General features: G+C 42.6%; 2 protein-coding genes and 1 pseudogene across 2 annotated transcripts; 2 read left to right on the top strand and 1 right to left on the bottom strand.

Moving 5' to 3' along the window:
* Nucleotides 1–50,575: 50,575 nt before the first annotated feature.
* EXOC5 (exocyst complex component 5) lies at nt 50,576–100,652 on the bottom strand. The gene is made up of 18 exons (XM_075926290.2): nt 100,490–100,652; nt 80,453–80,547; nt 78,260–78,407; nt 76,517–76,711; nt 70,681–70,745; nt 70,259–70,287; nt 70,013–70,122; nt 69,722–69,766; nt 69,457–69,597; nt 68,299–68,381; nt 66,902–67,111; nt 62,202–62,349; nt 59,991–60,099; nt 58,758–58,878; nt 57,793–57,879; nt 56,777–56,885; nt 55,341–55,556; nt 50,576–52,710 (listed from the first exon to the last, which is right to left on the bottom strand). Exons 1-18 carry the CDS (start codon nt 100,514–100,516, stop codon nt 52,522–52,524), a joined length of 2,127 nt encoding a protein of 708 aa, XP_075782405.1. The 5' UTR covers nt 100,517–100,652; the 3' UTR covers nt 50,576–52,521.
* Nucleotides 82,177–94,322, top strand: LOC149524286 (uncharacterized; annotated as a pseudogene).
* A 215-nt stretch (nt 100,653–100,867) lies between the features above and the next one.
* On the top strand, nt 100,868–118,480 carry AP5M1 (adaptor related protein complex 5 subunit mu 1). Its single transcript, XM_006135240.5, has 8 exons — nt 100,868–101,431; nt 106,564–107,206; nt 109,166–109,393; nt 109,698–109,837; nt 110,693–110,778; nt 110,873–110,988; nt 111,246–111,342; nt 114,193–118,480. Exons 1-8 carry the CDS (start codon nt 101,364–101,366, stop codon nt 114,273–114,275), a joined length of 1,461 nt encoding a protein of 486 aa, XP_006135302.1. The 5' UTR covers nt 100,868–101,363; the 3' UTR covers nt 114,276–118,480.
* Nucleotides 118,481–121,896: the final 3,416 nt, after the last annotated feature.

Genomic DNA, 121,896 nt, shown 5'->3' on the forward strand with positions numbered 1-121,896 from the left:
TTCTCCAGGCCACTTGCCAAGTTACAAATGCATGTCTGGCTTTCACCATTGTGGTTCTAACATCTGTGTCTATCTCACCTGTTGTACTTACAAAATGTACTGCCAAAATGTGTGTAATATGGTACCTCTGCTTTGTCAGTCCCAGGCAGCATTATATGAGTTGCATGTTAATTGTCATAACTGTAGACTTCTCTATGTTGATTTTCAACCCTCCTAACTATGGATATGCCTGGAGATCATTTCTTTAGGTTGCAGTACTCCTATGGATACCGGATAGCAAGCAGATATTAACCAACCAAGCCCTCCTCTAACTTCTGAATGAAAGTTCATTATATGCCCCTTGGATTTTCTGTGACCTCTCGTTACCAATCCACTAGTAGTAAAAAGATCAGGGGTGACACAAAACTTCCTTGTCTGATGCCCATTATAACCTCCAATGGCTTAGTCAGTTCCCAGTATTACTTGGCATGTCACATATTCATAGAAGCTCTGAATGAAGATGGTAGAGTTCTAAAGGATTCCGTAGTAGTGTAGCAACTCCCATAAAACTGTTCTATCCACTTTTTCAAAGGCTTTTTGGAAAGCTGTAAAATTCATATCAAGTGGTGTGGACTTTAGGTCTAAGATGACACACAAGTTTATTATTTGATCTATACATATTTTCTTTGGCTGAAGCCTGCCTGTTCTAATTGTAACCGTGAATCAGTCACTACCTTTGTTCTGTCCTCAACAATGTATGTAAATACCTTACTCAGAATAGACAGCAATTGAATGTGTTTCAGTCTTTAAACTGTAGCCTATACGGCTAACCTGCTTGTTTGCTTATAGATATATAGATTTATTATTTCCTTGTGGTTTTGATTATATGTTTATTATGATAAATTACAGTAGGTTTATATTGGCAGTTTGGCTGTAACATAAGGAACTTACAGGCCACAACGTGTAAGTTGAGCTAAGGTAAAGCTAGCAAACACATGTAAAGTCAGTGCTCATATATTCTGGATCTTGCACCTAGTTAAAGCAACCTTCAATGGCATAGGGGCTTCCAAGAATACCCTCAAACTTAACAGGTCAATCGTAGCTTAGAAAAGCCCGAAATATCCGGTTAAGACTAAACTAATGGGGTAGGACAGAAACAGCAAATGTGATAAGACAACCACAAAGCAAACTGACGTATAAGATAATAAGTTAAAGGTCAATGATATGCTGACCTATAGGAAAAAGACACTTCATCATCAGTAAGGTGAGGAAATACAAATAAGGAGAAAAGGAAACATCCCGTACTGGATATGTATCAAACACCAATATCAATGATATCCCAGCCTAGGGATGGTAGGAGAAGATGTAGTCCTTGGGAGGTGCCAGAATGATGGCCACTAGTGATGATGGGGAAGGTGATAGTGATGAGGAAGATGATGGCTAAGAACCAAGTTGTTCTATAAGGAATGGTGTGAGTGTATGGTATCAAATTATAGATGTACATCTCCTATCTATCGCATGAAGTTGGGGTGTTTGTGACTGTGCTAAATGTATTAGTAAACTAGATTTGTAATTATTCAAGAGTTCCTATTGTGTGAGTGTTGCAATCGTGCACATCAGGGTTCTCAGTCATAGAATAATTAAATACTGGGCCTGATCCTGGGACAAAGGACCTCTCAACCCTAAAGGTGGTAACTGGGAATTCATATGTAATCTAAGATCAGAGTTCAAAACTGACTGAGGTTTCCTTCTCTCGATATCTTCACTATATAAGCCTTTCCCTTCTCCTTTTATATTCTCTTTCTTTTCCAGATCAAGACCTAGAAGTGTAAAAATATTGTGAGGGCCTCACCAAACTGTTTTATTTTTTATTTAATTTCTCAGTGACGGAAAAGTGAGGAGAAGACATTTGATAGCTGCGCTAATACTCAACATCCCCAGACTGGGATTATCCATGATGGGCAAGATTTATAAAGTTATTTATGCTCCTAAAGATGCAGTAAAACACCTTTGTAAATCCCACAATGCATCTAAGTAGGTTGAACACCTAACTCCCTTTAACAGCCAGGGCTTTCAGGTATCTAATTCACTTTGATGCTTTTGAAAATCCCACTAGGCACCCATCTGTATCTTTAGGAGCCTAAGTAGCTCTGTAAACATAGCCCATAGGGACTGGTCAGACAGTAACAGTATTAGTTTTCCTTTCTTATTTCTGTGAACTTTTCCAAAGAGACAATGGCAATGTACAAACAAGTCAAGACTCTGCCATTCCTGGCTGGAGAAAAGCACTAAAGAGCTCCTGGGGCCACTGCTAGCCAAGAAAGTCAACGTCTCCCAGTTTGGAAAGGCTGCCCAGGAGTTAACTTGAAATATACCATGGTCCAGACAATGCTTGAGAAGGTTCCCACTAAGGCCATGTCAACACTCCCCAATGATATCAATCTAAGTTAAATCAGCATGTGCATGATATGCACCTTGTGTCAGCAGTGCACATCCTCACCAGGACTGCTTGTATCAATGCAGAGGTCAGTGTGGGAATGGTTCCTAGGGGTCAGATACAGTCGATAGAAGCATGGTGATGTGTGTAATAGGCTGGGGAAGGCTGTGCCTCTCCAAACCACCCTGCATTGCCCCGCCCACACACTGCCCCAAGGTCTACTGCTTCTGGATAGTTGGCCCCACTCCAGGCAGGCTGTTCCCCTTCTGGAAAGCTGACTGGCACTAGGGTGGCTGGGAGTTGGAGTATCTGGGGCCACCCAGCCTGGGGAGGTGTTGGGGCCGTGCCACTCAGCACTCCAGGTTTGGGAGGGAAGAAGTGGACCATATGTTGCCTGCCCACCCCATGCTTAGGGCTGGAGGCTCTCAGAGGCTAGATGGGCTCAGGCAGTCTGAGGCTTGGCAGGGCTGATGGCCACAGGCATTGGGGAGGACTCTGGGCTTTGATGGAGGAAATGGGGCAGGAAGGCTGCCTCCCAGAACACCTTGGTTCACCCTCCAGCCATGGGTATAAGTAACACCATGTCTACACTGCATTGACCTACCTACTGGCCACCTGAGGAGGTGGTGGTACTAAGTCAGTGTAGCAGGGCAGATGTATTGGTGGTAAGTGTACCAGGATGACCTAAAATGCCTTGTGTCCAAGCACTGAAACCACTTTGCTACAGCACTTGCTCTGGTCACCTTGGAAAATGGCCTCCACTTAGCAACAGAACAAAGACAAAATACAAATCTGAATTCTCTTAGTGCAGAGAGCGGTTTTTAGTTGTTTACAATGGTTGTAACCACCTTGTTCCCAGAATATTAGAATAAGGGAATATCTTTTACTGGCCCAACGCTCAGCAACAGAAACTGGCCCAATAAGAGACGTTACCTCACAGACCTTGTCTCAGCCATTTTTGACACACATGATCAGAGGGTGTGGCTGAGTTGTTTCACAGGCCTGGCAGGGACGAATGGTTTCAAGCTAAGATGGCTTTGTTCATTCCTCTGAAATAGCTCTTGGCAGAGTGGCGGGGTCACAATTAGCAGTTCCTCCTCCGCACAAGCTCTCAGCTGTGGGGTCTCTCCAGGTTCAGCCTGGTCTCCTTTTTAACGAGAGTCTTGGTTAAATCTCCAAGAGAATCTATCTGGCGTCAGCATCCACCACAGAATGATGGGACCCCCGCTATTCATCTCTTTCTCATCAAAGACGGAAAGCACCTTCACCCACCTATCCAAGTGCACATGTGAACCATGCTCCTAGACTCAACGCAGCTGGTTCAAGTTCAAGAAATGGGTGATGTTGAGAAGAGAGAAACACTATGAGGAACTGGCCTCAGAGCTCATCCTCTGCTTCAAGAATCAGACCCCCATTTGCCAGCATGAAACCCCAGTCTTGGGTTCGTATTGGACTTCACATTGGTCTGAAAAATCCAAACAACCACCGCCAGATACACTGTTCCATCAGTGGTTGCCCAGCTGAGATACCAACCTGGATCAGGGATCCAGTACTTCATTTGTAATGAAACAGGTACCAGGGCTCAAGCAATTTATTGACTTTCATAATTGATGCCATGAGCTTACAGGAGCTGGGGCTAAGAACTGCCAAGCCCAGAGGTGCCAGGGCTCAGCCGTGGGAAGTCACAGCACAAATTAGCATGGCATCTGTCAGTGGGCTTGAAGATAACTTCAAATGCCACCAGGAAGTTCCAGCTGGTTCGCTGCACAGACGCCTGCTCAGGCCACACCAGCATTCTGCTGCTACAGAGGACCAATTAGAAGCGGAATGTTAAATGTTGCTCATGCACCAAGCCCTCCTCGGCTCTGGCAGACACTGTCTCTTAATCCACAACAAAGTGCAAGACCAGTGGGGAATCTGTGGCAGAGGAGACCTAATGTGAAATTCTTAGGAGCAAGGAAGGGGCTCTGAGGGCAAGACCCTCAGCTGCACAAAGCCCTCTACCAACCTCTGAACACTGACATAGAGACAAGTATGGGGAAAACTGCATCTTGTGCACTTCACCCTGAACTGCCCTCGCCCTGCTGTGTGGAATGGCATGTACTTATGCCTTCCACAACACCATGGCTATTGCTCAGTCACTGCTTGCATAGACAACTAGAACTGCGATACAATCACAACCATCTCTTGGTAACCTGTCCACTCATTAACCACTCTACAGCTAGCTCTTCTCCATTCACTACCTGCCACTGGGGTGGTTTTTGCAAAGCAGATGTCTGCATACTCCAGGCCAGACCATCAGTCAATAGACCGCTCAAATTGACTCGTGACCAGACAAAAATTGACTTTGGACACTGCTTACCAAGGCTGCAGTTGGACTGGTGACCAAGAAGTGAAAGGATGATGGCATGATCAGCAGCTCCAGTCCATAAGAACGGCCATACTGGTCCATCCATCTAGCCCACTATTCTGTTTTCTGACTGTGGCAATGCCAGGTGTCCCAAAAGGAATGAACAGAACAGGGATTCATCAAGTGATCTCTCTCCTTCACCCTTTCCCAGCCTCTGTCCAGTCATATTCTATTTCCTTTCCTTTGTCTTGCTTTTGCCTTCAGCTTTGGGGCCATGTTTCTTCCTCTTTTCACACGATTGCTCCTTCACTTAGCAGCTGACCACCAGTGGGGCCAGCTGTGGTTTGAGAATGATCAGCTTTAATGTGCCTTTCAGACTCATGAGCAATTCTAGTTTCTGTTTGATGGACACACAACTTCACCTAACTGCTCGGAAATATCTGATTTTTTAAGCTATATGGTAATGTGCACTGTGCAGTTGAGATTAGAACATGGCCCTAAGGCGACTACGTACTTCTCTCTTTTACTGCTGACAATGGGTAGCACATTTTTAGTAGCTCTACTTTTTAAAGGGTTAGTTCTATTGTTTGGCTATTGATGTTTTGAGCCAAATCTTCAATGCCGGCCTCTAGTTTTGATCCTTCAGTCATCATCTTTGGACACACCAACGCAATAGAGGGCCACCTGTTTTTTGCATATGAATGAAAGCACAATGGGGCTCTAAATGAGCTGTGGCTGCTATAATACAAACGAATAAAGTTCAGGGCAACCAAAACCACATCGGGATTTTGTGGCCAGTATCCATGATGGGCTTGATTAAGCCCATCCCCCTTTCATTTGGGACTCACATCTCATCTGCACTTGTCTCCAGAAGTAAGAATTTACAAACATGATTTAGTTTGTATGTGAACAGCATTCTGACGAAGTGAAGTGTTCAACTCTGTCTGTGTAGGAACATGAAAATGTGTCGTTCCATTCTGCATTCAGGAAACATAAGATTTCCTCCCCTCCCTTTTGGAAGGAAGTTTACTGCTGAGACCAATAGAGAAAATGCAAATGAGCAGACTGTTTGTTAAGGCAGCAGGCGAGTAAGCACAGGCAGTTTTTACCCTGAGTGTTCCTATGAACATGGGAAATCTTTGTCTTTAAGTGTATTTATTTAGCTAAAGAAAGTTTGCACAGCTTGTGGAGAATTGGTCTATAGGAAATTAAATTTCAGCTTCACCTCCACATCATTTCTACACCTGCCAATTCTTCCAAGCAGCTCGACTTCATACCCACTGTGGCTCAGTCTGTCAGTATTGCCCACAAATGCCAGAAAGTAGTTGTTACAGAACCATCACTTTTGCTTATCACCAGAGAAATATGCACTGCATGCGCTTCTGCACAGGAACAGATTACTATGCATAGAACCCATTCCGCTCACAAACATCCTACTGGCTCCAACAGGAGAGAGGATGGGTTTGAAATACTGAGATGGAAGTTTATGTTTAACATAAGAATGTAAGAAAGGCCAGACTGGGTCAGACCAAAGGTCCATCTAGCCCAGTACCCTCTCTTCTGACAGTGGCCAATGCTAGCTGCCCCCGAAGGGAATGAACAGAACAGGGAATCATCAAGTGATCCCTTCCTCATCACCCATTCCCAGCTTCTAATAAACAGAGGGTAGGGAAACCATTGCTACCCATCCTGGCTAATAGTTATGGATGATCTTAACCTCCATGAATTTATCTAGCTCTTTTCTGAACCTTGTTAAAGTCCTGGGTCTTCACAACATCCTCTGGCAAGGAGTTCCATGGGTTGACTAGGTGTTGTGTGAAGTAGTAGTTCCTTTTGTTTGTTTTAAACCTGCTGCCCATTAATTTCATTTGGTGACCCCTAGTTCTTATGTTATGGGAACAAGTAAATAACTTTTCCTTATTCATTTTCTCCACACCAGTGAATGTGATTGCTCTTGGGGTAGATTAAGAGTGATTAAAGGTCACTACATCTTCTCCCACCACTTAAGAAGTTGCCACCAGCTGCTCCATGAAATCACAGTCTAAGCAATGGTCCAGGCAAGTGAGACTGAGTGTCGGAAACTATGACACTGAAGATGTGAATCATCAGCCAAGCCAAAGGGTTGTTAGGCACACAGCACACTCAAGTTGAGGTTGTCATTCTTTGGATGCAAGAAGGTTGGAATAATGGAAGGTAGCAACAGACTTGCTCTACCTCGATGGAATTGTGCAACTCCCTGTAAGGTCCATGGCACTACCTATTTGCATAAACAATCATTTGCTTCTAGGAAATGCACTGACATTTTTCACGTGATGAAAATATTGGCCACACTTCACCAACTATTTACCAGTCACATTACGGTGGCACCTGACAGGCTCAGTTGAAAACAGGACCTCACTGGAGAGTATCCTGCCAAAGCTCATGTTAGTGGCAGAGTTAGGACTAGAACCCAGCTCTCCTGATTGCCTGTCCAATGTCCTAGCCACTAGCCCACACTGCTTAGATGGATTAATTACTTCTTCCTGCATTTTGTGATTAGCTTAAAAAATAAGAATTTTAAGGCTGAAACACTAGTTCACACGTGAACTTCTTCGCAGCTTGACTGGATCCAGCCATACTGCATTGCACATATTTTTGTTTTATTAGTTTCAATTTGAGGTGTATATGCATATGTAATTTGTGCAATGCAGATGCAAAATCAGTAAAGCAACCCAAATAGCCCAAGAGTTTAATCTCTTCTCCAGTGGCATTTTATTGCAAATCTGAATATAGAATCATAGGGACAGAGGGAACCACAAAGGCCAGCTACTCTAGCCACCTGCCACCTTGAAGGATTTGTTGTGTGTAAGCCATCCAAGACAGAGCTACCAAGCTTCCTTTTAAAAACCACCCGCAAAGGAGCTTCTGCAGCCTCCCAAGGCATGTTTCATTGTCCGACTGTTCTTGCAATTAGGAAGATCTTCCTGAGATTTAATCTAAAGGTGCTATGCTGTAGTTGAACCCCATTGCCTCTTGTTCTGCCTTCTCCGGCAGAAGAGAACAACTTTCCTCCATCTTTTTATATGGCAGCTTTTCAAGTATTTGAAGACCACTATCATATCCACCTCAATCTCCTCTTTTCCAAACTAAACCTACCTAGTGCCTTCAGCCTTTGCTCACATGGCTTGCTTGCCTTCCATCCCTTTGATCATCTTTGTCACTAGCCTCTGGTTCCCTTCCAGTTTCAATACATAATTTCTGTATGTCGGTGACCAAAATGGGACAAAATCCACCAGCTGAGGCTTAACCAGTGAGATACTATTACCTGTGACTCGTATCCCAGGCCTCTGTTAAAGCAACCTGAAACTGCATTTGCTTTTGTAACAGCATCACATTGCTGACTCGTGTTGAGTTTTGTGATCCATCACAATTCCCAGAGCCTTCTCACCAAAGGCTGCTGCCAAATCAGTTTTCCCTTATTCTGTATTTGTGCAGTTGGTTTTTTCCCCTTAAGTGTAGCATTTTGGTTGAATTTCATTTTGTCGTCTATATCAAAGTGCTCCAATTGACTGAGATCCCTCTGAATTTTAGCTGAATCCCCCAATGTATCACCAACCCTCCTCTCAGCTTTGTGCTGTCTGCATATTTGATCGCTATGCTCTCTATCACTACACCAATTCACTAATGAAGGTGTTAAACACCTGACCTAGAAGAGATCCCTATGGAACCCCATATGAGACCTCCCTTCAATCTGACATCATTCCATTAATAGTTACTTTTCATTTGCAGTTGTTTAACCAATTAGGTATCCACCGAATGGTAGTTCTGTCGACTCCACATTTCTCCATCTTACTAATCCAAATGTTATGTGGAACTGCCAAAAGCCTTGCTGGAATCGAGGTATATTAAATCCACTGCATTCCCCCTATCCACCAAATCATTTACACTGGCAAAGAAAGAAATCATGCTGATTTGATTATCCCCGTCATACTTCAGCGATTTGCAAACTGAATGTTTCATACATTGCTCTAGTAGTTTCCCAGGTATCAAGGTCAGACTGACTGCCCTATAGGTTCCCTGGATCTCCTCCCCCCCCCCTTTTAAAAAATCATTAGTGTTTCCCCAGTCTTCCAAGACCTCTCCTGTATGTAAGTATTATTGTCCATGGCTCCAAGATTTATTCTGTGAATTCCTTTTGTACTCTCAGGAGAATAGCATGTGGCCCTGCTGATTTGATTTCATTCAAATTGGTCCGAAGATCTCACTCATATTCTTTACTTATCCCAATCTGCACCTCTTCCCCTTTATTGTCTGTCGTAACTTTGCTAGCATCCGGAAACATGCTACTCTTTGATAGAAGACTGAATCAAAGCAGACAGTATAAAACTGACCTTATTTGGAAACAAGTATTCTAGCTATCCTATATGCATTTGTATTGTGCAGGGCCCGGGTCTGTGTACAAGATCTGCACATATCAATACTGACTCCTTTGCTCTTTGTGAGATTTTAGTGTTTATCAAGGAAATCATCTCCCTTTCATACACAGCAACACTGTACCGTGGCAATGAATACATAGCTCATGGGACCAAGAACCAGCTAGGTTCTCATAGATTCCAAGGCTAGCAGGGACCATTGTGACCGTCTGCTCTGACCTTCGGCCTGATACATTCTGTAGAACTTGCCAAAACAGGGGTAACCCACAGATTACAATAGAAGGGTGGTCCCGGCAGCTACAGACCTGGGCCTGGCAGCTACAGTCTTTCACCTTGCACCTTCGTGTAAGAAACTGGACTATTTAATTCACTTTCTGTTCTGTACCTAGATTGCTCCCAGAACCCTGTGCAAGAAAGACTAGACATACTCTGAGGTTGCCTAAGTACAGAATGGTGTGTAATATTTTTGGAGCACTTGGGGTCACTCTGGAGTGACTTTGAGCAAGATTATACTCATTACTTATTGAGCCCCACAGGAACTATTGGATAGGATACAGATTTTTAAAGGGTTTTGATATCTTGGTGTGCAGGAGTGAATATCTATTTTTCCATCTAATTAATAATACAGCCCGCATGCAAACCACTGTCCATCTATAGACTTTCTATCTCCAGTTCAGTTAGTGATAACCACAGAAATGCTAAACAGAACAAGGATTTACCCTAAAGTAATCAGTAGGTGCCGCATCAACCAATCTCCCCCTTCAGACAAACAGACACACAGAAAAGATAATGCACCATATTTAGCAAACCACTTTTCTCTTCTGTTTCATTGCCATCTGAACAGGAAAAAAATATACAAAATGAGGTGGGGGCGGGAGGAGTTAAAAACAGGAATATGTAGCATTACAGTCCCTAAAATCAGGCTAATTGGTGTACAATGTAACAGAGAAGAAACCTAAGTATCTGACTAAATTGTGCATGGAAGTGTAAACTCCAACTCATGCCTCTTCCTCAAAATAATATTTGACTTAAGGGGAAAGAAAAAAAAAAGAGAAAGAAAGAGAAAGAAAAGAAAAAAAAGACATAATAAAAAACGGTCATCTCAACACATAGCCACTGCCTAGTGCTGGCAATAAACGCACACAGCATACTGATAACAATAAATTATAAAGCAGATCTTTAGTCTTTTAAGACTAAAGACTAAGACGGGCTTGTGGACAGCTGCTTGGCTGACTGAGACATATTTAATGAGATTCATGCCCAAAATTGTTTGCACGTTTCAGCGCTACATTTCACAATGGCACTGAAAACAATTGGGTGTTGTGGGATAAGTACCTTTTACAGTCTACCAAGGTCAAACCTTGTACTTGATGTACTTAACTAACCATGTAAAATATTACATCAGCAAGCCTATGAGGCACTTAGAGATATATTCATATTTGCATAATGTCCTCTGTACGTTAGTCTGCGGTCCTTAAGGGTGTTTAGAATAACTGCATGCAAGAATATACTTAATCCAATCTCATTTTAGCTTTTGCTCTTTTAAGATTTCAAAATTAATAAATCCTCCTGATACTCCAAATTACCATGAGCTTTTATAAGCATAACTTTGTAACTTTAACCCATTTATGAACATACCCTACAGGCATATGTACTAATGAATAAGAAATAACATTAGAAGTTTAAAGATGGTCTCTTTATGAAGTAATGTAAGAAAATCCTGTTAGCTGGATCAAGTACAAAAGTGTGATTTCTTAAAAATAGAAAATCCTTCACAAAATGACTTGTAATTACAATAACCAAAGGATAAAAAGTAAGCATAGTTTAAGTATTGTGCATTATTTAACTTGATACATGAAATATTATGGATATGGCTGAAGCATGCAAATAGAAATCTGATCTAAACTAGGCTTCCATGACCACAGGGTTTTTTTTATTATTATTTATTTATTTGCTTATTTTTGTACATGGGCCCTGCCAAGCACAGAGATAGAAGGAAGAATTTCAAAATACCTCAAATACTGCAGGATCCTTGGAAGGTTCTGCAAATTGAAATGGGCTCTTCTCCTTCAAGACAGTGCCAGCTGTAGTAGGGTGAGGACAGCGGGGGCACCTTTCCAGGTCAAAGATTCTCCAACATTTCTACAAGTTTTCCAGAATCCACAACTACATAAATTAATTGGAGAATTTAAAAGGTGGTGATAGACTAGGACAATAACAACAACAATATATTTTAAAGCTGCTGAAGGCAGCCTGGAGATGCATGATTGATGTAGGACAGCGATCCTCAAGCTATTGGCGAGTCCCGTACCTAGTAGCCTACAAAAGAAAACATCTTGGCAACTGAGAAATGGGAGACTAGAGAAGGGAGCTGATCTATGAGATTGACATTGATCCTGGAGAACCAATGTCTTAAGGGCTGGAAAGGTCATACAGAAACTACTTAGGCACGAGAGATCAAGGAGCAACTTATCCACTTATTACCACAAATACCACATCCTTAGGTTTGGTCATTTTCTGCTTCAGTTTAGAGGTTGAATGGCCAATTTACTGGCCCCTGTTGTTTATGATACCCACTGCATTTTGCCCCTCGGTCAACCTTAGCCACCATTCTTCCAGGACCAACAAATAGATTAAATAGCTAAATAACAACAGTCAGTAGGGAATTGCACTAGGTGTGGAGCAGATTCTCAGCTAGCGTCAATCTGTATAGTTCCTTTAAGTCAGTGGAAAGAGAAGTGCATCTGACCTATCATATTTAACTAGCCAATTAGCCCATCATAAGACGGGATTTTCAGGTCTCTCCTCCACGTCGGTCTTCTCTCCTGAGCCTCCGGTCTCTCGCTCCATGTCTCTTTCTCTCTCTCCTCCTCCTCCTAATGCCTCCCCCCCCTCTCTCAGCTGTCCTCTGCCTTCTGCCTCTCTCTGCCTCTCTCTTTCTCTTCTCCCTCTCCTGCCTCTCACTCTCTCTCCGCTCTCCTCTGTCCCTGTCAGGGATGCATGCTTGTCCAGGCCCTCCCCCTGGCCGTGTACGTCACTGCCCCCACCTCTTTGCCTCCCGCCGTGGCACTCGGCTGACTTCTATGCCGCTCAGCCGGGCCGCCGCGGGGGCGCAAGTGGCCATTTGGGCCCCACGCTCGCCATGCAACAGGGGTGCTCTGCATGGGGAGCACAGGGCCCAAATGGCTGCTTGTGCCGCTTGCTCCCCCGTGGCGGCCCGGCTGAGCAGCGCAGAAGTCAGCCGAGAGCCACAGCATGCGGCGAAGGACATGACTCAGGCAACAGCGCCACCCAGAGGGAACAGCCAGCTTTTCAATGTTACAGAGTCACAGACATTGGGCTACTATATATATATATATATGATATGATTACAACAGGGCTAACACGGCTCATTTCCTAAGAAAAGTCAGTTAAGGGACATGACCCAGGAGCTGCTGCTTGTACAAGTGCACATTCCAGACCTAACAGGATTCACTCTTATCCAAATGCTAGTAAACTGGGACAAAAGTCCTTTGGATTTGGCTTTTGCAAGCATGTGCCCCTCTCCCACAGAAGTGATACCGCTGTGGAGTAAGAACAGATCCTGGGGGGAAGGGGAGGGTGACAGCCAAGTCAGCGATGTCAATGATTCTGCCAGTCACCACCCTGGCCCAGAGACACAGCCAGATCCTACATAGATCCAGAGAAAATGGACTCTTCCCAGAGGCACTCAGCAGGAGCAGGTGGGGTGAGTAGCTAAGTGGCTGCACAGGTGTGAAATGCAGGCGAGAGCTGCAAAGCCTCTTCTGGTTACCCTCCATTGTGGCTAAGGATGTAGGCCCTGAATACAAAAGGTAGCATGCAAATCCATCCGCCCTGCTGCTCCTCCTCCTCCCCCATCCCGCACTGCACACAGAGGAAAGGCAACAGGGCGGTGTACTCACTAGGCAGCTTCCTGCTGTCGCTGCTCCCCTTCCCCCACGTGTTGTGCTCCATTCGAGGCTTCCCATGGTTGCTAGGGGAGGGGCAGAAAAGAAACGCTACAGTACCCATGATCCAACACATGGCAGTAGTGATGGGCCGGCTTTACAGAGCCTTTAAAGAAGCCATTGGCTGTTCTGGGCTCCTCCCTGTTTCATAATAATCCCCTTTCCTTCAACATAAGCGTATGCATCTCAAATCACTCATCTTTGGCCAAGAGCTAGGGCAGAAGAGGAAGCGACAAGGCATCAAAGCTGTACTACAAAGGATGGCATTTGCAGCAACAGAGTTATATTGGCCTCCTAAAACCCAGGAACAATGCTCCATAATCTTGGCTGCCACCTGCTTGCTGACAGAGACATCTCTAGTAAAAAGGACTTGGCTAGGATAGTAGGGGGAATTTCTGGCTGTACTGGCATCAGTTGCCAAGGTCTGAGGAACTGTGGGTAGACCTGCACTAGAGAGGGAGACATGGGCCCTCTTCCCATGGAGAGTCTAGGACCCATGCTCAAACACTAAGACTACATCTACACTGGCAGCTTCTTGCGCAAGAACTGTTTTGCGAAAGGGTTCTTGCGTAAAAAGTCTTCCACAAGAGAGCGTCTACACTGCCATGTGCTTTTGTGCAAGGGATGTGCTTTTGCGCAAGAGCATCCATGGCAGTGTGGATGCTCTCTTGTGCAAGAAAGCGCTGATGGCCATTTTAACCATAGGGGCTCCTTGCACAAGAAATTCATGTTGCCTGTCTACACTGCCCTCTTGTGGAAGAGCTCTTGCACAAGAGGGCTTATTCCTCATGGGGAGAGGAATAACTCTTCCAGAAGAAGCCCTGTTTTCAACGCTATACAGTAAATTTACTTGCACAAGATCATGCGTGCAGTGTAGACAGCAGGCAAGTTTTTGCGCAAGAAGAACATTTGTTCTTGCGCAAGAAGCTGCCAGTGTAGACATAGCCTAAATGTCTCAGTCTGGTGAGACTACAGGGCAGAGATAAGGTTTCATCTTAAGGAGGAATTTCCAACTATTAAAAAAAATATATATAACTAACTTTCATTGTGAATTTCCAAAAAGTTTGGCCCACTTGGTTTTGCAATGATTACAATATTCTTCTAAGAGTTTCCTAAAACAGCAGCTGTAAATTCCATTTTAACATAGTTTTTGGGGAGGAAATTTCCTTGGTGTTTGTTTTAATTAAAACAAAATGTATATAGGAACAAAAAACTCAAGAAGGAGGATAATGCAATATTTCCAGTGATCTGAAGTTATGTGGAGTCAACTTCACACCATTTTCTAACTTTAATATTTAGGACCATATTCATTCTGGTTGTTTTAACCCCTGCTGGAATAGCACAAAGAGGGTGACCATACAAGCCAGATAACATGGTTTACAGCTCCTTTGTCTTACCACTGCCTAGTAAAACAGCTCATGTCTATACTTCATTTACTCTTCCTTGATGGTTTGTCTGTTGAATGGTTCTGGGTGGTTTTAGAAAAGATGTGTTTAATGCTATTTCTTAGTATTATTTTTCATAAAGTTTATCTGTCAGGAAAATTTGCTTCTTTTCAAAATGGCCATCATATTGCACTGTCCTCACTAGGTCTAAATCCACAAAGGCTCTCAGAAAATATGGAGACCCTAAACGTTGTGAGGAGGCTGGGAGACTCAGTACTGTATGGCAAGCAATAAATTTTCAAGCCCAAATCTACAGACTCATGCTCACATTCAATGTTCCCTCTAATTTTTTCCACCATGTGTGAAATACATTTTGTTATGTGCACCAGCAATAGAAACACATGCTTTCGGTTGTGTATTCTCTGCTAATCAACTGGGTGACAACTAAATCTCTGGCAACCCAAGTGGTCAGCTTATAGGGAACACTGCTCACATTACAACACTACACAGAGCCGTGCAGACATTCACACGCAAAGTGGAGCTCAGGCTCTGAAGTCCATGAGACAGAGAACCCATCTCAGAAGTGCCACCTGCTAGGGTAATTGTGCCTTCAGCAAACCCTTTGAGAACAATAAAAGAGGGCAGACATTTTGAAAGAAGTAAGTTCTTCCTGGAATTCTCTGTGGCCAACTATTGGCATTCTTCAGCCTCTTGTGAAGGTGATACCTTCAATTATGAAGATTAATAGGAAGATACTATTAATAAAGAAGTTAAATATAGCCCATGATTAAGAGTCAAAAAACAAACAAGCAAAATACATCCTTAAAGCTTTGTATTACATTTCTTAAAAGACTAATTTAAATTCCCAAACTAATTAACAGATTTACTAGTAAATGATCAGAAAAATAAATTCTATACTTAAAAACTAAGTGTTGTAATTTTGGGGAGGCTATACGGTATTTTTCATACATAGCAAAGAGTTTGAATCCTGCTACAAGTGCGCCACTCAATTCAGCCTCAACCGTGGAGTTACTGCAGATGCATCCATAATAAAATAAGGCACAGATCAACAAACAATCTAGAGGATTTAGACACATAGCTCCCATCAATCTCAATGGAAATTGTGCATCTAATGCTTCTAGGCAGCTTTGAAAATTTCAAGCTTATTCTTACCCTTTCCCCCCCTCCCATTTCCAAAAGTTGATTAGACAATAAAGTACTGGAAAAATAAAACCAAGCAGCAAAAAGATTATTTTAGCAGAATACTGTGGTTAAAAAAGAAAAAAGGTCAAATATGTATAGTACTTGGCCATACATGGCAATGCTGCAGAAAGGTGGAACATTATTGAACATGGCCCAAGACAGACATGGTTAAAAGAAGATGAAGAAAGGAAAGAAATGCACTCCTTTTCGATTAACTGGAAGGCCAAAGAGAAATATTTACTCCAAAATAGCACTATCAGCTTCAAGTCTGATGCCCCTGGAGGGGATGTAAAGTTTGATAACAGATCTGAGAAAACACTCATTAGAGGCATATTTTGGTACGGTAAGAAGCCATGTGATCTTGGGACGGCCCAAAGCTCAAAAGGCAGGCGTGTGCAGTGCCAGTACCTTCTTGGAGAAGCAGTTCAGTCATTTGCAGGGAAAGCAAATGCCGAAACGGGCTCAATTCAGACACAAAACCTCTATTAACTCAATTTGTGGATTGCAAAGACGGCTGAGGAAACGGAGCCCAGATACTGTCAAGTCTGCTAATGACACGGAACACACAAAAATGCCTTTTCCTTCTTCTAGCCCAGCTGATTCAGAAAAATACTTACCATCCCACACGGAGATGCAGGCAGCACTGGCCTCCCACGAGGAGCCGGCAGCATTCAAGTCTGGAATGTATTCTTCCCTAGACCCATCACAGCAAGGCATTCGGATATTGGATTTAGTGTGGTGCTGCCACAGATATAAAGTTAGGCCGACAGGAGTCTGGATTCAGGCCCTTGCTTCATACTGATAACTTGTAGACAGCCAGTAGCCAAAAGTCTTTGGAACAGTAGCCTCTCTCCAGATGCTGCCATTCATTTCTGTGGGAAAAGGACCACTTCTAATTATAGTTTCTGCTCAAATTAGCAGGACAGAAAAGACAGAAAAAAACCTACATGCACAAAACTTTTCTGTACTAACTTTTCTTTTACCAAACAGCTCAAGAAGTGGTTGGCTTTCAGCCACACTTACTTTTATGCAATTTAAGGTTCACATGATTCAACTGCACAGTTTGGCTCATCAGCACTGAAAAACGATAGTGAAAGAGGAGGAGAAAGGGTAATGTTAGAAAAGATCTCTCTTGTGCATGCATGAAAAAAGACTTGTGAAATGTCTGTGCAGTCAGCTATTGCAATTATACTCCTATTATGACCATCCTGCCATAAATCATTGCCTTCATTGTTGAAACCAGTGTTTCTCAACCTCTGCAATAAAGTACCCCTTTTTAAAAAAAATTATAAGTACCCCCAGTACCTACAGTTTTCAGATGCACACATTTTTTTCTACCATCGCAATACATTTGTTTAAACAACTTAATTGTAGCTGGGCAGGCAATTAAATTTTTGGGTGTAAAAAGTACAAAAACAATAAAATGCTGCAAAACTTAAAACAATAACTCCGTTTTCTCCAAATTTTAGTTGTGTTGATGTACCCTCCCACACTTCTCTCGAGTATCCATAAGGGTACTCATACCACTGGTTGAGAAACAATGGTTGAAACATAAAAAATATATATATATGTGTATACACTAGCACATTTACCATTTTCATATGTAGTGAGCACAAAAAGGATGTAGATGAGGGTGTGTCATTGATTTATGTACTAACACAATATTTTTAGTATTTTTCTTTAATATTGCATAACATCTTAAATCACTGCCAGGCAGTTGTTTTCATGGGACTCTCCCTCAGGTATTTTTCTGGAGTGGTTAGAGTGAATCTAAAACTCAGCAATGAGTAGGAGTAGTTTCTCCCAATGTGCACTTGTCCTAAACCATGCTAAGTTTACCTTTTTATAGAAAGAATTTGCTGACATGCAACTGCTGTGCAGTTTTTGATTTTGGAACCTGCGTCACTTCCAGATTTCACAGTCACAGCTTTAATGACTATATTGCCAGTCCCGGATTCTGATTGCCCTCAGTCCTGTGTGCCCAATCTCAAAAATGGCCACATCCATTTTGCCAATACAGCCTCTTCCTTGCACATCTCAAGCAAGGCACTTGAAGTTAAAAGCCAGGGTTGAAAACATGGTCTTTAAAATCCAAACAACATGGCTGATTTTGGTAAGAAACACGTCTGGTTTGAAACAAAAAACCCAACTGATTTAAGTCTACCTGATAATCTTTGTTGGGGTTTATTCCTGACTGTGAAGAAATCATGAAGAATCATGAACTCGGCCTAAATACAGTTTGTCTCCCAGTGCTCTGTCTTACCTTAAGAAAACTAAAAGCTTTTCGATTCTAGTTCAGAACACATAAAACATAGTGCTACAGAATGTTACAACTGTGTAAAAAGCCTTTTTAAAGGAAATGGTGAACTCTAATGGAATCAATAGGACTGTCAGTGGAAGTTTTCCCAAGTCACTTAGGTGCTTTTTAAAATCCCACCTTCAGTCACTGCAGGCCTGTTTTAGATCACAAACAGAAAAGACTCCCATCGACTTTAATAGTTTCAGGACCAAGCCCTTAGGCTCCTGTGCAGTGAAGCACTTAAGAAAATGCTTAACCTTAAGCACATGAATAATCTCATTGAAGCCAGAGAGGCTATTCCCATGCTTAAAAGCAAAGCATGTGCCTAAGAGCTTTGCTGAATCAGCACCCTATAATACCATTGTATAATACCTTTTCCACCCTACACACAAGGATTTTACCTAGTTCAAGAGAACTCTCAGTGCATTTCATAACCTTTTATTTTCTTAAAAGAAGAGTTGTCTCAATCATTTCATCACTTTTTAATTCTCCAAAGAGCAACATTTCTCTTGCCGATAGCACTCCGTCATCATAATTTAGAAAATATGAAGGAACAAGAGTTTTATTAGCATACTACAGTTATCTGGTTCCAAGCTATTGTCAAAGACCATTGTTTTCTAGAAAATCTAAAAGTTCTTTCTGGAGGGAAACCTTAAATGTTGAATTATTATAATGATTAAACAGACAATTACCAGTTTGTGACCAGCTGAGTTGTCCTGTTCTTTCCTGGCAATAACCTACCTCCAGCCAAATATTAGGGTTATTGTCAAATAATTCCAAGAAGAAATGTCCAGACTCACACTGCTATGAGTTGACAGAATGCTTTGTCTAGAGAGAACATAATATGGAATGTGCTACAGAACAGATTTTTCACTCGAGATCACTTCCAAGAGCTGCAAAATGACAAAAAACAATTAGCACAATGTAGGTAAGACTATCCCACGTTATTGCTTATCGCTCAATGTATTCTTCATGTGATTTTTTAAAAGACTTGCCCAAGAACATCTGTTGATACTGCTACCCATGACACTATTTTTTTCAAATCTCCGATTCGTGGACATGGTGTTTACCAGTTTTATTGAAAGCTCTCCTTTATCTCAGGAGGAGGGATGATCTTGTGATAAAGGCACGGAACCCATTTTCCTTTTGCCAATCCTTTATCTTTTCCCAGTTAGTCGGTCAGCTTTTTGCAGCAAGGGTTGTCTCTTACTATGCATTCCTATATTACTCCAAACATATTTGGACCAGCAAATATGTTTGGAGCCATTAGGTTCTCTTGTAATATAAATAGCGATAAATAGCTCAGAAAAAAATATGTGATGCCTCTGTAACATCAGCAGACCCTGGTTATCTGCCAGCAGAACTGATCTTAGGACCTCTGGATCTTAGACCTTCTCTTCATGCCATGGAAGACTGATACTGCTGTGATCGATCTTCCAGAGTTAGATTTAATGAACCTAGTTAAGACTCATTAAATCAAACTCAGAGGAGTAAGGAAAGCTGATGAGAGTATTTGCACTATGTGGATGGTGCCAAGCTCGGGTTAAGGTAAGTCAGCTCCAGCTATGTATTCTACATAGCTGGAGTTGTGTACCTTAAGCTGAATTGTTGGATCTAGTGTAGACCTGGCCTTGGTATATGAGCTTCTGCCACAGGAGCTAAAATCAGGGGCAAAGCTAAGGCAGTAAAGCAGACTCATTTGCTCTGTACGTGGTCTCAGTACCACTAGATGGGACAATATGCCACACCCAGAAGATTATGTGGGTTACACCTCTACATAGGCATCCAGTTATTGAAAGACCACATAACAAAAAGGAGAAAGTAACTCCTGATTCTTCAGCATTCTATTTAATTAATGGAGATTGCCTATCTCCTAGAACTGGAAGGGACCTTGCAAGGTCATTGAGTCCAGTCCCCTGCCTTCACAGCAGGACCAAGTACCATCCCTGACAAATTTTTGCCCCAAATGGCCTCCTCAAGGATTGAACTCACAACCCTGGGTTTAGCAGGCCACTGCTCAAACCACTGAGCTATCCCTCCCCCCTATCAATGACTGCTAAAGAGTCACAGCAAAAAACATTGCAGATGTAGCAATTGTTATTACCATTCTTTCAGAAGAAAGATGTATGGTTATTTATCACTCAAACACATGACAAAAATCACCGAAGCGGAAGTCTTTCAAAATCCATACTATTTTGTTTATTGGGAAATAAAAATCTATTTGTGAAAGTTTTGGAGAAGTCTCCCCAGAACGTTGCTTTGCTAATGTTCTCACTCATGTTCACTAATGTCCAGTGAATCTTTGTGCCAATGAAATTTAGTTCACCAAAATGCGAGTCCCTCAACCAAGAGATATGTAATTATGAAACAGAATTGGTTTTCTGATCAAATAAATGTTTCACACTGAAGCAGAAGTTGCTTTCAGACTATCCAGCTGGGGAACAGAAACATTAGTACAGGACTTAGGGGCCCAATCACACATCTCGAACAGAGAAAGGAATACCCACAGCAAACACAAGAGCTGTATTGGCTGACACTAGTTTCCACAAAATAATCAGAGCTGGAATGTGGCAATTAGCACTAAGCCCTGCATAGAGGGCAGGGGCTGTCTCAGGGAGCACTAGGAATGACGGAACCACCAGAGGCTGCTTGGTACACCAGGTGCTGCACTTTCTGGTGCCCCATTAGAATGGGGCTGATTGTTTCTTCCCCACCCCCTGTGGTGCATTGACTCCACTTCCTGGGTTGGTGTGGGGGAGGAGTGCATGGCTCTGTATCTGCAGCATACCCTCTGGGGCAAATGGTTCCCCGGAGGGAGAAAGCACAGAGCAACCCCTGTTGTGCCAGTACTTTAAAAAGAGCTAATGGGATGATAAGGGCATAGGCCTAGAAGAGACTTTAAGAAGCCATCAAGTCCAGTCTCCTGCATTCACAGCAGGACCAAGCACATGTAGGTCAACCCTGACAAGTGTTTGTCTAACCTGCTTTTAAATATTTCCAATGACGGAGATTCTGCAACCTCCCTAGGCAATTTATTTCAGTGTTTAACCACCCTGAAAGTTAGGAAGTTTTTCCCAATGTCCAACCTAAACCTCCCCTTGGTGCAGATCAAGCCCATTGCGTCTTGTCCTAACCTCAGAGGCTAAGAACAACAATTTTTGCCCTTCTCTTTGTAACACCCTTTTAGGTACTTGAAAGCTGCTATTCTGTCCTGTCAGTCTTCTCTTTTCCAAACTAAACCAATGGCTGGAAGTTGAAGGCAACATGCAAGTTAGAAACACACCACAACATTTTACAGTGAGGGCAATTAACACCTGGAACAGATCACGAAGGGAGGTGGTGAATTCTCCATTGCTCTCATCTACCAAGACGTTATTGGGCTGGATGCAGGAATCACCGGGTCTGTATTCTGCAGCAGGTCAGACTCTATGATCACTGTGTTCCCTTCTGGCCTGGAACTCTACTAATCTTTTGTGACTGATCCTTACCCAGGCAGCTCCAGGAAAGGGGAAGTTTCTTGCTCCCTCCCCCATTCCCCATAGAAGACCCCAGCTTTGGTCTGACTCGCATACAATTGTGAACAGTAACCATGTTTCTAGGATCTGTAGTCTGTTCACCGAGTATTTGCAATCCAGCAGAAAGAGGGTGGGCTCAGTTTTGCAGAATAAGCTCTACAAATTGTTCACCCAGCTCCACTGAGCCTTGCTAAATTACCCCTCAAGGTGTCCCAGTTAAGCATAATTATAGTCCCCATCAAGTGGCACTCACTGCCATCAAACATCATTGGGCTTACATCATTTCCCTTGTAGATGTCTGGATTAAGAGGTTTTTGCCAATTAAACAGCTCCTCTTTTGGAGTCAACAATGCAGATTCTATTGTATCTAAAGCAGTAAAATCTGTATTTCAAATAGCAGGAAAACTGGCTAGTGCGGAGGAAATCAAAATACATGTTATCTATGTCACCAAATCGCAATACATGTGGGCTCTCAGTGCAAGCACAACAACTTTAATCAGTTGGCAGGTATAGAGTAAATAGAGAGCATTTGTTTTAAGATGGGATCAAATGGCCTTCTTAGCACGTCGCCTCGTCTGACAACACGCTTAGGAGACGATGATAACGTTCTTATGAAACCAATCCCACGCTGAATGTTGGGGAAAACGTCACTTCATCAACCAAAACAAAACAAAATTAAAAGAGAACCAAGAGCCAGGAACCTTAAAGCCAGGCTCTGAGAAACTGTCCATCTCAATGGAAAAGCCCAAAGCTTGTGCATCTGGCTGTTTTCAGCACGGCGTTCAACAAGCGCTGCCTCTTTCATTGGACACTTAAAGCTGTAGAGTCACATCTGCGTGTGCCGGCGTGAGATTGGCACACTCCAGTCGGCCGATGAAAGCAGAAGGGAGGATGCCAAGCTGCTGGGTAGACGCACAGCTTTCAGGATTTTCTCTCTTTACTGCAAGCATTCTTATACAGTGCCAAGCCAAAGAAGGTGTAAGCACACACAAGTTTCCTTGGCACGGGATATTGGGGTGGGGGGGGGGGGGGAGTGCACACATGAAAGCTGAAATGAACTTTAAGATTATTTGCTGTTTGATGATAATAGAACAGATCAAAATCAGGGAACGGATTCTGGCACTGAAGTTGGTGGAAGTGTTGCTATTGACCTAAACAGGGGCAGATTCAGTCCAGCATATGTTTTATTAGTGGAGTCTCAGCAGGGGGTACATATATCTCAGCCAGGACTTCATTTTCGAGAGGCGAAGTTTGGGGCCCAACTTGTAACACCTTTAAGGGGCCGGATTTTTAGAGTGTTGAGCAGCCACACTTTAAAAACTAGTTTCCTTTTACTTGGGGGCAAGTTTGGCACCCACAAAGCCAAAGATTGTGCCTTGTGTGCACACAAATGTCTCACTTTCTTCAGTGCAGCAGAGGCTGTAGCCAGTTAAGCAGATTGTTAAAATAGATCAGAGATGTGTTACCGAGTTCTGAACTATTGTTGCATTTATAGCAAATCCCCAATTTGATAATCAACAATCAAATATTCTTTGCGCACATCTGGGAGCATGCGATATGCACTTACCTTTGTGAATGTGAATAGTGTGTAAAGGGACTGCTCAAGCAAGGGGAGCAAGAATTTAATAAAGGGCTCCTCAACTTAGCAGACAGAGAAATAACAAGATCCAATGGCTGGAAGTTGAAGTTAGACAAGACTAGAAAAAAGATACAGGATTTTAACTGTGAGGGTAACTAATCATTTGAACAACATATGGTGGTGGATTCTCATACACTGGATGTTTTTCTAAAAGATGCCCTGGTTCAACTGGAAGTAAGCCAGAGAAGTCTTGTAGGAGATCAGACTCATGGGCAGCGGGTATAAGAGGCGAGGGCAGGCTATGCCTTCCCACACTGGGAAGCATGGCCCCACCCACATTCCGCCCCCAGCTTCAGCGCAGTTCCCAGGCTGCTTGAGCCTGGGATAGCACACCCTCCCTGTGGGGTCGGGGAGGCTGGGACAGCGTGCTGCACACCTGCCCTGTGCTCCGGGCCAGGGTGGATCCTGTGGGGGGCTGGAGGCTTGCCCCTGCAATGGGAGGTGGGCTTGGCTCCCGTAAGAGGCAGGGCTTTGGGCAGAAGGGGCGGAGGTGGGGCTTGCCTGCGCCAGCCCAATGTTCACCCACCACCCATGATCAGCCTTGATCACAGTGGTCTCTTGTGGCCTATAATCTATTCATCTAATGTGAAGCATAAATGTTTGTGAGCTCAAGGTCTTAATCCTCCCGGGTTAGTACTGAAGGAACTCATTGTGCTCTAATGCAGTGTAGCTGTAGAAATCACATGAGTAAAAATGTGTCATACTCTCAGTAACTGGGAATAGTGCTGTTCCTGGATTTTAACATCATTAGCTGGCCTGAAAATGGTGACTTTCCCTCTCTGATGCAAATCTCAGCACCATACAGCATACAGAAACTTCATCTAGCACAGAAAATAGCCACTCGTATGTTAGGGCAAGGAAGGGGTTAGGATGACGTGAGCAAAGTATGCTGAGGACTTCCTGTTTTGCAAAGGCTTCTAACCCGCTCTGAGGTTCAACTCAAGGTTCTAACTGTGTGATTAGATGAAGGAAACAACTGTGGGGTTTTCCATTTAGAGATTTGAGTTCAATGAATTCATACTTTCAAGTTATCGTGAAGGGTCTGGTTTAACTCCAGCGGTAAATGTGAATGGCATGTGAAAGTTCAGTCCTTATCTCCTTTGAGATTTTTAGTCCTAGATTTAGTGAGGTACTGGATGATATTTGTATCTGCATTCATGATCTTCTAATTAGAAATTGGCCCGAGTTGCAAAATTCTTATCCAGATTTTGAACCCTCTAAATGTTGAGTTTTGTTTCAGCCTGTCGTAGAGAAAGATGGAAGATGGGAAATTCAGAATTTAATTCTCTCCCCATCTGCAATCAGATACATCCATGAATGTTTAGACCCAGGGTTTCTTAATTAAGCCTACGGCTCCAGAGAGTAGTTCATATCCATTGTCCTTATTTGTTTACTTTTCTAATTTTATTCTCTCTTACAGACATCTTTGCTTTTCTCATTCATCTTATTTTATCCTTGCCTAAAAAGCTCTTTTCCTCTCCTTAACTTCATTTTTTAAATGTTTTGATGATCCTCTGGCAATTTTTTCTCTTTCTAAACAAAAGACCTGAACCTAAAATAGGAGTTTCAACTACAACTTGGAATTTGACAAAACAAGCTTTTAAAGGCCAGAAATGCAGAATTAAAGACAAAAATTAATCCTTAACTCGGCTTCCTCTTCTGATCCCTTAATATGACCTCCCTATGCAATTATTTATCACTTACTAGATCTGGTCCAGTTGGCAGAGCTGCATGCTACCTGGCACGTCTCCACATGGTAGATAGGAGGGGACCTCTTTTCAGAAGTCTGCTGCAGAATAAGTGCGCTTTGTCGTGCGAATATGCAGTCGCGGACCAGCAACGGCAACATTATCAGTATGTGATGGGACATTGGGTGGTATCCGATGCTCTGACTAAAAGTCACAAGTGCCCGATGACAATGTTGTGACATGGTGAGTGCAGCCAGCCATTAAACCCCCTCGCTCTGTTGGTGGAGGGTCTGGGATACTTGGGTGCCTGGTTTACTTTGAATAATCCGATTGGCGTATGAACTATGATTGGTCACTAGCATCCAAGGGATAGTGACTCCTTACGTCACCCCAGGGAAGAGAACCCTGACAGAAAATTCCCCACTGCCTTGTGGATAGGTTTGGGAGATCCAAAGCCTATGTGAGTAAACCCAGACAGATAATCCGGAGTGGAGACCCTAAGGAAGTTAACAGTGAGGTTTCATCCAATCTGTTTTTCTGGCATCTCCTGCAGTCACCTCGGTTCCTAATGTACTGGCTTTTGTCTTTCCTTTGGATCTAACTGGGGCGACCGAAAGGGGGATAGTGCCGCTTGGGCTACACACTTTCCTCAAACACTATCCCAGGCAATGTAGCGCGCAGGAGGAGACTAGATCTGGTATTTCTTGTACAGTCACACATCCAAGATATTTTCAGACTGCACATAATTTTCAGACTTGATGTTTTAGTCTGAGATCCACAGAACAAGATGACTAAAAGAAACCATTTATTTAAACCTCTACCCTCTCCTGTTCCTTCTACATACAGAAAGTTTGTCCCAATAAATTATAATGATCAAGGACCACATATAGTAACATTCAATTCTAGAATAGTGACGATCTTAAAATGCAAAGTCTGATGAACTTACCAAGACAGACACAGTTGTGTTCTAACATCAGAAAGCTTTTCTTTTACTGTAGGCTACAGCACTTGTTGCTAGTCCTCGCTGGTCATGGGAGATCAGTCATTATTGTAATATTGCACTTGTTAGAAAAGCTGCTATGGATCATTTTTAGAGGATTCTAAAAATCTGTTATAATTTCAGTCTCCAGGCGGCTGCACTGCATTGGACCTATGGTACAAAAGCTCATGATTTTATATGAAGAAAGGTACATAAAAACAGTACCAAACTAATGCGAATGTTCTTTTATAACTGTGCATCCATGAAATATGCATCAAACAAAGTATATGATGGTAATATGGAAAATGCTGTGGCAGAAAAATGTTGTGGCACAGAGGTTATATTTTACTTCTGAATAATGTAGCTGTCCCAAAACATAACCAATAAACCTTTATAACATACCCCATCATCCTGCATTCTCTCAAGCTATATAGGTAAAGACAGCTAGTCTACGATAGATGTTAGGGTACGTCTAGACTACATGCCTCTGCCAACAACGGCATGTAAAATAGGCTACCCGACATAGTCATTAAACGGGGATTTAAATATCCCTGGCTTCATTAAAATAAAAATGGCCGTTGCGCTGTGCTGGCTCAGCTGATCGTCAACACAGCACGTGAGTCAAGACGCGGATCGGTCGACAACGGAAGCCTTTGTCGACTGCTCCCTTATGCCTCATGAAACGACGTTTACAGGAGCGGTAGACAAAGGCTTCCCTTGTCAACCGATCTGCGTCTTGACTTGTGTGCTGTGTTGACGATCAGCTGAGCCGGCACAGCGTGGTGGCCATTTTTATTTTAATGAAGCCGGAGATATTTAAATCCCCCTCTTCATTGACTATGTCGGGTAGCCTATTTTACATGCCTCTGTCAGCAGAGGCATGTAGTCTAGACATACCCTTAGTGAGGTGTGATATAAAGGTTTAATTGTCATTACTTTGGAACGACCCTGGCACTCATTGGAAAGAAGTGCTTTGAATGGGTGCTTCAGGAGGGGTTTTCACTTAGGTGCTTTTTGAAAATCCCACCCTACAGCTGCAGCATTGTTCGAATTAAACAACTCTGTCACAGCCTCAGACAGTTCAGGGCTCTGTTCTCTTGTGCTCTGTACTGACATGATATGAATTGTAGTCTCTGGCCCAAAGCGAATCCAGAAATCCAAAACGGAATATGAACTGAAGTGTTTCCCGTTTATTTGACACATCAGTCGTCAGCCAGGGGACTCAGTAGAAGGTTTACTCTTGACTTCAGGTCAGTGACAGTGGAGCAAACCTATAATTAGGATCACAGTGCAGTACAGGTTCGTTAAGCATGGTTAACCTAACGCCGGTGATCTCCCTGGACATTTCAAGTTCTTTTTCCCTTTCCGATATTTTAAAAATTCCCACCCATGTATTTCAGCAATCAACTACGTAGTGGCTGCGCACCCCATAGTTCTTTCAATCCCATGTGAAAAAGAAAAAAGCCCAACCAATCCTAGGTGTTGAGCTGCATTACTATTTATTTGTATAGTGGTACTTCCTGGGAGCACCTGGTCATGTATCAGACACCTTTGTGCCAAGTACTGTACAAACACAAAGCCAGTCCCTGCCCCCCTACACTACTTAGATAAATACTGTCCAATCCCTCTTCAGTTTAGTGAGTTGAAGACGACTTTGGGAATTGACTCTTTTGTAGGGTCACGGATTCCACTTGCAAACCTTCTTTGCCATTCCAGAGGGGCTGATATTCTAAGGTGGCACCGTACAGCGTTGTTTATTCCATCACACAAGGTCACAATGGAAATTCCCCACTTCAGGAGCCGTGCCTGAGTGGAGCATCAAACTCCAGACTATTCAACTCTTTTCCTAAGGGACCTCGGTCCAAAGACTGGAGCGAAGCAAAACGAGTTTCATAAAATACTTCATCAGATTTGGAGGTTACCGTATATTTGGTCTAGTGCATTATGACCATCTTGTATCATCCTATAATGCTGATTTCCTGCACAGTCTAAGTCGGGATGGGGAACTTTTTGGGGTCAGGGTCCACACACAAGTGAGAAGGAAACAAATCCTCCCACCCCCCAACCCTCACTGACATGGCCCTCAGTTGAGGAGAAAGACTCCCCATAATCCTCTCTCACATCAAAGCCTAGGGCAGCCCAGGATAGTAGATTTTGTGTGCTCCAGCCCCGCAGGTAGCCAGGGGAGTGAAAGGGGGCTGGAGCACCAGCATGAGCCCCCAACCGAGCCTCAGGGGACGGATCCAGGCAAACCGGGGCCCACATCCGGCCCTCAGACTCCCCACCCCGGTCTAAACTCAAGAACAAATTTTGCAGCACAGAACCGATGCTTCAATCGCATTTGCAATATCAAAATACGATGCTGTACTGTACACAAGATTACATTCCATTGTAGTCTAAATCCCCAACTCACATCAACTGGGATAGCCCCATTAACGTCCACAGAGCTGCCCTGATCCACACGAGCCGCGAGTCTGGTTCTACAGGTGGGAGATGCAAAATAAATACAACCCCATCAGCTATCCGCCCCGATGCAATAAATCCAGGGTGTACTTGCCACAGAAAGGGTTATGTAACTGGGGTTTAGAGACATGCATCCTGTGGTAGCTGACTCTGCTGGGATCCTCTCCTGACTTGAGGAACCAGTGTGTGTAGCCAAAGCAATTACACAAGCATGCCTGGTTGAGGCTTGTAGATACATTTTATTGCTCCCACCCAGCAAAGTAAAAGGCCGGGGAAGAATTGTCAGCTCAGCCCCTAAGTTAATCTAGTCACAAGTATAATGTGATTTCCCTCCACCTCTGTAGTAGGTATCTCAACACCTTACGTACGGATCATTTTAATCTAATATAATCTGGCTGGCTATAAAGGGGGTTTCCCAACACTGCACCAGCTTGTGATTAATGCTCAAATACAGATGCCAGCTTTCAAACGACGGAAGTGTACAGTTTAGGAACCATCCTTTTAACAGACATGCATGAAAATCTTTGCAGTAAACCATACCAATTTGTCTCTTTCTATAGGTTTTTTTTCCTTTTAAAATGTATGCTGTCCCCCCCCCCCCCACCCCCTATTTCTTTGAAATGACTCATGACCTGTTTCCATTTATCCTTTAAGTAAAAGAGCATTTCAAAGCTGATGGTCACAGGACATAAGCAAGTACCACCTTCCCTTTAAAAAGAACAAGTGTTCTGAAGTAGGGGCATTTGCCTACTTGTCGTCTTCATTTTGCAGTCATTCACTGCAAACTCCTACAGGATGCTGAAAATATCAAGCAAATATTATAGTAAAAAAAGTCCATGAATGATCACTTTTTACGTACTAGTCAACAGAAAGCTTTTTTTAAAAAAAAATCATCAAATTATGATTAATATTGCTTCCCTCCGGGCGATTTAAATTTTGTTACAAGTTTCCTACTAGTATTCTTACCCAGCAAGAAATACTTTAATTGGAAATTTGCCTTTTGGAGTCTTCAAATCACACACACACACACACACACACACACACACACACACACCAACCATGTGCATTGTATATCCACTAATCTGTAAATAGACTCCCAGTCCAGGTCTCATCTCTGAAATGTGGCATCAATCGCACAGGCATCCACTTAGTTTTAGTTGAATAAAGCCATACTAGATACACAAATAACATCAAACTTGCTGGATTAGAGAGGGGCACCTCGTACTCTAAATCATGATTGTCAATCATCACCCAGGATTAAGGGATATAGTTTAAAAACCTAAAAGCAAGCACTTCCTTTTAACTTCTGCCTACTGTGCATTTTGGATTATCGCCCAGAAATAGCATTACTTGAAACAAGAGTGCCTCCCTTCTGCCATCTAAGGGAAGTGCATTGTTACCATCTGCTACCCTGTATTTGGAATAAGAATCAGCAAGGCATACAATTTAGATCCGAGATCTATTGCTGACCGTGGCTATAGTGAGGATTTGCTTTTCACATAAAAATGGGGTTTATTTTTGGCTTAATAAAAGTTTCCTGAACACAGTCACCATTCTTATCACAAACATGTAAGGCAGTTAAAAAACAGCGTGGCTACCCCATTCTCACACAACATTGGCAACCAATCTTACAAGTAGTATTTTACATTGAGGATTTTGAGATAACACCTTGCAGCTTACTTCCCTACGTTCCTAAAAAACAAACAGCCTCCCACAAAATTTCTGCTTGTTTTGATACATCCACAGCATGGATATATTCCCTCCCCTCCCCTCCCCACCTTTTCTTCAAGTCTAATGGTTGAATTGAAGAGGAAGTTACTCACCCTGTGCAGTAACGACGTTTCTTCGAGGTGTGCGTGTCCATGGGTGCTCCACTTCAGGTGTCGGGCTCGTCCCGGCGCCACAGGTCAGAGAGTCATCAGCTGTGGTTCAGCCGGACCGTGCATGTGCAGCGGCATGTGCTGTTCGTGCGGTTTGTGAGCTTGTGTGCAATCCAGCTCCCGCCAGTTCCTCCTAATCAGATCACTCCTGAAAGACATAAAGAAGAGACTCCGAAATGGGGAGGAGGGCAGGTCTCAGAGCACCCACGGGGACACACACCTTGAAGAAACATCATTACTGCACAGGGTGAGTAACTTCCTCTTCTTCGGGTAGTGTCCCCGTGGGTGCTCCACTTCAGGTGAGTACAGAGCAGTAGCCTCATCTGCGGAGGAGGGATCGGAGTCAAGATCTGGTTTCTGTGGACAGCACCGCAGAGGCCAGTGCTGATTCTCGGGCAATCGCATTGATAGCATAGTGCTTAGCAAATGTTATGTCCGAAGACCATGTCACTGTATGGCGAATGTCTTGAATTGAGACTCCTTTGAGAAATGCCAGTGAGGTGGATGTTGCTCTGGTGGAATGAGCAGTAATTGGTGTAGTTATGGGCCTATGGCATAAAGAGTAGCATGTTGTAATACATTTCACAATTATTTTAGAAATATACTGTGAAGACAATGATTGGCCCTTGGTTCTTCCCTCTGAATATAGGAGAAGCCGTTGAGACCAACAAAAAGAGCAAGTTCATTCCAGGTAAAAAGCCAATCCTCTGCAGACATCTAACATATGCAAGCCAACTTCTTGGGCAGAGGAAGGTGGCTTGGGATAGAATATCGGGCGTGTTATAGGCTCATTAATATGGAACACCGAATTCATCTTTGGTAAAAAGTTGGGGTGAGGTCACAGTATTACCCCCTGGTTGGTAAACAAGGTATATGACGGGTTGGCCGAGAGGGCCGTCAATTCCCCAACCCGTCGAGCCGACGTTATAGCTAGGAGAAAGGCAACTTTCATGGTGAGAGTAGGGATGTCACAAGTAGCTAAAGGCTCAAACGGTGGGTAAGTGAGGGTGTCCAAAACTAACTCTAGATCCCATAGAGCAAGGGGTTTCCTGTGTGGGGGATGTAAGTTCATTAGCCCTTTCAGGAAGCGCTTAGTCATTGGGTGAGCCATTATTGGAAAAACCCTCAATTGGTTGTCTAAATGCAGAAATCGCTGAAAGATGGACCCAGATGGACAAGAGCCCCAAGTGGGAATGATGTACATGGAGTGCATAATCCAGGATATGATGAATTGGAATGGAGATTGCATCGAGCTCATTGGCCAAGTACCACAAGTGGAAGCGGCACCATTTATAAAGGTAAGTCTTCCGTGTGGAATCGCATCTGCTATAGCGTAGAATTTGTTTCACCTCTTGTGAGCAAAGGGTTTCTGTGCTATGGAGCCAGCTAGGAGCCACACTATGAGGTGCAGTCGGTCGATTTGGAATCGTACTATAGACAGTCCCGGCTGCGTAAGTAAGTCGGGTCATTTGGGTAAATGATATGGCGGTTGGCAAGACATTTGTAAGAAGAAGCCACGTCTGTCTGGGCCAAAATGGGGCTATCAATATCACTGTAGCCCTGTCCTCGATTATCTTCTCTAATACTCTCGGGAGAAGTGGAATTGGAGGAAAGGCATAGAGGAGATGGTGAGTCCATTTTATCAGAAATGCGTCTCCCAAGGATTTCGGCCCCAGACTGGCTCTAGAACAGTATTTTGGGCATTTTCCATTGAGACGTGTTGCGAATAAGTCTATAATGGGGTGTCCCCACCTCTGAAATATGGAGTGGGTCACCTCTGGGTTGAGTTCCCACTCGTGTTGAGAGAAAAAGTGTCTGCTCAAGGCATCTGCAATTGAATTGTCCTTGCCTGGGAGGTATGTGCCCACAGTGGTGATTCTGTGACTTATGCATCAATTCCATAACTTTGTGGCCTCTGTGCAAAGGGATCTGGATCTGGCTCCACCCTGCCGGTTGATGTAGTAAACCGTGGTAGTGTTGTCGGTAAAGACTTGAACTGTCTGGCTGCAAATTCTTGGGAGAAATACCTTGCATGCGTTGAATACTTCCCTGAGCTCCAAGACACTGATATGTTGGAGAGCTTCTTGTGTGTTCCATTGGCCTTGAGTGAATTCGCCCTCGCAGTGGCCTCCCCAGCTTAGAAAAGAAATGTCCGAAGAGACTTGAACAGTAGGGTGCGGACGGTGGAACGGGACTCCAGAGAGCATGTTGATTGGAGAAGTCCACCACGTGAGGGATTGTCGCACCATTAATGGCAGCACTACTAGTATGTGTACATCGCAATTGCCCAGGCGATAGACGGATGCCAGCCAGTGTTGTAGGCACCTGAGATGTAGCCTAGCATGTTGTACCACATACATCGTGGCAGCTAGGTAAGTATCAGCACCTTTGGACTGATGGACAGTGTCTGCGTGAGGCTCTGTATTCTGTGGAATCTTTCCAAAGGAAGGTAGGCCTTGGCCGTTATAGAATCTAATCGTGCCCCAATGAACATGAGAGATCTTTGTGGTATGAGTGAGGATTTCAGGACGTTCAGTACGAGGCCCAGATCTGCAAATATGTCTCTTGTGACTTTGGTGGCCCAAAGTGTGTGCTCGTAGGTATGGGTCTTGATAAGACAGTCATCCAGGTATGGGAAGATCATGATGCCCTGGCGGTGGAGATACACCGCAACCACCGAGATTGTCTTGGAGAAGATCCTGGGCGTGGACGATAGACCAAATAGGAGGACCTTGTATTGAAAGTGCTGTGTGCCTATGACGAACCTCAGGAAGCATCTGTGAGCTAGGAGTTACTATAGAGAACTTTCTGGGTGTCTGGCTGGTGAGTCTTGCCCACATGCTCAGGGTTTAGCTGATCGCCATATTTGGGGTCAGGAAGGAATTTTCCTCCAGGGTAGATTGGCAGAGGCCCTGGAGGTTTTTCGCCTTCCTCTGTAGCATGGGGCACAGATCACAACTGGAGGATTCTCTGCATCTTGGGGCCTTCAAAGTATTTGAAGGCTTCAATATCTGAGATATAGGTGAGAGGATTATTCTAAGAGGGGTGGGTGAGATTCTGTGGCCTGCACTGTGCAGGGGGTCAGACTAGATGATCATAATGGTCCCTTCTGACCTTAAAGTCTATGAGGTGTATCGTCACGTGAAAATACAGTAAATTGAGGGACAGGAACCAATCTCCCTTGTTCAATGCTGGGAAGATAGAAGTTAGAGTCACCATCCTGAATTTGTGCTTCCTGAGGTATCAGTTGAGATTTCGAAGGTCCAGGATAGGTCTCCATCCTCCTGGTTTCTTCTCAATGAGAAAATAACGAGAATAGAATCCATTGCCCTGGAACTGTTCAGGCATGGTTTCCACTGTCCCAATCTCTATGAGTCGGAGAACCTCTTGCATTAAGAGGGTCTCGTGAGATGGATCCCTGAAAAGGGACGGGGTTGGGGAGAGGAAGGGAGAGAAGGGGAATGGAGTATCTGGATGTTATTCATTTCCGGACCCAGTGATCTGTGGTGATGGCAAACCGTCTGTGCTGGTAAGGTCTCAGTCGGTGGTGAAACAACTTCTGTGATTCCAGTAGATACATTAACGGAATGGTTCGCAGTCCCTCAATAGGACAGTCAAATTGCTGCCTTTTGTTCTGAGGATTGGGAGTCCTTCCAGTTTGCAGTCTATGTTTTTGTCGTCGTGGTCTGCCGTGTTGTTGCTGTTGGTCGTGTTGTCTATATCTGGGCGCCATATACGAGAAGGGCCTCTGCTTGAAGTAAGGTGTGTAGCATTTATTATGGTAGGGAAGGGTGTACATCCCTAGTGTTCTTAGGATAGTTCTAGAGTCTTTTCCGGAATGCAGCACTTGATCAGTGTTTTCCGCAAAAAGATTCTGTCAAAAGGCAAGTCCTTGACCTTTGTTTGTAAGTCCTGCAACCAGGAGGACTGCCTCATGACCACTGATGTTGCCATGGCACGTGCCGCCGTATCAGCAATATCTAGGAAGTTTGCAAGGCCATTGTTGAGGCGATGTAGCCTTCCTGGACTACGGCTTTTATGAGCTGCCTTTTGTCTTCAAGTAAGTGCTCTAATACTGCTACCATCTTTGAATAATTATAGAAGCTATGGTTGGAGAGGTGTGCAATATAGTTTGCCATTCTGAGTATAAGCGTGGCTGAGGAATAAACCTTCCGTCCAAAAAGATCTAATCGTTTGGATTCCTTGTCAGCAGCAACGTTTCTGTGTTGTGGTGTCTTGGATTTTTGTTGAGCTGCATCAACGACTAAAGAATTCCATCCCCTTCGGAGAGATGAAATATTTCTTGTTTGACCTCTTATGTGTGGGCTGAGATGACGCAGGTGTTTGTCAGATATCGTCTGCAATCTCTAGGATTGCTTCATCAAAATGTAATGCCAGTTTGGATTTCTGAGACTGTTGGAAATTCTTCAGGAGGCGATGCTGGTTCTGTTTATCCTCTGCCATGTGTAGCTCCTGGGATTCCACCACTCTTTTGAAAAGTTCATGAAATTGACAAATGTTGTCTACCGGAGAAGAATCACCAGGTAAAACGGCATCATCTGGCGAGGAAGAAGACTGGTCTGTTGGAGATTGTACCTGGGGCTGTGCTTGTTCTAGTGCAGTTACCAGCACTGGCTCCAGTTGTCCCAGAGGGAGAAGAACATCTCCAGATGGTGTAGGCAGTCAAGTGGAAGCCTCTGGTGGCATTGGTAGCCTGGAGCTGCTGTGATAGTGATGTCAATAATGGCATGGTAACCTAGAAGAAGAGTGTCCCAAGGAATATCGACGTCAGTAATGGTAGTCGCGATGATGGTGATATTGATCGTGATAATAACATCTAGGTGAATAACCTGGTGCATATCGTCTTCTGGAATCATGACGGCACCTAGAGGAGGATGAGTGTGTAGGTGACCTCGGAGAGCGAGATCTGTGCTTGGCATATGATGATGAACGGGAATGCCTGCGGTATTGCTGGGGTGACGGTGAGTATTGTGGAGAATACCTGTGATGTTGTGACATAGACGTGGTGCGGGTTTCCTGTTGAAGCGGCATGGAAAAGACAGAGGCTGAGGATAGCGGCTGGGCAGAGAAGACCGTAGGTTCCAGCTTGGAGAAGGGGTTATCCTTTGAGACTTGTGTTTAGCCTTTCCCCGCACCAGTGACTGGCTTGCTCCGGATCTATAGTGACTCGGTGCTGTGGCATGCCCCGTGAGAGGGTCTGGAGTGACTCTGGCCGATGACTCAATTGCGCTCCAGCGAGACTTGCTCACTGCGACAGTGCAGAAGACAGGTCCGGGGACACCTGCTGTGAGCCCGATGCTGGCGCAGTCAGTGCTGCAACTGCCGAAGCTGATGCCTGCAGGCCCGGTGCCATTGGTGTTGGTGCCAATAGAGGTGCAGATGGCACTGAGGAAGTTGCAACCGTCAGTGCCGAAGACTTTCATTTAGTGGGAGCCGGGGCCTATTCAGGTCTTAGAGGCCCAGCCGGTGTCAATGCTGACCCCCTGCGAAGGGAGGGGTTTGGTGCTGAGACACTGCGGCTTGACTTATGCCGTTCGGCATGCCGAGGTTACCTGTGTCCCGAGGTACCTGACTTATCACTCACGCTCTTAGACGTAGACGATGAGTGGAGAGGCAACTTTTTGCCCCTTGCTGGTGTTGCAGACGTGGACAGCCTGGGCGACTCAGCGTCAGCAGGCTGAAGGGCTTTGCTGAAGAGGAGTAGTTTTAACTGCATCTCGCGGTCCCGCCTGGCTCTGGAAGTCAGTTTTGTGCAGTATGGGCATTTTTGGGGTATACGACCCTCGCCCAAGCATTTAATACACATAGAGTGCCTGTTAGATGCTGGTATTGCATCGCGGCACTGCGCACATTTTTGAAGCCGGGGGAACCCGGCATGATGAACTGAGGAGAAAAATTTTGTTTTAACTAACACGTGGTAACAAGTAATATACTAACTATGAACTATTAGCTAATTAACCAAACTATTCTACAGATTTCGCTGACAGTTGAGGAGAAGGGGGTTGCTCTGCCTGTGACCGTGAATGGTTAGGAGGAACTGGCGGGAGCCAGATCGTGCACAAGCTCACAAACGGCACAAACAGCATGCGCCACCACGCAAGCACGGTCCGGCTGAACCACGGCTGACAACTCTCCGGCTTGTTGCGCTGGGACAAGCCCGACACCTGAAGTGGAGCACTCACGGGGACACTACCCAAAGAAGAATGATGCTTTTCTACCACCAAAGATGCTGCTCATTTGCACTGAACATGAACTGTCTTCTACTTTTCTCCACACATTCAGGACTATAGACAATTATCAGATGCTCATGTTGAAAGCTAGGCTTTACAACCCAGTGATCTGAGATGAGGATCAGAAGCTATCAACTCTTGAAATATCCTCCTGGATACTCTGTGTGTCCTGAAACAACTCAGCACTTCGGGCTGGATTTTCCAGACCAGTCAGGCATCCACTTCTACAACTCCCATTACTGTGTGAGCGCAAAGTGTGATAAAGGGATGTGCAAGTGGCTGATTCTGGTTAATTCAAACACAAGCTAGCATGCCTGCATGTGCAGGTTAGGCACCCGATTGTGCGATCAGATTGGCACAAACTAGTTACCTTTCCGGCCAATGGGATCCTTCCAGAGTAGAACTAGGAACTTTACAGAGTGCAACTGTATGTCTATCTTGATTGAAACCTCTGGTCTTCATTGCCACTATGCCTTAGCTTCTCTATTTGCATCCTGGAGTTAAAAATCTTACTCTCGGATTCCTCCTACTAACATGGATTGGGGTCAATTCTACCTCACGGGATCGGATCCAGCCTAAGATTTTTAAAAAAATATATTTAAACACTAGATTTATCTAGCGTTGCTTGAGTTCTTAACTCAAATACTTTTTTTTTTTTTCATTTAAATTGTGGGGCTGAGGATGAGGAGTTCAACACATACACTGCTCCAGGGAGAAAGGGTAACCCCAACCCTCACTCATGGCAGCAACTTAGGGCCAGGTGAGAAGTAGCTCTACATGGCCGCTGCAGCAGGCACAGATGGGGAGAAGGGTACATGTGCCCCAGCTGAGAGAGACAGTCACATAGACACACAAACTGACAAGGTCTCTGAACTATATACTAGATAGCTGTCCCTTTCTCCACAACTGCCCCCTGTTCCCCCAGTGGGGTTATAGCTGTCCTGGTCCCCATCTCTGTCCCCTTACTGCTCCCCTGTGGTCACTCTACAGTATAACTGTCCCTTCTACCAGACCCCTCCCTTTCCATTTGATGAGAAGCAGTCAAATTCCAGGGATAGCCCATTGTCCTGGCACAACCAAATCCTGACCGTGCTTTAAGTTAGAAGAAGAGGAAGCTGCATACCAAATTTGGTGGCGCTAGCTCTTGCCTTTTAGGAGGTGTTATTGAAAAGACACACAGATGGACAGACGCACATGTCTAAAATATATAACATAGAAAAACTAGGGATGTAAAAAGGCATTTAAAATGTAACCAAGTAACTGCTTAAAATCCTAGTGGTTACATGCGCTGAAGGCTCTACATCCGGGGCGGGCAAGGAATTGCACCAGCCCCTACCAGTTAACCATTTACATCCCTAATAAAAACAAACACATCAGGTCTAATACAGTCAGTATACAAGTGAGGTACCACAGACAGAGCATGGAAAGTATTTTTATACAACTAATCAAATCCTACATTTTTTGTAATAGCTTCAAGTTAATTAGATCCTGTTCAGAAACTAATGTCAGATCCTCAGCCAGTGTAAATTGTCACAGATCCATAGATTTCACCTAAGCTACAGTGATTTAGGCAAGCTGATGAGGTATAGTTTATTGCTGCATAGAGGTTTAAGAAAAGAAAATTTACACTGGTTCTTTAAACCTGGGGAGAACATATGTAAGGCTAATCTTATCAACATATAACCTTTTAATCAGATTATTGAAACAACATGTTAATTTATGAAAAGTTCGGCATTCTATTAAATTGCAAACAGTGAATTGCCACCCAACAGGTTGCTTCATTGAATTCAGGCAGCCACTCTTGGCAAAGGCATTCCAAATTTGAACTTAATTAATATTCCTACTCCTGGTTTCCATAGTTTCTTTTTAAACACGAGTACCCAGCAGAAACTGGCAGTAACTTTACCCATATTCTCAATAATAACCCCCCTCTGGCTGTCAATATGTATGAAAGGGAACATTTTTTGCATACCCAGAACAGCCTGTCATTTTCCTGTCTTTTGTCAAAAATATGTTGGCAACTTTTTTTTTTTTTTTTTTTTTTGCTTACACCGCTTAAGACGCTTAACTGTTTCTCTCCTCAGAGCCTCACAGATTCCAAGTCCAGAAGAACCCACTATGATCATCTAAGTCTGGCCTCCTGCCTAACAAAGGCCTTAGAACTTTGCCAAAACAATTCCTGCTGGAAATGCATAGATTTCATTCTGTGCTGACACCCTCCTGGAGCCTTTATAGACAGACGCCCAAGGTTGCACCACCTAGCTCACTCAGGCTTCAGTCAAAGGTGTAGTTTGCCATCTGGATTTCGAAGGGCAGATTCAGCCAGACCAATGGAACCACATATCGGGAAGGGGGGGAGAGAATAACTTCTGCACCTGCCTGAGGTTTGCAGTCTGGGGGGCAACACCCCCTTACCTCTCCTAAACTACTCCCATGGTTTCAATCCTGCAATGAATTCCATTGGCTCCAGGTTCAGACAAAGCTCATTACAGAGTCAGGCTTGCAGTGGAAAAAATGCTTGCCTTTTTCATGCCTGGCCTCCTTCCAGTGAAGTTTAAGGTCTAATGCCACATTTCCACTTGCCACTCTGGAAATCAATATTCTGGCATTTGATTTAGCAGGTCCAGTCAAGACCCACCAAAACAAACACTGAGGACGCCCCCAGTTGGCACTGGTGGTACTCGCCGTCATGAGAAGTAAAGGAGCCAATGGGAGCATTTGCTCCCTACCTCCCATTGTGAAGATGGCACCAAGAACATATGTTGATTCCAGCTATGTTATTTACATAGCTGGAGTCGCGAATCTTAAGCTGACCTTCCGGGTCTAGTATAGACCTGGCCTAAACTATACAAATCTTACAGCCTTCATAGGTTACCAAGAGAACAATAATGATCATAACAGAGACACTTTGCCATTTTCTGTATGCAGCCTTGTGTCTCTGGCCAATGAAACAATCTCACTCAGCCTTTGACTGGATCTGGGATCATAGGGGGAGCTGGTTCACAGTTTCATTCCAAGCAAGGCTGAGGTGATGCTGGTTGTCTGAAGTTAGCAATTATACTGAGTAATATCCGTGCCATCGACTGAAGGTGAGTCCAGAGCGGGTCGATCAGGTCCACAATCTCAAAGGACTGCTTGGACTCCCCGATTCCACCAGATCAGGTAACAGCAATAATGCAGTCAGCTCTCCAGCAATGGTGGCACTTCCTTTTGGCTACCAATCTCACAATGGCCCATCCACGCCTCCAACCCCTCCCGGTGTGATATTACAATGCATTTTTCATGGGGTGACACCACGAACTCCTCCAGAAGCTGAAACGGCCGCTCTGTGTGGTGGCACCCTTAGTATGTCACGTATCTTGCCAGTAGCATATCCACGATCCTCACTGGCCGCCTGCAAGTTTCTGGGTGAAATTTTAAGATCTTGAGCTGTGAAGCCTTAAATGATTTAGGATGTAGCTGCCTGTGTAATCACCTTCCTTCCTCTGCCTCACCAGCACAGCTGAAGCAGGACTGCCACTCAAGGTGACGCTCCAGTGGCAGGAGAAGGGACTGTTGGCAGGGTGTTCTGTAAAAAGGTTCCCTTAAGGCTTTGAATTTGCTTCCTTCCTTGATTCATAGTAGCCTAGCTGGGAAGGCCTTCACATTGTAAAGCTGGTCTGTTTTCCCTGGGCATTTGGCAACATTTAGAACTGCTCTGGGTAGCATGTGGTGGCATAGTTATTTACTTATTCCCGCAATATAAGAACTAGGGGTCACCAAATGAAATTAATAGGTAGCATGTTTAAAAATAAACAAAAGGAAGTTTTTCTTCACGCAGCACGCCGTCAACCTGTGGAACTCCTTGCCAGAGGATATCATGAAGTCTAGGACTTTAACAGAGTTAAAAAAAGAGATTCATTGAGGTTAGGTCCATCCTGGATAATAGCCATTGATGTGTAGGAATGGTGTCCCTAGTCTTCGTTTGTCTAGAAATGGTTCACAGGAGAGGGATCACGTGAGGATTACGTGTTGTGTTCCCTCCCTCTGGGGCATCTGGTATTAGCCACTGTCAGAAGACAGGATACAGGCTAGATGCACCTTTGGTCTGACCTAGTATGGCCGTTCTGATATTCTTGTTATACTTCTGTGACAGTCCCAGGCCAGTGGGTACAGTAGAATAGTAGAAGGCAGAGATCATAGCCACTGGCTAAGCTGTTTTCTGTTCCCTGAAAAATCCAGAACCAAGGCTATTCTAGGCTAACCTGGCTCCAATTCACCTGAGGAGAGTCAGCTGGGGCCATGAGGCTAATGTGGACAGGTGCCACTTTTGGTTCGGAAAGAGGAACCGAAGGAAGGAAGCACTGCTGAAGGACTGGATAATAAAACACCAACCAGCCACAGGGAGAGGGGCCAAGGCGAAGTGGCCCAGAGAAGCGTAGCACCGGGAGTAAAAGGAAAGCTGTGAACACCCACACTTTTGGAGTAGAGGGTAGGTTCTCCCCAACCCACTACAGCAAGGGGAATGAAGTCTGGTGCAGAAGAGACCTAGTTAAACAAAGCAAACCCAGATCTTGCCGGAGGATGCCAAGTTCATTGCTTTTGGCATACACATATATAGGAATAACAGCAATCAGACTGCCACATGCCCAAACATCCAGTGAGACTGGGCTGCTGATGGTGAGGGGCAAAGGGGGAAGTTGTCCTGGGCCCAGGGATTTAAAAGGGCCCAGTACTCCAGGCCATTTAAATTGCCTCTGGAACCCTGGGTGGCTCCGAGGACTGGCGGCCCCTAGCCCTGCCCCTTTTGCTCAATGCCCTTCCCTTTCCAAGAGGCCTGGTGCCAACACTGCCCCCGCACAACATATTGCCCAGGGCCTGTCAAAGTCTGTCACCAGTGCACCAGTCCTGCTGTTGAGATGGCTACATCAAATTCCGAAGGTGTCTGTGCTGTATTCCAGTGGTCTCAGGCAGATAAAGGCTAACTTCCCCATCAGTAGCACATTAACTGGTGCTAAGGGTGAGGGGTCATTCCCCAGCCAGAGCAAGAGCACCCATTGACCAAGCAGGAAGCCCACCCTTTCCCGAAGAAAGGCGTGAGAGCCCCAGGATCACACAGCCCCATCTTCTGGAAGTGATGGCCAGCCTTGCTCCTACACCATCCACCAGCTGGGGATCACAGACGTTCTGTTGTGTACTGTGCCAAATCTGGAAACCGCTTCCTTCATCCAAAGGAGAGGTGTCCCTACCTGCAGTGCAGAAGGAAAGGCTCTGGGTATGGGGAGCAGGATGGGCCCATTTGGGTCATCTTTGGGAGCAGAGCTACATGCACGAGCTTCCAACATTCTGCAGATTAGGAAACTTCTAAATGGAGCACTGTAATGTAGCACACGCACACGGAGCGCTTCTCACCAAGTTATAGTCAGGCAGGCCGTCAGCATTTTGACTCACCAGGGTTATAATGAATTAAGTCGTTACACACGAAGGCCTTGCCTACACTAATGGGCACTGCTCACCTAAATCGACATACTCACCACGGCAGCTTGCATTAGGTACAGTTGGCGGGGTCTGCTTTCTCACTGACACCAGCTACTCTTGTCTTGGTGGAGGACCTGCGTTAATGGAAGCACGCTCGGAGACAGATTCATTGCCTGTAAGCAGACATGATAAATTGACGGCCAGTGGATCGATCACTGCAGTGTCGATCCCTGGCATAACTCAGACTAGGCCTCAGAGTAAAGAGGAACTGGGGCACCACCAAGGGAGGGTGTGAAAGGAAGACAGGAAATGCTGTGGGAGCAGTTATTCAACAGCAGCATATGCCTAGCAATGAAAATAGTATGAACTTTCATATGAACAAACACACATTTGTCTCATTATTTCGTGCAGATCACTACACTGCCAGTTGCTGGTGAGAACACAGGCTGATTGAAATTATACAAATGTTTGTCACAAAAGCTTTCATATTGTTCGAAGTTTTCCAGCATTTGATTCATGAACATGTTTCATTTTGAATCAAACTCAGTGGAATTGAAAATGAACATTTTTCATTTCCTCCCCACCCCCGGCATACCTTTCTTTCATTACCATTTTTCGAGCAGCCCTAATCAAAGTGATCACTCAGTTGTTGCTCCAAAAACAGAGCCGCTTATCCTCTAGCTTATCCCCATGCTTCCACAGCAGCACTGCCACGAGCACATGAAGTTTTAATGCCTGCATCACCTCCTGCACTGAGCTACCTCTGGGCACATCCCTCTCATTGGAGATAAACCTAGACACCATGCACTGCCCACACAACCAACCGTCCTTGCAGTCCTGATAAAGATCCCACTGAACACCCGTAGGAAGGAGTTCCACACAAGCCAAGCTTCCCTTTCTTCACAGGATTTTCTAATGAAACTATGCCAGCCCTAGACTTTCATTTGCAGGGGGGAAATGAAATCCAAATGCCCTCCTGGGAGCTTGGCCAATTTCAGGTGTCAACCCAATGAGGGCAGCTAGTTTAAAGTGACTTTTTTGGCTTGTATGTTAACATCATTTGGAGAATGGCCAAAATGGCTGGATTTACCCACCACCAAAGTCCGCCTTGAATCTCTGAGGAGTCAACCACCATTTAATGCCCATAAGCTAAAGGGAGCCTTTCATGCTCTGCGACTGCTCAACAAGATTTGAAACATGATTAGGCAGGTGTTGGCACGTCTTTGATTCTTTGCCACCCAACGCGAGGTGCCCAGACTTCAGCCGGATCTAAAGAAAGGAGTTAAACTTTCATAAATGGTGCAGGAAACTTCATTATTCTTTGGCATCGTGTCAAAGAAAACTTGGCCATCAGAGAATACTCCTCACAAGTCAAAACTCTCCCAGATAAATGGGAAGGAGGATTTACTATCATATTTTGACAGGTGCACATGCACTCACCATGTGTGTTTTGCATGAACATAAAGATAGCAATACACCAGAAGGAGGTCAGAATCAATACAATTTTAACTGAGCTTTTCTGGGTATAGAAGTCATGGGAGCCTGAATTTCTCCATGGCACTCTTGAGCATAATCCTTAAATATGTGCTCTAAATACAGCTGGGACTTAGCCAAATCTTCCAGTCTGCACGGGTTTCTATAAATGCCTATGTATGCAATACACTTACCTAAGACTCAACAGGTGGCACTCAATCAGCTCTATACCAATGACCTTCATAACACCAAGGACCACTGAAGCACTAAAAGGTATCCTCCAGAGGAGAGTTCAGATGCTGACCATCAATAGCAGATTTTTCTGAAGCACAGGGTGTGTTGCCCTTGAAACAGGTAATTATATTCTCCCTGTTCTTTCAGTGGTTCCATTTCAGTCACACATAGTGCTGGTGAATGTAGCTGCCTGCTTTGTAACACCCACATTTCCTCCCTTAGCTGGCTGCATTCCATTTCCTTCCTAGAATTCATATAGCTCTATGCTCAAAAAAACTAAAAAAATAAATCCTTGTTATTCCTCTTTCTTCGTTCCCCAGTACATCCAGTCTCTTCTATGTCAATTTTCATAGGCTTTAAACTCTTCAGGGAAAGGACTATATTCATTTTTGTCTTGTGCAGCACAAAGCACATTGTCAATACTTGAAAAACCCAAATAAATGCTTCAGATTAAAAGCACTACACATGTGAAATACTGTATCTGATGCAACATTGTGTAACTAATATACATTTTCTAGCTTTGCTTGACAATTCAACTCACAGTCACTCTCAAGAATTCCCAAGGGAAAACATTTTATAAGCTTTATTTAATGATCCAGTTCAAACCACCAAAAGCCTGGAAATAAGGAATCATGAACTCTGTCCCTTAGTTGACGCTGCTGTTCATTTTTGCCCTCACAACATGACTTTATATCTGAGTATTAAGTATCCACTTAGGCTTTTTCTTTCCCCTTCTCCTTTTAAGCTAGGCCCCTAATGTTTCTAAAATGCACCATTTTTGTATGAAACAAAACACGAAGCTGCCCACCTCCGTGTATTCTACCTCATACGGTGGGTTTGAATTGAAAACAGCAACATGGGTTGCATTATTAGATGCACAAAGAATACCTTGGGTTTTCTCAACACGTGCGGTGTCTTAAAAGAGTAATAAATTTTGGATCATCTCACTAATTTAAAAGGCATCGTCCCCCTGGTGGCATGATCTGAGTGTACATCTTGGAATAATTTTTTAGAGTGTTAATCCCACTGCTCAATTTTTCACTATATCTCCATTCAGACCATATTTCTTATGCACTTAAGACAAACTATTACATTTATTTTTATTAGGTAAAATGTTTTAACTTCCTAAAACTCTTACATCATCTTTAAAGGAACCAATATTTATTGTACTTCATACAGTAGACTTCCGATAATCCGGTACCTTTGGGACGTAGGTGGTGCCGGATTATTGAACATGCTGGAGTATCAAGAGGTACTGCATATTCCCAACCCAATCCCCTTCTCCCCTCCCCCCCCCACCTTATGCTCGGGTCCCCAGAGCCGCTGGTACAGCGACGCGTCTCCCTCCAGGCACTGGGGCATGTGCGTTGAGCTGCCAGCTTCTCAATCAGCTGGCTGGGACACCGTTAGTAACCCAATCCCCCCTCCGTCCCCTTCCCCAGAGCCAAACACCTCCCCTCCCTGCTGTAACCCATGTGAGAGCAGCTGACTTGAACAGTTCCGGGTTCCGTCCCGGTTCCATCAGGAGCGCTTGCCATTTTGATGCCAGACTATCAGGAGTGCTGGACAATTGGGTGTTGGACTAGTGGAGTTTTACTGTAGTTGAAACATTTGTAAATCCCTAAAAGTGACTTTTCAATTTCCAAAAAAGGATCATTTCCAGCTCCTAACAAAAATACCATCTTAGTATCCAAGTCTCCAAAAAAGTGAGCAGCATCCATACTGCAAGCCTAAAGTTGGTGCTGAGTTTATGTATCAGCAACATATCTGACATTGTGATAGCTTGCTTGTGGTTTGAGTAGAAGCAGCTTAATAGAAATTGTGATGCTGCCGTATTATTTTGACTAATTTAGATCCTTAGTTATTAAATTTAGTTGATGCTATAGTTTTTTAATCTAGAACAAGCTTGAAAATGGTGACACTTTTCCTAAGTTAGAACTCAGCCAAGCAGTTTACCTTCTTTATCTGAAATGTCTGAGGATTTACACAAGCAGCATCAGATTTTTCAAAATCATGCTGGCTTTATGCTGTAAAGCTGTAGTATCCAGCATGCTAGCCACTAGCCACATGTGGCTATTTGGCCGAGAGAGTGTGGCTAGTTGGCTTGAACACTACTATAGGAATTAGCCACACTTAACCAACTACAATAGTGACTACTGCTTCAGAACTGGTTGGACAACATGGCTGTAAAGGAAAACTCCCTTCACATAAAAAGCCAAAAGTCTGTGTTTAATGTGTACGACTATTATAAAATAATTACATATTTTCATGATAATGGAGTTGTGCCTCTTACAATATTGGTGATTTTGGCACAATATGCCCTATTTTCACTAACTGTCAGAGATCGTTCTGGTCTTAGCCAGAAGAGCAATACTTAACCTACCCCTAAATCATCACTTGTGGTAATTCTCACTGCTACAAGGAAAAAGCAAGTTCAAGAGTAAGATGATTCACAATAGATAAGCAAGCCTTTATTTTTCCATCTCAGCAAGGTGCTCATACCACGATGGCAGGTGGTGTTAGAGACCATTACATTTTACAGAAGCCTTTTGGATATACACTGTTATTTTTAGGATAAGCAAACTACATAGAACAGAGAAAGAAATCAGCCATATTCAAAGCTGTCTGCAAGCTCCCTGAATATATGCCTGCTGGACATTTGCCAGTCTGGGTGAGCTGTGACCAGTGCATGAATGGAGAGAGAAGGGGGCAATGTGGATTTGGTAGTCTGTGGGCAGTTACGAACAGCCTATAGAGACTCTCTGCGTACTCTTGATCAGAAATTCCAGCCCGGCCTTGAGAAATCTACCTGGCTTAAGTTTCCTCACATTTTAGGCTTTGATGAGTCAGTATTTTCTGACAGAAAACAAATTGGGGAAAAATTCTCAACCAGTCTCAACATTGGGTCTCACCCCTAAGGAACATATTAAAGGGGCCTGATTTTCAGAGGGCTGGCGCTCAGCACTTTCTAAAGCTCAGGCTCTTATAAGGAGTCTTGCATTGTCTTCACTTCCAAAGTGAATTAAACTAAAACAAATTAAGTTCAATTTAATTCAGAATAAAGGTGTCTACACAAGGGTTTAAAGTGGCTTTACCTATCCACTTTAAATTCACATTTTTAGTTAATTTGGATTGATTTTCCTGAGAGTCCCCATGTAAAAAAGCATTTCAGTCTGAGGTAAATATTCCTGCATGCTCTTAATTCTATACTTTATTTCCCTAAAGACAACACCTTATGCAAGTCATTTGTTTCCATCTCTCCACACCCATCCTCCCGCTCTCTTTTAAATGGTCTCTCCTTCAGACAATGAATATTATACATACTTTACTAATTCCCAATTTTACTGACATTTTAAAAGACATAGCGGAGTCTTTTCTTTTTTAAAGGAGATAATTAATTCTGGTCTTTAAATATTTTTAAAGTTAAATCTAGCCCAGCTTTGCAAATTTTACCAATTCATTCTACTGTCTGCAAATCACAGCAATATAAATATTGGTATCGTTGTTAAAATGAATTGACCATTTTAATACATGTTGCACAGTACATATTAATACAGAAAAATACATGTTATCAGCAATGCAATGTTGACCATGTACTAATCCATTCCACCTGCTCAAATATTAGTGCAAATAATTATATATTTGTAATGCATCATTGCTGTCTAGTATGATTCTACGCCTCCAGAATAAATGTCTCTTCTCTGAAGTTGTTTGATATTATGAGTAGAGTGCTATATATTCATACTCAAAGTGACTTTGGATGGATAGGTAAGCAGAATAAGCAACCTTCAAAAATCCACTTGTCTAAGACTTAGCAAGTTATTTTAATGAATTGTTAGCAAGTTATTTTAATGAATTGTTTACAATAAAATTAATGTAATAAAAATGTTTCAAATAAAAGCTCATGTTAACTGGCTTTTTCTCTGGCAACAGAACAATAAATATTACAGTGCAAAGTTCAAAATTTCGGCACTTAAACTGGCAAGATCATTTGCCTAACCTAGACTCAAATGGAGACCATCAGTGCTTTCCCCTTAGTAGGCAATGCATAACTCGTTTTGATTTAGATAGACTGTTCTAGCCATGCTGTATTTTAAGTACACTTTCACTCAGTTTGGACTCTCCACTTTCTGTCATCACCCTCCTCTGGAGACAAATAAAAAGAACTTAGTTCTACAGAACTAGACATCACTAAAATACATAGGTGTTTGGGAACAAATGTTCTTACAAGCTGCAGAAGCAAGTTTGGAGATAATCAAAAGGTAATCAAACGGTGAAAGCCATTCCAGTTATTTAAAACCTGAGAACCTAGGCTCTAATGCAAGAGGAATAAAGAGGGATTGGGAGTGAAATCCACTCAACAGCAACACGGCCAATTCTTGCAATTGTTCTATTATTTATTAATATTATGATAGTGCCAACCAAGAATGAGGCACCATTTATGGAGTCAAAGATAACAGCTCCTGCCCCAAAGAGCTTACAGTCTAAACAGGCAAGACAGTAATGGGGAAAAGAGATAAGCAGATCGACCAGGCCTGCAAATGTTAGTCCCACAAATTATTTTATTATTAAATTCACCTCAGAGGAATTGGATTAACGATTCTGATGGCAGAAGCTCCCCATCAGCAGAGCAGTGTCTTCACTAAAGCACTGCGGCAGCACAGCTGCACCACTGTACTGAGGACAAGCCCTTATGGAATGGAGGGCAAGTGCCGGGGAAAAAAAGTCAGCCTGCAGCTCCACTTCCTGCTGTCAATGCTCAGAAGGAAACTACCCCCTGCGAGGTAGAGCTTTACTCACAAGCAGCTGCAAGAGGGGGAAGACTGCAGCCAAGTAGTGAGTTGACAGTAGTAACTAAACTCTCAAACTCCCACACCCACTCTCAGATGAAGTACTAAACTCCCAAACTCTCATTCCCAAAAACTCCTATCTTGAGCGTGAGAGGAGGGGGGAGATAGTTGCTTGCTTTTCCCCCTGCTATTCGAGGAGATGACAATAAAGCTGGTGCTTGTCCCCCAACAGCCTGTGCTGGTTCCTCTTGTACTACCAAGAGATACAGATTGGCAAAGCCCTTAACACAACATTCCAATGTTACCTCAAAGGTCACTTTTCCTCTAGCAATCCTCCTTGGCAGAGAAGATCATGCTGCATACTAGGTTTATTGCACCCACAGACTGGATGAAGTTAGAGATAGAGCCCACAGGCCAAAGCAGGGCACACTTCCAAAGTAGAGCAGGAAGATCCCCAGCCTCTCGGTCATCAAATCAGATTGTAAGATGCACCTTATTGCCACAGCATTCTCCACAGAAACTGAATGGAAACAGCCAGCATTAAACCTAGGAGTGCACAGCCTGGGCACTGTGTATCCACCCACAGGGGCAGCAGTGAGATCATGATGCAGAAGATGTAGAACTGCTTCTAAGGCAGCTTTCACTGCATTTTAAAGTTTTGAGCAGCAATTAAATAAAAACACAGTAGGTGCCTTATATGAACTTAAGATATAGGTAGAAAAATCAAGTTTTTACCGATTGCGCAATACCCACAGTCAGATGACATTCTGCATGTTAACATCCTGCAATTCCCATTTCAAACAGTCACATACCATTCTACAAACCACTGATAGCCTTGAAAGAGAAAACAAGCTTGGCTCTGGAATTTCTTTCAATCTAATTACACTGCAGATTGCTGGTGTGTTTCCTTTTGCTTGCAGTAAGCAGTAAAGCCCACGTTCATAGAGTTATCTACCCTTCAGAGCAGATTTACACTCTGAACATAGAAGCCTTCTGTTCATTAAAAAGGATTGCAATCTCCATGATTGGCTAAAATGCCTCACTTCAGAAGTGTTCTCTTTCTCTAGAGCAGGATTTCTCAATCTAATATGGGTAACCATTACATTTCAAAAGGGTCGCCAAGTGTCTCCCCAGGTAGCTCTGCCTTCCCCCCGTTTTTGAATTGCCTTGGGTCACCAAGTCTTCCTGAATTGTCAAAATGGGTCCCCATCTGGAAAAGGTTGGTAACTGCTGCTCTAAAGCCTCGTTTAATATAAGGATTGGATCTTGTATGGAGAGTTCTGATCTCAATCCTGACTGTTCTTCCATATTGTTGGTATATGGGCCAAGTTAAATCATCTTTTAGGACTCGAGCCTTCCCTTTTCAGATGCCGGGCTTCTTTAATTACAAATTGTTTGTCCTGCAAACCCTTTCAGTGCATGTCATCTTCATGGTCTTCCTACTTACTACCCTTTTTTTCTAACTACCTAAAGCTTCCATTTCTCAATCCTTGTCTACTACCACCTCTTCTGTTCCCTGACATTTTTTCTTCTATATTTGTTGAGTGACATTGTTGTGAGAGCCTGCTTTTTTCTGCCCTCTGCACTTATGCAAATACAATACCAAGTCATGTTAATAAATTATAGGACTTATAAAAACACAGTTTATTTTCCAACCTATAATAATTTACTGCAAAACCATTTTAACCAATTGGAGACAGCATAATTACACACACATACCCACGCCTCCACTTAAACATTCACTTGGCTGCCAGCCTGTTAAATGTCAATGTTCCAAGAGCGCACATTGGAAAGGTAGGACTTTTAACTCATTACATAAACATAAAAGGGCATATTTGTATTTTTGATAGTACTTCTATTATTCAAAAACAACTGGGAATATTTTCCTAAATTAGATGCTATAAAAGCTATAAACTTGAAAAATGTATAAAAATTATACCTCTCCCATCCCAACTCAAAATTAATTTTTAAAGTAATATTCATGGTAATAATAGTCCCTTATATAAAAGTTTTGTGTTGTGTTCTTTATTTTGTTGTTTAGAAGTGGGATGGGAAGGCCCTCACTATCATTAAATTTGTTATGTAAAATTACTTAATTTTTTCAACAAAGGGGATTTATATATCTGAGTATAAAGATAAGAATACGGAAATGAAATGGAATGAAAAAGGCATGTGGAGGGAATATTTTTTATTGTTTACATATCTAAGTAGTTACCTATTGTTACCTCATCCTTATTTTGAATGGACATAAAGAATATTGCACTGAACTTATGCATGGAAAACACCACAGGTAAAGTAAACAATAGTGAGTACATTTTATATAATTTTCAAATAAAATTCAAAACAAGAAATTTACAACACAAGACATTTTGAAGTACTTCTGTAATTTGCAGTGTTAAAATGTTGCCTAGTGGTTTGTTTACTGTTCTGAAGCATTAACAAATTGATACTTTTTGTACAAGATTTTATATTGGTTAGTAAAAGCCACTGTCCTAAAATTATTGGCTTTAAGTTACAGAGGTAACAGAGGTATAATTTGAATTCACATCAGAGCTTTCTAAAAATGGCAACAGTACAAGCATGTGCCCCCTCCAGCTTCCAGAACTCTCTGTGATTCTGCCATGGCCCAGGAATAGAGCTATACATCTGAACAAAACTGCCACAGTTCCCAGAATATTTTGGAAGAAATCCTGGCAAACATTATTTCTCTTACCAATATAATACTCTGCTCAATATAAAATAAAGGAAAAAATAATATTGACTGAGCCTGGGAAGTTTTAAAAAAAATTTGGCAAAGGAGAGCTGTAACTGAGGGACAAGGCAGATTTTAGGAAAATTTACTCTGAAGGAATAGAAATTCTCAGAAAATATGCTAAGCCTACAGATGACCCACACAGTGATGGTGAGTGGAATTGAGAACACTGAAACAACGCAATGTTCCTATCTGGTTTTCACAGGAACTCTCTTGCTGTAAAGAGGTCTCTACTTATTACAGATTTTTCAACTGTTGGGAAATATTACCCCATCCCCCCTACTTCAACTACTGTACCCAACACTGATCCATCTCAGAGGCACCTTGTGTATATTCCTATTGTTTAAATACACATACAATAATAGTTATTCCCAGCATTAAAGTTATATCTGGAGAATAGAAGTGTCTGCATCTTTAACTATTTCATGTTGCTCAGATACTGAAATTAATTTAACTTTAAGACAGGTAATTTCAGCTATGGATTTTTGCTAGATTTAACTCAAATACTTCCCATATACAGATGAATGTGTGGGCTCTCTCTCATCCATTCACTTCTGTTACTATCCCAATTTGTTTATGTACAGAATAAAAAACAGAAACAACTTTCTATTATGTTAAACAAGCATCTTCACCTTGCAGTAATGAAATCTAAAGCTAGGTGGTTGCATTCATTTTAAATATGTTCCTAAATGAAAGGTGCTATTATCTGACAGATAAACAGAGTGCCAAGTGTTTGTACAGATCTGATACATTCCAGTGGGCTCCAACAACAACAAAAAACCCCTCTCCAATTAAAGTTCTGTACAATGAATAAATTACATCTTTCTTGGGATAGTGTTTCTGTTACTCCAACATCTCAAAGAAATTCAAAGCTAATTAATTAAAGCAAGAAATTGTATTGAGTGGGAAACATTTTGAAAGAATGAAATTACTTAGAAACACCAATCAACAAAGATAATTTGATTATGATTAGCTACGCTGAAGTTGAAGTCATTAAAATTGATGAAGAATGTTTTTACACAATTCTATTCTTGTAATCCATTACCTATGCTATGCTCTGTCGTTAAAGTCTAACAAATGGTATCAGATAATTCAAGATTGAGGACTAAAATACTTTCAGTTAATCACTTGCCTTTCTCCACCAACATTTTTCCAATGGAAAATTAGTGGCATGTAGTTTATGGGATATGAATTAAGGATTAGCTCTTCTGACCTTATTCAAATAAAGTCTGGTTTAAATATGGCTGCTGTTTTGTTCTGAACAGTCATTGTCCCACAAAAATTACAACTGTTGTTTAATAAAATCACTCCCTGTGCTTTTAAACACCCACTGCCTGGCAATGGTACATCATTTTTCATCAGTACTCTCAGCTGAAGTGGCGAGCAAGGCGAGCAGATCTATAATCAGCTCGCAGCTGAACAAAGGAGTGAAGGATGTTCTTGTCCAGATTAGCAAGTTGTTCTCCTGAGCAGACCTGCTTTAAGTTATCAGGTGCTACAACCAAAAGATTGCAAAGTGCATGGAGGGTGTCAAAAAGCTGTAGCACAAGTGGAATCTGTATGGAGAGAGAGGAAAAAAAAAAACAGTAAAAAATGCACAAAGTGTCAGTTTTATAATGAATTAGATGCTGCAAAGTTCATCTAGAATATTTGTACTAGCTTCCACACAGGACTCATTTGTGATTTCTGTACAAAAAGGATTAAAGCAATTTTCAAAAGCCAGATTTATTTTTTTAAAAGGGTATATGAATTTGGGTACTTTTGTTTTAGAACAAAATGAGAGGTATGACCATTAGGAGAATGTTTAAAAATCATTCAACAAAAAACAAAACAAACGACCACCACTCACAAATATTATAGTTACACTTGCCAGAGGATGTTGTCAAGTCCAAGACTATAAAAAAGTTCAAAGAAGAGCTACATAAATTCATGGAGGCTAGAGCCATCAATGGCTATTGGCCAGGATGGGCAGGAAGGGTGTCCCTAGCCTTTGTCAGGAGCTGGGAATAGGCAACAGGGGATGATCACTTGATTAATTGTTCTGTTCATTCCCTCTTGGGCACTTGTCATTGGATACTGTTGGAAGACAAGATATTCAGCTAGATGGACCTTTGGACAAACCTAGTATGGTTGTTCATATGTTCTGATTTATGACTGAGGTGGTATTTTTAAAATATCCAATTACATGCAATTATGGTTTTATGGAAGTTACCCACTTCTCATTTTTGTTAAAGCTCAGTTTTATTTTTGTTATACCGCTGTGAAAAAGTAGCTAACACAAATTTTTTAGATTTTATTTTTGTGCTACCCAATGACATGGCCTTGATTTATTTAAGCTTCAAAACTATGAACCTAACTTTCATTAAGGATAAAGTCCAGCACAGGAGAAGGTACAGCAGAGGGCAACCAAAATGATTAGGGAGCTGGAGCACTTGACTTATGAGGAGAGGCTGAGGGATTTGGGCTTATTTAGTCTGCAGAAGAGAAGAGTGAGGGGGGATTTGATAGCAGCCTTCAACTTCCTGAAGGGGGGTTCCAAAAAGGATGGTGAGAGGCTGTTCTCAGTAGTGACAGATGACAGAACGAGGAGTAATGGGCTCAAGTTACAGTGGGAGAGGTCTAGGTTGGATATTAGGAAAAACTATTTCCCTAGGAGGGTGGTGAAGCACTGGAATGGGTTCCCTAGGGAGGGGGTGGAATCTCCATCCCTAGAGTTTTTTAAGTCCTGTCTTAACAGAACCTTGATGGGATGATTTAGATGGGGTTAGTTCTGCTTTGGGCAGGGGGTTGAACTCGATGGGCTCCTGAGGTCTCTTCCAAATCTATGATTCTGTAAGTACTTCTGCTATTTGAAGAAGCTTGGTTTGAAAATGATAAAAATGTGTCTGATTCATAACTCTTTAAAAAGCACAGAACAATGAAAGATACGGAGTCACCTGGAAGCTTCTGTTCCATTTTGTAACACAAGAATGAGCAGGTGTTCGGCTAAATTAAATAAGGCAAATTCAAAAACAGGAGGAGGAGGAAATACTTTCATACAACATTTAAGTAAACTGTGGAACTCATTGCCACAGGAAACAATGAGGCCAAAAAGTTAGCAAAATTCAAAAAGGGATAGGATATACTGGATAAAAAGAATATCCAGAGTTATAATAGTTGATGGTAAAAAATTTGAGAAGAGACTAATCTTCACGTTTGTGGTCTTAAATCTCTAATTAAAGGGATTACAAGGATACTTAATATGCTACTTAAAATGCAGAGCAGATTATCTAATGCAGAGTTTCTTGCACCTGCTACTGAAGCTTCTGGTATTGGGTTGGCCAATGTTGAAGACAGAATACTGGACTAGATGGACTATAGGGCTTATCCCATATGAGAGTACCTATGTTTCTAACTTAGTTCAATGTGCAATCTTACATACACATGAAAACACTGTCTTGAATTACATTCAAAATAATGCATGTTGATGTTAGGCATTTGCTACTTCCTGCCAAAACCCCCATGACCCTGACCCACTCTACCAGAAGTGTCTGTAAAAAAAGAAAAAAAAGAGCTGCAGCAAGTCTAAACCTCCAAGAACTATCTAGAGGCCACCCAAGGTCAGCTACTGGAAGCACCAATAAGGACTAGTTCTCCAGCAGCTTGAAGGGCTGGAAGCAGGCAGAAGCTAATCAAGTCCCAGCAGGTAAGATAAAATGGACTGGCTGCTCCTTCCAAGGTTTCTGGTTGAATTTGGGGGCAGGGAGGAAGGATTTCCCTTGCTTTAACCCAAGAAGCTTGGCCTACTCAGAGACCTAATTCTGAAACCACCATTTGCTTAAGCTACCAAAGTACTTACATGTTTTGGGATTGTAAATCCCAAGCGGCTGTTATGACTTATAAAATCAGGGCAAGCTTGTTTCATGAGACACTCAACTGGCTCAGGCAAGCTTGCAACACAAAACAAGTGAATTTAGGAAACAGACGCAAGAACTATTCAGAAGAGAAGGTCTTGCTGGCATCATTTATTAAATGACTAAAGGTGCTGCCATGGCACTACAATAATCTAAAATCTAAAATTTATGGTAGACTGTGAATAAAAAGGCAAAAGATGTGAAATGTGGTTACATGAAAAAATTGTTTCACTATACAGGTATTTTATGTATGCCTCTACAGCACCCTACATATTAAATTCACATTCACTAACCTTAAAGTCTTTGGCACATTTTCTGTATTCAGCCACATCACAAATTGCTAACATGCCTCCCATGCAACTGTAGGAATATTGCTGCAGATGTTCATATATAAGTCGATGAAAACGAACTCCAAGCTCCATCAGAACTGTATCCACATTCTTACCATCCATAGAATTTCTAATCTTTTCTACTTGCTTTCTGACATAGCCACATACTTTGACACAGGCCTATAAAGAGATTGCATGTAAGTTAACTGAATACAGAGACTTTTTCCCCCACTTAATTATTTGGAAAGCAAAGTCTAAGATTAATCAAGAGCAAAGCATAGAGCACTGGTTCACATATACTGGTCTGTGAATCACCAGCCGACCACTTGCTGCTAATGTTTCTCGTTTTCAGCAGAAAAACTGCATTGAAAGGCATCATATATATAGTAGCCCAATGTCTGTGACTCTGTAATGCTGAAATACTTGCGCTGCTTGCTCCCCTGCGGCGGCCTGGGTGAGCGGCGCAGAAGTCAGCCGAGCGCCACAGCGGGAGGGGAAGGGAGGCCAGGGCGGTGACATACATGGCCAGGGAGCAGGGCTTGACCGTGTACGTCACCGCCCCTTCCCCTTTCACCTCCCACCGTGGTGCTCGGCTGACTTCTGCGCTGCTCAGCCAGGCCGCTGCGGGGGAGCCCAAACGGCCATTTGCTCCCCCGCAGAGGCCCAGCTGAGCAGCACAGAAGTCAGCCGAGTGCCATGGCGGGATGCAAAGGGAGGCGGGACAGTGATGTGTGGCGGGACAGCGACTCCAGGCCCTGCCCCTGGCTGTGAACATCACCGCCCCATGCCCCTTCGCCTCCTGCCGTGGCACTCGGCTGACTTCTGCGCAGTTCAGCTGGGCCGCCGCAGGGGAGCAAGCAACCGTTTGGGCTCCACGCTCCCCCGAGTGAGAGAGAGAGTAAGAGTGAGTAACCGGAGGCTCAGGAGAGAAGACCGACGTGGAGGAGAGACCTAAAAATCCTGTCTTATGACAGGCTAATTGGCTAGTCTACAAATACTTCCCTAATATTACTTTTTGGGTAAGCAATCATTGCAATCATCACAGGGAAGACCTACAAATGAAAAGGCAGAGTCATGACAAATTCTGTATTAAGTTATGGTCCATGCTCATATAGACTGTATTTTGGAGAAGGGGCAATTTGTGCTTTTACAGCACCTTGCCCAACCTGACTGAGGCTGATGAACACTACTATTATACAACAAAACTGATAATATCCCCTCCAAATTTTAGATCTGCCTTGTTGAAGGAGTTTGCGAATCCTTGGTAAAGAGTTTAACAAACTTGAATGTTAACCAGATGTACATGTAATTGCATGTATACTATCAAAATACGAACACTGCTCGAATTATCTTCAAAATGTGACACTTTTTTAGTGCCAAATCTGTATTTGTTTACTCACATTCGTATACTGAATTACAACACTGTTTTCATCTTCTGGTTTAAAATCTGTCTTCTTTTGCTCTGCGGTCAAGATGTGCTTCATCTGTCCAATCATACAATTTAGTGTCCTTTAAATTTAAAATATATGATGTGTGTTTCAAATTGAAAGTTTACATTTATTTGGTTTTAACATTTACAAATTCTAAAGTGATCCCACATAAAATATAAAAGTGATTAGTGCACAGCGAAAGAAAAATTCCCCCTTATCCATCACTTCTACAAATTCATGAACATTAAATGAATTTTACAACTGAATATAAAAAAGAATATTTTGAAGCTGCTTTGCAATGCAGTTTACTACACGAGACAAGTGTGTTTTTCTGAAGGTGGTAGGGATATGAGAGTCAGACAGAAGTGTTGGAGAAGTCTCTGTGTCAAAGTTCTTTAACATGGAGTGCAAGAGAGTATGTGTTTTTTCCATTCATAAAAATCACCCCATTTTACGTGGGAGGTAACTGAGGGACAGATTAAATGAATCCCTCAGTCTTGGAGCAAATCAATGTCAAATCCAAAACTGACTCCCAAGATATGCATTATTGATCACTGTGTCACTCAAGCAAGTCACTTAATCCCTTTCACAGTCTGTCACACACACTGTTCTTTAAATATTTTAAAATTTCAAGTTTTAATATTCTGCATGTGGACTTCCCTCCCACAGCCCGAATACAGGAAGTTTGTGGGGGTAACTGTTTTTTAGATACACAGAAGAAAATTGTGAATTCTCTCATACCCTAAAAATAAAAGTGGATGAAGGATTTTGCTCACTTTTACCAAAAATATTAGTCTCAGGTCAAAAATCAAGCATGGGAAAATTCTAACAACTTCAATATGATCTCTGATTTTCTGTTTGAATTTCAAAAGAAAAATTCTTTTGTTCTAAATGATTACTTCCCAGCAGGAAAAACAGGCTAATGCAAACTTTTTGTTAAAAATAAATAGAGCAGTTATTGATGGGAAGCTTAAAACTTCACTTGCCTATCAATGCCCACATCCAGTTTCATCTCCATTTGTTCTATTATATCCTTTTTCTTCTGAAGGCATTCTGATAACTTAGGAGATGAGCTATGAAATATTAGGAGAAAATCATAATAGTTAAATACAATGCAAATCAAATACATCTACTTTGGATGCCAGTAACAACAAGAGCACTTCAGGATTCTACTAGGGATGTAAATTTCTGTTTAATTAGTTAACTGGGTAAACATTAACTGATTAAATGGGTATGGGCTGGAGTGCCCCCTCTTCTGGCCTCGCAAGTGGCTGCCGGCTCCTAGGCTGCATGGGGCTGAAGCAGCAGCCCCATACAGGCGCATGGTGGGGCTAGAGCAGCCCTCTGCCCGCAGCAGGTCACAGGCAGGGGACTGCTCCCCAGGTACCAGTTAACCATTACCTAGTAAGCATTCCCCACTAAAGATAATGCTTCCCGAGTAACCAGCTAACTAGTTACCCATTAACATCCCTGGATTCTACCCCATTCTCTTCCAGAAAGGACCAGACTGGAAGCAGTTACCTGTGTTTGTAATCAAGAACTAATAGATGGAGCTTCTTCAAAAGCCAGAAGGCCCCACAACTGTATTTGATGAACCAGAGGGGAGAGACGCTCTGCTTTAGTTCAGAGGGAGTTGGCCCTGGACCGAGCACTCTGTTTCCATATTGCTGCCAGCCCTCAGCAGCCCAAAATGTGAACTAAGACTGCTGCACATGCCAACATGTGGCACATGAGCATTACAAACTTATCTTCTAAATATACTGATCAGAAATCAGTTTTAAACAAACTGCTTTCTACAACTTCCATCATCATTTGAATTATTCTTCATGCAAATGTATTTTAGTAAAAATACTGAACTGTATTAATAGTAACACAAATGAAGTTAATAATTTCTAGCAACGATTACTATATATATTCATAGAAGGAATGTACAACAGAACACCTGACATACCTGATTAATGGCATGAGATGATCATTAAACTGCTTGTCAAACAAGTGGAAAATAGTATTGGCCTGGTGTACAACATCCAGAAAATAAAGGTTTGCACTCTTAGAGTCAGGAGAAGGAATGCCTAAGGTGGAAACATTTATTTAGGATCATAAATAAATAATGCATCTAATCTGTATCACTATCCCTTCTAAGGATCAGGGTAAACATTTTCCAAAATACTAAAATGAGAGTCAGGCTTCTGGCATGTAGGTTTCTACGAACTTCAGTCATATTTGAAAATGGGTGATGATAGGCATATAAGAGGATATCTACACTAGAAACCTTCGTCTACCTACATTAAGGTGACTTACAACCAAACAGTGGTTCATGACTACATCACCCTCCTTCTGTCAGTGGTATGTATCCTTACCAGGAGTGCTTGGAGCAGCATGAGGGAGAGGAGAGCCCAGACTCATTTCCATATGAAGCTACTCGTTGGGATGCCCAGCTGCCCCCTTAGCACTCAATTCCCTGCCAGTGGAACTCTCCCTGTAGGGAGCCACATGGGCGCAAGAGGCACAGGGAGCCTGGGTAGCAGGTAGGCTGGGAGCCAGAGTGCAGCCAGGCTCTAAGCAGGGCAAGTACAACTAGGAACAAGCAACCCAGGAGCAACGGGGATGCCCCGATTTTCTTGTCAATAAATTGACACAAATGACAGCCAATAGTCAGTGTAAGTAATGCAACACTGTGTCACCCTAACTACGCTGACATAAACCCTATGCCTCTCGCAGAGGTGGAGTTATTATGTCAGTGTAACAGGGCACTTACATGGGTGGGAACAAGGCTGTAGTGTGTACAATATGCATGTACATACAGACTTTAAATAATCTTCTTTTATGGAGATGAAAGGAAGGGAATGATCACACTCAGATTCTTATGATACAGGAATTAAAGCCCCCAGATATTTCTGAATAATGAATAATTGTCTTTCAATCTGTATTGGTTTTCCATATGCAAGGTGTGTTTCAGAAGCTTATACTTTAATTTTTATTTTTTTTTTGGAAGTCAATGAATACCTTTAAATCAATATACTTCACACAACACTCACTTGCAGAGATCTCAAAGCCAAACACTGAACAATATAGAGTGCTCTGTAGCACTGAATGCATTGACCAATGAAATTAGAAATATTAATATGTGATTCTTTATAAAGTAATACCACACATTTAAGAAAATAGACAGAATTATGCTTACCAGCAAGCCCAGTTTCCAAGGCATAATCAATATGTTCAATACACAAGAACTCCACAAGCATGGAAAAAATTCTGAATGCATTCTTCGGTAAATCAGAAGGATCAGAGAGCTTTAAAGAACAAATATTTTGATACTTAGTGCTAGGAAATCATTGTTTGAACTTGAAGTTTATTTAAAGTACACAAGCTATTCAAAATAACTCCATATATGGACACGCTTGTAAGTTTGAGCAGGTAGTTGTGCTCAGAGTTTTAGAGCTGTATGTTTCAATAATGGATACATGGTTACTATGACTGTATTCAGTGTCAAGGTAACAGTGCACATCTAACTTGTTTTTTGTATGGTCAGTTACCATGAGCACCAACAATTCCAGTAACAGCACAATGAGAGTAAATTTTTATATTCACATAGTTCTAAAAATCAGGTCCTATATATTTATGTAGCAAAATCTTATGATCTGCATTTCCTTTTTAAAAAAAATAAAAAACAAACACTACCACCACTTGCGCTTTCAGAACTTAAAAGAAGTGGTTCTTAAAGTTGTCTGAACAAAGCAACTGGACTTTGGTTCTTTGTAGTGTAGAACATCTGCAAAAAGTAAGGCTAGTATAAACCTTTATAGCACAGAAGGCCTGGGTCATTGCCATTTGGAGTCAAATGTATGCTTAGTTTAGTTAGTTAAATAAATATTATAAAATTAAACAAATGCTTTCCCATGAAGTTACTAATTGGTAATATTCATTGCCTTGAGAAGTTATTTTATGTCTCCCTGACAAATTGTGCTTTAAAGTTCGTAGTTTCATACGTTTTAGTTTTGAAAGTGCAACATTTATTCACGCATGCAGAAATACGTCAATTTATTTTGCTCTAATTGTACAAACAAATCAATCTCAGGCTGAGAGCAATCTTGAAAAATTTCATCCCAGAAAGAATTTGTTTGAAAAATAATTATGCATAGGAACGTTAGAGCAGAAGTTAGAAAGGGGCTACAATTACAGCAGTTTTTACTAACGATCACTAAAATGATAAAATAACTAACTTGTCTATGCATCATACTGTCACTTTGACAGTCTCAGTGCTAAATCAGCTGTTACTTGAAAATTAACCAGCGTTGTGTCTATTTCTGTTATAACCATGGTTAAATTATATCTTCTCAATATCTAAAATATTAAAAGCTATTTATTACACTGAGAAGGATCAACAAAATATCTGGAGTTTTGTTTTATTAATTTTAAGGATAATTCTTGCAAATAGATGTGTGTATATGAAAAAATGGTTTTGGCTTTTCTTTAACTTAAAGTTCATAATTAAATCTAAGGGTTTATTAAACCTTTAAAGCACTACACCCACACACCAAATGAGTCGCAAAAAAACCCTGTGATTTAAATCAGTAATAAAATTCAGTTTTGTACTAGGAACAAACATTTTAAAACAGCAAAGGATTAAAAGAAGACAAACAATGCAACAGCAAAGATTATTCCCTCAGGCTCTCAATAGTAGTATTCAATAATAGAAAACTGATACATGTGACAGCTGAATGTTTGTAGGGAGTTTTTTTAATTTTATCTAAATTAATCTTATTTTAGTCAGAATTTAAAAACAAGAAGTTACATTTGTACAATCTACCATAAAGTTGTTACACTAAATGCAAATCAATTTTAAGGGCTGGTTTAGAAACAAAAACAATGTAAAATGCTATTTGTACTTCAATTAGTTATAGTATTTTTAAAACAAATGGTCATATGTTTCCCGTAACTCATTTCTGTTAAACAAGAAGTCTAAAAACAATGTTTTACACTACATCAAAATGACCCTAATTTTAAAAAGGTAATTCATTTAATTAAACAATACTCAAATCCCCTCACATCCTATTAGACGTCAACTAATGGTAAAAAAAAGATGTGTTCTTTAAATCAAGGGTGCGAACAGTTTTTTCTTCTAGTTCCATGGTGTCCAGCATGCTAGCCACGTGTGGCTATCTGACCGGTTGAGTGTGGCTAGTTGGCTTAAACAATGTGGCTATCTGACCGGTTGAGTGTGGCTAGTTGGCTTAAACAATGTGGCTATCTGACCAGTTGAGTGTGGCTAGTTCGCTATAGCAGTGGCCACTATTGCGCTACTGCTTCAGAACTGTTTAGACACCAATGTATCTAGTTCAATTTTGTTTGTGTGCCCCATTCAACCTACAGAAGTTATAGAAAGCAGACTTACTCTATGACATCTTTCAAAAGCTTGCTTGGTTTCTTGTAAAAGGTTAACCACCACGTCTTGGGAGAGAAAAGTTTCCCCATGGGTATCAATACTTGGACCCAATGACAAGTTTGTACGTTGTCTTATTCTCTCTTTCAGATCTTGAATACTAGAACAGAATACACCAGAGGGAAAGCTCATTGGGAGGAAATGTTAATGTTCAAGTATAACAATGCCTTGGGAATATTATAGTAGTTAATCAGGTAAATAGAAGCCTAAAACAAAACTTAATAGGTGCATAGCAGTATTCTGAATTAAAATTTAACTCTTAAGACAGTCTTGCAAAGTGGTCAAGACAATCTTACTAGGGCAGGCAAAAACCTACTGACCTTGTATCAAACAAGTTAGCGCACACAACCCACTCCCCACGTCCCACAACCACACTACTCTGGCATGCTCCTCCATACCCTGGGAACCCTGTCACTGCATGACAAGTAATTCCCAGTGAGTTCAACATTATATATTGTTGTGGGAGGTCAGCCACCCCAAAGACACTCACTTCATACACACCTCTAAAACACAGACAACGAACCCATTCGACTCATCTCAAACCAAGTTTTCTGTCTCTTACACCCTCACATGCACCCGACAATCATACCATCCCAACTTTTACTCAACATGCAGACCAACCTCTGTCTCTCAAGCCCAGACTCACCTACAAGCATACACACCATAATTCAGTCGACAGTCATCTTACTTGGTTATTAAAAGGTAATAACAAAATGTTGTTTAAGTACATCAGAAGCAGGAAGCCTGCTAAACAGGCAGTGGAGCCCCCTGGACGATTGAGATACAAAAGGAGCACTTAAAGATGATAAAGTCATTGCAGAGAAACTAAATGAATTCTTTGCTTCAGTCATCACTGAAGACTATGTTAGGGAGATTCCCAAACCTGACCCATCCTTTATAGGTGACAAATCTGAGGAATTGTCACAGATTGAAGTGTCATTAGAGGAGGTTTTGGAATTGATTGATAAACTTAACAGTAACAAATCACCAGGACTAGATGGCATTCAGCCAAGAGTTCTGAAAGAACTTAAATGTGAAATTGCGGAACTATTAACTATGGTTTGTAACCTATCCTTTAAAACAGCTTCTGCGTCCAATGACTGGAAGATAGCTAATGTAACGCCAATATTTAAAAAGGGCTCTAGAGGCAATCCCAGCAATTACAGACCAGTAAATCTAACGTCAGTACCAGGCAAATTAGTTGAAACAATAGTAAAGATTAAAATTGTCAGATACATAGAAGAACATAATTTGTTGGGCAAAAGTCAGCATGGTTTCTGTAAAGGGAAATCATGTCTTACTAATCTATTAGAGTTCTTTGAAGGGGTCAACAAACATGTGGACAGAAAGCCTTTGACAAGGTCCCTCACCAAAGGTTATGTAAATTAAGTTGTCATAGGATAAGAGGGAAGATCCTTTCATAGATTGAGAACTGGTTAAAAGACAGGAAACAAAGGGTAGGAATAAATGGTACATTTTCAGAATGGAGAGGGGTAACTAGTGGTGTTCCCCAAGGGTCAGTCCTAGGACCAATCCTATTCAACTTATTCATAAATGATCTGGAGAAAGGGGTAAATAGTTAGGTGGCAAAGTTGCAGACAATACTAAACTGCTCAAGGTAGTTAAAACCAAAGCAGACTGAAGAACTTAAAAGAGATCTCATAAAACTAATTGATTGGGCTACAAAATGGCAAATGAAATTTAATGTGGATAAACGTAAAGTAACGCATATTGGAAAAAATAACCCCAACTATACATACAACATGATGGGGGCTAATTTAGCTACAAACTAATCAGGAAAGAGATCTTGGAGTCATCATACATAGTTCTCTGTAGACGTCCACGCACTGTGCAGCAGCAGTCAAAAAAGCAAACAGGATATTAGGAATTATTAAAAAAGGGATAGAGAATAAAATGGAGAATATCTTTTTGCCCTTATATAAATCCATGGTACGCCCACATCTTGAATACTGCATACAGATGTGGTCTCCTCATCTCAAAAAAGATATATTGGCATTGGAAAAGGATAAGAAAAGGGTAACAAAAATGATTAGGGGTTTGGAATGGGTACCATATGAAGAGGGATTACGAAGACTGGGACTTTTCAGCTTGGAAAAGAAAGGGGTAAATAGTTATGTAAAGGGGTAAATAGGAGATTAAGGGGGGATATGATATAAGTATATAAACTCATGAGTGATGTGGAGAAAGTAAATAAGGAAAAGTTATTTACTTATTCATATAATATAAAAATTAGATGCCATCAAATGAAATTAGTGGGCAGCAGGTTTAAAACAAATAAAATGAAGTTCTTCTTCACACAGCACACAGTCAACCTGCGGAATTCCTTGCCAGAGGAGGCTGTGAAGGCTAGGACTATAACAGGGTTTGAAAGAGAATTAGATAAATTCATGGAGGTTAAGTCTATTAATAGCTATTAGCCAGGATGGCTAAGGAATGGTGTCCCTAGCCTGTTTGTCAGAGGGTGGAGATGGACGGCAGGAGAGAGATTGCTTGATCATTACCTGTTGTGTTCCCTCCCTTTGGGGCACCTGGCATTGGCCACTGTCAGAAGACAGCATACTGGGCTGGATGGACCTTTGGTCTGACCCGGTATGGCCATTCTTATGTTCATTTATTGTTTCCCCTGCAACATCCAATCTCTTCCTGCAAAGGCATTATTTTTCCTCTTCCTTCCCTTCCCACAGGTCAGTTATCTTCTGTGACCCACCAAATCCATTGCAGCTCTTCAAGTATGCAGCAACCTCAACACCTCTCCCATAGCTACATTTCAAGTGTTCTCCCAATGGCAGGTACCTCATCCCTCCTTCTAGCTGCTCCAGTTGCAGCACCACAGATTCCCAGTCTCCAAGGAGGACTATTGGGATAAGATGATTTGATTAACAATATGTAGAGCCCTGCACAGATTAGGGATGCAAGCAACTAGCTGACTACCTGATAAGCATTTGCTTATCGGGTAGTCGAGTAGGAATTTGACTAGTTGCTTTCTTGCCCTTGCTGCCTCTATCAGAGAGAGGCAGCAAGGGGAGGAGCACAAGCTGGTGCTGGAGGGAGCCGACTTAAAAGCCAGTCTCCCCACTAGCACCGTCTCTGTGGGGGGCAGGAGCCAAGGGCCAGCGGGGAAACAATGTGAGCGGGAATTGAAACAGTGGAAATTCCATCAACTACTCGATTAGCTCATTAATCAAAATTTAACTTCCCTAGCACAGATACAAAATATGTATCTGTAGCCAATCAACCATTTGCAGACATGGCCTATGGATACAAAGAGAATATCTATAGATTTGTAGGGTTCTATTAATAGGGATGTTTTATTTGAAAACTGGACTCAAGAGGACTGATATCATCATTTATCAAATCCAGGTGGCACTTTTTGGTCATATAGCCCACTCTGGAGATAAAATCCCTGCACATTGAGTCCTGAAGATTGGACTTGAGGTCAGAAGGGGACATTGTGTGAGCACAGGGTCCATGGTTAATCTGGCTGCACCAGATCAATAATAATCCTGCAGAGCTTTTAGATGCCCAAACCAAGTGGTTGTTGCTGAGGAAGAGAACCAGGCATCTAGCTCTGGCCCTCTCGGATCCTGGGTTTTTGGAAGGATTTTATGGAACTCACTCTTTCCTCCCTTTATACAGGGCAGAACTGCAGGACGAATCCTACTCCTGCTCCAGTTAGCAGGGATAAAAGGAGAGAACAGACATGATCCAGGGAAGGGGGGGGGGAATTAAAACTGATGTTCAACCCCTTCTTTCTATGTAATCAAAAGACAGTGAGGCTGAAGGATCCAGTAAGACCTATTGAAGCTCTCCTTCAGGCCAACAGTGACTACACTGACTACAGTGGCTGCACAAACCACTAAAATAATGGTTAGGTACCTCCCGTTTGTTTTTGCTCCATGAAGGCTAACGAATGAGAAAATTTAGATAATGCAATTAGTCATATTCGCCCACAGCTTCCTATTTGCCCCAGATGAGTGGGATTATGCACAACCATCTTAAAACATATACATGAAAAACAAATGTAACTCCTTCATATGCAAAAGGAAAGAATATGTAACTGCTAACACACTTTCAGTTGTGCAGAGTCTACATTTCAAAGATCCTACATTGTGTCTGTCTGATTTGATCATCTTAGACTCAAATGTAAGGCTTCTTCACCGATGGGATATTTTGCAGATAATTTCTGAGGCACCTGAAAAACTTCTGCTATTCAGCTTTTAGTAGTCAACTGTTGCACAAATGGTTTTGTGACACCAGTATATTTTTGGGTGTGTTAGTCTTTAACCTTATTACAGCTACATAATAAGCCCAAGAAAGATATTAGATTAAAAGTATTTTACTTAGTGCAGAAAGGTCTGCTAGATACTAAGGCTTACATTTGAAATTACTTGCGCAAGACATTTAATTTAATTTTATGAGACTATATAATGGATTATATCTAGCATTCCCTTTGTATCCAGGGGAGCAAACCTTTCAGTATAAGCTAATGTAATTTGACAACACAAGGAATACAGAAAACAAAGATGGTGTTGAAAACCAGCTTTTATGTAGATGATCAATGTACAGTTTAAGTGATGTTAACTGTGTTTTTCCTCTTTATTATATTTTTTTCTCTTTAAAAATAAACTCACCCTCCAGTGCTAATGGACCTCTTCTGGTGGTTTTTGGAATCATAATAACGTTGCAGAATCATAGAGCTCCTACTTTTCAAATAACCAATTTCCACCTCAATGTAATTCTCCAAGTAGGAAATGAAAATAGATTTGATAAGCTTAGACAAGAAAGTCTGCTTATCAGTGCCCAAGTTAAACTCCATCAATTTGCTTGAAAGATTAGTCGTTCTTTATGCAAAGAAAACAAAGAGAGAAAAAATGTTGCATTTGTGTGAATTACAGTATTACACGTTTGCAATGCGCATAGCACAATGGGGTCCCGATCCTGACTGGGATATCTGAGCACTACCAAATTTAAATGACAAAAAGCTTTGTATAATTTACGCACCCATGCAATGCTATAAGAAAATGGCAGGCTGTGATTTTCTTGTGGAAACTACATCTTTCAACACTTATCACAACTGCTCCGCAATGCCACTTACTCAAATTTAAGGCCTACCCACACCTCCATCATGACATGGTAGGAGTGATGGGGGAGATGGATAAAGGAGGACTTTGGGGTCAGGGAACATGCATATGAGGGCTGTACAATCCTGGGGGTTTGTCCCACTTTCTGCCTCCCTTCTGCATCATGTACTACCACTTACACTCAGCCCATCAGCACTTTGCCCAGGTGCAGTTCTGCTTCTGACACAAGGAATGGGCTGGCTCTGCTGACTAGCTGCGTCTCTGTGCAACCTCAAAGATTTTGTATTCCTCAGCTGTCTGACTGCACTGGGGGGGACAGACTTAGGGAGAACACAGTGAATGGAGCTAGATAGGAGCTTGTGGCTCCTACAGGATACAGGACTAGGATTGGCACTGCTGGGCTTCCCTATCGCCCACAGCGCATCTCGGGATTTCTGAGTTAGGGCCAGCTCTAGGATACTGGGGTTTGGGCCCTCCCACTCCAGGGATTGTGGATGATAAAGACTCTGCTTCCAAATCTATGCAGTTACAAAGCAAGAATTGAAGCCCTGCACCCCAAACCACAGATTTCACAAATTGCAGACATAACTCCTCCCACTTCTCAAAAAACAAACAAACGAACAACTTTCTTACAGCTTTATAAATGATTCAAGTGCAGTCAAATTGTCAATTTCACTTTTGATATTACAAGAGTAGGGAGTTTATACTTTGCTAAATAATAATTTGAGGCTCTGATTCCTCAAGCATCTACATATGTTCCTTAAAAGTACAACTGTTGTTTCATAAAAGGACACATAGTTTAAAAAGGAAAATCAGCAAGGCGGATGGGCCGCAGTCATTCATTTTTTAGAGGAAGGTGGAATATTGAACCTTTCTTCTGACCTCTTCACAAATGAATCTTTTAGAAGATTTACAAAACAGAATGCTAAAAATCAAATTATAGTTACCTTGTATACAGCTCATAAAGATTCTTAAGATACTGTTCTGCATCTGACTTCCTGTGTTCTTCTAACTGATCCTTTACATAACTCTATAAAATGGAAGCATAATCTCAGTTAATAGAATAAGAAAAAGCAATATATCATATTATCTTATCTAAGAGTCATACAGATTTACTTTTTAATCTCAATTTACAGACATTTTACATTTAACATCAGGATTCTAGATAAGTGTGTTAATTTAAGAAACTTAGTTTGGAAATGTAAGACACCTGCTGCAATACAGAAGGCACTCACTTGTTTTTGAAAAAATCCCAGAACTGAATATTCACAAGACCCAAAGCTTCTGATTTTCATAGCAAAAAAACCTGGAGCTCTACATGCATTCTTAGTACACAATGGAAATGAACACAAATGATGAATAAGTAAATGATTTAGATCCACTTACAAGCTCATGAGTAAACAAATCTCTCCTTCTCCAAGGAAATTAAATCTAAGGAATCTTCAATTTTATGAGTGGGCTCTACCAATATTGTTCTAGATAGGAAGAATAAAATCTTCCCCATATACAGGGAAGTAACTTTACACAAGTCATCATGCTGACTTTATTCACATATTTGCCCAATAAGTATTTGCCCAATAAGGGACAGTGATTGTCAGGAACATCAGATTTTCATATTACTGCTGTATAAGCTGTTGGACCCTATTCCTTGGGATGAATATGCCAGAATAATGTAATTCTAGCTTTACACTGGAAATCTGACCCCAAGAGTGAAAGGATTAAAGATATTTACTAAAGATAAAATCTCTCTTCTCCGCAAATTTTTGATGTTGGATCTTCAGAGATAGACTATGTGCATGACATAATTGGAATTACTAGTGAATGTACCTATTCGTCCAGTTTAAAGTCTACATGTATTTGTATTTTATGTATTCTTGATTACTTTTTGCTTCTAGTATATAAGCAGCTACTTTAACAATTACAACAAATATATCAACTAAGGATATTAAAGAAGAGTAAAATGTGATTTTTCCCCCCATGATTAAGGTTACTCAGAAAATATTACAAACAACATAGATTCTTCTGGAATTTTGCTACTAAAAGGGTTTAAGAATGAGTAAAAAGATTTCTTAACAACAAACTTTAATATGATAAATGTAAAATACCTGAAGTTTGATTTCAAAGATATTTTGAATAAGTTTGGCCAATACAGTCTCTGGACTACTAAAGATATCTCCAACTTGTTTGTTCACTCGCTGACAAAGGTTGGCCGTATCTTCAAATATATCAATCCTCAAGTAAGCTCCCTAGAGATTAAAGGCACATTACAACATAAGATATCCAGACTAACAAACGTGAATAATAGTAAAATGTATGCACAAATAATTGCAAGTAAAAAAAAAAAAAAAGGTAGTTTAAAAAATACATTACCTCTTGACATTGTTTTATGTATACATCAACACAGTGGGAGTACCCCTGAGATTGGAAAAACAACCCAGAATTAAAAAATGTTTTTTATGCTTACAGTATTGTGAAATGTTATTACGCAAAGAATTAAACAACAAAAATGCAGTAATTTATGGAAAATGGCCTGCTCAGTTTTAATAGCATATTTAGCAAAATGATGAACGTTAAAAGTATGGATCAGCTTCAATACTGAATTCATTCAGAACAAGTACTTAATTCATCATGTGCTTTCAGAGTTAAAAACTCAGCCTTTACCTTGAAGTGAAGTAAAACAGCTGCTACTTCACGCATTCTGGAGATCTCCCCCCTTCTCTGTGCATTGGTAAACTCCTGAATCAGCTGCAACTCTAAATCATGGTACTTACCTGAAAAGGAAAAAAAATCCATCAGGCTTTGCAAGTAATTGGCAAAGAAATAAAGACAGTTGATTGTTGTCAATAAAAGCAGATTAAACAGCAAAGAAACACAAGCAAAATAGGTTGAATGGGCGGGAAAACTTACTTGCTATTTTTGATTTTACTTCAGAAAACCTGTTAAATCAAAAAATGTATTATTAATCAAAACTCACAAAACAAAAATGTAAGTAAGTATTAACATGTTAATTGAACACCGTGGCTGTCAATTGTAGTTAGGGGTTAATATATAGAGCAGCAAGACAATGATGTTTCATGCTTTATCTGTAAAGAAACTAATTCACAACATACAAATAAGCTCACTCAAATTATGTTATTTACAGCAAAATTTATCAGTTACTTTGAGGTGTATGTTTAACCATGATCCTAAATACATGCATATATACAAATATGCTCATCTCAAAAACTATTAAAGAAACCAGTTGAGGAAAGGCACGAAGAAAAAATCTGATATTACACAATAAAAGTATAGGTTATCCAAATATGTAAAATGTATTACTTGGATTTTACCTGTCAAAAGGTAATTCCTGTGCAATCAGATGCAATTTCTGAATAATATCAGCTGCTTCTTTTATCTGTTGGGGGAGAAAAGTCACACGTTTACTTAAAAAAAAAATCTAAAAGTTAGGTCTTAAAGGTTTCTCTCTTCCTTACAATTTCCCTCCTCTCCTCTTTTTAAAATTGCTTGGTATAAACAAGGAATGTAACATCTGCTTCAGCATGTTTTTATTATGTCAGATCAACCTTCATTTATGTACTAGTAGGTCATACATTATTTTATGTAAGCACAAGCCTCTTTTTGTTATAGGATCACAATAAAGCATCTTAAATCTGTAAAAACAGCTAGCTCATCTGTCTACTGCTACTGCAACATTACTGTGTGCAAGGGATTAAAATTCAACATTTAGCTCAATCTGCCATTCCTAAACTAGAAAGATCTGAGAGTAATGCTGTCACATTCTGCTAAACCCCAGGGTAAAGTGGTTAGTGACCAGTAGAGTCAGGTCAACAGCACTAATAAGTTCCAAGTAAAGCTGCACCTTTTCTTTGACTAGAAAGGGCAATCAGGACATTAACCAGATAATGCACTACAAAGGCAATTTCCCCATCTTTGATATTCATATCTCCACACCAAATTAGGGATGTTAACATGTAGTCCACTACACAATCAATAAGCACTGGTTTATCAGTTAATCTTATCAACTACACACACTTGCCTCCCCTCCCCCCCTCCCCCCGCTCCCTGCTACTTCTTTATCAGAGGCAGCAAGGAGAGGGGGAGCAGGAGTCAGTTCCCGTGAGGAGATGGCTTTAAGTAGGTTCCCCACAAGTACTGGATCCACCTGTCTCCGTGCTCCCACGCTGCTGCCTCTGATACAGTGGGAGCAGTACAGCGGGTGAGGGGGGCAGGCTGGAGCCGATACATGCAGGGAGCCATCTTTTGGCTCTCTGCACATGCCAGTTCCACAGACCTGCCTGCCCCACCCCTTGCTATCTCCTACACAGAGGGGGAAGGAGGCAGGAACCAGTGCTGGGGGGAGCTGGCTTAAAAGACAGTCCCCCCAGCACCTGCTCTGCAGTGCAGCCTGTGCCCGCCCCTCCCCTCTGCGTGCACCTGGCTCTATTTAAGCCAGCCCTCTATTTAGAGGCAGCAGCACAGGGGGAGGGGAGGAAGGGAGGCCTGCCACAAAGCAGCCTCTGTCAGCAGCAGCCTGGACTCTGTGGTAAGCAGAGCAGTCTCTGTCGCGGGGAGCTTGGACCCCCATGGACGGAGTTGCTGCCAGCCCGCACTGCTGCCTCTGTATCAGAGGTAGCAGCGTGGGGCAGCAGGAAACCAGCCTGCACAGGGAACTGGTTTTTAAACTGGCTTCCTTTATGGACCAGCTCCATCAATCAGAGGCAGCAGTGCAGGGTGCTCCCTGGGAGCAGAGCCAGTAGCACCACCCCCAGGGGTGATCAAATAATCGTGTAACTGATAAGTTTTATTGTGTTTACACGACTACTCAATCATACTATATCTAACAACCCTACACGAAATACTGTGAATGAGGCACATCCACCCTGACTTAATTAGCTTCTTTAATACTGGTCCTACAATTAACAGGTAACTTCTTTTGCTGTTATATATGCCAAAAATGTTTTAATTTCCATTCTAATTGATCTGATGAAGTGGGTTTTACCCACAAAAGCTCATGGCTTAATAAATTTGTTAGTCTCTAAAGTGCCACAGGACTGCACGTTGTTTTTACGAGTGAAGTTAAAGCAGTTTGCAAACTCCTGCTTGCCCATAGACAGCAAAACTTCTGACAGGTGACTAAGATAATGTGTCTTTTCACTGTCGGTCGTGATAAATGGTGGCTGAAAAGATTTTAGTGACAGGTTTGGCGATCTGTGTTAAAATTATGAGAAATGTGAATCGCAACTTTTGCAACTGTAAACATTGCAGCTGCATGTTACAGAAGCTCTTTGAAAGCTGAAGTTTGACGACAGGTCTAAACAAAGTGGTATGATGGTTTTGGAAGCTTTATTACTACCACCTTGGAAGTGGAGGGCACCTTGAGGGGATAAGAAATAGCCTAGCCACTGTACATTAAACCACCATCAAAACAATTGTGCTCGAATTTGACAGGATTGAGAAGATATGAACATCATGCAGCCTCTTTGCTCTTCCTGTCAGTTCTGTCTTTTGAGCTGGGGGAGAGTTCCTAGGTACTACTATATGACAAATATTTTTATTTTTTCCCATAATTATTAGCCAAATTCTTACGTCAGTGTTTCCCAATTTTATTTGGCCTCGGAACCCCTAGAGTTTCCTTAAAAAAAAAGGCCCCTGCCACGTTTCATTGAGGAAAAAAGAAAAAAAAAAAAACCCTCGCCATGGCTCTGTCTCTAACAGGGGGCGGGGGAATGCCGGCTCTTCGCGGAACCCTTGCTTTCGCTTCGGGGATCCCCAAGGTTCCCCGGAGCACCAATTGGGAAACACTGTCTTATGTGAAGGTCCAGAATTAAATAACACCTGTGTACAACAGAAGCCAGGTCAAATCAATTTTCCATGGTTTCTACTTTAATCTGCACATTTAGTTTTCTATTGACTCAGACTTCAATGAACTGTGTAAAATCAAAATAAATATGGATGCTATAAAAACAAGTTAAAGATTACAAGTATCTAAAAAATTAGAAAAATATGGATAAAGATGAACAGGAGGGAGCTTTACTAAATAATTGAAGGTAATATATTTTTATCCATGTAAAGGACAAAATACAGAGCAGTAATGCAGAGGATTTGAAGATGACAGCTAACACAGTAAACATAAGCACACGGTGCAATGATGCTGCATAAAGAGCAAACATTAATCTGGTTATCACTGATAAAATTAAGGAGGTGATTATTTTATCCATCTTTAGAGAAATGACATCTGGAGCACTTTGCTCATATATAGGCTTCTCATTACAGAAAGAGGATTGGTAACCAGTCCCTCAAAAGCAGGGCAACAGAAGTGATGACGAGCGGAAGATATGATTTCATAAAGAGGCTGAAGAAACTGGACACGCATAGTTTAGGGAAGAGAATATAAAGCAGAGATATATCACATCACAAATCAAAATGGGGGAGGAATTATTTAGAATAATTTTAAAAAGTGGTACTATTGAAAGAACAATCTGAAAATAGAAGAGGGAGGGAAAAAAGCCAGTTAGACTTCAAGAAAGAATTTGCACACATTAGGTCAATAACCCAATAGTTAACCAGGGAAATCATCAAGGAATGATCATTAAGTGTCCCAGAAAGAAATTATGTTAAACACTTTAGTAAAAATGTTAAGAGTAAACCCTGCACTTATGTGGGGATAATGCAAGGGCAATCCATGAGGTGCCATCAGCCTTAAAAGCAGTGATATGTACACGGATATGTGGGCTCTAAGATAATATAACTTTTTGGGTACGTCTAGACTACATGCCTCTGGCGACAGAGGCATGTAGATTAGGCTACCGGACATAGTAAAATGAAGCAGCGATTTAAATAATCGCCGCTTCATTTAAATTTACATGGCTGCCGCGCTGAGCCGACCAACAGCTGATCAGCTGTTGGTCGGCTCAGCGAGATAGTCTGGACGCTCCCCTGCCGACATCAAAGGTATTTGTCGACCACCCAGGTAAACCTCATCACAGCTGATCAGCTGTTTGTCGGCTCAGCGCGGCAGCCATGTAAATTTAAATGAAGCGGCGATTATTTAAATCGCCGCTTCATTTTACTATGTCCGGTAGCCTAATCTACATGCCTCTGTCGCCAGAGGCATGTAGTCTAGACGTACCCTTAGAGAGCACACAGGATGGCATTCAAATTGTTGTGGGCACAAGGTGATTATAAAGCATATGTCTAAGCAGGTTCTCCCTTATTCCTATAAACATTATCTCGACTCGTGATTTGAATTTGGAACTAATGTTAAAGTTACAGTTCACAATCAAAAGGCAAGCACTCTACTTATATGGTACCTACATAGCATTACTTGTACCTCAAAAATTTAGTTTCTACTTCCAGTTCTTCCACTGGCTTCCTTAGTGACATAACACAAATCATTTGGTCTCTGACTCACATCTCTCCTTCACAACCGCATCTGTAAGATGTGAATACTACTTCACTGGATAGTGTTAAAATGAATTCATGTTTGTTCAAATCCTTTCTTCACCTTAAAAATCTATTCAAATATTTTGGGAACTTCCAGTGGAAAGTGCTATGGTCTCATTATAAATGGTATGAAAATACTAGCTATTTAACAATGACATGTACTACAGTAGGCTCAAAAGTAACTACTCTAACCTGCTCTATACTATAAGGCTGTGTCTACATTGGCGTGATCTTGCGCAAAAGCGACCACTTTCGCGCAAAAACATGCTCCCTGTCTACACTGGCGGGCAGTTCTTGCGCAAGAACACTGACGTTCTAATGTGTAAAATCAGTGCTTCTTGTGCGAGAATTATGATGGTCCCACAAGAGGCCAGTGTGGACAGGCAACATGAATTTCTTGCGCAAGAAAGCCCAATGGCTAAAATGGCCATCGGAGCTTTCTTGCGCAAGAGAGCGTCTACACTGGCGCAAAGGCACATGTCAGGGCAGACGCTCTCTCACGCAAATACTTTAATGCAAGAACTCTTGCGTTAAAGAGTATTTGCACAAGATCATGCCAATGTAGACGTAGCCTAACATTTCATGTAGTAACATGGGATTTAAGTATGGAGGTGAATGGTAAGCAGTTTTTTTAAAAAGTGTGTGCAAGTTTTATTTGTGTCTAGCTTAGAAAGTTACTACATTTTGACAAATGACTTTTATATATCGATACAGATAAAGTATTGTCTGCCTGTGATACACTTTATTCAAACATCACTGTGCAACTGGATGCTATGAAATATGGACATATGAAATGGTTAATTTCTAATTTCCTTATGCTATATTTTCAGTAGTAAGGGGATAACTATTAACCCTGAGCTATGACTCACATCTCCCCATTAGCTGATTCTTCTTGAAATACATCCTTTCTTAACATTTTTGTCAGGCTTGCAAAATAAATTTTTGCCATCCCAAATGCAGCAACTCCTATCCAACATGCTCACCTCACTTTGAGCATTACTTTGGATTAGGGAGATAATCCTTTTGGATATATCTCAAATGTAGCATTCATTTTACATACTGCACGGAGTTATCTCTGCATCCTGTTTCCTGCAGCAGCTGGTTCCACTTCTTCAGTTGGTCCTTTCAGTTGAATTGGCCAGTTTATATTGATTTATGCTTTCACACCTGTCATTGCAAACCAGGATGACTAGAAACTTCTTTATAATTCTTTTAAGAAGTATCCCAGCTTTCATGCCTAATTCCCCCAAATCTCGGAGAGGGGAGAAGACACACCACTGTAGGCTGTACATAGAAAAAACCATACTCAAGTTATAAGTATCCATGGCCAATAGACTGACCCAGAACAACAAAATCTCAGAAGTTGTGTTAAAAAAATGTTATGGATTATTGGGAGGAACTGAAGTCAGGGAGGGGTTCAAAGAAAAAAGGCAAGAGTTTTCTGTGTGCATTCTAAAGCTGCCCTCTCAGCATTTTTCAAGTTACTTATAATTTCATAAAATGAAAAATGCCAACATTGCCAAATTAAGAATCATTGAATACAAATGCTTTATCAGCAATCTGCAGGCTAGCGTTGTTAATTTACATTTCAGAACAATGAAACTAACAAGTCAGTCACTTGCTGGTTTGAAGTCTGACCATGGTAAGTCATGGTAACAGCTTGTAATTAGGGCAATACTGCTTACTGCTTTGAACTGCTTTCATCCCGCTGACAGCTCTTACCTTTTCAGAGTTTGTAAAAACATCAGACTTCAGCTCTCCATCCAGAAACTCATTAAAGTATTTCATCAGTTTCTGAGCCTCCACAGCCCGTTGCCGTGGTGTGTTTACCCCCTCCAGTTGGTCACCAAGGTGACAGACCTTAGTTGCTACATAGCTGATGTGCTCATCTAGTTCTTGGAAATGTTGGAAGGCAACCTGAGAGAACACAGACATCCCATAAAATACCCATTTTTTCCCTCTCTACTTAAAAAAATAAAGATCAACCATTGATTCAATCTAGTATCAGTCACAAAGTTAAGCAAATCAAACTGGGCACCTAGGTTACAATTTCAGTACCTTCAGAGCTGGAGACAATGCCTGTGACCAGGAAAAAGATATACTTTGTTTAGAGTCTACTCCTAACTACCCAGAGGTCACTTACTTTACAGTTTTCTGAAGAGCCATGTAACCCAATGGTTCTCATCCCATGTCTGGATTCCAGCACCAGCCAGCACACAGCTGCATTCCACGTGACATCCGCAGGGCCACACAGGTAGTGTGTGTGTGTGTGTGTATATATATATATATATATATATACATACACATACATATATATATATACACACACACACACACACACACACACACACACACACACACATACACACACACATATATATATTCTGTGTGGATATAGCCCACACAACTGAAAGAGCTGCATATGCAACCTCCCATGGTAAACAGGTTGAGAACCACTGATATAAGAAAACAGTGAAGATGAAAGGCAACAGTCTATAATCAGGACTGGAATTTTAGTATTTTAAAACTAATATAACAGGTTAGTCACCCAGTACTCAGCTGATGTAAACTGACATAGCTCTACTGAAATTAGTGGACCTGTGTAGATTTACACTGGCTGAAGATCTGACTCCAAATGTTTAACAGAGATATTTATGCAAAATACCAAACACAACATGTAAAGAACCAAAAACAGGAGGGAGTGAGGGGTGCTGGCTCTGGGACCGAGTTTGATACAGGAGGTGGCTCCAAACTGGGGCAAACTCCCTCCAAGAGCCTGCACTCCTTACTCCTGCACACTAACACTTTGTTCCAGACTGGAGCCCTCTCCTTCACACAAGCTCCCTGTCCCAGCCAGATGAAAGTGAGTGAGAGTGGGGAAGAGCAAGAGGGGGTGGAGTAGGCAGGGCTTTGGGGAAAGGGCAGGGTAGATCCTAGACTGCCCTTAAATTCAAAAACTGATCTTGGACATAAAAAAAGTTAGAGACCACTGCCTCATGTATTCTAGAAAGCAGGGCGGGGTTTGCTCTAATACACAGCCATTATCAACTACTGCATATAAAAGATATTATTTTCCTTTCCTTACTTCTCTTTCCTAGCAGATAGTGCCAAAAACTCACAGGAGAGTGGGGAGGTATACTTCACTCTTAATCTAGTTGCAGAAGCTTCCAGCAAGGAACGAAGAAGAGCTGGTCTTGTTAAAGCTGCTTGCATTGTGATTGAACATATGGCTTTCATGAGAACCCCTGCAGTTGTCAGTACCTTCTGCCGAGGCTAAAGAGCCCAGCAATCCCTAAAGTAAAAAGACTTGACTCTCCCCATACTTTCCATACTTTTTTAAAGGACATTGTTTACAGAGACCTGATTGTAAATTATGGTTCCACTGTACTGAAAATGTTTGTATAGGATAAAACAATTTTCATTAGCTTTTATAATTTAACACTAACGATACATCTCAATTCTTACCTGGTTGCTTTTCTGCAGCTCTTGTACTTTTTTGGCAAATTCTTTAGCTTCTTTCTGGCAATGCTGTTCTAGCTTCTCCACCTTTCTCTGAATCCTTTCATCCATTACCTGTAGTTCTTGGATATGATTTACAAATTCTTCTAATAATCTGATTTAAAAATGATTTGATAAAGCAGATTTTAGTATTAAAAGGTTTATCTTGCTACAGTAAAAAATGCATTAAAAGCATAGGGCCTAAGAAACCACTGACCTGCAGGAAGTGTCAAGCTTTCTTTGGATAGTGATTGAACCTAAGAATTTAAGCTTCTGGGTTTTTTAAAGTTACTAGCTCAAGAACTTGTCTCCAGTAGGGATTTTTACAACAGTTTAGTTACGCCAGTACAAAAATTCCTAATGTAGACAGACCTAAGTCTTCTTACCAAAGTGAAAAATGACTGTGCCACAAGCATATTCCCTGCAATTAAGAGATAACAACAGCCACAGGACTACGCCCAATAACAAAAGACACATGAAAGATCAGGGAACTCTGCATGTGAGGAAATGCTGAATTAGCAGAGAAGAAGATGATAGCATTTCTTCCAGGATGCTGTTCCTGGACCCTGTTGGAAACATCCTTTTTTTCATATTAGCCTCTGACAATTAAGTGTCCAAATAACAAAGTCTTTCCAACCGGATCCAGACTGGAAAACAAACTCTGCTCACCACTCCCATCCCAATGAGTCTCCAGGAAACTGTTAGGCGAAGGGAAAGTGGCATCTTTGCTATTCTACCCCTTCCAGTGAATATCTCCACAGCCTACCCCCTCTGAGGCTTATAGATTATCCAACAAGCAGCTACATAAAACTGACATGATTCTTGTCAGTTTCACCGCTGCTCACAGAGGTCTGAATATCAGCATTTACTTCTGTTAAGACTGACCAGGTTACACTTAGATGTAGCTATGCAGCGCTCCCAGCAGCAGCAGCACTGGAGTTGTCTCTGCAGCCTGCATTAGTTTACATACTGTTCACCTTTCAAAAGTAATCTTTGCAGCTGTAAAACCTCTTAATTTGCTAAAAAAAAGTCTTAATTTATTCAATGCTAGATTGTGCAGAAGTTCATAGAACTTACCTACGAAAGCTTCCTGCTGGCCATGGGCAATATGGAAAAGCTCCCAAATTATTCTTCTTCAGAATTAAAGCTTATGGTTACGAATGCAGTCTTTAAAATGTGGCCTGAATGTAAACCACCAAACAACGGCTGCTGTTTAAAAAATAATGACTCAAAAGTATGAACCTCTTCCATTCATTTCCATAAGTAACTTCAGTTTTGAAGTAGGGATTTAAGAGTTTAACACAGTTAATTGGTAAGCATTAGCTTATCAATTCCAGTTAACGGTTAAACTACGGGCCTGGCAGCGTTTAGCTGTGTAATCAATTTAATTGTAATCGGTTATAGGGTTCATAATTTTTACATCCCTATTTTGAAGTGTAACTCCAGGGACAGCACCACTGTAGAAACCCCTATACTAGCTGCTGCAGCGAACATGGAGAATAGGTCCACCAATGGCTACTAGCCAGGATGGGCAGGGATGTCTCTGTTTGCCAGAACCTGAAAAAGGATAATGGAGTAGATCACTTGATGATTACCTCTTCTATTCATTCCCTCTGAAGCACCAGCCATTAGTCACTGATGAAAGACAGGATACTGTGCTAGATGGACCTTAAATGTGACTCAGTATAGCCTCTCATGTCCTTATGTTCAAGGAGAAGGGCTTCTCACTAGGGGGTTGTCACTAACACCTTATGAACTAAGCCTATATCTAGGTCTTTCATATCTACTTCTGGCATGTTCACCTGTGAGATATCTAACTCTGTGTGTAGACATTTTGATTACAGAATAAGAGTGTCTTGTTCCGGTTTATCTTAATCCACTGAAGATCAAATCAAATAGGAACAAGACACTTTTAATCCAAAATAAGAATATTTGTACATAGAATTATTCAGGAATAGACACTGTGCTTTATGAGCACACCATACCTTAATTAAAGTTAAAGTTAATTAGAAATCTGGCTTATGGTCTCATATTTTAGCAATTCTCACAGTTGGAGATCTTCTTGAATATACAATGACACTGCATATAGATCTGTTACAGATATATAAAAAGAAGAGTTGAAGATTGTAATTTCTTAGCTTTAACACATTTTCTATTTACCTTTTGGGATCAAAAGCTTCTGCTCCACCTCTGGAACCTCCTCCAGGTGTTCTCCATGCCAGACGTTCAATGTACTCATCTGCCACAAAAGGCTCCTACCCACAGAATAAAGACTCTTTATAATGTGTCACAGTGAGTAATTTACTATGTTGTTGTTTGCACATCATTATGAAAGTGTTAGAAAACTTTGTTGCAATAAAGACCAAACACTGTTGAAAGTAACCATCACCTTTCCTGTTTATATATGTAATCAACAAATCAGACAATTTAAGGATGACATACTAAACATCTTGTTCAAAAATTGCCAAACTACTATTGATCCACAAAACACTTGCTGGTGATCTGTGAAGAACTAACTGTTAACAGGGTGCTAGCTCTTCTCATTTTCAGACAAGACAAAAAGAGCAGGCAAAGGAAGGATTAAAAAAAATAAATAAAAGAGCAAAAGCAGACTGTGATTAACTTCCACAAAAGCAGACAATGCCGATTAGCTTTTTTCAAAAAGGACTAGTACTTGGTGTGCTAATACCAATTTACTGAAATAACTTTTCCATAAAAACAAATGTTGTATGTACCAGAGACATTATGCAACCATGAATGGGGGTGGGGAAAATAAATTATTTCTCTATTCATTCTAGCAAAATTGGTTTGGCACAAGTCCAAGACGTTAAATAGCAACTCCCAGAATTTTGCCCAGAGTAATGCTGAGATCCATCCATGAGGTAAACAACAACAACAACAACAACAAAAAACTCTAAATACACATTTTAATATGCTAACAAAGACTTAGTATACGAAATGTATCATCTGACAACACCCAAGCTCCTCTCCCACGTAGCAGCTAAGTCATGCTGTGAGTTAGGAGACCTTAGCCTTTCATTTGTAAGACCTGGTCTATATTACAAAGTTCAGTTAACATAAGGCACCTTGCAATGATTAATTTTTGCATGTAAGGTCACTTACATCAGTTTAAGAGTCCCCTTCTGAGGTTTGTGAGTACAGATATTGTGTTATATATGTCAATTCTAATAGTCCTTCACCAACTGTTCCACGGTGACCTACACTGTCCATTCTGCTTACAATTAACTCCACTGCTCAGGGATATTAGAAACCAGCAGCCAATACACCATCACCATAAAGCCCCACAAAATTCTGAAATGCTTTCAAATGACTGTCCAGCTTGGTGAGCACACTTATGCACAATAATGGAGAGAGCTAAATGCCTAGCTGACCCTGCCAGCTCCAGGATCCATATATACTCCAGACTGGAACAGAGAGGAGATATTGATCTCCAGTGCCTGTGGGGAGAAGAGGGTTTGCAGGCACAGCTATAGCCCAGCAGTAGAAATGTGAACATCGACAAGCAGATTGCACAAGAATTTGAAAGTACTGAAGAGGTCACACAGGTAGCCAATAGTTGATCCAGTGCAGAGGCACACAACTCCACTTTCACAACAAACTGCATGATATACTTGGCAGACACCCCATCACTACTCCACAGACCACTGATGATACTTCCCAGGGACCTGAGGCAGGGGTATGGGGGTGGGGAGGAGGCAGTTGCCCCTGGGAGCAACGCTAGGGTGAGCACAGGAAGAAAGACGCAGACAGGTCTGGGACCGCCCAGCTCTGCCGCAGGAGCTGCAGCCACATCAGACGTGCCCACACTGTTCTCCCTACACTTGCCCTAGCATTGCACCTGGGGGCAACTCCCCTCCCCCGCTATGCCCCAACCTAAAGCATGGGCACCTGAAGTGAACAGTGAGGAGGAAGTGGTAGAAGAGGACGAAGGATGTGCAAGCTGGGGATTCAGCTATGACATGAGCCAGAACCTATCTGAGACTCCACCACAGTCCAACTGGTTCCAGAAGTCACATGTAGGTGAACCAATGTGGGAAAGGGAACCTTAGGAAAGTGTATAAATGTATTTACCATTACAATAATGTACTGATGGATCCCCAATTTAACAGGGCACAGCTATCTACTTTTCATTAATTTAATTGTACAAGAAGAAGTACAGTACAACAAGAAGCAGAGTTATCTGTTTTTCATTCCCCTATAGAGTTAGGCAAGGGGGAGTGGAGATTGCCTATCTCCTAGAACTGGAAGGGACCTTGAAAGGTCATCAAGTCCAGTCCCCTGCCTTCACAGCAGGACCAAGTACCATCCCTGACAAATTTTTGCCCCAAATCCCTAAATGGCCTCTGCAAGGATTGAACTCACAACCCTGGGTTTAGCAGGCCAATGCTCAAACCCACTGAGCTATCCCTCCCCCTTACATGAATGCATGTAGAGCAGTTTATGTGCACAGGATGTCCCTTAAATCCACCTGAGAGTTCTCAATCAACTTTCACTGAAATACTCTGTAACCCTTCCCAAAAGATTGCTAGGGATGATGGCCTTTTTAATTTCTCTGCAGGAGGACACTTTCCGCACCAGTCAGCAGGAACTTCAGCAGCAACCGTTCCAGTACACATGCTGGCAGCACACAGCCCAAGGCAGCTTCAGGTCACCAGCAGCAGCTGTTCACTTTGTGTGTGTCATCCTCAGGAGCGAGATATCAGCTAAAATCACCCCCACATATGGAAAATGGGGCCAGTATTCAGTGCCATTGCCCTATACTTATAGTTTCATGCAATTGAGCAATTCCCTCCCCCTTTCCTTTATTCCTGGCAGGCCATTATCACCAGGGCTTGTGTTAGGAGTGACAGAGTTGCCAATTTTGGCTGAACATATTCCTGGAAATTTAATCATGTGACATACTCTTTCATGAAAGATTAATCTTTAATTTCTGGAGACTCCAGGCCAATCCTGGAGAGTTGACAACTGTAGAGTGCCATCATGCACAAGCACCCTGAAATGTAAGTGCCAATGAGCATGCTTTGCTTAAAAATTTAGGGGAGCCCAAAATGGTCACATCAAGTTACTGTAACTGAATTGTACATTGATTTGATTGATGTTCCAGTGAGTGATACCTGATTTTGAAATTGATAAGGTCACTTTCAGAGTTACACAGCACATTTGCAGTTGAATGTATAAGCTTGATAAGAATGGAAAATATTTACTGAAAATAGATTAAATTTTAACTGTACCGAACAATAATCTATTGTAATAGTTTACAGGCAGTCCCGGAGTTACGCGAATCCGACGCCTGGTCCCGCCGCCTGCCTCCTCCGGGGCGAGAAAAATCCCCCCCCGTCTCCCTGGTCTGCCGGTTGGTCCCACAGCACCTCTCCTTGGCGCTACTGGACCAACCTGGCAGCTGGGGTGCTGCTGGGTTGGTCCAGTAGCGCCGAGGAGCAGCCGCGCTACTGGACCAACCCAGCAGCACCCGAGCTGCTCCGCCCCAGGCGTCCCCAAGCCAGCCGCTGCTGAAACTGACCAGCGGCTGACTACAGGAAGCCCGAGGCCGAATTGCTCTGCCCCGGGCTTCCTGGAATCAGCTGCTGATCAGTTTCAGCAGCGGCTGAATCTGGATGCCAGTTCCGACTTACATACAGATTCAACTTAAGAACAAACCTACAGTCCCTATCTTGTACGTAACCCAGGGACTGCCTGTACACACAAAGTAAGAGCCAGTTCCTGCACACAGAATTTAAAGCCTAAGTAGATAAGGAGTGAGAGACTGGAAGCACAGATAGGGTACTGAGGTACAGGACAAAGAACAATTATTCAGAACCCATTTTTTCACTAACAAAAGCAGAATAATTGTGCAGAAAGAATGCCTGCACACCACTTTGTTTATGCCAGCTCGATATGCTTCCCTTGTGATCAATGACATCCAGCCAGCTTTGCTTTCTTAAAAATTGCATTTTCGGCAGATTGAACAATGGAACACTGTGCTATGAGCTATGCATTCTGGGATTTTTCCTGAGGCACATTGTTGGATGCCTATCGCAACCTATTGGAATGCTGGGACTTCAGATGAAACTAAAACTCTTGTGATTCCTATTCTGGCATCCTATAATTCCTCCAGTTTCAGCAAGCCCAATGTCATTTTCAAACTGCTATCAGCCAGCCTGGAGGAAATAGTGCTGAGTGCCACAATCCTGATAGCCATTAATACAAACAGGATGCTCCACAATATTGATGCTCATGCAATGGGATGGCTTTGTACAGGTTAGAAAAGTGGTTCTCAGACTCGTTTCAGTCCACGGATCATCAGACCAATCAAAAAAATTTTGTGGACCACCTCCTTTTTGAGACACGATAAAAAAAGAGCAGACAACGAACATTTTGGTTTGAAATTTATTTCTTACTAACAGATTTTTGGATTCTCTTCTCACTGACAAGCTTTTCAATGTTTGGAGTGGTACTTGATAAGGCACAACGAATATCGCTTTCCACTGCAAGCTGATTCCTCTGTTTGGACTTAACGTGCAACAAACACAAAAAATCTAGTCTCACACATATAAGTTGATGCAAATGGCAAAAGAAATCTGACTGTGTGTGCTGACAGATTTGGGTAACTCCCGGTCACGCTGGCCCAAAATGTCTCTATGGTAGACTGCTGGTACATGTCTTGAGCTGCAAAATCATTTTTCAGATCCAAGAATTCCTCCTGCAGATCCTCTGGAACACTATTAACAACTGTTGTAAATGGATTCCTGATGAAAGACAATCCATCCCTTGTCCTGTCCACCTCCAGAAAGTATCATTGGAATTCGTCTGGTAGCTTCCATAAATGATCGAGAATTTGAGTCCAAATGGCTTCCTTTTCCCAAAGCATGGCATCCACATATGGAAATTGAACCAAATTATTGCCTTCGACTCTTACGATCCAGAGTTCAAATTTGTCAAGAAAAGCCTTAATGATGCTTTGGTGAGAGAACAAATTTGCATCTTTCACTTGTTGAATTGAGGCGCTGCTGTTTCAGACCAGATAACTGCCACTCAAAGTAATCTTCATCCTTTTGCAACAAGTTGGGGTGACACTGTTTGAGATGGAGTTTTAGCTTAGTCATTCATTGAGTCATTCCCCAAGACTTTGAAACAAACAACACATTGTGGCAAATCCATGCTCTCTTTTTCTTGACAAGTGAAGCCGAATTTGATGTAGTCCTCCAAATACTTGCGCTTGACATTTCTTCCTGTTGTTGCCATTATAAACAAACTATACCACACCTGTAAAACAGCACATGTAGCACAGGACAAACGACACAGCAACCATTCAGCACAACTGCGGCAGCTACACTGATGCTCAGAGCCTCAAACAGCAGATACTGGCAACACAATGTGGTTGTGTCCTAGGTGACGCTATGGATGACACGCCACGTACTTGTGAACACGGCATAAAACAGCCTAACGGTGGTGCCTGCTCACGCAGTGTGACTTTGGACAATGTTCCTGTGGACCACCGAAAAAGTCACCATGGACCACCAGTTGAGAACTACAGGGTTAGAAGATAGGCACAGCAAAGCCACAGTGATACCGGGAGAAGAGAAGGAGGAAGGAATCAAGCAGTAACTTCTATAAGATGTTTTCTTAGATTCACTTCAGTGAGTGAAATGCTGCTTCTGGGCTTAGCCAACTAGCACTGACTAGTGGGACAGGATAGCGAAGCAGATCTGAGATGATTAGCAGTGGCAACAGAACTTCAGGAGACATAAGGTAACCTTTCCTAAAGATCTGTGCAGAGTTCATCCTGGAACTGCAGTGGTGAAACACCAACTTGAGAGTACCTCTAAGCATGAAAATGCATGTGGTCCTTCCCCTGTGGATGTTCACTACCCTCAATAGCATTTTTATGGTGGTAGATCATCTGACAAGGCTGCTATCATGAACATCTGACTTGCTGGTGATGGGGTGTTGCTGGGCCAAACTGTAAAGATTAGCAATGCACAGAAGGTAATTTATATATTTTTGAAAGGTTGGGATTCCCAGATTGTATGGAACCATTCATGAGATTCATGCAATTATTCTTTGGTCCCCATACTAGGCCTTAGAGCTCATCAACAAAAAGGAGTATTTCTCCATGATGCCACAAAGCCTCATTGATCACCTTGGAAGAAGTGCTCACTGCAAGCTGTATGCTTAGGTGGCCACACAGGAGAGACTCAGGTACTGCCCAGCTGATTAGCAGAATGCTGACTAGCAGATTAGCAAAAGAAATTTATTGCAGGACAGAATGCCAGATAATTCAAAAATAGAACTTGTGTGAGTAGACACACAACAGTTCATCTTGTGGGGGTGGGGTGGGGGGATGAAACCACTAAACTGGGGATGTGGAAGCCTTTGTCATGGAGGTATTTATGATTTGTCCAAGATCACAGAAGTAGTAGTCTACAGCGTAGCTGGGAGTTGAAGCCATAATCTTAGTCTAGTTCTTTACCCACAAGACTATCCTTGTATGCTAAAATGAGTACAGGCAGTCCCCGAGTTACGCGGTTCCGACTTATGTCGGATCCGCACTTACGAACGGGGCTCTCTCGCCCCGGAGCTCGCAGGCAGCGGGACCGCCCAGAGCGCAGCGGTCCCGCCACCTCGACCTCCGGGGCGAGAAAAGCTGCTCCGGGTGCCCCTGGTCTGCTGGGGACCGTCTCCAGCAGACCAGGGACACCAGGAGCAAAGCCGCAGCTAGTGCCCCCCCCCCCCCAGCAGACCAGGGAGACGTGGAGCAAAGCCCCGGGCCTGTGGTAGAGCAGGTGGGGAGCTGCCGGTTGGTCCCGCAGCACCGCTCCTTGGCACTACTGGACCAACCCGGCAACACCCCAGCTGCTCTGCCCCAGGAGTCCTGATTCAGCCGCTGCTGATCAGTTTCAGCAGCGGCTGAATCAGGACACCTGGGGCAGAGCAGCTGGGGTGCTGCTGGGTTGGTCCAGTAGCGCCAAGGAGCAGCGGCGCTACTGGACCAACCCAGCAGCACCCCAGCTGCTCTGCCCCAGGCGTCCTGATTCAGCCGCTGCTGAAACTGACCAGTGGCTGACTACAGGAAGTCCCTGCCCCGGGCTTCCTGGAATCAGCCGCTGATCAGTTTCAGCAGCAGCTGACTTGGGGATGCCTGGGGTTCTTAAGTTGAATCTGTATGTAAGTCAGAACTGGCGTCCGGATTCAGCCGCTGTTGAAACTGATCAGTTTCAGCAGCGGCTGACGCCAGTTCCGACTTACATACAGATTCAACTTAAGAACAAACCTGCAGTCCCTATCTTGTACGTAACCCGGGGACTGCCTGTATATCCCATTTTTCTGGCCAAGTATGAAACTATAGTGTGAGACAAACTGGCATCCTTTACAGTATGAAGGTGGCTAATATATACTGTACATAAATGTCCCAATAAAGCATCGCTGTCCAATCTTTGTTTTAAAAAAAAAGGGGGGGGTCTTAAACATCAACAGCAACAAAAAGAATACTAAATTATCTATTGCTTCTCTTTGGCAAAAAATTAGAATAGTGGAAAGTAGTACATAAAAGTTCAAACAGCTATACAATTTACATAAAAACAGCCATACTGAGTCAGACCAAAAGTCCATCTAGCCCAGTGTATTCTCTTCCGACAGTGGCCAATGTCAGATGCCCCAGAGGGAATGAACAAAACAGGTATTCTTCAAGTGATCCCTCTCCTGTCACCCATTTCATGCCTCTGACAGAGGCTACAGACACCAGTCCTACCCATCCTGGTTAATAAGTACTGATGGACCTATCCTCCATGAATTTATCTAGTTCTTTTTTGAACTCTGTTAAAGTCCTGTTCTTCACAGCATCCCCTGGCAAGGAGTTCCACAGGTTGACTGTGTGCTGCATGAAGAAAAACTTCCTTTTCTTTGTTTTAAACCTGCTACCTATTAATTTCATTTAATTAATTCTTATGTTATGAGAACAAGTAAATAACTTTTCTTTATTCATTTTCTCCATACCTGTCATGATTTTATAGACCTCTATCATATCCCCCCATTAGTCTCCTCTTTTCCTAGCTAAAAAATCCCAGTCTTTGTAATCCTTCTTCATATGTTACCCATTCCAAACCCCTAATCATTTTTGTTACCTTTTTCTGAACCTTTTCCAATGCCAATATATCTTTTTTGAGATGAGGCAACCACATCTGTACGCAGTACTCAAGTAATTTAAACATATCGAATTTTAAAAAATGGCCTAGTTAGCATTTTACATTTCCTTTCCACAGTTTCAGAAAACAAATTTTGACTGTAAATGTAATTTCTAAGCACCCAATCTGTAAATCAGATCAACTCTCACTGACATTTTCTGTGCAGTTCTGAATCTCCCTCTTGCACCAAATCAATACTTGGGATTATATCCATAAACCAAAAAAAAAAAAATTTAAATGACAATTATGGCTGAATTGTGGACTTGAAGGATCAATCTACTGAGCCAAAGTAGAAATCAACAATGATTATGTCTGAACTGGGTTTTAACATAGTTTGATTCAGTTTGGTTCCATTTGCCCCGACCAAACCAAATCACTAGGCTCATTGGTTAACTGATAATCTTAGGCTTATCAATTAATTGTGTAAACAACTACATGCCGACATCCCTAATATAGATGTCAAATTCTGGTACATGATAGATATCAAATTTTGCCAGCTGAAATGCAAATTCCACAAAAAGAAAAAGGAAGCTCAACTTAACAGTGACAGACTTCCTGGGGAAATGCAAGAAACAAAACATTATCCACAGAACACTCACCATCAATAACACTCTGATCACTATTTGCTGCTCCAAATACACTAAACAGCTCAGCAGATGGACTTAAAAAAAAAAACCACACCCAACCCCTGAGGAACCATCTCTTGTACCTTACATACTCCAGAAGAAACTACCCCAAACAAGAATTCATCACATACTCCCCATTCACTGCAAGGAAAACATACACACACACAAAGCCAGGAAACCTACCAGGGAATCATGCAAAAAACCTAACACACCTATCAAAATAATCTGATGGCAGCCATCAAACACAGAAACAAAAAGGCAAAACCAACTATAACTCCATAATCCCACAGAACACATACTCCAGAAGAAACCATGGCATCAGAGCCCATTATACAGCCATTATACAACACCTCCTCACTAGGGATGTAAGAGACTAGTTGACTATCCAACAAGCAAAAGCTTATTGGATAGTTAACTAGTCGCTCGACTAGTTGCTCCCCCAACTTGCTGAGTCTATCAGAGGCAGCAAGTGAGGGGAGCAGGAGATGGTGCTGGGGGGTGGAGGGAAGAGACGGCTTAAAAGCCAGTTTTCCCATCCCCCCCAGCACCATCTCTGTGGGGGACGGGGTAGTAGCGGGCACAAGACAAGAACCAGGAATCAGTTATCCCAGCACGCGCTGGGTCCCTCCTGATGCACTTTAGCCTTTTAAATGCATTAAGAGCCACCAGAACTGCACCGGGTTTAGCTCCTGGCCTAGGAGCTAACCCCGTTGCAGCTCTCCTACTTATCGACTAATTGACTAGTTGGTGGAAAATCCATCGACTCATCGATTAGTTGATTAAACTACATTTAACATCCCTATTCCTAACCATCTTTATTAAGACTATCCCTAAGTGGAGTAGAAGTATGTTTAGCCATCTAGGAACTGAACTTCTTCATATGTGAATATATAGGATCAGTTTCAGTGGTGGGGCAAAATTAGCAGAATTATTTTACCAACCCATCCTCAAAGAATTATTTCACAGCAAAGGCACAATACACAACTACCACATTCCCACCAACAGTCATAAGAAAAAAGCCATCTGACCAGAACCTCACCATCATAAAATCACACACTTGATCATTGCCTTCTGGGCACCACATTTCAAGAAAGATGTGGAGAAATTGGAGAAGGTTCAGAGAAAGAGCAACAAGAATAATTAAAGGTCTACAGAACATGATCTATGAAGGAAGACGGAAAGAATTGGGCTTGTTTAGTTTGGAAAAAGAGAAGATTGAGAGGGGACATGACAGAGGTTTTCAGGTATCTAAAAGGGTGTCACACAAGGAGGAGGGAGAAAACTTGTTTTTCCTGGCCTCTGAGGATAGAACAAGAAGCAATGGGCTTAAACTGCAGCAAGGGACATTTAGGTTGCACATAAGGAAAAAGTTCCTAACTGTCAGGGTGGTTAAACACTGGAAGAAATTGCCTAGGGTGGTTGTGGAATCTCCATCTCTGGAGATATTTAAGAGTAGGTTAGATAAATGTCTATCAGGGATGGTCTAGACAGTACTGGGTCCTGCCATGAGGGCAGGAGACTAGACTCGATGACCTCTCGAGGTCCCTTCCAGTCCTAATATTCTATGATTGCCTTGATTATTTTAGGAAAATTGACTGTGAAATCTTTAACACACATCACATCCACTACAGTCTCTCTATGGCTGAAAGGACAGCTACAAAGTCCCTGAAATCCAGTCACAATGATCAAACACTGATTAAACTAGCAGACACAGGGGAAACATCACAGTTTCTAACCCCCATGACTACATTAACAAGACCAAAAACCAAAACACACACCTCCTACTAGAAAGAAGTCAAAGACACCTGCTCCCCCAAACCACAATTCACACAGTACCTTAAGGATATCACCAAATCCTCCCACAAAGAACTGTAAGCAGAGCTTTGAAGTGGAGCCCGGAGCTGGAGCAGAGCCGGAGCACAGAAAATCTTGACTGCTCCACTGCTCCAGTTTTTTTGTTTTTCAATCCAAAATGAATAATATGTTAGCAAGAAAGTCCTAAAGGTGCCAAAAAGTTTCAAATTGTATAACAACTGATATTAACATCTACTTTACCACTTTACGTAATATGTCACAGTTATTCTCACTTCAACCTAAATCAAGATTTAATGCACAGATACAAAATTACAAAGTTTTTTGGAGATGTGTTTTATTAAAGAAACAGATAATTATCAGACATCCGGCAACACTGCAGACCGCTCCCACCCTTGTGCCAAGGTTAGGCGAGTATGTACTCGCGCAGATTAGATAGATAGTATGTGTTTATTTTCAACCTTGTAACTTGTAGCCTCGTTACTTCCCAACAATTAATGTTGTAGAACAGCGATAGCACGTATTAACGCTACGGCACGTACCAAATTTCATTGATATATCTATATTAAAGCATTTTTGAGATATTAATTACAAACTTGGAAAATATTTCAAATATTTTTACTGCAAAATTTAAGAAAAACTAACTTGCAATTTATAAATAAAAATGTATATGATGTATATTAAAATACTTCTTACTTTATTAAAACTGCAAGAAACATGTTAAAATATTAAAATATACTTTAATAATAATTTTGTGTAAAAAGAAAATGAGATCGTTTTTGTCCAGAAAATCCAAAATAAATTCGAAGTACCTTAAGTGGTTAAAATATCACAAGCAAGTACATTATAAAAAAAATATAATGCTTTTGTTCATTGCTTTTCAAAGATAACAAGAAACATTTGGATGCGGTAGCAGCACAAGAAGATTTGGCCATGGCTTCAACAACAACAAAAAATCAAATCTGCCCCCCAAGATTGATAGCCGATCTACGGAAAAGGATCTCAACGACATCTTTCCTTTAGAATTTGAAAAGCCCAAATTTGGGCTTTTGGAAAAAGCAAAGAAGAAATTGGCAACGTGCAAGGTGGAAAAGGAAGTGAATGGTGAGCTCAAACCATGTAGCTTCAAGGCAAGTGGACCAAGTGCCATAAAAAGTTTCAACCTTTGGCGGCATGTAAAACATAACCATCCTGAAAACTATGCAACTCTGGTTACAAAAAAGGACCAGGAAGATGAGGCAAAACAGAAAGCTGATGAGGCAAAACGACGCTCATCAGGCTCTTTGAAAACTCCTCGAAAAAAGATTTTTTGCAGAGCTTCATCTGAAAAGAAACCCAAAATTGAGCAAACAAAACTCGACTCAAAGGTTACAATCACCAGGGCTCGACAATTAGGGAAATCTACTCGCCCGTGGTGAGTAGGTTTTAGCCAGGCAAGGTGCCGCAGCGGGATCAGCGCATGCGCAGGGCGGTCTGTGCGTGCACAGTGTGCCAAACCGCGCGGCTGGCTAGCGGGGCTCGCCTCCGCTTGTCAAGCCCTGACAATCACCATGGATGCCAATACTTTCCATGGAGGGCTAATGGAAATGGTTTGCTCAAGTTCAACACCACTTACTACCTTCAGGCTAAAGAACAAAGGATTCCAAAATATTGCAGGTGAAATGGGTTGGCAGCTTGGCGTTTCGACGGGGCACGATGTGGTTTGTTATTTAGTTGTCAGCACAGCTGAGTCTGGTCACGAAAAGCTCAAGAAAGCTTTGGAGCAAAAAAATTGTGCTATCTGAAAATGGATGCGGCAACCCGTGCAAACAGAAATTTCCTTGCAATCAATGCTCAGTACTACGAAGACGGAAAAGATAAAGCTGTGGTAAAAACCTTGGACATAATCGACACTGAAGGGCATCATAATTCTTCCTACGTGAAAAGTCAAGTAAAAGCTATTTTAGAAAAATTTGGGATCAGTGAAATGCAAGTGCTGAGCATCTGCATTGGCAATGCAGCAAACATGACGTGTGCTGTCAAAAATTTCAGCAAGGACAAGGAAACCATTTCTACTTCTGAGAACAGGGATGTGGACAGAACTGAAGCTATTTTGCCTGAGGAAGGAACTAAAGGAATGGATGAAATCGAACTAAACATGGATGCTGCTGCACAATGGGTTAATGACCCTAGCCTCATACTTCCAACATGGCTTCATGAGGACGACTCAAAAGTTCAACTGATGAGGTGTGGTATTCACACTCTTCAGTTGGCAATCTGGGATGGACTGAACAAAGAATATGCGAAGAACTTTCTGGCAAAAATTCGACAAGTCGTTGTCAAACTACAAACCCCAAGTATTCGAAGTGTTCTGCTTGAGCTACATGGGGTAACTCAGTCATTGGATACTGTGACTCGCTGGGGTTCAACATTTGCGATGATTGATCGGCTTCTCGTTTTTCAATCTTAATATGAACAAGTGGCTGCTGCTGGAACAAGAGAACTCAAGTTAACAAAAGCTGAATGGGACGAACTGAAGAACCTGTAAGACCTCTTGGCAAAGCCAAACTAAACAACCGTCAATCTTCAAGCTGTTGATGTAACCCCATGAGTTTTAATGAAGGAATGGCGAAAACTGTCAAAATTCTTGCAAGAAAATGGTGGACAAATTGCAGAAGGAATTCTATCCTTCATGCAGAAATGTGAAGAGAAGCTTTTTGACAATATTCATTTCCTTGCTGGAGTTTATGTTGAGCCACGGTATCGGATTCTTCTTACCACAAGGGAAATACCAAAGGCAAAGGAAGGGCTCCTTGATATTGCTTGACAACTCGAAAAACAAAATCTATTGCTACATTTGAACTCAGCGAAAGAGATTGAAGAAAACAAAACACAACAAAAGGAGTCATCAACAATTGAATTTGCAGTTTTGGAAAGTTCACATCCTTGAGAAATAGAAGGCTGTTTTCAAACTTCCGTCTCCATTTTGAACTTGTTCAAGCATCCATCCCTGAGACATCTTCAACCATCACAGGAAAACAGAGATAATTCAAGCACCAATTCTTCAGAAGATGACGACTTCGAAAAGGAATTGGATAAACAAGAAAGACGCCGGCGAGTTTCTGAGATTCATAATTGTTATGAATCATTATTCGACAGAAACTTTCGGGAAGATGAGGCGATGGAGTCTATTGGTAGACTAAAAGTTAAGTCTGTTTTTGAGGCCATTCACAGCTACCCACACACATTCAGGCTGCCTGTAGAATTGCTTCGAGCATGCCAACAATTCAAGCTAGTGTGGAGCGACTGTTTTCGGCTTTAAAGTTAATTTTAAATGATCTGCGGCAGGCTATGAAAGATGACTGGATTGCTGCAATAATTTTTTACAGATTGAATTATGCATTATTCTAGTTTGTATCATTGTTGATGACATTTAAATTGTTTTAAAACTGAATAAAAATAATGTTTTTTCAAAGTTACAGTATGCACTTTTTTATTTAATTAAAAATTAATTTGAGTCAGAGCGTGGAGCAGAGGCGGAGCGGAGCTGGAGCAGTCACTATTGGTGCAGGAGCAGAGCTGGAGTGGAGCAATTTAAAAATTTGATTGCTCCAAATCCCTAAGAGAAACTCTACAACTTTATTTCACAGGAGTCCACTTGAGGGATCCTCCATGTTTCTTAAGATACACAAAGAAACCTAGGCAGATGAAGCCCATCTAATCGTGGCACTTTTACTGCTTTTAGATGATCAGGACACAGAAACCATCCACAAACCCTCACCGCACAAAGAACCAGCTTCCTCTAGGACAACTGACTTTTGCTAGAAACTCTACAATATTAATATTTTCCCTCAAAACATCATTCATGCACCTCCGTGCATGAATGCCACCTCCCTGCTCACCAACATCCCTCAATGACAGCATTGTTGCCTGCCTCAAATATCTATGATAACCCCCAAACATACCACCAAACCCACTTTGAGGAAGAATTTGTGGACAAATATACCATGAAATCAATTATATGCCTGACACACATCAATGACATTTCATCCTCTAGACAGACGACCTATACCCCCCCTCATAGATTTCCACCACAACTACCCATCCAACAAACTCTTTCTAGACTACTGCTGCACCAGCATCAACTTCTTAGTCACCACGGTAAGCTGCAACAAAGGAACTGTAACTATAGAAGAAACCCACAGATCACCCACAGTTACCTTCATAGATCCTGTAACCACACCAAGAAATCTGTTAACTACAAGAAGACACCACAGAACATGTTCTAATGATATAGTGCAGGATATACTACTTAACATGATTAAAACTGCCTTCACAGAACAAGGATATTCCATGAGAGAATTAGATCCCATTATGGATTGAACCACCCAAACGCCTAAAGAGAATCTGCTTCAATAAGGGGGGAGGGGAAGAATCCACTCCAATTGCACACATTTAGTTGTCACCAACACCCTAGGCCAGTGGTCTCCAACCTTTTTACACCCAAGATCACTTTTTAAGTCTCAGAACAGGCGAAGATCTACTGCCCCGCCCCTTCCTTGAAGCTCCGCCTAAATTTCATGAGGAAATCTAATGTAAATGTACTGCGCAGGTGCACAGTTCAGAGAGGGCTCAAGAGCTACTCTTAGCGCCCCTGAGATCTACCGGTAGATCCCGATCTACTGGTTGGTGACCACGGCCCTAGGCTGCAACATATATGGGACATCATTAAACAGTTACAAACCATGCTCAATGGGGACCACATCTGGAAAGAAATTTTCCCCAACCCACTCTTCTGACTTTTTAACAACCCCTCAACCTCTCCAAGCTCATCATCAGAAGCAACCTTCCCACAGACCAGGACCAAGTCAAAGCGGCACCAGACCCTGACACAACCCAAAGACACATCTCCAAGTGAGGAAGTCAGACACTGGGAAGAATCACAAGGAGGACCCCTGATTCAGATGGAGAAGGTAGGGTGATCAACTGGTTATCTAAGGTGTTTGTACACAAATGCAAGAAGCCTGGGAAACAAACAGGAAGAATTAGAAGCCCTGGCCCAGTCGAAGAACTAGGATTTGATTGGAATAACGGAGACTTGGTGGGATGACTTCACATGACTGGAGCACTGTCATGGAAGGGTATAGACTGTTCAGGAAGAACAGGCGGGGGAGAAAAGGAGGAGGAGTTGCATTGTATGTAAGAGAGCAGTATGGTTGCTTGGATCTCCAGTATTTAGAGGGAGAAAAGACTGTTGAGAGTCTATGGGTTAAGTTTAGAGATGGAAGCAACAGGGGTGATGTTGTGGTTGGGGTCTGCTATAGACTGCTGGATCAGGTGGATGAGGTAGACGAGGCTTTCTTTGGACAACTGAGAGAAGCTTCCAGATAGCAGGCGCTGGTTCTCATGGGCGACTTTAATCACCAACGTCTGTTGGCAGACCAATACAGCAGTACACACACAAGCCAGGAAGTTTTTGAAGAATGTTGAGGATAACTTCTTGGTACAAGTGCTGAAGGAACTGACCAGAGGCTATGAGAAGCTTGACCTGCTGCTCACAAACAGGGAAGAAATAGTAGGGGAAGTAGAGGTGGGTGACAACCTGGGAAGCCGTGATCATGAGACGGTAGATTTCAGGATCCTGACCAAAGGAAGAATGAAGAGTAGCAAAATACTCACCCTGAACTTCAGAAAAGCAGACTCTGACTCCCTCAAAGAACTGACGGGCAGGATTCCCTGAGATGCTTACATGAAAGGGAAAGGAGTCCAGGAGAGCTGGCAATATTTTAAAGAAGCCTTATTAAAGGCACAGGAAGAAACCATCCCAATGTGCAGAAAGAAAAGCAAATATGGTAGGCCACCAAACTGGCTTACCGGGGACATCGTTGGTAAGCTTAAACACAAAAAGGAAGCTTACAAGAAGTGGAAACTTGGACAGATGACTAGGGAGGAGTATAAATATCTTGCTCGAGAATGCAGGGGAGTTATCAGAAAGGCAAAAGCGCAAATTGCTGCTAGCAAGGGATGTGAAGGATAACAAGAAAGGTTTCTACAGGCATGTTAGTAATAAGAGGGTGATCAGAGAGGGTGTGGGGCCCTTACTGGATGAGGGAGGTAACCTAGTGACAGATGATGTGGGAAAAGCTGAAGTACAACATCTGACTTACGAACCAGTTACGGACCAAGGAATTGGTCATAACTCGGTTAGTTCGTAAGTTGGCCCCATTGAGTTACATGCAACCGCGCTGTTTGTAAGCACGGATCACGTTCGTAACTCGGGATCCGCCATTTACGACAGCTTTGGTCATGACTGTTCGCAATTACAAGTCGACAGTACACAACTCGGGGACCGGCTGTACTCAATGCTTTCTTTGCCTCTGTCTTCACGGACAAGTTCAGCTCCCAGACAAATGCAGTAGGCAACGCAGTATGGCAGGGTTTCCCAACCTATTGGTCGGGACCCAAATATGGGTCTCCATTACACTTCAAAAGGGTCGCCAAGTGTCTCCTCAGGAGCCATTCACACATTTTTTGAATGGCCCTGGGTCACCAAATCTTCCTGAATTGTCAAAATGGGTCCTTACCTAGAAAAGGTTGGGAACCGCTGCAGTATGGGAAGGAGGTGGACAGCCCTTGGTTGGGAAAGAACAAGTTAGGAACTATTTAGAAAAGCTAAACATACACAAATCCATGGGCCCAGATTTAATGCATCCAAGGGTACTGAGGGAGCTGGCAAATGTTATTGCAGAGCCATTGGCCATTATCTTTGAAAACTCGTGGAGATTGGGAGAGATCCCAGATGACTGGAAAAAGGCAAATGTAGTGCCCATCTTTAAAAAAGGGAACTACACACCCATCAGCCATACCTCAGTCCCTGGAAAAATCATGGAGGGGATCCTCAAGGAATCCATTCTGAGGCACTTTCAAGTAGGAATAAGGGATCTTGCGGAAAAGGGTTTATTTTCCGCAAGATCCCGTCTAGACTGGCGCTTTTCTCCGGCAAAACCCCGAGCCGGAAAAAAGCGGCAGCCATGTTCATGCAAATGCCGCAGGGGATATTTAAATCCCCCACGGCATTTGCAATTCTGACTGGTCTCATTAGCATCCCTTTTCCGCAAAAGGGTGCCAATGTAGACACAGCCCAGATGTTTTAGCTACACATGCTAAAAACTATCTGTTTCACTTTGTATTTATCTGTGACACTCTGAGATCTCTGTTGCTTGAAAGTTTGTTGCTTACAGCAGTAGAAGTTGGTCCCCTAAAAGATATTGCCTCACCCACCTTATCTCCCTAACATCTTGGTACCAATACAGCTACAATACCACAGCAAACCATGTAATGTCATATTTTGAAATGCACAAAAGATATAATTAGTATTTTATGCATGTCCAAGACTTGGGCATTTACAAGGTATTAATGTAATTCGGAGCACAGCTAGATCCTCAGCTACACTACAAAATGCCACCATGTCAATATGAGGAGCAAATATATAGTTCCTTAAGGTAGTTATTACACAGCTGTTTTAACATTGCTTTTTCCTTTTGATGCAAACCAGAAAAAAAAAGTGTGGGGTAATATGGATGAGTCACAATAACAATTCACAATGTAACTGACTCAAATACAGAAGCCGAATAACTATTACCAGGGCCGAAGAAAGGTTTAATGCAAATATTCCCAAACTGGTAAACTCAACATTTCCAGATGATATATGAAGCAGCATGTGCTGAGTACTTCGATGCCGATTTGCCTATGTGCAATGAGAAATGGAGATGGTCTAGAAGAACAGTATCTCTACTACTACCGAGCACAAACCATGGGGAAAAATAAATAATTTATTTACAGCACCTAAGAGCCCTTGTCTTGTAGCAAGTGCTATACAAACAGCAACGAAATAATTCCTATGGCCAAAGAGTTTACTATCAGAGTACAAAATAAGACAATAGGAATTTCTTTGTTGGCACCATCAATAAAGGGAATCAGCAACTGCATGCTCCATTGCACCTAACCCAACACAGCCCCCACTATTTTCCTTTCTACCCATTTTTTCATCTACTCTTCTCCCAGAGCACCAACACCATCTCATGTCTTTTATTTCTACATTGTTGCCCATGCCACAGCCCAAGTTTTCCCCTCTGGCTCTCCCTTAGAAGGCTGCCTGCTGTTTAGGGCCCCAGGGGAGAGTTTAATGTTGGTAACCAGGGTAGAACTGAGTTTAGGCTGAGCTCACACCACTGGGCACCTCAGTCCCTCCAGCGACCAGCTCCACCCGGGAGGAGCACAGCAGGAAACCAGCCTCGGGGAACTCAAGGGTCTTGCCTTGGCTTTCACCACTGCTCCTCTCACCCGCCAGCCAGCGCCCACCTGGGATTGAGCTCCAGGTGAGGAGCCACCGTTTGGGGGGGGGAACCCCACCCACAGCACCCGCTGCTTCACCTCAGACACCCCCTCTCCCGCAGCTGGCAAAGCTGCTTCACGACTCGCTGCCGGGCCCACAACCGGCCCATGCTCCAGATCCAGGCCCTGGGGGAGCCCCTTTTGCCCCCCTCAGCCCCACTCCCCCTATGGCCCCGGGGGGAGCTCCCTTTTGCCCCCCTCAGCCCCACTCCCCCTATGGCCCCGGGGGAGCCCCCTTTTGCCCCCCCAGCCCCACTCCCCCTATGGCCCCGGGGGAGCCCCCTTTTGCCCCCCAACCCCACTCCCCCTGCGACCCCAGGGGAGCCCCCTTTTGCCCCCCAACCCCACTCCCCCTGCGACCCCGGGGGAGCCCCCTTTTGCCCCCCCAGCCCCACTCCCCCTACGGCCCCGGGGGAGCCCCCTTTTGCCCCCCCAGCCCCACTCCCCCTACGGCCCCGGGGCAGCCCCCTTTTGCCCCCCCAGCCCCACTCCCCCTACGGCCCCGGGGCAGCCCCCTTTTGCCCCCCCAGCCCCACTCCCCCTACGGCCCCGGGGCAGCCCCCTTTTGCCCCCCCAGCCCCACCCCCCCCTACGGCCCCGGGGGAGCCCCCTTTTGCCCCCCCAGCCCCACTCCCCCTACGGCCCCGGGGGAGCCCCCTTTTGCCCCCCCAGCCCCACTCCCCCTACGGCCCCGGGGGAGCCCCCTTTTGCCCCCCTCAGCCCCACTCCCCCTACGGCCCCGGGGGAGCCCCCTTTTGCCCCCCTCAGCCCCACTCCCCCTATGGCCCCGGGGAGCCCCCTTTTGCCCCCCCAGCCCCACTCCCCCTACGGCCCCGGGGAGCCCCCTTTTGCCCCCCCAGCCCCACTCCCCCTACGGCCCCGGGGGAGCCCCTTTTGCCCCCCTCAGCCCCACTCCCCCTATGGCCCCGGGGAGCCCCCTTTTGCCCCCCCAGCCCCACTCCCCCTACGGCCCCGGGGAGCCCCCTTTTGCCCCCCAGCCCCACTCCCCCTGCGGCCCCGGGGGAGCCCCCTTTTGCCCCCCCAGCCCCACTCCCCCTACGACCCCGGGGCAGCCCCCTTTTGCCCCCCAGCCCCACTCCCTCTGCGGCCCCGGGGGAGCCCCCCCCCTTCCATCCCGCGCGCACACAGACCCGCCCCTGCCCCCGGGCCGCCCCCCGACCCACCTCGAAGAGCTCGGCCGTGGCCGCCATGTCTGCGGCGGCGGCCCCGGGCTCCTCCTCTCCGGCCTCCTCACGCGCCGCCGCCCATGGGGCCCCTGACAGGCCGGCGGTGCCGCCCCCGCCCGCCGGAAACGGGCCTGCGCCGAGCCGCCGCCGCACTCAGCGCCCGTCCCGGAAGGGCGGGAACGTCCCGTCCCCCTCCTCCCCCCGCCCCGCTCCGCCGTCACCGGGCGGGGCCGCAGCCGCTGCTTCCGCGGGGCTTCGAGCGCCAGTGGCCCTGCCTCATCGGGGGGGGCTGGGCACCGGGGTCCGCGGGGCTTTGCTGGGGGGGGGAGGCTACTAGCGCTGTGTGGGGCGGTGCCCATCAAGGGGTGCCCCCGGGTGGCTTGTGTGAGTGGCCAGTGGGGGGGGGAGCGGTGCCCATCAAGGGGTGCCCCCCGGGTGGCTTGTGTGAGTGGCCAGTGGGGGGAGGAGGGGCGGTGCCCATCAAGGGGTGCCCCCCGGGTGGCTTGTGTGGGTGGCCAGTGGGGGGGGGAGGGGCGGTGCCCATCAAGGGGTGCCCCCCGGGTGGCTTGTGTGGGTGGCCAGTGGGGGGGGCGGTGCCCATCAAGGGGTGCCCCCCGGGTGGCTTGTGTGGGTGGCCAGTGGGGGGGGCGGTGCCCATCAAGGGGTGCCCCCCGGGTGGCTTGTGTGAGTGGCCAGTGGGGGGGGGGAGCGGTGCTTGCTGCAGGGTGGAGTGGGATCTGTGAGCGGGCACGGACAGGTAAATAATGCCCCTGGCAGTGGCACTCAGTAGGCCTGGGCGGCCAGGCGCCTCAGGGAGCTGCCCATCGTGATAATCTGAAGTGCTGTGCTCCTGGCCTGCTAGCTGTCTGGGATGGCCTTGAGGGGACTGTGGCTCCTTGCCTACGAACACGGGGCTGGTGGAGCCGTGCTGTTCTCCAGGTAATACCACCTGCCAGAGTCTGTGGATATGTGTTTCTGCTGCTTATAAGTGTGTGAGTGAGGGTGGGGCATGCAGACCTGGGAAAACAAAACAATTTAAAGTCAGGTCACCAAGTGATGTACTGTGAATAGTGCTTTACTGACGCTTCAGAGGGGTAGCTGAGTTCGTTTGTAACTAGAAACACTTTAAAAAAGATGACTAGTCTAGTAGCACATTAAAGACTAACAAAACATGTAGATGGTATCATGATCTTACTAAAGTTGCTACTCCCAGATTATGATAGACCCAACATAAACAAATAAAACGAATCACCCTACTGGATTTAAACTGCATGGTGCCAATTAAATCCTAATTTTAATTCATAATGTACTTCAGATTGATGGTGTCTCTTTGGAGTGTAGATGAGAGTACAAAGGTCTGGGAGTTATGACCTGGGGCAAGGAGGTGCAGAGGGTTTGGATGGTGACCTGCATGAGGGCATAGGGGTGCCAGAGGCAGGCTCTGGCTGGGAGGCGCTTACTTAATTGTCTCCTGGCTCTCCGCTCCGGAAGGAGGAAGAGGCTTGTGTTGCCTCCATCCTCCAGTCCAATCTCTCAGTTCTTATTGTCTGGTTGTTTGCAGCCAATAGGAACTGAGGATTGGGCTGGAGGCAGGGAGCTGCATGGACTGTGCTTTAAACTGCACTAGCTGAGTGCCTGGGGGTCACGGCAGGATGGTCTGGAGGCGGGATCTTGTGGCTTGGGTGTCTGGATCCAGCCCCTGGGCTGTATTTTCCCCAGCCATGATCTAGATGGTGGTTGGTCCTGCCAGGAGTGTAGGGGACTGAACTTGGTGACTTCTTGAGGTTTCTTCAAGTTCTGTTTTTCTATGACTTGCAGTCAGCATAGACAGGGACAAAACAGCTTAATATCCTGTGTACTGATCATTATTCTAATAGGGATGCTCATGACCAGTGGCTTAATAGTAAATGTGGTTTGGCTCAGTTTACAGTGACTGCAAGTACTGTCTAACATTGTATTTATTGTGACTCTTCAGGGTTATATTCTAATACGATATTCTAGTGAAGACAAGCCCATTGAAATATACAGCCAAATCTTCCATCCTTTAGAAGTAACTGTAAACACATGGACTGCCCTGAAAGTCCTTCCTAACTTGAAGCAAGAAATGTTGAAAGGTCATTGAGGTCTCATTGAGGTACATACAAGTTAGTTATGTACAGGCCGAATCCTTGTGCCTTCACACAGCCTTGCTCATTTTACTGGAGTTCCGTGCTGGTGCATCCGTAGGCCCATGCAGTACTTGTTGCAGGGCCATAAATTATTTTTTTTAAAAAGCTGGGGCCATAGCTTATAAAAAAATCAAATATTTTTTTAAAATATCATATGCTACTGAAAACAGAGAGAAGAATTTATTTAAAAAAATCTATTTACCTTTGTGGAAAAAGCGGGCACTAGCTGTTCAAATGCTAGGCTGATTTTTAACAGACAAAAACAATCAAGTGCTAAACTGAGACTTCCACTCCATCCTTAACCTGAAGCTTGGTAATTCAGTATGCATGCATAACATTGCTCATTATTCAGTACAATAGGGTGAGAAACTGATCTGAATGTTGGACATTTTGCATGATTAAAAAACTAATATTATTTGCAGAAGAATATTCAAAGCATTAAATAACTTATTTGATCAAATGTCATAGTATGTTAAGTATTAGGACAGGACTAAAAAGTGAATAGCTAGATGTGTCAGTGGTCTGTGTGGAAATAATAACGATGTGATTAGATACAGTAATATCAGTAAGATTTTGGTATTTCTAGTTAAAAAAAAATATTCAATACTGCTGGGCTGTGATTGCTTACTTATTGTTTTGTCATAATTTTATTGTATTTGCTTTATTTTTGAATAGTAACTCTTACAAGACAATATCACCAGTTTGTATTTTGAAGACATCAGTATTTTCATAGCAGCTCGGATGATATATGGAATATTTCAACTCTTTCCCCAAAATAAACAAAAAAAACCAATCACCATATGGAATTTAAACTGCATGATTCAATTAAATCCTAATTTTAATTCATAGTGTACTTCAAGTTGATGGTATCAGAGGGGTAGCCGTGTTAGTCTGAATCTGCAAAAGCGACGAGGAGTCCTGTGGCACCTTATAGACTAACTGAAGTATAGGAGCATAAGCTTTCGTGGGCAAAGACCCACTTCGTCAGATGCATCAGTCATGCATCTGACGAAGTGGGTCTTTGCCCACGAAAGCTTCTGCTCCTACACTTCAGTTAGTCTATAAGGTGCCACAGGACTCCTCATCGCTTTTTCAAGTTGATGGTGTCTCTCTGAAATTTTAGAAATTAATTTTAAGAATTTACAATTTGTGATAGAGGAGTAAAAAGAATCATGGTATTTAAATTCCTTTTTTAAAAATGTTAGTTGTGGTGGTGGATTTTTTTTTTCTTCTGATGTTAATGAGGGTCTTTAATAGAAGAAATAGCTACAGCATCTGATGGCACACACAAAAACAATGAAGGTGACTCTACAAAATCCAGTTAAATGATCTAAAAACAAAGTGAAAATGTAGAAATAATTTTGATAACTTTTTAGTTTTGATGCTCTTCATTCTATTTGTAACCGTAGAGTACGTAAAGTATTTTCAAACGGACGTGTGACTTTTGTCCATGTTGATTGTAAACTTCATATAGAGAGAGTTCTTTGGGAACCAAAAGGCATTTTCTAGGTAGATTTTATTATTTTAGGACTCTTAATACTTTATTATCAGAAAGCACAGAGTGGAAGGGCTTCTGACTAGAAAAGTCAGTCGTGTTTTCCTGGGAAGTCTCTTTTTTTAGACTAATCGGTATGATTCTAGAGGATTGTTGTTCTCCACAGAATGAAAGAAAGGAACCTTATCCATATTGGAGGGAAAAAATTGTGGGCCTGAAGAATGAATGGAAGTGGAGGGCTGCAATCTTATACTCAATTCAATACAATCAAGAGATAATCCAAAACAAGGCAAAAATAAAGTAGAATCAACCGCAGCTTGGATGAAGACTGCTCCACCCTACATATTCCTCTTACATATATTAGAGTAGTTCTTAGAAGTTTCAGACAAGATTGGGGCTATATTATAAAAACACATAGTGTTCCTATGGTGAATATGGGATACTGGTAAAATTGCTCAAATTCAAGGGAATTCAATGGCAGTTAATTAAAACGTTGTGGTAGGCTTCTCTCCTCCCCCCCCCCCCCCCCCCCTGCAAATACACTATAAAAACTCCCATACCCACTGGGAGAAAGCCCAGACTCCCACGGCCTCCTAAGGGGGGAGCTCAGGTGTAAGTAGTCAGGTTCAACTGGTGTGGGGTGACGGGGGGGGGGGGGGGTCACCAGCCACATGACCTCCCACCCAGCCTGGGGAAGGGCTGCAACAACTGCCTTCTGCCTCATGCCTCACCTCTTAGCTGCCTTTGCTCTGCACCTGCCCCACCTCTTTCCCCAACTGATGCTGCCTGGGGAACTAGAGGGGCAGGGAGTCCAGTACTAGCAGCAAGCATCATGGCTTCCCACACCTACCAGCAGCAGTAACCCCAGCTCAGTCAACTCCCTTGCCCATGTCACTCTGCTTCCTTCCACACAGCCAGACCCCTGCTACTGGTGCCAGTCCCCGCACTACTTGCCAGACCCTCAAATGTCCAGGGACTCTGGGGCTGCTGGCTGGCCCCTTGATCCTCCTGCCCATGGTGTTGGAGGGAGGGCATGCACCACCTCTTGCCACTTCTATGTGTCACCTGTTGGATGATAGGATTTCAGCACCACATGCAGTGCCAGGGTTCGGGGCTCCTACCCTTGAGGGAGAGGCTGCCAGGGATCAAGATTTCAGCCCTACTGCAGGAGCTGGGGATCAGGGCTTCAGCCTGAAAGGGCTGGAAGATTGCCCCCCCCCCCCACTTTAGAGTGCATATGGGGAGAGGTGACACACCCCTTTCTCACCCCCACACAACCTTACACCTCTGTCACACACAGGCTGCCTCTCCTACTGGCTTCCTGTCTTTCTGCCTCTATACCCTTCCAGAGCACCACCTGCTGGCCACTGCCTGCCCTCATTCACCTGCCAGCCACAAACAGGAGGCAGGTGCACTGACCCCTGACTGACTAGCGGAGGGAACGAAAATACTGGACAATTTGCCTGTTTTGTTTTTTAAGGCAGGACACCCGCAAGAGGGCTTAAATAAGGGACTGTCCCCTTAAAAATGGGACAGATGTTCACTCTAAGTGAAAAGCCGGGAAATAAAACTCAGGTGATATCTATCTTCCTGGAAAGTTTCAACTTTTAAAGTTTCTGCTGCACAGGTGTTTTTTATGCTTGTTTTATTTAAACAGTCTGCATCTTTATATAGCAGAAAAGATACACATCTTCATTCAAAAATGGGTGAATGCTTTTGCTAAACTTTTCAGTAAACATCCACTTGTTGCTAAAAAAGATTATATTATTAGCAGTGACTTAGGCTGTAATTCAGGGATACAAAGCGCTTCCCACAATGCCCTGGCGCTCCCTGCACCTCCTGCCTGAGAGCTAGAAATGCTGACACTCTGTACCCCTCTGTTCAAGCCAAACCCGTCCACTTGCATCTTTCATTGCTTACCCCGCCTGGGAGATGCCTCACCGTTGTGGAGTGTGTTCCCAGTGGAGGCCATGTGCAAAGGATCCCACCCACAGGCCGTGTGTTGAGCCCCGCATGAACCCAAACGGGCTGTGGGCCGTATGTGGCCAGCAGGCCACATGTTGAGTAGCCCTGCTCTTATTTGTAAGCTGCTCGAGGTGGGAAAACCCTCTCACCCAGATGCTTCACTGGTGTGCCGTAGAGGTCCAAGAGCCCAGCATGATTTGTAGGATGGGGGCCTTCAAAAGTTTTGTGCACTTTTATATTTAACTGAACTCAACCTGACTAGGTCCATCTTCCTTAGTTCTTTTATAATACTCTCTCTCAAAGCAGTAATGGAATTTCTGCATTTGGATAATTAGAAGGAGCAAAGTATAGCTCAGACTATAAATACTAGGAAATGTGTGTGTTTTGTATTATGGGCAGGATAAGATGAATACTCCTAATGAATTTTTGCTTGTGTACTACAGGCGTTACCCCACTGTTGAAAAACGAGCAAAAGCCTTCAATGGAGAAAGCTATGTAAATATACCAGAGGACAGTGCTTTTCTTAAAGCATTGCTTTTTGAACTTAAGCTGACAGATCCAGACAAGAACTTTGTGGAATATCGAGATAGCTGTTCTCGAATCAACAAGACTTCAGTGTATGCACTTCCAACAGGAGGAGGGGACCTCTGGCCTGTTCTTGCCTTTCAGAAGAGTGGTTTGATATATGTTTGTCTTCCCCTAGTTGAACAATCCTTGAAGCCACGCCCACCTCTCATTAGCATTAGTGGAATCTCACAAGCCTTCGCGCTCTTGTCAGGATTGCTGGTCTTCATTAACTGCAGTCAGAAGAACAAAGCTGAGATGAATGCAAAAGTGGGTCACCTTCCAAGTTTGCTAATGCAGGCCTGTCCTCTTGGCACCCCATTAGATACAAATTTGACTGGCTTAATAGATAATATTAATGTTTCTGTAAACCACACACAGAAACAACCAGTTTGGAGAATTAGCGCATACAAAGGCAAACCTCAAGTTAATGTTTGTATCACTGAAAAAGTCAAGTCCATGCAATATGACAAGAGGGATGTTGCAGATATGTGGCAGGTTTATGGAACTGTGACTTGCAAGGTGAGGATATTTCTAATACAAATCTTACCTGTGTAGAACATAAACTCACTGGCTACGTCTAGACTGCATCCCTTTTTCGTAAAAGGGATGCAAATTAGATGTATCGCAATTGCTAATGAAGCAGGGACTTCAATCTCCCCCGCTTCATTAACATAAAAATGGCTGCCGCTTTTTTTCGGCTCAGAGCTTTGCCAGAAAAAAGCGCCAGTCTAGACGCGGATCTTTCGGAAAATAAAGCCTTTTCCGAAAGATTCCTTATCCCTTATTTTAAGAGATCTTTCGGAAAAGGCTTTATTTTCCGAAAGATCCGCTTCTAGACTGGCACTTTTTTCCGGCAAAGCTCCAAACCAGAAAAAAGTGGCAGCCATTTTTATGCTAATGAAGCGGGGGAGATTTAAATCCCCGCTTCATTAGCAATTGCGATATGTCTAATTTGCATCCCTTTTATGAAAAAGGGATGTATTCTAGACACAGCCACTAAGAAAAGTAGAAATTCTGTTCATTTTTCCTTGGCATATGTGACAGATGAACTCAGTAGCTTTTATCCTTATATGTACACCAAAGGATAATTAATAGAACAGTGAGTTGAACCAGAATAAAAATGGTGCTTTACTGGTATTTTCTTGCATGATTCATACATTTTTTTTCCATTACTTATGGGAAATAAAAACACTCCTCTTCAACATCATCCAGTTTTAAAGTATTTTATAATGTTATTATTTTAAATGAAATAGTAAGTGTTTGCATTTAAGGACAGGGAATGAGAAATGACAATTATAGTGCCAAGTTTAACTCAGCCATCTAATAAATGACAAGTTTAGTAATGATCAATAAAAATAAAATTCTTAAATGAGAATGTTACATGTGTCTTTGCATTAGCGCTTCAAAAATTGCTTAGTGGGTTTGTAGTAAATGGAAGTTTAATTTTATATCTTGCTTTCTTGTATTAAAACAAAATCATACATCCATAATTCGTAATGTTGCTAAATCTAAGGCCACAGATTGTGAAAAAAAACAGTTTTATGATTGTTTTAAATAGCTTGTGTGTGTGTGTTTTACTGTTTATTTTTACTTGTAAAAACTGGGAAGCATATTGGTTAAGTAGATCAATAATATTTTCATGAAACATGCTAATGTTTGTATCTTTAATAGTGAATCCTGTAGCTGTATTAGATTTTTCAGAGTTTCTCTGTATACATTTTGCTGGAGAAATGTGTGACACCTAATCACTTTTTTTAGCTGCTATTGTGTGATAAGGAGAAAAGAAATTCTGATGAAGTGCATCACGGTGATTTAATTATTAGTAATAAGTGGCAGCATGCTCATATCACAGGGAAGTTGACCAAAATCTACTGCTCTTAAAGACTCTGAGTTATTTCCCACCAGTGGTGCTGATGGGGATTATCTTGGTGGAGAGCTTCTTGCTCTCAGTGGGGCAGGTTTCTGGGTCACTTTGCAGAGTAGATGACTGGCCAGAAAGAGAAAGTATTGGCGTAATTACTCACGGCTGAGCTGGTGCACCAAGTGACTAGACAGTGGATAGCATTACAGGCCGTCACTGTGAGAAAGCTGACATAGTATCTCAGTGGACATTAATAGCATGTTTGAATCTATTAAACAGCTGAAGTCTGAATAACTTAATTATTTGGACAGACAATTACTCAATATGTCTATCAAATTCTTAACAATGTATCTGTTACTGCATGTGCTTGGCTCATTTGCATTATACTCTTTTGACATGGAGTGCTTATGAATTAAAAGGCTGTTCTATAAAAGATTCTATGTTCATACTCTTTAGAATGCCAAAAAGTTAAAAAATAGGAAATGACATGAGCTTGAAAGTATATCTGTCCATATATATTCTTTAGTGGGATTGTTTATTTTTCGTTTTATTTTCAAATGTCTAATTCTGAATTTAGAAATACTATTGAGTAATTTTCTGACTTTTTGTGTTCCAAGTGTGATTTAGAAGGAGCTGCATCAAATGTAACTGTCAGCTTGAACCTCCCTGCCAATGGCTCTCCACTCCAGGATATCCTGGTGCATCCCTGTGTGACTTCCCTTGACTCTGCAGTTCTTACTTCCTGTAGTGTTGATGTCATGGATGATTCTGCATTTAGTGGGCCGTACAAACTTCCTTTTACTCCTCCACCTGACTTATTCAATTTGTGCTACTATACTTCCCAGGTAAAAACATTCCCTGATCTGTATAACTTGCCCGTCTTCCAAGTGGGTTTAGAGGTGGGAGGAAAAATCTATATTTTGGAGAAGGTTTAAGTGAACTTCCTCAGGAATTAGCAAACTTTACTCCGATAAGATGTCAAGAACTGTTCCTAGCAGATCACAAATCTACGTAGCATATGTTACCTGAAGAGCCTGGCTTACAGATTAATTGATTTATGTTGAGAATTATATATTTTAAGTTACTTATAAACTCTTTAATAATAAACTTCTTCCTGAATTATTTCTAAAATGAATCTCTTCTCCTCAGGTGCCTGTACCTCCAATTTTGGGATTTTACCAATTGAAAGAAGAAGAATTGCAATTAAAATTAACACTTAATTTAAAACTTCATGAAAGTGTAAAAAATGCTTTTGAGTACTGTGAAGCTCGTATACCTTTCTTTAACAGGTAGGAATAAAAAAAAAACTAAATAATTTTCTTCGCCTCTCTAATAGTCTCCTTAGAATTGGGATCTCATGAATCAACTTATCAGGTTGTGTTTCCCTTAGACCATATGCTCAAGGCTGCTGTCATTGAGAGTCAAGAAATTACCTAAAATGTATTCAAACTCAAATGAGAAACTAAAGATATTCACCTGGATCCTGATTCTAGAGGCACTCTCTTTTGAATGGTGCTAACAGTCAAGACATGTTTCCTCCCAACCACATTTATGCTACTACTCTAAAAGGATAATGGATAACTTTTATTGAATATCCCATTTCCTTGTAGCACCAAATTTGTCCACCACCCACCTGGTGAAATAAGTCTTGAGAATACAGTTGAGATCCTGGTTTGGAAGCAAAAAACTTCTTATCATAGTTATAGATCAACTTATAAAAATATATACTACACTTGATCTTAGCCAAAAATATAGTTATTTAAAATAAAAACTGCAGTTTTATTAAGCCTATCTGACAATTACTATGAGTATATTGTCATATCATAATCATTAAATTATAACAGTAAAATGATACAAAGCTGCTGACATTAGTCCTAGCAGTGGGAAATTCTGCCAATGAAATATACATAATAAAATCACCAAAAGCTCTACTGCAGTTAATGCATTGAAACTGTAATGATCCCCCTTAGTTATAATTTCTTTCGCCAAGATAGCAGTATGTTCAGTTTTACATGATTTATCTTTGTACAAATAAATAGTGGTATTAGTTTGAATATATTCGTTGCTTTATCAGTAAAATACATGTCAGTAAATAGTTGTCTGCTGTTCATTTCAATGACGTTTTACTCTGTTTTCTACGATAGGGGACCAGTCACTCACTTGGAGTACAAAGTTAGTTATGGCCAGCTAGATGTATCTCGAGAGAAAAGCTTATTGGTTTGGGTCATAGGTAAACTGAATTAAAAAATCTTTTTTTTTTTTTTGAGTCACTTTTGTGTACATTTGTTCATCTAATTTTTTAATACGGTTGCTTTTGTTTTTAGGACAAAAGTTTCCAAAATCATTAGAAATTTCTCTTACTGGAAGTGTGACTTTTGGTTCTATGAGCAAAGAGCAACCAGTTGATCCAATTTGTACTGGGAGCACTGCATATGTAAAAGTGAGTAGTATGAGAATTAGTAATCATTTTTTAACAACTAAAACTGGCTATGAAACTGCATTGGTTTGCATCACACACAATGAAAGACTTTGTCCTCTGTTCAGTTTTCTATTTTTTTCTCTAGAATACTGCTTTCTATCATTTTTATATCTTTGCACACCAAGAGTGGCATAATCTAGATTACCAGCATTTCTGAAGTAATGTAGAAGTATGCATAAAAGTATGTATCTGATCATGTTTTCTCCATATTTCTGTAGCTTTATTTTAGGATCCCAGACTATACACTTACTGGATGTTATGCAGACCAGCATTCTGTTCAGGTCTTTTCCTCAGGAAAGCCAAAAATAAGTACATGTAAGTTGTTCAAAATTATTGGTCATTTAGTTAAATCTGTCAAGTGGAGTTGTGAACTACATTAACTGGTTGAGTTTTAAAATTAGATTATTTTTGTTGATTTTATCAAATATGATTTTAAGTGTTTGTGAATTTCAATGTAAATGTCACTAAAGCAAAAAACATTTATTTCTCAAAAAAAATTATTTCTCAAACCTGAATTATGAACTCCATGTAGAATAACTATTGTGTTTCTGCTCCAACCTAAAAATTATGTCCGTTTTAAGACTCCCCTATAAGATGTACCTGATTGGGGGGATAAAAAAGGCTTGTAGAGGAGGAACAATATGCACAGAGTATAAGTGGGTAATCTCTGCCTTTTAGATATTTATATGGCCCCCATTTCCAGAGTATGAGAGTGCCTCAGTCGTTAATCTTTAATATATTTATCCCTCTCTACATCCCTGTGTGGTAGGAAAGTGCTTTCATTCCCCAATTAACAAATGGGAAACTGAGGCACAGAAAGCCTGAGTACCCGTCTGGAATCACACAAGAATTCTGTGACAGTGAAAGAAATTGAACCCACCTCTCCTGTCTCACAGTCTGTGTCCTAACAGTGGGCCATTCTTCTGATGTGTTTGAGTCTAGGGATGCGAACGGGTAACAAGTTACCCAGGAGCAGGAGAACTGCTGATTTTCAGCCCATATAGGGTGGGCCCCTAGCTGCCGCTTCTGGCCTCGCGCATGGCTGCTGACTCCCAGCCTGGGGCTGGAAGCAGCTCGGCTGGAGCAGCCCCTGTCCACGGTGTGGGAGCTGCTCCATCCCAGGAGGGGGCCCACTCTAGTCCAGCAGGCTGGAGCGCCCTCCACCTCTTCCTAGCAAGCTGGAATACCTTCCCACACACCCTCTCCCATTTAATCGATTAATCGGTTAAACTTAACTTCTTACTGGTTAACTAATTAAATAGGATTTTATATCCCTATTAGAGTCTTCATAAATACTAAACACTCATTAGATATGAGCAGGCAGGAATGGCTAATAGAGACACTATTTTATTGCTGCTTCTTTATTTTGTAACTTCTTTCAGTTATTTCAGCAAAAGCCCCAAAATTGTTTGTGAGAACTCTAATGATGCCATTGCCAAACCATTCATCACAGCAGTTAATTGTCATACCATATATATTTATAATGAATACACAGTTTATCTCTCTCTCTATATATATATAAAACAAATTTCCTGCGGGACCACAGAGTGACATCATGTCATCTGCATTCTCATGCCGCCGTCACCACCTGCCTCCGTCCTCAGCTGCATGGACTCTTCCCTCCCCGGTGTTTTGGGGAGGCAGGAGCAGTGCGGCATCCTCCCTGCCCCCTCCTGTGCGTGCCCTCCCTCCCATCTCTGGCAGTGAGTGGGAGAGGGATTGGGGTGCAGGAGTGGGTTGGGGGTAGGGTGTCAGGCCAGATGCGAGGGTGCAGGTTCAGGTTGGGGGTAGGATATGGCACCACGGGAGAGGGTGCAGGAGCAGCCTGGGGGTAGGGTATAGTGGCCGGCAGGGGTGGTTTGGTGAGCATAGCGGCCAGGATGGGAGGGGAGTTGTCGAGCATAGTGAGCAGGAGGCACAGTCCCCTAGTATTCACTAAACAAAAGCCAAACCATACACCTGCATTTGACTTAATCTCTAAGGGCAGGGCGCGACAAACCACAGCGAAATCCACTTGCCAGCCCCACACCGCTCATGCGACAGACCCGCACTATTTCGAAATAACAGACGATGTTAAGACAGCATCTGTTATTCCAAAATAGTGCCATAATGTGACTATGTAAATGAAGCTCGAGATACTTAAATTTGCAATTTCAAATGTCTTCATTTGCATCCCTCTCTCAAAAGAGGGTGCAAGTGTAGACATACCCATAATGTGAATTATAAGCTTGTGATCAATGTATTATTAGAGGTAATTGAAACTGAGATTTTAAATGTCTTCTCATCAGAAACAATTTTTAAATGCAATCTTCACCTCTATAAACTGGGACTGTCTGGTCTAGCAATGCCGGTCAACGGATGTTCCAGGATCAGTGTGTCCTGGTGCGCTGTGGGAGGTGGAGGGGGAGGCAGGAAGCCTAGGTTGGGAGTGACCAGAGGGAGGGGACAGAATCCAGTCATTCAATCCAGTTGGGCTGCCTAGGAAGCCAGGAAGCCCGGTGGGGCCAGCAGCAGGGGATCCAGAAGTGACCTCCTCTGGTCCAGCAAAATCACTCATCCAAGACCATTCAGGTCCTGAGGGTGCTGGACAAAGGAGGTCCAACCTGTAATAAATTGGGTATTACAGTTTAAAGCAGGGCTACTCAACTTTGGAAGCTCCGGGGGCCTCAATGATACAGCACGTGCCGAGGACCGCAACTTAAGTGTAATAGTATATACTGTACATACACATAAATATGCAAATAGCTTCTTTCACAGTGACGAGCATGAATATAAAAATTAAGGCAAGATTACACAGCACACAGGCCCCATTTAAGTCAGTTCTGCTGATATTAATTAAAATGCAATATTTACCCAATTTCTACCCATATGACAGTACTTTTAATAAGCAATGACAGTCCAGGAATTTAACTACTATAACGCATATCAACAGATGACTGTTATATTGACTACTTTTTTTGTTTGGTTCCTGGCCGTGTGTTGAGCCCCAAGTAAACCCAAACTGCACCACAGGCCACAAACACACAGGCCACGTGTTGAGTAGCCCTGGTTTAGAGAGACGGTTTCTGTCAATTAGTAAAAATGGATCTATATTCTCTTAAATTGAATAAAGTAATTTATTAATACAAGACACCCTTTAACGTTTATTTTGTCTGTCTTTTTTAGCCCGGGAATTGATTTCCTCAGATTACTACATCTGGAATTCCAAAGCCCCAGCACCTATAGTGTATAGAACATTATTTTTCTAATTTCCTTGTGAAGAAGTTTTGTATTTGAAAAGACAGCTAACAAGAGTGATGTTAATATATTGTTAATAAAAGAGCAGTATTTTTAAGGAATATATTTTAATTTAAGTTCCTGATCGGGGGGGAGGAGGAGAAACATATCAAGTTAATTCAATTATAATTTTATTTTATCTTGTTTGCTTTAAATTTTTTAGTCTGAGATACTGTTGCCTTGTCTAAGATAGCTTGTGAATTTCCAGTTACCACCTTTAGGAGTGACAGGTCCTTTGTCCCAGGATCAGGCCCAGTATTTAATTTTCTATGGCTGGGAACTCTGACGTGCACAGATGCAACACTTACACTATAGGAAATCTTGTATATTTGCAAATATAGTTTATTAATACATTTAGCACAGTCACAAACACCCCAATTTCATGAAATAAATAAGGAATGTATGTCTATATTTCCATACCGTATACGCACATCATTCCTTCTAGAGCAACCTGAAGTGTTAGCCATCTTCTTCCTCATCACCTGCACCTTCCCCGTCATCACCAGTGGCCTTCATTTTGGTAGCTCCAAAGGACTGCATCTCCTCCCACCGCCCCTAGGCTGGGATGCCACTTTTAACATATTTTAGGCTGACGTTATGTTTGTTGCATACTCGGTAGGCAGTGTTTCCTTTTCTCCCTATTTGTGTTTCCTCCCCTTCCTAATGGTGAAGCTTCTTTTTCCAATGTATGTCACTGATCTCAACATATTATCATATGCATGAGTTTGTTACCATGGACCTTTTGTGGTTGTCTAGCACGTTTATTATTTCTGTCCTACTTGGTTACTCAGTCTGGTCTCAACTGGTTATTTTGGCTTTTTCTAAGTAATGATATACCTGCTAAGTTTGAGTGTATTTGGAAGCGCCTATACAATGTAAAATCACTCTGTCTTACCACCATCTATCTGATGAAAGGCCCCAAACTTATGTGAGCTAATTGTGTTATCTGGGTGACAGGCCCCAGACAAAAATACTAACTTTTCCATAGCTCACTATACAGGACATGGCCTGTAATTCTCTTGTGTTACAGACAAACTGCCAATATAAATCTACTGTAGCTTTTATAATAAACATATAATCAAAACTATAATGAAATAATAAATGTATATATCTGTAGGCAAGACTGAAGATTAGCCCTATAAGCTACAATACTATTTGAAAGAATGAACTTTAAAATATGATTCTACCCCTCCATCTCCAGCCCACACACATCTTTCTGCTGTCATTCATATAACCCCCTTTTTCCGGGTTACTTGGGAGCAGGTCACACTCACAAGTGTGCCTGGGCTCCTGATGGTCTTGACATAAAAGGAGATCCTGAGTATCCCTCCAGAACAGCAATTACAAATCATAAATAATATACATCTAATAGATTGCATTAGAATGAACAACCTTTACTTCACTTAAAAAAACAGGATTTAACAAATTAACAGTGAATAAGATCAATTAACAAAGTACACGGAAGTAAAAGGAACGTATCTAGCTGCCATTTGCACTGCCCATATTTATCCCACCCCAGAGTGTGCACACCTCTGGACTCAAAGTCTCAGACTTTTGCTTGTGTGGGCGTATTTGAAGAAAGGCAGCTGTAATGGAGATTTCTCTGTAGGTAGCGTGTATGTGGGTCCCAGCTATGCAGCAGCTCTGGTTCACTGGACTGGTCTCTCTTCCTCTCTTTGAACCCAGAGTTAGTCTGTATCTCTGAGGTGTGTCCCAGGCAGCATTTTCCCAAAGAGGCCCAGTTACTCACAGTCTCCTGTGTGCTGGATGCAGAGTAGCTTCTAGCCACAAGTACAGCCAAAGGGCCTCCCCTCTAGGGCAATCAGAAGGAGCCTGCTAGACCCCAGTTCCAAAGGCTCGCTGTCCCAGTCTGTAACTGCAACATAACAGCTCCTGAACGGGATCGAACTCCTCCACAGCAGCCAGCTCCTTTTCTGCTCCATAAACAGAGGGAAGAGTCCACAGATTGCTGAGTCTTCCTCCACACACGTGGAGAGACCCAGCACCCAAACAAAGAGTAACTTCCTTCCTGATTTCCTCCAGGGCTCATGGGAATTGTAGTCTCTGGGGCTAGATTGCAGCACACAAGATCTTCCCAGAGAATAAGCAGAGGCACCTTTAGTAAGGTGACTACATTCACATTTACAATATAGAAATCCAATGCTGTCATCTGGTATGAATTATCTCCAAATGCCAGTGACTTCGGTGTGGTTCTGTGTGGGCACCACGAGTCCATCAATACACAAACATCCACGCCCACATCCAAGTCCATCAATCCATCAATACACAAACTTACAAGCCCACATAAAGGGCCTGATTTTACTCCTATAATGAAGTCAGCATCAAATTGGACCATAAATTAATAGGACAGTCCAATAGCAAGGCATCCTTTTTATCCTTGTTTTCATACATCTGCTCTGCCCAGTTTGTTTGACAAGATACTTGTATGTGATTCTGTATGAAGTGCTATGAACACTTTAGTTCCATTAGATTATTTTAGTAATGGCAAGTGAATTGCATTGTGCTTTTAAAGTTGTGAACAATAACCACATTGACAGAAACAATCTGGAAATCTATCTTTAGATTGCATTATTATTGGAGACAATGGCAAAGATGATACAGAGATGTAAATCTGGTTTAAAAAACATATTTCAGACTATTAACCAAAAAAAAGCCGACAAATTTATCCGAGTTTGTTAATGTGCTGAAAAGTATCACTAACCCATTTTCATTAGAAAACTGGGCTTAAAGGAAAAGAAGTCTGAGTTTACAGAAGCAAACGCCTAATTTTGAGAAGAAAATTGGTATCTGCGGGAACACAGGAAACGGATTTTAAGAGAGATAGCAGGAAATGAGCAAATTGTGAAAGGCTGGTGGAAAAAACTGTGGGAACCTGGAGAGCAACACAAAAGAAGAGAAGAATGTTGCCTCTAATAACTGAGCACCATGGCTGCCGCTACAGTACTTCTTGTTTAACTGTACGTGGTTTGATAAATAAGATTAGTGAATATATAAGGAAGAAAGTTTTGAACTATAATTTAAATATACTTAGATTGAGATAGTAATCTAATTGGTTGGTTAAACGTTCTAAAGCATAGATTAATTCATGTGAGTCATGCTGTTCAGTTAAAACTACTATGCAACCATCTAAAGAACAGCTGGTAAAATTAAAACGGCCCATTTTACGAAGATGCAACATTTATTTTTAATGCTGGACAAAATGTGTATTCATAAATTCCTTAGCGTTTTGAACCCTACCTCCACCGCCAACATCCTGTTTTATACTCAAACCAGCACCATGCTCAAATTAGGTTAGATTTTTTTTTTTTAAAGTTGAGGTGTAGTGAGCAGATCAAGCCTTATATGTAGGAAAGTATCAGCATGGCCATGGACCTGAATTACAATTTATGGGATTGCTCTGCACCATCCCAGTAGAGGGAAAGGGGATTTTTGCCCATCCTTCGTAGTCGGCATTGCCTTTGAAATTCACAGATGTCCAAGAATCTCCAGGAAAAACCTGTGTATCTTGGAGCAGCCATGGGGATGAGGAATTCATTCTGTGTGACAGGAGAAGTTCTCTTATTTATGATAGCAGGGCTGCTTTGCAAGCTATGCTCCTTTTGGTTCACCTGACCTTGCTTCCACATCTCCCGAAGGCTACAGCTGTACTGCAGTCTTCTTCTGCAAAAGATTTATGCAAATGAAGCATGGAGTAGACTATCACCATGCTTCATTTGAATAAGTAGCAGCTGTTTTTGCGCAAGAGGCTTTCTCAGTGGAAGGCCCTGGTGTAATTCCATATTTGCAGTTTTCCCACAGATACAGCTGCTAAATCAAGACATTTTTAAATCAGCACATTCTGATAACTTACGTCCAAGAGTTTTTAAAGAGCTGGCCAAGGAGTTTTAATGTTGATTTTCAGTAAGCTTTGGAACTCAGGGGAAGTTCCAAAGGAGAGGAAAACAGCTAATGTTATGCCGATATTTTTAAACAGCAAATGAGACAACATGGGTAATTATAGACCAATCGGCCTGACATAATGGAATTAACTTTGTTTTGATTGCATAAGATTGTTTAATAAAGATAATGTTGCTGTAATAAACTTGACTGCATGCCATTTTGCTTAGGAAACTAGAATGATAGTCAGTACAGCACACAATAAATGAACTAAAAACTAGCTAACTTGGATATGGGTAATAATTTTTGATGTTGGACCACTCCAAGAATTGTGTAAGTGATCAAGGGCTTCACTCTTCCATAATGTTAATGGAGGAGGTATGGGTCTGGGATGGAGGTTGTTTGCAGAAAGGAGCTTGGTAGACGATTGGGGTGCAGGAGAGGGAATCCAAAAAGGAGTTTGGGTGAAGGGGGGTTGTGACTTGAGGCAGGGGATTGGGATGCAGGATCATGCCTTTTTGGGATGCAGGATCATGTGAGGAGGTATTGGTGCAGGAGCAGGTTCTAACATGAAGGAGGGGTGCAGGTTCTGGGAGGAAGTTTGGGTGAAGGAGGGGGCTGTAACCTTAGGCAAAGGTTTGGGGTACAGTGTCTGGGAGGGGGTGCAGGAGAGGATTCTGACCTGGAGGAGGGTTGAAAGAGGTGCAGGGTTTGGATGGGGAATGTGACCAGGGACACAGGTGCAGGTTTGGTTTGTGACCTGGGACAGGGAGTTAGGCTGTGGGAGGGGGGTGGGATACCAGGAGAAAGTTCTGGCCAGAAAGCGCTTACCTGAGGTAGCTTCCAGTCAGCAGACCAGCAGGATCCTCAGACAGGATCCCTGCCTGCTGAGCCCCCGCACGCCACTCAAAGTGGCTGGTGGTTGGAGCCATGTGCTCTCTGCGTGCAGCATGCCCTTTGGGGGGCCCTCCAGGCTCTGCCTGTGCCACAAGCATGTCCCATGCAGCTCCCATGGGCCAGGACTTGAGCAGGGTTCAAGAAAGAAGCTAGATAAATTCATGGAGGTTAGGTTCATCAGTGGCTATTAGCCAGGCCGGGTAAGAATGGTGCCCCTAGCCTGTCAGAAGCTGGGTATGGGTGATGGGAGAGGGGTTGCTTGAAGATTCCCTGTTCTGTTCACTCCCTCTGGAGCATCTGGCATTGGCCACTGTCGGCAGACAGGATACTGGGCTGGATGGACCTTTGGTCTGACCCTGTGTGGCTGTTCTTATGGTTTCCAGCCCCTAGGAGCTGTGAGATTGTGCAGAGAGTGGAGGCAGCACCCCCTCTCTCCTGGGGCTCATGGTGCACAGAGAGCACATGGCCCCCGCAGCTGACTGCTTTGAGCAGCATGTGGGGATGTGACAGACAGGAAGCTTCTGTCACTGGAAAATTTTAAATCAGGAGTGGGCGTTCTAAAAGGCATGCTCGTGTTCAAACCAGGATTTGTTCAGGGAATTCGTATGACCTGTGTTATACCAGAGGTCATGCCATCTAGCCATGGAAACTATGAATTTGGACTTATTGTGCCTAGTGTCTCCAGGCACTGTGGTTCTAAACCGTTGAGGTTGAAATTCAGCAAGGGGCAGAGGGCTTATACAAGACTCCCTGTGCCCTGACGCAGTGGAGGAAACGCTTACGGCTATGTGGTCCCTAAAGGAGCCGCTAGGAAGAGGCTAGAGCTTGAGGAAACGCAGTGACTCCCGACCTCAGTAGAAGAGCTGCAGCATTTGCTCTTGTGGTCAATAACGGCCACAGAGGGGCTGCTTTGTGGGTTAGCTCCCCTGGCACCAGCTCTTTAATTTGCCAGGGCCAGACAATGTTCTGTTATTCTCATAGGCATCTGCTTTTGCGGAAAAACTTGCCAGCTGTCTACACTGGCCGCTTGAATTTGCACAAGAACACTGACGATCTCATGTAAGATTGTCAGTGTTCTTGCGCAAATACTATGCTGCTCCCGTTCGGGGAAAAAGCCCTCTTGCGCAAATGTATTTGCGCAAGGGGCCAGTGTAGACAGCTAAAAAGTGTTTTGTGCAAAAAAGCCCCAATGGCGAAAATGGCGATTGGGGCTTTCTTGCGCAAAACCGCGTCTAGATTGGCACAGACGCTTTTCCGCAAAAAGTGCTTTTGCGCAAAAGCGTCCGTGCCAATCTAGACGCTCTTTTCTGCAAATGCTTTTAACGGAAAAACTTTTCCGTTAAAAGCATTTGCAGAAAATCCTGCCAGTGTAGACGTAGCCATAGAGTATAGGGAGGCGAGAACCGCACGACACAGGCCCAATCTTGCTCCATAGAAGTCAATGGCAAAACTTCAGTTGACTCAAGCACAGCCGGGAGGGGCTCTTTGTAGCACCCTGAGGTACTCAGCTAGCAGATATTCTGCAATTCTCTTCCTTTGTTCTCATGACACCACAAATCTGTTTACTGATCACAGTATCAGGAACAGGACTGTGACGAAACTAAATGATTTCTTTGCTTCAGTCTTCACGGCTGAGGACATTAGGGAGATTCCCAAATCTGCACCATCCTTTGTGGGTGATGAATCTGAGGAACTGTCCCGGATTGAAGTGTCATTAGAGGAGGTTTTGGAACAAATAGAAAAACTTAATGTTAACAAATCTCTGGGACCGGATGGCATTCATCCAAGGGTTCTAAAAGAACTCAAATGGGAAATTGCTGAGCTATTATCTGTAGTTTGTAACCTATCCTTTAAATCTGCTTCCGTACCTAATGACTGGAGGGTAGCCAACGTTACACCAATATTTAAAAAGGGCTCTAGAGGTGATCCTGGCAATTACAGACCGGTAAGTCTAACTTCAGTACCGGGCAAATTAGTTGAAACAATAGTAAAGAATAAAATTGTGAGGCATATAGTAGAACATAATTTGTTGGACAAAAGTCAACATGGTTTCTGTAAAGGGAAATCCTGTCTTACTAATCTATTAGAGTTCTTTGAAGGGGTTAACAAACATGCAGACAAGGGGGATTAAGTAGATATAGTATACTTAGATTTTCAGAAAGCCTTTGACAAGGTTCCTCACCAAAGGCTCTTGTGTAAATTACATGGCCATGGGATAAGAGGGAAGGTCCTTTCCTGGATTGAGAACTGGTTAAAAGACAAGAAACAAAGGGTAGGAATAAATGGTAAATTTTCAGAATGGAGAAGGGTAATTAGTGGTGTCCCCCATGGGTCAGTCCTGGGACCAATCCTGTTCAACTTATTCATAAATGATCTGGAGAAAGGGGTAAGCAGTGAGGTGGTAAAATTTGCGGATGATACAAAACTGTTTAGGATAGTCAAGACAGAAGCAGACTGTGAGGAACTCCAAAAAGATCTCACCAAACTGAGTGACTGGGCAACAAAATGGCAAATGAAATTTAATGTGGAGAAGTGAAAAGTAATGAGCCGTGTGGAGAGGGCCGATAAAGAAAAGTTATTTATTAGTTCCCTAAATAGAAGAACTAGAGGACACCAAATGAAATTAATGGGTAGCAGGTTTAAAACTAATAAAAGAAAATTCTTCTTCACACAGCATGTAGTCAACCTGTGGAACTCCTTGCCAAAGGAGGCTGTGAAGGCTAGGACTATAACAGAGTTTAAAGAGAAGCTAGATAATTCCATGGAGGTTAGGTCCATAAAAGGCTATTAGCCAGGGGA

Source organism: Pelodiscus sinensis, chromosome 5 (assembly GCF_052426305.1).
Source record: "Pelodiscus sinensis isolate ZL-2025 chromosome 5, ASM5242630v1, whole genome shotgun sequence".
NCBI classification, from domain to species: Eukaryota; Metazoa; Chordata; order Testudines; family Trionychidae; genus Pelodiscus; species Pelodiscus sinensis.

What these genes read in the sequence shown, in the direction of transcription:
- EXOC5 (XM_075926290.2), bottom strand. Translation starts at nt 100,516, where the DNA reads ATGGCGGCCACGGCCGAGCTCTTCGAG. An exon ending in CTTTATGAGCTGTATACAAG is followed by an intron (nt 67,112 to 68,298) that starts GTAACTATAATT and finishes CTTTGCATAAAG; the next exon opens with AACGACTAATCTTTCAAGCA. An exon ending in AATGTGCCAAAGACTTTAAG is followed by an intron (nt 52,711 to 55,340) that starts GTTAGTGAATGT and finishes CTCTCCATACAG; the next exon opens with ATTCCACTTGTGCTACAGCT.
- AP5M1 (XM_006135240.5), top strand. Translation starts at nt 101,364, where the DNA reads ATGGCCTTGAGGGGACTGTGGCTCCTTGCCTACGAACACGGGGCTGGT. An exon ending in TGTGCTACTATACTTCCCAG is followed by an intron (nt 109,394 to 109,697) that starts GTAAAAACATTC and finishes TCTTCTCCTCAG; the next exon opens with GTGCCTGTACCTCCAATTTT. An exon ending in GGAGCACTGCATATGTAAAA is followed by an intron (nt 110,989 to 111,245) that starts GTGAGTAGTATG and finishes ATATTTCTGTAG; the next exon opens with CTTTATTTTAGGATCCCAGA.